Source organism: Astatotilapia calliptera, chromosome 6 (assembly GCF_964374335.1).
Source record: "Astatotilapia calliptera chromosome 6, fAstCal68.1, whole genome shotgun sequence".
NCBI lineage: Eukaryota > Metazoa > Chordata > Actinopteri > Cichliformes > Cichlidae > Astatotilapia > Astatotilapia calliptera.
In genome coordinates this window covers 23067961-23208722 of record NC_137427.1, presented here as the reverse complement: position 1 = coordinate 23208722, position 140762 = coordinate 23067961, and the positions used below count along the sequence as shown (strand labels likewise).

Sequence of the window (140762 nt, the reverse complement as noted above, 5' to 3'; positions counted from 1 at the left end):
ACATATTATTCATTTTCACACTTAAAGGTTTAGGTATGTAATCTTATTTAACCAAGAAAAATAGCCAGATGGGTGTAATGATAATGGTATCTTTCATTCAAGTACTGCTTTCCTCCATTTGATGTTTGTGCCACAGTGGTTGCTGTTCAGTGGGAGTTGCATAGTCTTGGTTTTAAATAAAACATTTTTGCTGTACATCATATGATCCACATTTTGCACAGGGACCATTTGTCTGCACTTAATTAAAAATGAACACGACAGATTAAGACCTCACTATCTGTATATATTTTTATTCTTTTACAGTCAGTTCAGTCAAAAAAGGAAATCATTTATTGTTGGATTTAAAATAAATATATTGTAAAGAATTCCCTACCAAATATATGTTAAAGAATAATCGGCTGGCATTACTATGTGCTGTGTTACAACTCACCAACATATTTTTCACATGCACAGCAGCAGCATTTCCATGTTTTTGAGCAGTCCATGCCCATGCTTGTCCTGAAGTCTATATAACCGTCCTGTCATGACTCACGAAATGATGCTCAAACCTGCTGCATAACTGATATATTGTATGAAGTGGTCTGCATTTATATTTTTAAAGCATGCTCAGGAGAAAAGTAATACACTATGTGTGTATGCCAGATGAAACAAAGCTGGGACTGTGGTTTATTAGTTTACTTAGGTAACTAAGTAGCGCTGGGCCTAATGCGTCAGAGCCAGCTGGGACATTTAGAGGATGACTTCCTTTATTTGCTTTGGTTCAGTTTACACTTTTGTGTACTGAGATGGGGGCTGATGTGTGTCTGTGTTTGTGCCTGTGAGTTATGTGTGGCATTTGAGCATTATGTGAGTACAACGAGGAGTTATGTTACTTCGCTGCAGACGTGAGCATAGACTGGTCATGTGTTTGGTTTGAGTGATTTTGCATAGCATACGGAGAAATGCCAGTTTAAATCTAAATCACTGAGCAAATACATTCAAATATTTTTATTTGAATACTTTTTTTTCTTTTTTCTTACCTGTTTCCATTTGAATATGCAGGGGCATCATGTGTCATTGTGCTTGATTTTACTCAGTTATACAAGCATACATGTAGTAATACTGCAACATGTAGTTTGCTATTTTTATCACATTTCCTAGTTACACGGATTAAAGGTATCTGGACATGCTGGACAGTCTATGTACCTTAATGTAAAATGCAATTTTTGCAACTTTTATTCTTATGAATTGATTTCATTATAACGGATTCATGTGCACGAGCTGCTCTTTGGAGCATGTTAATGTTGCCAAATTTAATTCATTTTGAGGTAAATGTAACTGAGATATGTAACTGTAACTAATAACACTTCCTTTAAAATTGTAGGTTTGCTATTGAATGAAATCAGTTTACTCCATTGTAAAATGAGAGCAGTGCAAATAAAGCAACTGATGCTACTGAACATTTATTTATTTAAAATTTGTACAAAATGGCAGAAATGACCTAAGAGATGAAAAAAAAACAATTTTAAATAAATGAATGACACATTTTTTTATTTTGAAGTACAAAAACGATAACACTGCCTCCCAGTTTTGAACTTTTATGTGTTTCCCCAGGTGTCCAAGGTGATATTTTCCTAAGTCTAGATGATTTTATTTTTATCACATTAACATATCATTTTTAAACCCTGTGAAATTTAATTAAGTAATATATTACAAATTGCAGGCTCCAGTAAACCAGCTATTCTAATGTTGTTATGAATGTAAAGCATAATTTCTCCCATGCATTTTATGAACACCATGTATGATTTTTATCTGTGAATAATAATAATGTACTTAATGCACCTGTCATCAACATTGTCAGCAATGAATGGCTGTAAACACTGGTGGTAGCAGCACAATGTAGATTTGTTTAATTTTGTTAAAATCTGATTTCATTTGAAAATAACATTTTTCATGTTTTCAGGTGAACTTTGCCCAATATTGCACTGTAACGTAGAGATAATGTAATTTCTTTGAAAACTTTCTTGAAAATGTTTGTCAAATAACAAACAAATACAACACCTGCTGATTTTGAGGTTTAATGTAAGAAAGTGATTGCATCAGTGCTTGATTTTGTATTAAACAAGAGGGATACGGTGAGGTGACGGTGGTTCGAGATAAGTGCAAAGGCTGTATGACCGGTTAAAGGAAAGGGGCACATGTTTCAATGAAATGTCCTCTAATGAGATACAGCTGTGTATTACCCACAGCCTTTTCTATGCATGATGTCAACTGTGTTGCGAGGCTGGCCCAGGAACAGGAAGAGGTCAGTATGACAGCTGAGAGATACCTTGAAAAGAGAAGTGAGTGCTGTGTTTGCACTTACAACTTGGAAAGTATAAGAACATGATTAGTGACTGTTATGTAGACTGACAAGCCTACATATGTTTGCAATAAATTCAAAATGTAAGCTACTGAACATGTGTGTGTCCATTTTAATCATTTTAAGGCCTCCTTGTGTTTGAATGACATGCATTTACTGCCACTTTCAAAACAGCTGCGCTAATATCAAACATTTGTTTAACTAAATAAAATTAATGTTTATTCAATTAATCTTTGATAGGTGGTATCATCAACAAGGAAATGATGTGAATAAACAGAAGCTGTGCTTATTCATCAAGATACTCTAAAGTGAAACCCAATACATGTTTTTTTGCAAGAAGCAGCTTTATTAGTGAATAATTACTAATTCATTAATGCTTTCATCCACTACCAAAACACTGTTAGGATATCATGTTGTGTGAAATCCATGTGCCTAGTTAGACAGTCAGTGCATGTAGAAGTGAGCATAGCAATGGCAATAACTGATCTGAACATGATTAATAATAAATAAATCAAATGAAGGCTATCATGATTGGAACTTGTATTTTCCTTCTGACTGTTATTGAAAAGTAAATAAGGTAAACAGGAGCAATAAAAAATGTGCCACATCAAATATATATATATATATATATATATATATATATATATATATATATATATATAGATATATATATATATATAGATATATATAGATATATATAGATATATATATAGATATATACTTTTTGTTTTACTTTCTTTTATCTTCCCTGTGCGTTTACCATAGCTGTACACTCAGTTTCACTGACCTAATTACTGTAAAGTTTCACAACTGAGCAAAAAAAAAAAAAAGAAAAGAAAGGAAAAGAAAAAAACGAGGGTGAAAGGCAGTCAAACAGATTTATGCTAACATAAGTACACATTTGGCATCTAGCAGCGTGCGAGGTTAGCTTTCGGGTGACACTGAAACATCACCCGGCCAGGCTTAAGTTTAACCTGACAGTTTGCTGCTGTGTTTACTTGGTTGCCATGGATGCAGGGAGACTGGCAGACACTGGTTTGCCCCAGCTGCTCTCAGTGGTTTCTAAAGAATCTACATTAAGGACCAGTTGTTGTCCTCGGATGCCAGCAGGTACTCTGATGGCACAGTTGTACCACGGGAAAACACAAGATTTATTAGCTCACCTGGATCACCAAGTGTGAGTTGCATTTAAGCCACTAAGGTATATCATCATTGCAAAACAATGATCTATCAAAAGTCCATGCTAATGCTGGTACAGCCTTCACAGACAGGAACATAGACTGGACTCCTCATTTTAAAGCCTTAACATCATCATTTTTGATTGCTCAGCTGTTTGGGAACCAGAAGGGACCCTGTTTGTACAACTATTGTCAGCTAAGACTAGCATGCTGTCTTTACATAATGCACCCATGAACAGTGTGAGTACAAAACACCCAGATATGCATATGCTAATTACTGCTGCTAATAACTATCTGCTCAGTGAGTGGGAAGGCAGAGGTACTTTACAGCTGTAAATGAAAACACTGCAAACTACGATCCGTGTTTGTACTGTGGCTGTACCTCCAACTTACACAAAGTCATGAAAGATCACGGTAGAGTAAAAGCTTTTTCCAGGAAGCAGCAAAAGAAACAAAGATACCCCCCAGACAGATCCATGAAAACCATGAAATTCTCCCTGAATGAACCCAGAGTTTACATTTCGTCTCTTTCTTGTTTAGAAACATAAGAACCAGCTCATCATCCCTTAATATCTAACTCATTTTTTTACAGCACATTTTCTTGAGGACAAATTTTCCAGAAAAACGCCGCATGTTCAGTGCTTATATATTTTACAGATTAAGTTTGGAATTTTGTGTTGCTTTTTTGCAGTGCTCTTGGTGTGTAAGGGCTGTTAGGGGTTGCTACCCCTATAAACATCAATCCTTTATCCTTGATCCTCTAAAGGATCAAATAATGTTATATGAAGAGTATGCTGTCTTGAACTGATGAATGAATTTAGTTCTTTATTCTGTACCTTTTGTGCTGTTGGCGTACAACACACTCGCTTTCGTGAGTACCTTTACTGATAGTAACGCCATGTGATTCAGCTAATAACACAAGGATTTCATCATTTTTGAAGCCACGCTGAAAATACTCAGCAATCTGTGCATTCATGACTGGATGTAATACTGGTAGCTTAGCTGTAGCATTTATACCTGAGGGCTTCAGCTTCCGGGTAACAAGGAAATGACATCATTCACGTAGATTACTGATTGGCAGCGCTAACTCGAAATTTCAAGTTACTTTTCTCAAAATTTCGAGTAAATAAGTGGAAAATTTGAGTGATGGATCCTTTTTTTTTCTTTAGTGGTGGAAACAGGCTTCCATACTCACCAACTCTATCTAATCAGCAATAAAAACATGGTGCCAAGTCACCAGAAGCACAGGAAATAAATTGGTCTTTGGCTGAATACATCTAGATGAACCAGAATTACTATAATCTTTATTTTAACAAAATTATGCCTCTTACTAGAGTCAAATATTTCCTTGTGGTATCTAAAACTACAAATATTTTCCTGGGTGTCAGTATCAAGTTTTAAATTCTAGTGTCGTTAGCCCAGGACTATAGCTACATTCCTCCTCATTTAACATCTATGAATCAATTTCATTCTGCTTATCTAATTTAAAAAAACAGATATATAAATAGATTTTTTTTAAAAGTAGCATAACTCTAAAGGTGTGTTTAATCAGGTGGCAGCAAACTTGATGACAAGCCATGGGTGTCACGGTCTGGCTAGGGCAGACCGTATGTTGCAGGGAAGGACTCAAGCGCAGACCGAAATGAGATGTGAATAACAAAACAAGCCGTTTATTAAGGAAAGAAACGAGGGTACAAAATAATAGGGAATCGATGAAAACTAAACAATGACCTAAACTGGGTGAACTAAAACAAAACATAGAAAACTCTAAACATAACAAACTGACAGGGATACCTGGAGCGGAGACATAGGAAACAACGGACGAGTACAACGGGTGAATACAACGGACGACCTGACAAAGAATGACTGAGAACACACAGACTAAATGGACACAGGAAGATAATGAGGGAAGTGGCAACACCTGGGGAAACAGCTGGCACACATGAACATAATGACGTCACAGTGGGAGAGTAAAACTGAACACGATGAACACAGAAACGCCAGACCTCTTCACAATAAAACAGGAAACAGAGTGAGACATAGACATGACAACCCGAACTTGACAACGTAAGACACAGACATGAAATACATGAAAAGCAGGGGAGACTTAACATGGTGGAAACACGAGGGGAAAATAACTAGAAACACCTAGGCATGAAAACGATGAACTTAGGAAACCTGAAGGCTACATAAACTAAACACAAAACGCTGGGTCAGCAGACCCAGGATCATGACAATGGGCCAGTGTTGTCTTCATGTTTGTAATGAGGAGGAGAACAGTCAATACTGAGCTCGGTTTTTGTTATGCAAGCTCAGTGGTGTTAACATGTAGGCTTTCTGAAAATATAAGTAGATGATGTTACTTGAGGGTCTTTATCAAATTTAGCCACATTTTGTGTAAGTTAGATTTTTATTTATCATGCAGTACCAACAGAGGAAATGAAGCAGTCCCACATTTATTCTGAAGCAACCGCAGAAACAGAAAACTGGGAGTGCTGCAGACGTTACAGCTCCCAAAGAGCACTGGATTTTGAATACAGATTAACGTCTTGAACTCTGAGTCAGTATTGGATAGCATAAAGAAACAGAAGACTATTTAAATTCACTAACTGCTGCTTGTTCTCCAAGATACCTGGAACTACATACTTGCCAAATACTCAAGGAAGCTAAGGTTAATTTATGTCAAAGTTGCAATATTATTTTAGATTGTGATTTCAACTTGACTCCATCACAAAACTTTGCAGGTGTGTGATTAAGATCTAGTTGAAAGCCAAATTCAAACAAAGCATCCTAACCGAATCCACCAACATGTTGCCGGGTGTTGTAATTGGTGCAATCACATCACAAGACAGTCCTAATTTGTTTCTATTCGTGTTACTTTCCATGAACATAAGGACAAAAATTAAAACATAAAATAGTTTTTAGAACCATCCTGAGTTTATTTTTGTCTCTAAAATGTTTGCGCAGCACTGTACATGCATACATTCAATCGCTTTCATGGGGTAAATAGACAAATATAGCGACTTTGACATGTAAAACTTTATTTTTTAGTGTACACTTTTTGTCAACCAATCTGTTTCCTTAACATGGAATGAAGTTCATGTTGTGCCCAAACATTTTCAGACAAACACCAATTATATTCCTATACAAAAAAATAAAAATAAATTATGGTAATGGATTCACTTTTATTGATTCAGCTTTCATCTGATAATTCATAAAGTAATGACAAAGCTAACAAATCTGTTAACTTTGTAGGAGCAACTTAAATCTTCAATAAGATTGTAAAAGACTGAATTAATTGAGAACATTACCCTGAAGTGATTTCAAGCTTGTCAAGGGTTATACAGTGATGTAAAACAATAAACTACTCCTCTTTAAAATACATTTAATTAAAAAAAAAAAAAAAAAAAAGAAAGAAAGAAGAAGAATTGGATCGGGAAAAGAGCACATGTGTTCTGAGTTAACCTGCGCTCTGAAGTCTGATATTTACATGTTTCTCTTTGCTGTAACTGTGTTGGAGAAGATTACAGCGGCACTATTCATGCTGAGTATTTCACATCATATAAAACATACATCTTGTATGTGCTCATCATAAATATATTTTCAAATAAATCCATAAAAACACAAAGAAAGGATCCCTGATTGGAAACAAAGCTTGAATTACAATTACTTAAATACTCACAGGAATGTAAACATTGCATGTGTTGTTAATAATAAAAAAAATGCACCACTTTTCTTTTCTTATGGTCTTTTACTGCTTTTTCACAACCTGCTGTGTCACACCAGAGGTGTGGCTGCTGTCCCTGAATGCAGTGAAGCACTTGGGCGTGTGGAAAACCGACGGTTTCTTTTCTACCAGTTGGAGTCGAAAACCCTCTTGCACATGTTCGAGTTCTCCTGGTGAAGAGGGAATTCGGAACCAGGAATGAGTGTCTTTCTGCCTTTGCGAGATACAACACTCTTCCCTGATGGCAGGCTCTCATACTTGGTCAGGTATTCACTGAAGGAAGAGCATTACAAATAAAAAGTTAAGTAATATAAGAGATTATTCAAAGATGGCAACATTTTTTTTTATTATTTAGTACCTGACTGGGAAGGTAGATTTGTCCATCTGCAGGCACACCAGGAAGGGGTATTCTGAGAACTGGACAGTGGTAATGAAGTCCAGTGATGCTTCTGTATCAAAGCTGACCTCCACACCCGCTCTTAAAAAGTCCATGTCCACAGTAACGTTGCCAGTGACTACTAATGCTGCTCTGAAAACACAGCCAAATCAAAACAATGTGTTCAACAGACAATGCTGGGACTCTTGGCTTTGTAGGTCTGAAGTTGGAATACACTACCAGTCAAAAGTTTGGATGCACTTTTTTTTACTACTTTCTACATTGTAGATACATACTGAAGACATCAAATATATGAAACAAGATATATAGAATTATGAAGCAAAGGAAAAAAAATATAACTAAATGTGTTTAATATTTTAGATCCTGGAAATAGCCACCCCCTGCTTTGTTGAAAGCACTGCAAACCCTTGGCCTTCTCTCAGTGAGCTTCAGGATGTAGTCACCTGAAATGTTTTCACTTCACAGGTGTGCCTCGTTCATTTGTGGAGTTTGCTTTCTTAAATGGGGTTGGGACAATTAGTTGTGTTGTGCAGAAGTCAGGTTGGTATACAACTGATTGTCCCAATTTGACAACTTTTAGAATTCATATTATGGCAAGAACCAATCAGCTAAGTAAAGAGAAATGACAGTCCATCATTACTTTAAGAACTGAAGGTCAGTCAGTCCAGAAAATTGCCAAAACTTTGAATGTGTCCTCAGGCGCAGTCACTGCACCCCATCTCTACATCAGCTGTTCAGAGGAGTCAGGGTTTTATGATCAAATAGCTGTTAAGAAACCACTACTAAGGAAAAGCAACAAGTAGAACAGATTTGTTTGGGCCAAGAAACACAAGGAATGGACATTAGACCGTTTGAAATCTGTGCTTTGGTCTGGTGAGTGAGCAACCACAGTAGTTGCAATGTGCAAAGTTTGCAGTGACAGTAGGAGAGACCTGACCTAATTTACTGGGGCCCCCACCTGACTCCACTCCCTGACACTGCAAGTGGAGTGCATGATTCTGTTTAAACAAACCTAATGACAGCGAGGACAGCCACTCAGTAAAAAAAAAAAAAAAAAAGCCGTTAACCTTCTGAGAATGAAAAAAAATAGCAAAACTTGGTGAGTGTAGCTGATAATTAAATATAATGCTAAATAACTAAAAGCTGTCTAGTCTATCATTTACTGTTTGGCAGAGGTGCTTTTATTACATAACTTCCGCTAGCATCTCAATATTTTCTTTTCTCTACTCGTTAAATTTGCCTCCTCTGTTGGTCATGACACGTCACAGTCAAGTAAGAATTGTTTTCTTCATGTCAGATTATTTATAACACAGTGGTGATGAATGCTTGTTGGAGGTGAACCCTATGAACAGACTATAGAACCACCACTGACTATAATCTGCTTCTCCTTCTAATATGCTATCAACGTACTGGTGATACCACCAGTATAAGCCTACTTCTTGGTGGGGTTTATCACATGAATGAGGATAAAGTGAACAGAAGTCAAGCAAGTTTCAGTTAAGAAGACACTCACAGAGGGAAAGGTACATATATAAGCCCAATCCCAATGTCTACCCTAATGCCTGAGCACTAAATAGTCAAAACTTTGCTCATGTAGACATGGTGAGATACCAATGTGGTTTGTTCTGCTTCTATAGATAGTCTGCCACTCTATTATCAGAGTGGAAGAGGTACAGCTATGCTGATCCATTCACCTGCCTCTGCCATTCCCCTGCACACAAACAGTCCTGAAGTCCAACTTCAAGTTGCGAACACCCCTCCAAACAATGGTCTACAAACCAAGGCATTGTTTCTAACATCATCATCACAGTGAATCATTCTGAAGCTTCTCTTTAATCACTTAATTAATTAACCAGCTCCGGGACTCAAGTTTAAACATTCTAGATGCAGGACATGAGCACTGATGTGCAGTCCATCAAACCACATATGAATATTAAAAATCTGTAGCATTACTCTTTCATCACCGGATGCCGACAGCTAACTGATATTGAGTTACTGTTGTGCATTGACTGTAATGTTTTTAAAATAGAGAACCAGACAGACCTGATGTCATAGCCACACAACCCTACCAGTGAGACAGGAGTGAAGCACAATACTGGAGCAAATCCAAAGTGCAGATGGAACAAATGAATCAGACAACACTTATAGACTGTCTAAAGTTCACGTAAATCCAACATCAACAGAAATCTATTTGCAGTGGAGTGATGGGGTTTAGAATCGACGTTCAGTCGCAGAGAGTGTTTTCTAAGAACTGTCTGTCTATCAAAAGGCTTTTTGTGCTGTGTTGTACGCTGTTTTATGGTAAAAGTTGTTTATTTCAATGTACCTGTTGTTAACACTGGTCTTGGACTCTCTGTACCACAGACTGATCTCCATGCCTCCAGAAATGTCAATGGCGAGACCTCCTTGAAACTCCGCACTTGCCTTCAGACCAGACTGGAGCTGGATGACCTGAAAGACAGCAAATAAGAAGAAATCCCACAATGGATGCTTAATTGAAATTAAGATAGTTTGCAAAAAAAGAAAAAGAAAGAAATGTGAGTCTTTCTAGATATTAAGTGCTGTAAGCATGTGGAAATTAACCCTAGGAAAACAAGAAACTTCTTTTCTAGTTTAAACTTCATATCACATTTATTCTTTGTGTATATTAGGCCAGAAAATGAGAAAAAACACACCAGACCATATTAACTCTAAGTCTTCATCACACTCTGACAAACATAATTATATATCAGTCATGAATGAGAATGAATCACTTCTACTACCCAAACTAACAATAGTTTATTAAGTCGACAACATAAATACTCACAAGCTGACAAAAAATAAAATGATCAATGTCTGAATTCAGTCCAAAATAGAAAATAACAATGATCAACTTGGCTTTTGTATACACAGAAAGATTCTAGATTGAAATCTGCTTTTGTAGGAAATAATGAGCTTGTCACAGTCACAGACAGGAAGTAACCCTTTTCTATGGATACACTGAAGTCAGAACCGATTCCATGTATTTCCACCGAAAAGCCAATACAAAAGGGATAGAATATCATATGAAAGTAAAATTTTAAAAAAGCACTGTTTTTAAAATAGCACCTGTTTCACAATACCTCATCCTTGTTTCAGCTTCACACATTTAGACCCTACTCACACTTGCGTCATTCACCTCGACAGCTGGAGTTATTAAGTGTGACCCGTTCCTCTCTGTGTCTGTGTACACATAGTCGTTGCATCTGACCAAGTGAAATAGACGTGTGTTGCCCAGCATGACTCATGTGAGCTTTTTCTGCCCTGCCTCCTCTACACTTTCTTGACATTTATGCTAAGTTTGACTTCAGCGTTAAGCCTCTTCAGCCTCCGTCTCCAGTGTCAAAGTCTGCTTATTGCACTCTTAGTCATCCACGTGGCAACGTGATGTAGCAACAATGACGGCACTTCTGACTTCACACAGAGTGTACACGTGTATGTTTTTAAGTGTGTGCTGCTTTTCCTTGAACAGAGTGAACTACAATCTGCAAATCTGACACTGTTTTTGAAGGAGTGGAAAGGCTTCTGGGAACAGCTGATAACTGTGATTGGGATCTTACCTCAGAATGATCCGAGAGCAGGATGAGACCCTTCACGACATTGATGGGGTCTCCAGTCATGGAGAACATTTTAGACATGAGGTCACTGTAACCCTTGAAGAAGGTGACAGGACGCAGCTGGATGTCGAAAAGCAGAGCCGACATCCCGGCAAAGGACTCCAGGTCTTCCTCCCCCTCATCGGGTGTGGCAGCAATCAGAGTCTCCAGACCCTGGGCCTCGATCGCCACCTGGAAGAGAAATGTTCCCATTTATTTCAGTAATTCGCTCTATTTTTGAGGATTCAGTGATTTTATGAAACTCTTTAAGTTCACCTGTAATCCATGTAGCATTGCTTCGTTAGTAGCACCAAAAATATTCATGTTGCTTCTTCTGAGGATCCCAGAGCCTGAATACAAGATGTCCAAACTGTATGTGGAGGTCAGATCGGGGGACTCTGTAGGGAGCAAGACATTAGAAGTACTCAGTTAGTATGCATGTAACTGTGTTTGCTTATATAGTCAAAGATTGATATTTTCTTTAATTAAGCTGACTTACTTTTAATATTTCATCACAATTAAAAAAAAATGTCATTCTTTTGTCACTTACGAGCCATGAATCCTGAAAATGCAGATGATGATCCAACCTTTGCAAAGCGGTTATAGTTACAAGAAATCATGTCCTTCATAGCTTGCCCTAGCACTTTGCTGAAAAAAAAAATGGGAAACCTATTTAACAGTTTTAATATATTGTCATCATATAACTGTCAAGTCCTTCTGAGCTATGATGCAGAGACAGGTTATTTTCCTGTAACACACCTGGCAGGCATCTGGAAGCGTAGGATGTCCTGGATCTTTGACAGCATGTACTTGTTCATTTCATGTGGCAAGTTTCCGATGGACAGAAGCAGATTCTTCACCTCCATGTATGTGGGGTTGCTACTGAGGATGACGTCAGCAGCAGCGGCTCTCACATTTTTCTCATAGATGCGGCGATTCTGGTGGTAAACCCTGTTCACTGTTTGCTTGACCTAAAAAAAAAAAAAAAAAAAAATGATTAGCTGGCAGGAAAGTATTTGTGTGTAATTGTTTAACCACAGAGTAATATTCGATACATACCTCACTGGTCATGAGATTCACATCGTATCTCTGCAGGGCAGTGAGGGCAATGGTGTTGTAGGCTCCCACTTCTGATTCTGCATATTTGGTGAAAATAGGAATGGCCTCGGGCAGGAGAGAGTTTTTTAGGGCCAAAAGGTACATCTGGACCTCCGACTCAACCGTTGTGCTGTCGGGAGCGTTCAATATCATCTTCTTGACCTGCTCCACGATCTGAGAGACAAACATGAAGCAGAAAAATCATCAGTTAACTGTTGGTCATTTTTATTGCATTTGTAGTATATTCCAGTATGTAGGGTACACTTTCTGGCCCTTAAGAAATGCTGGGCTTTGTTCAGTGTCACTTCTTCTTTAGATGACTCACAGGTAAGTTGCAGCCTCCTTTCTGACACAGTTTGTGGACCAGGGCTCCCATAATGATCACCACAGATTCTTTGATGTCAGTACTGCCGATCTTCCCTTTAGAAATATCCTGAAAGGAAAATGTTCCTTATAACAATTTGCTGAAAACACTGACTGCTGGCAGGTAACTTAAGCAAAATTATTCTTTGTTTACAACCAACTGGGAGTGAATCCTGCATTATTATCTTATTACCTAGAGGGCACCAGTTTCTTACGATACCTTCTAAGTGGGAGAAATTCTTAAACTTTCCTTTAACTCACCAGCAGGGCCTGGAGCATTCTCTCATTGGGATGTGAAGCAAAGCCACATGCATAGAGAAACCTCTCCTGCAGAACCAAACCTTTGGCATCAGTGAAGTTAAGGAATTCAAGCATGGCATCCAGGGATTCAGAGGTCTGGGAGGATGTTACAGCATCAACAACCTGAGGTCTGATACCAGCAGAAAGAAGTTAAACAGGGCAGAGCAGTAAAGAGGAAATAAGATGCAAAAAAAAAAATATATATATATATATATATATATATATATATATATGGAGCAAGGCTCTCACTTACAGAGACGTCTTGCTGGCACTCCTCAGCACTTTGAGGATCTCGTCCTTGGGCGCCTTCCTAATGGTCTGGATGAGGGCCAGGAAGCTCCGAGGAGCCCTGGTTTTGGACAGGCTCTCTGGCTCCAGCTGCTTCTTCTCAGCCTGCCAATGTTCAAAAAGCTAAGAGGAAGAACACAGGGGAGAGGGGATTAGAACACAGATCATCTTCACTTAGTAATCAAAGTACAAAAATAAACTGTATCTGTTTACCAAGACTGTACTATTACAAGTCATTTTGTTTTAATGACTTGAACAGCTCAACTTGAAACCACTTTTCCTATTCAGAACAAGGTTTAAATGCATGAAAAGTGCTCCTGGAGAGGAAACACAAGTACAAGACCTTTCCCTGTCCTGTTAATACAAATTTAAAGAGACGTGTTATTTATGTGAATAGAAATACATAATAGCGAATTAATTCTCAGAGCCAGATAAGCTATGTTAGCTATACATGGGTGATAATACCATAACAAAAGAAAAGAAAAGATAGTGAAATATTCAGATCAATTACATTTTATTTACAGTATATTGCACCAAATCAAAACAACAGTTGCCTGAAGGCGTTCTACACATCTCTATAGTATCTATAGTAGGGAGGGATCCCCAACAATCAGGCAACTCCCCTTATAAGGGGAGAGGAAGGAATAACTGCCTTTTGACAGGAAGAAACCTCTGGCAGAACCAGGGTCAGGGAGGAGCAGCCATAGCATCCATGAGAACAAAGCTGTGTGACAGTGACGATTTGTAAGTAAACAGTTACTCACCGATGGGCAGCCTTTGCACTCAGATTTGACCTTCTCAGCCGCAATACCAACAGCTGCCAGTTTGGCATCTATTGACTTGACAACTGCAGCAGCATCTTTCCCGGCAGCCTCCAGTGGTCCTGCCTCTGTACCAACCAATTTCAGGCTTTGCCTAGGATAGAAGGAAGTACAATTTGAAGTGTGCAGTTATAAAACACGGAATCTCAGATGAATTCCCAGTCAGGGTACTTACCTGGACGAGACTTTAGCTGCAACAGATCTGCGAGCATTAACAGCCAGGGAGTGTGTTTCTTCAGCCTCAGCTGAGCGGATGAAACCATTTTCAAGTGTGAACACTGTAACAGAACTGGACTTCCTACTCACACCCAGGACCTGGAGGGGGCGGGATTCAGAAATACTTCAGAAATCAGCTTGCAAAAGTTAGTGTTTAGTATGGTTAGAGTTGGAGTTGTTCTGGATGTTGACTGACCTTACTGTGAGTGGTAAATCCAGCCTCTTCTGTCTTACATGTCTCTAGATTCTTGGTTCTTGTTACTTGACCTTTTACTGCCTTGTACTCAACAGTACACCTCCCAGACACATCATTCTGTTTAAACAGACAGCTTGTTTTTATTAGTAACGTACATGGATGTATGTTAAAAATGATTGTGAAATGATTAGTTTGTCACTAACCTCTACAACCTTCCCAGTACTGAGCTGCACTTGCAGCAAGCTGGCCAGGCCTCGTTTTAGATTCTTGACTGTTGCAGGTTCTGACCGGTAGGAATAAAATGCTTTTGCCTACAGTGTAGATGTAAAAAGAAAGCAACATGTCAGAGCAGAATTTTATGCTCTCAAACAATGCATATCAAACTGCACCAGCAGTTAAAATAGCAACTGAGGCAAACAACCTTCCGTTTTGTGCATGCTGTAACTGACAATGGCTTTACAGGTGTCAGTTTTCCTTTGCGCACTCGTGTACAGAAACATGTGTGCATAGTTGTGACATCAGGGACTATTTGCATTACGTGCAGGCATTAGTGCTGTTCTTTGAAGTGCAGATAAAAAATGTTAAAAACTTAGAATGACTTTAGCATTAGCACATAAAATAAAAGACCTGAAGGAGAAATAGTATAATGCAATGTTATAATATATTTTCAAATCATTCTAGTTTAAAATATATAAGACATCACACTTCTACTTTCAACACAAACAAACACACTAGAAGTCTGGAAGTTACTTAAGTAACTTAAGTACTTAAGAGTTGAGTATGTTGAAACAATTGAAAAAGAAACATGTCAGTTCTTTGAGGAGCACACTGAGAGATCCAGGGTGTTTTTAAATCACCTCAAATGTATTATTGATGTTGTAGACACATGCAACACATGGCAAATGGTGCTCTCAGATATATTGTGAATCATGCGGCTGTATCACTCTCAGGCTTTTTGGTAAACAGACTTGAAATGATTCAGATCAGACTGACCATATATTTAAATTTATCACACCACAAATTTCTCCAATGAGGCTTCAGTTTGGCTCAATAATGGACTTTGACTCTCAGTCATGAGTTTAGGGATCAGCCAGTTACATCACCCTACAGTGTCTCCTTTACAGTATGTAATTTATTCGTGGCCCCCCAACCACAATATCAGATAGGACCACCATAAATAGACGCTCCACTGCTACTCTGTGTATTTTTCCTGCCACAGCTTGCCATCGGTAAAAATAAACTAACAACACCAAGGGAGACACTCTTCTATCGTATTTCACATACACTCAAAACTTTTCTCCAAACTGGATCTAAGATGATATTTTAGCTAAAATGTGTGAGACTTTCTTGAATCCTGTTACAGAAGTTACAGATCAGTACAAGACACAAATTTAAATAGGTTTGGATGAAGTGTGGCATCCATATCTACCAGTGAAGGCGATGTCTGAAACAAGTCTGAACAACACACAAAAAACTCTTCACTGACTGCACCACACACTGGGTGTGAGAAATAACTGCATCACTTTTTTCCTTCAAAAAGGTTTTAATGTGTTAATAGTGTAATTTTTTTCAAGATGAAAAAAGCAAAAATACTAGAATTTAAAAAATAAATTATTACAAATGTGTTAAAATATATGAAAAGTTAAAAGAATTGTTAAAAATTATTATCAGCAAAAAACCCAAAAAATAAATATGAACATATTTTAAAAATTTTAAATTTAAAATGTAAAAGTTAAAAAAAAGATATAAAACATATTGAAAAGAGCAAATATAATTATGCCAGATAGTTACATTTAAAAAAAAACCCTTTTTGTTTTGTTTTCTCTGCTAATCTTATATATTTGATTGTCTCAGTTTTCACATATTAAAAATGTGTTTAAAAACAAATCAAAATTCAAAAATTTGAAAAATAGAAAAAAAACCCCACAAAAATATTTTTTTTATTATATTATCGTCTAGCTTTTCTATCTAGTCAGGATTTTCTAGATGAGCAGTTTTTATATATTTTTTATAATTTATTTCAATGACATTTATTTAACTTTCAACCCTTTTTTTGCAGGTTGTGCTCTCTTCATAGAACACACTGCTTCAAACAAGTTATTGCAGGTCTTTGTATTATACTGTATTGCATTACAATGTATACATTGAGGGGCTGAGCTGTCAACTGATCACCACCTGGTGGTGAGTTGGATCAGGTGGCGGGGGAGGACGCTGGACAGACCTGGTGCACCTAAACGCGTAGTGAGGGTGTGCTGGGAACGTCTAGCAGAGGCCCCAGTCCGCGAGATCTTCAACGCACACCTCCGGCAGAGCTTCAACAGCATTCCGAGGGAGACTGGGGACATTGAGTCCGAATGGACCATGTTCAGCGTCTCCATTGTTGAAGCTGCTGCATTGAGCTGCGGCCGCAAGGTGGTTGGTGCCTGCCGTGGTGGTAATCCCCGAACCAAATGGTGGACACCAGAGGTGAAGGGAGCCACCAGGCTGAAGAAGGAGTCCTATCAGGCTTGGTTAGCCTGTGGGACTTCAGAGGCAGCCGACAGATATCGACAGGCCAAGCGGAATGCGGCTCAGGCAGTGGCTGAAGCAAAAACTCGGGTGTGGGAGGAGTTCGGAGAGGCCATGGAAAAAGACTTTCGGACTGCCTCAAAGAGATTCTGGCAAACCGTCAGGCGTCTCAGGAGGGGAAAGCGGTGCTCTACCTGCACTGTGTATAGTGCTGGCAGAGCGCTGCTGACGTCGACTGAGAAAATTGTCAGGCGGTGGAAGGAATACTTCGAGGACCTCCTTAATCCCACTGACACGTCTTCCGAGGAGGAAGCAGAGTCTGGGGATGAGGGGAATGACCCACCAATTTCCGGGGGCGAGGTCACTGAGGCAGTTAAACAACTCCTTGGTGACAGAGCCCCTGGTGTTGATGAGGTCCGCCCCAAGTTCCTGAAGGCTCTGGAGGTTGTAGGGCTGTCTTGGTTGACACGCCTCTGCAATGTTGCGTGGAGATCAGGGGCAGTACCTGTGGACTGGCAGACCGGGGTGGTGGTCCCCATCTTTAAGAAGGGGGACCGGAGGGTGTGTTCCAACTACAGGGGGATCACACTCCTCAGCCTCCCTGGGAAAGTCTATGCCAGGGTGCTGGAAAGGAGAGTTCGTCCGCTAGTCGAACCTCGGATACAGGAGGAACAATGCGGTTTTCGTCCTGGTCGCGGAACACTGGACCAGCTCTTTATCCTCTCAAGGATACTTGAGGGTGCATGGGAGTTTGCCCAACCAGTCTACATGTGTTTTGTGGACTTGGAGAAGGCATTCGACCGTGTCCCTCGGGGTGTCCTGTGGGAGGTGTTGCGGGAGTATGGGGTGTCTGGCCCATTGCTACGGGCCATTCGATCCCTATACAACCGTTGCAAGAGCTTGGTTTGCATTGCCGGCAATAAGTCGGACTCGTTCCCGGTGGGTGATGGGCTCCGCCAGGGCTGCCCTTTGTCTCCGGTTCTGTTCATAATTTTTATGGACAGGATTTCTAGGCGCAGCCAAGTGGCGGAGGGCTTTCACTTTGGTGGCCTCAAAATCTCATCTCTGCTTTTCGCGGATGATGTGGTTCTGTTGGCTTCATCGGGTGAGGGCCTCCAGCTCGCACTGGAACGGTTCGCAGCCGAGTGTGAAGCAGCGGGAATGAGGATCAGCACTTCCAAATCTGAGGCCATGGTTCTCAGCCGGAAAAGGGTGGAGTGCCCACTCCGGGTCGGGAATGAGTTCCTGCCCCAAGTGGAGGAGTTCAAGTATCTCGGGGTCTTGTTCGCGAGTGATGGGAGAAGGGAGCCGGAGATCGACAGACGGATTGGGGCTGCAGCTGCAGTAATGCAGACGCTGCACCGGTCCGTCGTGGTGAAGAGGGAGCTGAGTGTAAAAGCGAAGCTCTCAATGTACCGGTCGATCTACGTCCCTATCCTCACCTATGGCCACGAGCTGTGGGTAGTGACCGAAAGAACGAGATCGCGGATACAAGCGGCAGAAATGAGCTTCCTCCGAAGGGTGGCTGGCCTCTCCCTTAGAGATAGGGTGAGAAGTTCGGCCATCCGGGAGGGGCTCAGAGTAGAGCCGCTGCTGCTCCACATCGAAAGGAGCCAGCTGAGGTGGTTCGGGCATCTGACAAGGATGCCCCCTGGGCGCCTCCTGGGTGAGGTGTTCCAGGCATGTCCCACCGGGAGGAGGCCCCGGGGCAGACCCAGGACACGCTGGAGAGATTATATCTCTCGGCTGGCCTGGGAACGCCTTGGTATTCCCCCGGATAAGCTGGAGGAGGTGGCTGGGGAGAGGGAGGTCTGGGCCTCTTTGCTTAGGCTGCTGCCCCCGCGACCCGGCCCCAGATAAAGCGGATGAAGATGGATGGATGGATGGATGGATGGATGGATACATTTTTAATACATTGTTAAATGTGACAATTATTGAATGAAAACTGGTTACAAAGTCTTATTAGATTTGTTTTAACAAGCTGCCAACATGAAAGTTCAGTCTCATCACGCTTCATGCTCGTCTAAAGTATAAAGCTTTGAAACAGACCATATAATAATTATTATATTTAATTATTAAATAATTATTAAATAATTATTAAAGTTTTAAGCCCAAAGTCCCTCTTTTAGTCAGACTCCATCATTCATTCATTCATTTATTGACCCTTTGAACCAGCTGACCTTTGCACATGCATGCACACATCTGTCTGGTATTTCCGCTGCCAGCATCATCACTTCAGTATAATGAAAGTACACTCATTAACTCTCTGATGACAGCAACAGTGCTGTGAGTTCTGCAAGGACAGTACTGACTTTCTATCACTACCTATATCAGCATGCCTTCCATTTAAAAGAGAAGAAGAAAATAATGACTATCATTCCAAAAAAGCTGACAATTACATTAGGTCAGAGATTCCTTTGAAGCTACAACAGTGGTTTTCTTACCTTTCCATTTTTTAGATGCACCAAGAAAGGCTTTGTTAGAGCTGCTAGTTTATTTTTTCCCAAAATACTTTCGGTTGTGGATCCATGTAGGATGTTCTTTTTCTCTGATCTGGGCGACACAGGCTCTATCCTCAAATTTGAGATCTGTTAAAGAGAGATTGATTAATTATAACAAAAAGCTTGTTTTCTTCTTTTTCTATCACAAGCTAGCTTGAGTAAAACGTTTCATTCAAATGAATTTAGAGTTAACATTAAATTAATGTACGATATAATCTCATTATGTCCTCTCTCAGCATAGATTCGGGTCCACATACCGCCAGTTGAATCAGCTGGTCATCCTTGTTGCTCTGATCTCTCCAAACCAGATTAACGTTCACATCACTTGAGAACTTGTAGCCAGCACTGCCCTCTTTTGACCCCCTGGCTCTGTCTACCAGAACCTCAGTGGTGTAGCTGAATTTGTACAGCTGGTTGTTGTTCAGCCGGGGTCCAGCAGCAGCACCTGAAGAAACACAGGAAGCACAGCTTGTGAACAAACATCGGGTTACAATCATCTATGAAAAGACTTTTAGCTCAGACAATGCATCATTATTATGATTATGATTACTATTATTATCATGAGAGTGAAATAGTAATCCACCACTTCAAAAAGCAAGTGTTTGTCATTTTTAAGAGAATAATGTTGTGTGTAGTTAAATCATTGAGGCTCCAAATTCTTACATTTGAGGAATAGTTGCTGATAAGCTGATAGTGTTTCTCAGAAAATCACATCAATAACACAACAGCTCAGGTTTGTAGAAAGTCTAAGACATAATTTGGTCATTTATTTCATTTGAAAAGTTTCTGCTTAGTAGAAAACTTTAAATGCCATCAAATAAATAGCTTTTAGACTGATTATTAAAACACTTAGAGGAAGTGATGTGCAGATTTGAAAGTTTAGAGCTTTTAATTTAACTTCAGAGCAATGCTGAGATGAACTGAGGTGCCGCATACACTGCCAGTTATATCAAAGTAACTTGTTCATATTAAAAACATATATTTTGCAACAAATTCCCTGATATAAATGGACAAACTGCATAGTGGGTACGTTTGTAGAGCTGTTGTGATTCAATCAGCGGTCATTTAACTGGGTGTGCTCCAAGTGAGAGAAGATAAAACTCTCTCCCGGGCTCTATTAGTGACACCCTTTATGAGATTACTCCACAGGGGAAGACAGACTGACGTGTCAGTATTTGATTTCATCATGGGTCACTGTGCACCCTGAAGCCTATTTGATCAGTTTGTGGATCTTTTTGCTCCCTGGGAAACCTCAAAGGATATTTCAGAGAGATCTGAAGCCAGTCATCATTACAAATGGCACATATTACGTGCTTTTATGTTAGGTCTCCTTTACCTCTTATAAGCTGGTGATTTCATCAAACAGCACTATATGGGAAGCCACTCCACTGACATTGAATGTGATGGTTGTTTTCCTGCCAGCATTCATTCATTTGTGCCTTTGAAAGTTTCAGTGTCTCAGAAGCAAGAAGCAAGGAACAACAAGCCCATCAGTAACTAACAAACATTTCTTTTCTGTAAACGCCTCAAGAAAACAGCAAAGTGCCAGAGTTTTGACCAATACCTACAAATCAAGATATCAATCTTCTAGTCCCAAATAAACTCAATCAGGCTTCGCTATAACTGACAGCTTTCCTCTAAACATCCCCAAAGTCCCCTCAGAAAGACTCATCAACTCACCTTTGGCAGAAGCTGAGATAGATATGGCTGCACAAATCAAGAACACAACAAAAGTCAGCATTGTGCGTCCTCTCTCTGCGGCCAGATGAATTTAAAAATCAGTCAATGGATGAAGTGGCACCACAGGGCCAAAAAAAGGAAAGGCAAAGCAGCTCCAAGCTTCTTCTGCTTTGTTTTATCGGAGCGGAGGGCAGACTCCAAACTCCACGCTCAAGTACTAAGTACGAGATAACCAGCAAATCATTAACCTCAGCAGCACAGGTTTGACAGGAACATCTGCTATCCACATATGTAGCCATGTGTCCCCTTTTTAATGCGGCGGTGTAGCGTCTGAGTCTGCGCGAGGGCTTAATCAATGAGACCGGGTTATCTGATTGACTCAAGTCATCAAGTAAGTGAGACAAGCCGTCTGATTTATTTCAGCTCCCCAGGTTATTCCCCTCGACTGATCAGCAGAGTAAAGTTACTTTAAAAATAAAAGTGCGAAAATATCAGAATGAATGAGTTTAAGAGAGAGAAACAACTTTCGCCTTATTTCATCTGCAGTGAACAGTCGAGACTTTGTCGTCGAGTCTTGGTTTGGAGGAAATGGGCAGTCTGTCGGAGAAACCAGCCCCGTAGCTCAGATTACAGCATCTCAGTGTGGGCTGTAAAAACGCAAATTTCTACCGTGGGCCCGAATATTTAGTGTGTGGGTTATTACCGCGATATATAAAACTGTAGATGTGTAGTTTCCCTCGTGCAGATGCATTAATTCCTGCAAAACTCAGTCTGTTTAATGAAAGCCGCTGTTGATTAAGGACCTACCAATTGGAATGGCTCCTGTAGGCCAGACTGTGTTTCAACTGAGATCCGTTTAGATATTTACTGTCTATTTGGCTGTTTGTTTCTTAGCAGAGCCTGAACACACACAAAAAAAACATATCGGTTGAATTAAAAAAAAATAGTTTCTAGTCATGTATGAAAACACATCTGCCACTTTGTGACTGTAAAGGGTTTTTTTTTCTTTTAATTTTACAGCCTTGTTGTCCTAGCCCTGTAGCTAGGCAGATGTGTGGTTGTGGAGAGATAATGTAAGTATGGAAAATGTCCTTGTAGAAAATCATGCTGTGAAACAAGCCATGCCATTGTTTTAACATTTACCACGTGGCTCCATTGGTAGTGGTTTACACATCTGCTCACAAGTCAAAGATTCCAGGTTTAATTCTGGAGACACACATCAGCAGGAGCTGGGTGCACAGTGACCCATATTTATTTTATTCATAAAAAATAAAATAAAATCATGCAGAGCTACCTGCTGTGGTGACCTCTTGTGAATAAGGGAGCAGCTGGAAGTAGCCTTACTGAGATGACCCCAAAAATGTATTTTTTTAACCAGTAATAATAAAATATCTCATGGCTATTTTCAAGTAAACAAGTGAATCCTGATGCATCAACGCTGGATGCAGCAGTTCCAGTGTAGCAGTGGGGATGATGGTGATGATGATCAGTATGATGTATGATTTCTATAAAATTAGATTTAAAAACGACCTCTTTTTTTTCCATAATTTACTGATAACAAACTCCAACAACTGGAAAGTAAATACTGTGAACTATAGTCAGCAGCCAAAAAAGCTGTTAGGCTTTTCTGGTGGACTCAACATCTGTCACAGATTATCTGCAGATAAGAGAGAAGGATGTGTGTTATGGCCTGTGGCATACTGACTAAAAGTAACAGTACAAACACAGGTACAGAACAAAAAAAACGAGTTTGGATACCTTAGATAAAGCAGAAAAATTACAATAACAAGACCAAATAAGGTGGCTCTTTGAGACACAGATTTTACTAATGTCTTAATATATCTTAATATTGCATACATATTCATTGTTAAAATTTAAACCTACATATTATTTAAATGTATTGGCTTGTTTTCCAAGTGAAAAAAAATGATGTCTTGCCATAAGAATCCACCTATTTTCTTCAACTTATCCAGTTCAGTGTTGTGGGGATGGTTATCCCAGCAGTTACAGGGCAAGAGAAAGGGAAAAACCTTGTACTGGTCACCAGTCTACTGACAGACCCTTCATGCTAATATTCACACCTCTGAATTTTGACTTGCCAGTTAACCTAACCTGTGTGTGTTTTAGGATGGGGAGAACATATAAACTCCACTCAGAAAGGCCCCAGCAAACTGGTGGATTCAAATACATCCATCACATGTATGGGAATCACGAGTAAACCTAACAAGCATGTCTTTACCCTGTGGTAGGGAGCAGCGTACCCAGAGGGACACCCACACAGAGAAAATGAGAACATGCAAACTCTGATTGATGCAAAATATTTTTATTAACTCATTCACTGCCAGCCATTGGCAGTGAATGAGTTAAACCCATTGACTCATTCACTGCAATTGACGGCTATAGACGTCAATGGCAGTGAATGAGTTAATAACAAACAGCCATTCCATTTATAGTTGTGGAGTTTATAGTTTCTGTCAGTTGCTGCATTTTTATGACATAGACATGAGTTTTAATTATTCAGTGACTTCTTTCACATGCAAACAAATTGCAGATGCTGGTGTCCCCACACTGCAAAAAGGAGTTACGATTATGTTATTCATAGAAGAAGAATTATAGCCTTAGCATGTTTCCATCCACCAAGATTAGTTTAACGATTTATTGGTCGAAAACTGACAAAAAAAGTCTTATAACATAAAAAGTATTATTGCTACAAGTGTGGTGTGTATTGTCAATATACAGAAAGTACCATATAAAGATTTAAATTGTCATGTCATTTGACATCTGACCTCTACTTCAAGGTCAAAATGATGATACGATACAGAGTTATTTAAAGCTACGTTCCTTACTGCCATTGTTTATAGTGATAATTTCCAGGCTTATAGGAACGATATATGGGGATTCTAAATGTCACATTACTCTGGAGCTCTGACCTTTTCTTCAAGGTTAAATAAGGTCAAACTTTCACAAAATAAACACCCTATAATCTTTATATAAGTTATTCACGTCCAGTTATTTACAAGTCAGTACCTCTTTTCCATCACCTACTCCTACATAACATTTAGCTAAAATATCAAACAACATTCAAGTAAAAGTAAATACTGCCCAGTGTCTGAGCTGCCTTGGTGGAGATTTGCTTTCTCAGTGTGCTTCTTGGAAATCTGGATTTAAAAAAACAAGAAACAAACTCCAAACAATGCCATTAGATTGGCACTCATAATCAAAGTACAGAGGAGTGGACACGTTTGAGAGGAAAACTGATTACTATTAACTGATTAGTGGGCACGTGTCAACTTTTCTTTCTCTTTACAGCCTGAAAAGGATCAAAACTCACACTGAGGCAGATAACACCCAATGTATGCCAAAGGTCAGTTCCTGATAACCAGAGGTGTGGACTCGAGTCACATGACTTGGACTCGAGTCAGACTCGAGTCATTAATTTTATGACTTTAGACTTGACTTGAAAAAATGTTCTAAGACTTGTGACTTGACTTGGACTTTTACACCAATGACTTGGGACTTGAATTGGACTTTAACCGGTTTACTTGAAAAGACTTGATATTTTACCCCAAATATAAAATTTAACATGCATATTATATAGAGATTGAAAATGTGACGTCATTCACGGGTAGAACCGCAAAGGATTCTGGGAACTCGTGGCAAGAGGTACTAGCGCACACAGACTTTCAATTGAAATCAGTTATACAGCGATAAAAAGAAACACAAAAATGTCAAGAAGCTGTTGTATTATTAACTGCAATAGCCGGTCGCATGACAGCCACGGGAAGCCGACGGGTAAAGAGATCGGTTGTTATCGGATTACGTCGTTGAAGAGAAATTGTTCGAGCCATGTTTCCGAAGTAACAAAGACGCGACGGATGGCCTGGATTGCAGCCATTCAAAGACCAAATATAACGTCCCAGAACACTCCAGCTCACAGGTTAGTCTGCTCCAAGCATTTACACGAAGGTCAGTCTGCTGTTGTAGTTAATGCGTCATTTTTCTTAACATAATTGGTGATGTAGGTTACAAGCAAGTCTGGCGCTGAACAGAAATTGTCGCGCTATGCTCCTTTGTTTATTGTGCATAAATAGTGAATTGTCCTGACACAATATTGCGTTTCGCTTCTGTTATTATGGTACATTGACAAAAACATATACTTTTATTCACAGGATAAAACAGGTTTTTTGTATCACTAATTGCCCAGTACAATTACAGCATACAATATTATTGTCACTGCTACATTTCTGTGATGGGTACCAGAAATTATTTCCACTACTAATTAATTACCGTTGAGCTCAAAGGTCCTATTAATAAACGGTTAAGGAATGTAAATTTATGACGACGATTTGTGAGACTGGTAAACTTATGATACGTACGATGGTCTTTCGTTCTACACGGTGCATTTCAAGGTCCTGCACCCATCTGTCGGTAAACTGTACCTGGGCTTGTTGCAGTGACCTGAAGTTACTAAACTTCATGAGTGTATGCACTCACTCCAAGAACCGTATAATTATAAATATGCATATAAATATGCTACGATGAGATAGCTGACTTCATCTAACTAGCAAATGTTGTCCAGGCTACGTTGGTGATGCAGTTTTTTTTTAATGTGTATGATATTTTTGTCATGCGATTTTAAAGCTGGTCCTACAAGCGCATCCAAGAATAACATGCAGCTTATCTCAGAACTGTCCGTGAAAATTATTCTTGGAGCTAGGTTTAATTGAGCTGCATTTTAAAGAGGTGCAATTTCACAATTTGTGTATATTTTCTAAGTTCACTATTTTGTCATGTGTTGAGAAAAACAGATTTAAAAATTACATGGTCTAATATTTACATTTAGCATATAACTGCAACATGCTTTTTTTTCGTTTTTTTGAATGACTCGAAAGGACTTGAAATTCAAAGTTTCAGACTTGTGACTTGACTCGGACTTTTACACCAGTGACTTGAGACTCGACTCTGACTTGCCTGACATTACTTGAGACTTGACTTGAGACTTGAGGATAAAGACTTGAGACTTACTTGAGACTTTCAAAACAATGACTTGGTCCCACCTCTGCTGATAACTCAGAAAACAGATACTGCATGCTGGTTATCTGCGATATGTTGATAGGAAAATAAGTGTATGTGTGTGTGGCTCTAATCTAATTAACACATGTACCATTGCTCTCACTAACTCATCTGAAGGCTAACATCATATCTGAATACACACCTAATTTTAGCATTTGTAATAGCTAAAATGTAATCATAAATAATTACTGAGTAGCACAACTGAGAACACATAATGTACTGGTGATTGCTGGCTAGTGAACAACAATGGCAGCAGCTAAGCCACATTGGAGTGTATGTGTACTTTATATGAAAGTTAAATCAAGTTACATCCAACAAGTGTTAGAGGATCCAAAACTTTTATTTTTAAAATCCATATCTCATAGTTAAACTTTATTTTTCAGATATCATCCAAAATCAAACTTTAAATTGAATTTTAAATGGTATGTTGTTACCTCCATGTGTTGACGTAATGGATTATCAACTACATGTTGAACTGACTGAGCTAAAACACTGAAAGGATCTCATCTACCATGAACTCAAATTTTCTTTAAGGTCATTTAAAAGATGAATACTTAACTGTTTAATTCCAGCAAAGCCTGAAACTTGCCATGCTGTGTTGTCATACTCACCAGCTACCTTATTAGGCAGCCCTTTTCAGCTTCTCGTTAGGCACGTTGACATTGGTCAAGATGACCTGCCGAAGTTCAAACTGAGCATCAGAATGGGGAACCAAAAGTTAAATTTCTGGCTCGACTTCACCTACTTCAAAGCTGTGTGAAAAAGATCAATATTCTAACGAGGCTGAAGCTACAGCAACACTTTAATACTTTATGATGCATTTTTTAAGCTTCAACATCATCAGAATGGGGACAAAAAAGTGATTTAAGTGATTCTGAACGTGGCATGGTTGATGGTGTCAGACAGGCTGATCTCAGTATTTCAGAAACTGTTGATATACTGAAATTTCTCCACACAACCATCTCTAGGGGTTTACAGAGAATGGTCTGAAACAGAGAAAATGAGTGGCAGTTCTCTGCGTGAAGATGCCTTGTTGGAGGAGAATGACCCAACTGCTTTTAGCTGATAGGAAGGTAACAGTAGCTCAAATAACCCCTTGTTGCAACCAAGGTCTGCAGAAGAACATCTCTGAACACATAACCTTTTAAATCTTGAAGCAGCTACTGCAGCAGAAGACCACACCAGGTGCCACTCCTGTCAGCAAACATCAGAAAACTGAGGCTACAATTCACAGATTCACCAAAATTGAACAACAGATGAGTTAAAAAGCAGTTTTGATTTCTACTGAAAGATTTGGATCAGAATTTCTTGACACACGTTTGGCCTTTTAGTATCAGCTAAATATATTTTAAACCCCACAGCCTACCTGAGTGTTGTTGCTGACCATGTCCATCTCTTTATGACCACATTGTTCCCATCTTCTGGTGGCTCTTCCAGCAAGATAACACACGTTTTCACAAAGCTCAGGTCATCTCAAACTGGTTTGCTGAACATGACAATGAGTTCTCTGTACTCAAACGGCCTTCATAGTCAACAGAGCTCAATCCGAAAGAGTACCTTTGGAAGGTGGAGGGACAGGAACTTTACATCATGTATACAGCTGACAAATCTGCATCAACTGTGTGATGCTATCATGTTAATATGGACTAAAACCTCTGAGCACCTTACTGATTCTGTGCCACAAAGAATTAAAGGAGCTGAAGGTCCAACCTGGTACGAGCAAAGTCTGACTAATGAAGTAACTGGGGAGTCATCTTCTTGACACAAGCCACAGCAGTGCTTTTCCTATTTTTTCTTTCCCACCCATCACAGGCTCACTTCTCTGCTAACATTTTGACCTCAGTGAGGTCATAATCCCAGGGTTGTCGACCCCAGCATATGTTTTAATAATATTATTATTATTGCTTGAGTGTACCACGCCTTTAGTTTCAGTATATGAAAACCGTACGCAAATTAAACCTAAAAATATGTGATACCCACAGCTGGAGACCAGTTGGAGGGTTACAGTGAAAAAAAGGTCCAACATATATATTGTTTTAAACACAAGATGGAGGTAGTGAGTTGTCATTCACCCAGTCACACTGGAGTACAATTCCTCTGCAGCGCTACCATTAATTTTAGTCTGAGGTAAGTGCGGTATCAGTGTAACATATTATCCAGACAAAGTATACACAGAAATAGACAAAATAATACAAAGAACAACATTTATTCAGATGTATCTACATCTTATCACAATCCAGTTATTTACAAGAATCAGGAGTACACGTGAAAGAAAAGTGTGGTTATAATCGGGAGTATGTAGAAATCGCAAATATGGCACTAAGTGGCAGGTAAACAGATATCTGACACCATTTTGGCATTCTAACATTTTCTCAGTATAAGATTATACATGTGGTAGAAACCAGAAACACATTGATTAATATCATATTGTCATCAGCTGCAGAGGAAAAGTTCACAGGTTCACTAGTCCTTTACATTAAATGGCTTTTTTCACTCTGTTAAGAGAAAACTTTGTGTGTTTAATATCACTGAATTTTTAATAAATGCTGATGACAGAGCTTGCGCGCTCTACTTTCAAGTACTGTGCATTTGTAAATTAAATAATTTACTTCTATGTTCAATTAAGTGCCAACAAGCAGTAAAAAAAAAGTAAAAATCTAACAAATAAGGGTTTTCACGATTTCAACACACTGGCCACAACTAAAAATAAAGGCAAATTAATGAAGGTATGACAGAACACTAATGGACAAAAAGATTGTGTGCAAAGAAGGTGACTACACTAAAAAAGTCCCCAAACCCATTTTCAAGGTGACACTTATGAAGTACCAGGATGTTACATAAGCATATTATGGAAAGTTCCCCCTCCAGTGGCTGCTGCTTGACCAGATAACAGTCTGTCATGACAAAAAGCCGAACAGCTGAAATGAACTTCATTATCCTCTGTCCTCTGTGAAGATTAAAGTGCTTAAGGCTGAGTTTTGATTAGATGCCACATCGTTGGGTTTCTCTCAGTACATGTATTACATTATTTTGTCATTCTTTCCAAGAAAAGCAAGTTTACAAAGCTGAACACATCCATCACGTCTCTTCGTGAAACTACACGGTGACTACATCCCCCATAAGTCAAACTGCAATCTGTAACAGTGTCCACATCTAAAGTTCGTTCTCTTAAGTAGACTCCATCAAACATTCAACAAAGTGCTAACCAGCCGATTCAATCGAAATTACTATTTTACAAATACTTTAAAATACTTAACACAGTTAGAAGCCGATGTCCTATCAAGAGACAAAAGGCATGCAGTGCATTTCCAGAATCACTTTTATCTTCTTACACACCCTTTACATGCAGCTGTTAAAAAACTGCAGCTGTGAGACATATAAAACCACAGACCATATTCTAAATGAAGCACTACCTCAGAGAAACGCCGTCTCCGCTTGTTATCTGGGCAAAACACATTATCTTCCTGGCTTCTTCAACACAGCCTTTACTGTAACTGTAGCTTTTACTGAAATATTATTTTCCATTGTTTTTGTGTGTATAGTAGTATATTTCAGAGGGGGGGTGCTTCATTTAAAATACAGTAACTCTAAAAATAATTCTAAATTTACTATTTACATATGAGCGAGACTCTTCATACTGCACATTTTAGGTGACTAAAGTACTTCCCTTCAACGCTGGCATCCGAGCCGCAGTCCTGTAAAAATTAAATAAAAATAAAAAATAAAAAACATCGGAGGAGATCGATAATTTATACTGCTATATTGATCTCAAAGCGCTTACCTTGTACATCTTTCTTGCCTTTGAAAACTCTCTGGAGGTCTTAGGTAAACAAACTGCACAAAAACAGGAAGCAGATTTATGAATCGGAACAATAAAACAACCAAGACAATAAAAAGCACAAGCAAAATAAGCTTTGTTTGCAACACTGAGAAGCAGAGGGTTAGTTAATACAACATGCTTATTTTGTGAATTATGATCCCATATAGAATGAAATAAATAACCAAGATGGCGACAGGAAAACGCTGACTAAATAGTCAAACTTCAAAGCAGGACTTTGCAAAGCAGCGGGTGATGGTGGTATTTAGAGGTTTGTGTGTGCTGCAGCACATTTTCAAGTTTCCAATTGGGTGGATGTTTTTTAAGTTTTAGAATAACTGGGGCAGCTTGTTTCCTTACATTACACTTGCCATTAACACTAATGATGTAATACCGATGAAGCTGTTTGTGATTCTTTTTGTTTTTAAGTTCAAGATGTTTGCAACAACGTTTAATTTTTTCATCAGGGCGCCTTTCTAGCCTGACGGTGGTGCTTTGCAGAAAGTCCCTGAATAACCAAAGTTACCACAAAGCAACTCAGTATGTGACAATTCACACAATTATCTCACTTGGAAGCAAAGATATCAACCTGCTGGTGTTAATACAGGGAAACTCAGGCAATTTCAAATTCAGGACTTCATTTGTGGACCTGGAATGTATTTTCAAAACGTTGTTACATTTATTATCATATTACATGTTTATTTCATTCTGAACCATAATACACCCAAAGCCAACTCTACAGCCGCCAACTAATTTTTAACAACGAAATCATGCTTAAAAGTTATTGACGTGACACACATAATGCATCATTTTAGATTAAAATAATTCATGACAGTAGGAGTTTATTCTGTTAAACCTTTTTTTAGTTCCAAAACATTTTCGGTGCATTACAATATCTAGTAAAAACAGAGACGGAACGCTTTTGCCAGGCTTGCTGCACTTTGTGCGATTCATCTTTCCATATTTAGTTGTGACTAAATAAAATTTCGTTGCCGATACAAATTTTCGTCACCACTGAGTTACGTATGTTGAACATGACACATAAAAGCAAAGATACGCTATGATCATTATAGTCAGGTGTAACTGTCATTTTAAAGAGGACTAAGAAAAATTGAAACGATACTAAACAAAAGAATTATAGTGTAGTTTAAAGAAAAATACTCTGTTGTGCTTTTTTTAAATTTTTAAGTGTTAATATAGTCCAAATTTATAAATACCAATAGTTGTAAAGCTTTTCAAATAATTAAAGCTTTTGTGCAACTGTCCAATAATTTGTATGTTCTTCCATGTCAGGGTGTTGCAACCATAATCGTGAGACTTTTATTATGAAGGTTTACATACAAAAGTAATAATAGTCAAAAGGATATTTCATAATACACAAGCAGCCCTGCCCATCAGGTCTTTATGGCTGCCTGAAGAGGTTTTTAATGCTCTCTTAAATATGGAGCCGCTAAATTTAACTCATGTAGTTATGTTAAGTTAAATTACAAAATAAACCCCTACAAGCCGTGAACTGATTTACAAAAATGATGCACTCAGACACAAAATTTGACGCGTCACCCTGATGACCCTTGCTACCTACCAACTCTCTCTCACAGCCTCGATGTCGCTCACGAGATTTTGCGCTAAACAGATGCCAAAAATCTAAAAAAAAAAATTAAAAAAAAGGAAAACAAATTGTTAGGTAATGGAAAAAAATGACAAAAGCTCAGATGTTTAGGACAAACTGATCCCCACCTGCAGTAATGCAATCCCAATAAATATGCCTGCCACCACTGTCAGGTTATCTTGAAGCCACTTCTCAAACTGTGGTACGCAGCCTTTGATATAGATGAATGACCTCTGGTCAGAGTCCTGTCAAAACAATTACAAGTCAAACCAATACTACAGCGTGATAGTCAAGTTCATCTGAAATATATTTGGTTTTATTTTGCTCCACGACACTTAACAACACAGTTATTTTTAATAGCACATGATTCCCCTTTTCATTTTGCGGTTTCCCCTAAAGCCCTCCACAGCAAAATGCCTCTGATCCAGTGTTACGTAGTCGTTAACACACACTCGGCTCACTGTTTTCCTCTGACTCTTGTTAAAACTGCTTCACTCTGGCTCACATTTAAAGTCAAGAAAACAAACAGAGCCTTTTTTCCTTACATTACGCTGGCCGTGCAGTAAGGCCAAAGCTAATGACAGGTGGGGGAGGGGATTTCAATTCCCATTGCATTGCTGCTGCATGAGTAATGCCACAAGGCCCAAAGTGTTGATGGAGAGCCAGCTGCTGTATTTTCACGAGTGAGGAGTTGAGAAACATACTGAAAGAGGAATATTGTGTCCAGGGTGGAGCAACTGACGACCTCATATAGCCATATAAACCTCCCTGAGGCAAAATAAGCCAGAACAATTCATGCTTTCTACTCTTTTCTATTCCTTTTACTTTTTACATCAGGGTCTCAGTCTCGGTGATAAATTTAAGTTTCCGTTTGTAGCTCACCGGTTTTGCTCGGATGTCGTATCCACACTGAGTGTTAATGACGTCCTCCTGCGAAGAGAAGACACACATGCATTTTTAGATTAGCTAGAGATTCTAGACTGGCCTTTACAGTGAAAAACAATAAAACATGCATACACATTAAAAACTGTAAAACTAGATGATCATGAGTAAAACTCACCAATCCATGGTTATACAGTTACTGTGAAGATTTTTGCATATAAACCAAGGATTTGTTTATGTTTGCTTGCCTATTATATTCTACTTGTGAAGATTAAACGACTCCAACGTTTTGTGTGCAAGGATGCATCTGCCTTTCTGGTCAGGTTAACCTTTATAAGACTGTGTGGGACCACAGCTGCAGAAACTTGGGCTACAGTAACATTTAACTCCCAGAAGTCAAATTTTGTTCTCTTAGACTTCTGAAAACAACAAATAAAAACTTTAGTGGGCAGATCATTAAAATAAAATGTGTAAAACACCGCTGACAAAGGGCAATGTTTGAGAATAAAGTCTGGTGGAAATCTTTTCCTTAATGGTCAGCCAAAATGAAATGGCTTCACTGGATGTGGCGTCACAGACAGAGGGGATTGCTTGGCAGAGGTTTCTGGCAAACCTTTGCCTTTTCCTTAGATCCATAGAGCAGAGGAAAAAGTTTAAAAGAAGTCAAACTTCCAGCAGCATTTGTAGCAATGTAAAAAAAACCCACTAAAAGCATTTCAGCTTTTGGATGTCATTTTTATGGCATTTAAATAATAATAATAATAATGGATTGGATTTATATAGCGCTTTTCAATACCACTATTCATTCACTCTCACATTCATACACTGGTGGAGGCAGCTACAGTTGTAGCTACAGCTGCCCTGGGGCAGACTGACAGAAGCGAGGCTGCCATATTGCGCCATCGGCCCCTCTGGCCAACACCAGTAGGCAAGTAGGGTAAAGTGTCTTGCCCAAGGACACAACGACCAGGACAGAGAGCCCAGGGATCGAACCGGCGACCTTCTGGTTACAGATGCGATTCCCAACCCCCTGAGCCACGGTAGCTAACAAAACTAATTTTAAATGTCACCTTTTATTTTAAATTAATACTTTTTGATGGAAAGCTAGCAGCAAAAAAAACAACAACTTTCAACTGACTTGAAACTGGCTGATAAAGACCTGACCTGAAATATAACCACAAAAGACACCTGCTGCACAACCCAACTAAACAATTAAAATAAAAAAAAATGAAAATTTTTGATATGGTATACACATTAAGAGCACACGGTGCCTTTGAAAAACAACTTTTTTAAATCCAAGTGTTTCCTTTTTTTTTACCCTATAGAGAATGACCTTGGTGGGACAGCGTGTCCTTGGATTGTCAAATAAAACCCTTCCTGAGTCTGTTTTTCTGAAGAAAAATGCTGTCACTGCTGCGCACAGTAAGCAGCAGTTAAGAGTATTTTTCTGCCAAAAAATGCCTCGGTCCAGAGTCCCACCCATCCGCTTTCAGACTCTGACTTGCAGTCAGGGCCTGACACGACTAAACACAGCGTCCTGAGCGTCCTGTTGGATGCAAGCCATCGTCGCTGATAGCGTCACTGCTTCTTCTGGAGAACATAGATAACAAGCTGTCTGTGACAAGAAAGCCCTTCAAAACTTCCCCTCAAGTCTTGTAGTTTCAGCATGTTAAAAATTATTTTAAACTCTAACAAAGGACACAAAAACACCAACAGCCACAACGTTATCTTGTGATAGAGAGACATACCGCTGGATCTTTGGTGCAGCAGGAAAAGGGCACTCCACATTTCTCACGACTCGGGTTTGAATCAGTACAGTTGAAGTAGATGTTCAAATTCCAGTCATCAGCCCCAAAAGCTCCACAACACTCCCACTGCAATAACATATAAAATACAAGGTAAAAATACTAGAAAGAAATCGGTGGCACAAATAAAGAAACGTTGCTTACATATTCCTGGGTGAAGTCGATCAGGTTCTGCAGATCAATGTCATCTCTGTAGGCCCGAATGTTGTTATTAATGAAAAAATTGAGCTGGTCCTTGATCCAGTCTTTGAAGACAAAGGCCAGGACTCCAGCAGTCAGCTCAAGAAAGAAAATGATGCCCAGGAACACGGAGAACTGAAAGACATGAGAATTTTCTGAATATAATAACTGTTATGAAAACAAGAAATATAAAGAATTATAGATTTCTGAGAAAGCCTTTAACAAACATACAAACTTGAGCAGGAAAGAGTTTTCCCGCAGCGCTCCAATGCAACCAGCAAACCCGAGAATGAACATCACACCACCCACGACAAGGAAGAGCCAGACAGGGTCAAAGCCCCCCAGGTCAGTGATGGATGAGATGTTGGACAGAACACCCTGGGAGCAAAGCACGTGAGGTCAAACTCAACTGAAAAACCACTGAAATATCATCACATTGCTAACATTCTTCCCAGGTAAAGTAATCATTTTGTAAGCATGTTTAACACCCAAATTTCATAAAGTACAATCCAAACCAATGTAAGCAATTATTTAAAAGAATTTAATAATAAAATTGTCAATTGTTTTTGATTTTTGGGAACAAGCTAATTTACTCTTGCTCAGAGCGAGCAAATGTAAATATGTTTTAATTGACTTAGCTTATCATATATTAGCTACGATTAGCTTCCTGGATCTGTACAAAGCTAACCAACCTAATTTGATTTTTCAATTTCTGCAGTGACGAAACAAACAAGCTCTAGCATGTAAACCAGTGAGCTATAGATATGCTATTAAAGTTGTGTCAGAAGTTGACATGCACCTATCATTAGCATGAATGCCATGGTAGTGTTGGTATTGTTTTCTTTGAACTGCTCTTTTACCAGGGTAGAATGATTGTATAGCAAAGTCTAGGCCTATTAACTTGGTAGTGATCATGACTGACCACAACTAGATCACAACTTTATCAGCATACAAATGATTTGTTTGACAGCACTCACTGAATTCTTCAATACAACAGCGTAAAAATCTAAGGAATTCAAATTGGGTAGATCTCTTGAAGTCATTTCTAAACAACTTCACATTTCAAGACTATCAGTTCAAACAATTCTATGTAAGTATAAGTTATTTGAATGTGTCACCACATCCACCAGTTCCAGCTAAAGTCTGGTAGAAGATCCAAGCCGTCACACTCGGATGAACGGTAGTTGGTTAGGATGTTCAAAAATTAAGGTTCAAGCCTGCTATGGACTGGAAACTGCTGAAACACCAGCGTCACTGTCTCCAGTCAAGCGAGTGTTTCACCACAGAAAGAAGCCCCTGGTCCAAAATCAACACTTTCAAGCTCAATTGAAATTTGCAGCTTTTGACAAGTCAAAAGGGCAATGATCCAAATACACGTCAAAAGTGGTTTTGGGATAGATAAAGCAGGCTAACATTAAGCTTCTGGAGTGGCCTTCCCAAAGCCTGACCTCAACCCTTTTGGGTATTTATGGACTAAGCTTAAAAGCCAGGTCCATGCCAGGAACTTTACCAATTCTGCCAAGGTGAATGGTCAAATATTCAGGCAGAATTATGGCAGAAGCTTGTTGATGGCTACCAAGGTGCAACTAAGGGACATTTGACCAGATATTATAAATATGTATATATTTGAACCTGCATTTATACTTTCGACCCTGTGTGGATTAGAGAAAATCCAAAATAAAATTTAAACCTGTGCCATTATTTTTTTCTGAAGATTAAAGGTACATACTGTACAATAATTCTGTGCTGGAAAAAGAACACATTCAAGCCCATGATGCTGTATGTAGATTTTCTTACCTCTAGATAGAGCCTGGCTAGCTGTTTGTTTTTGTCCAAAGCTAACAGTCTAATTTAACCCACACTTTTTACACCATACATTTGACATTATATTAATCTTAAAGTTAATCAACCCATTATAATAATTTAGCAATTAACAAATAATTAAATAATATTAGTTGTAGTCACGTATGTAGGATGAGATAACAATCAAGATCTTCAAATGTACTTTGGTGAAAAAGTGCTCTCAGTAGATTGTCTGCTTTTTGCACTCTCAGTACACAATGAACAAATCTGTGAAATGCATCAGATCAATTCATAGCCCATTGTTCATGAGTCCCACAGGAAAGCACAGCATTCCTTTCTGATTCAGTAAAGCCATGGTGACCATTCCTTGCACGCAGTCGAGTATAAACCACAACGATATGCCGGTTTGTGGAATATTTGCAGATACCTGTAAGTAAAAAGCTTCACAGAAATAAGTCCTGCAACTTGTTATTACACATTAATATACGACTAACCTTTTCACTCCATGCCCACAAACCAATGGCAAGAAACGCTACTCCAAGGAACTGACAGAGGGAGAAAAGAGAGAAACAAGAGAACAGGATTATTTTGCTGTGACTGCTACATGTAGTCATCACACAGACGCACACTGACAGAAACTACAGAGAGATTTTCCTGGCAGTGGTCCATTACTAAATATTTCTCATCCCAGTCTGCAGGATCAGCAGGAGGCTTCCACATTAGAAAGCATCTTTAAACAGCTTGACTGTACATAACTGTACGCCGCAGTGTAGAAGCAGTAATCGGGAATATTATTACTATGACAGTATTGTGATTTAATATTTTATGGTAGTTTGTGTTTACAAGACTTTTTAAATCTTGTGCTAATTACTTTAATATGTTTTTAATAAACACCTTATTTAATTGTCACATTTCCATGCCTTTTGTTACTTTCACATTCACTTGCAATGAGTTTTGGTTTTCTATTTGAAATAACTTTTTTACATCCTACTCACCACAATGCACTTAAAAAAAAAAGCATAGAGACAAACTCGGTAAAAAATATTTATGCTTCAGTGTCTACTGTGATACATCTTCACTGACAAACCATGACAAGAGAAACTTGAGAAAAACAGTATACTTTATAAGCCACTTAATTTGTGAGGATTTCAACAACAATTATTGTTGTTGGATATGCTTTTATCCAAGAACACCTTCACTATTAAAATTAAAACCCCACTAACTTACCAGGACTTTAACAAGCACTAAAATAAAGATGAGAAATAATAGGTTTTTGAATAACTGATTTTAACTGAAGTCTTTTGTTGAATTAGACACATTTATTCACCAGATAGAAGCACTAAGGACTTTTTTTAGATTAAAGATAATGAACTTTACAGACCATCTCAAGTATTTGTTTGTGAGACAGCTGTTAAGGCAGGGGAACAGTTGTTTGTGACATAAGCAGCTGATACCTGAATGACACAAAGCTCAAAGGGGCCGATTGCTGTACAGTTGGCTGAGAGCTTTTCCACAGCCCAAAGGCCTTTGTCTCTATCAGTCCCCGATACGTGAAGAACCACTGGGCACACCAATGCCATTCATGGCTTAAGTAGCATGTGCTGAATTTAGTGTATTTTTTAGCTTCTTTGTTTTATTTAATTTTTTTATGTCAGTTAGCACAAGTCAAAATTACTGATATAAATAAGTGAATAAAAAAAGATAGGGGCTTTGGCCGAAAGTCCCACACTCCCACACCGCAATGACTTACCAGGACACTTGAACTGTTACTAATATCATCAGAGATGTTGTCAGCATCTGTGTTTTCCCCACAATAACAAGACAAAATCCCTGCTGTTAAAAAGGCCTTATATGGCCAACGGTGCCTATCAGTAGGACTGCTGCAATTTACTGTATCTGTATTTGTATTCGTATGTAGACAAAAGTAGATATGCCCATATTTAATCCATCCAAAGAACATGCTGTATATGATGCTGTGGAGCAAGCAGTTCATTTGTTGGCACCAAATATGATAATGAACAAATGTCTCAGGCAGCACCAGGCTCAGTGGTTAGCACTATGGCCTCAAGGCCAGACAATCCTGGTTTCAAACGCAGGTATGACCCTTCTGAGTGGCCTGTGCATGTTTTACAAAGGAGCTCCTGTTATCCAAAAAGGTTAATGCTGCATAGCTCTGCCGATACACCCTCAAAAACAAAATTATTACTCTCAACGTTTTCTTGAGCGTCTTGGATCACTACATTATGTGAAGTTTTATTCTGCTATTTCAGCCAAACTGTTTATTGACTGACGGACGATTAAAAAAAATATGACAGAACAATCAATGATGAGCATAATGTCCCTGCTGTCTCTTATTCAAACCAGGCCACACTATTTCATACATCACTTATAAGTTAGGCATTGTTTTCTGCGACCAATCCTCTAAATCCACTGATTATTCTACTTACTTTAATGCAAGTACTGGAGAGGCAGCCAATATCAAACAATTAACACTTGGACTCACTGACAGCGTTTTTGCTTTAAATGAGATAAAACAATGAATCGATCAAAACAGTCACTGTTTAAATCGATTAATCGCTGCGGTTCTACGAGAGCATCGCTCTGTTAATAACTTAACTAACCATTAGTAAAGCCTACCCCACCTTCCCTCATCAACAACCTGTGAAAAAAGCACCCATGCGGGTTATTGTTTCAAGCCAGGAAGTGGCGGCCCACGGTGACTGTGGGTTTAAAAGACGGAATGTTTGTTTTTTTCCCCTGCGGTTTCACTCATGCATAGAAAAGGTGACGGCTGTTTTCTCAACCTAAACATCACCACGAAAAAAGAAGAAAAAAAAGGCCTCAGCTGAAGGCTACGGTCATGTAAACACGCGATGATGCCGAGAGAGAGAGCTGTTCTCACTCTGATGGAGGACACACGAAAACAAAGCGGCTGATGGGTGACAGGGAGCAAGTGCACAGGAGCAAAAGAGAAAGTGGAAGCGAATCGAAACCCAGGACAACATAGACACAACAACAAACACATACGCACACATAAATGCACCTCACAGCTGCTGATTGGGAACAAAGAGCGTGTCAGTGTGTTAAACTGACGATGGCAGGCCTGAAGTCGCAGACGGGGGACTTACCCAGAATATAATGTTGAATCCGAAAATGAAATACTTGATGCAGCAGCTCACTTCGTGAGCCTTGAAATGCTTTCCTGACATCATCTGGATGGATTTTGTTTTCCTTCGCCGCCTCTGCAACGAGCAGGAATCACATTTGCAGCTGTTCTGTGTTTGGCAGTCGGGATCCTCTGGAAACACCCTTTAATAATTTTTTTTAAGGGCTCAACACATGCCGCCCTTTCTAGCGTCTAATTATTAACACCATCTTGATTTTGTGCGGATAAAAGTCGCAGATGAAGCCGTCGGGGAGCGTTCACAGTCCGTCGGCGTCCCTCTACAGATCTCAGCTTTTACCCTGCGTAGATCCTCAGAGGTGTAACGCTGAAATAAACCACAGTGAAAGTCAACCAGATTAAAACCGACGGTCTCCTATCTGACCCGTAATCTAGACATGGCTGTTATTTGATTGCCATGTCTAGGAACCAATGATTTCTTTTAGTGATCTGAGAAGGCGGGACTTCCTCCATGAGAGGGTCTCTAGCCCCATTACAGTGGCAGATAGTACTGGTTACGAGGTAATTAATCATTTATAGCGGAATTTATTACCCATTAACTAAATACGTGTATGATACACGACAGGAATACATAAGTAAACTTCATCACAGCCATCAGGCTATTAGGCAATAATAAGGGTATAAGGCTTGAAATAGTAATTCAAGTTGTAGTGGAATAAATAATAATTCATTCATGCAGTTTTTTGAGGCTGCTGGGTATTAAATCAATCAATAAGTTAAAGACTAATAAACATGGACATCTTAGTTGATGTTAAATATTAAAATTAATATATTTTTGAGACAGAAACAGGATTGAGTTGCTTCACCAGACTTGATTACAGGTCATTTTGTAATGCGAACTTTATACTTTTATCAGAAAGAATTGAAATAGAAAGTATAAAGAGTATAATTACAAATGTAGTTACAGAAAATATAAATTATGTGTTTCCTTTAGTTACTTGAATGTTTTTATTGAATATTTAAGATTTCATGTTTTTAACACATTACCTCACATTGTCTTTTCCAAAGACTTGTTTAGTCCTGATGAAGAAAGAATTCCAGAGAACACCGAAATAAAGCAGGCTGGATCTCATGTTTCACTCTTGTGTTTAAATGTCAGCAAAGAAAAACAAAATAAAGTTCCAGTTTAATGAGACACAAACTGCCTAGACGCGATGCTTCTTTATTGTTTATTTTCAAAACGCACTTAAATTTTCTACTTTCTTAGGCTTAATCTTTATAAGGTGGATGTGATGTTTACGCCTTTTGGAGGGTGTAACTGTCCCTGCTTTATATTTTATTTACAGTGTTCTTTTGAACTTGTAATTTTGCTGTTTTAAACATCGGTACCTTCTTAGAAATTACATTTAACTTTACAGTAGATCAGTGTGGCATACTGTTAAAATACATTTGGCCTTTATTATAATGTACATGTGGATTAGGGCAAATATACATGTGAAAAAATAAGCATCCTCATGATTCAGTAGCTTGTACAACCACCTGCAGCAGCAATAAATGTGACTTCAGTCTCTCACAGCATTGTGGAGGAATTGTGTCCCACTCTTCTTTACAGCGTTGCTTCAGTTCATGGAAATTTGCAGGCATCGACTTGTGCAGCACTCACTTAAGGTCCCACCTCACTGTTACAGTCAGCCTGAGGTCTGAGCTTTGACTGGACCTTGATTCTTTTCCTTTTCAGCTATTCTGTTATAGATTTGCTGCTGCGCTCAGGATCATTGTGCTGTTGTGTGGCACAATTTGGACCAAGCTTTAACTAGCTAGCCTCCTCTATCCAAAGGAGAAGTCTTGCACTTTTCTTAGATGAAACTTGCAAACCTGCAAGTCTAATCTCTAGATGTATGCTCGATCATCCAGGTAAGGAAATCCCAGAAAGCTGTTCATCTGAACATTATGTTTTCAGCTGGAGAAATGTCTCATCACTCATCCAAGTGAATTCTTCAGTCTGAAGAAAACTTGAAGTCACCTGGATGAGTGACAAAATGTTTCTTTCACAGAGAAAGGGATAGAATGAACAGAATCGGCATTCTTGAATTTGCAAACCTAAACCATTCTACCGTATTATAGAGAAGAGGCAACCCTTTCAAACAATGCCAGACCCCCACCCCTTTTTACTATCATTTAACATGCTAAATGAGGCCTGCTTTTATAGAGGCGCTCGCAATTGTTAATTTATTTAATCAAGTGGATTTGATTAGCAGCACCTGGCTAATGTTGTTGAACAAGTAAGAATGCTGTTAGTTGTTCACATGACTTTATATTGCCATGCATATTATTGGATTTGTCATTTTAAAAAGAAAATCTGTTCACATGTACTACTTTTGGTATGAAGTTGAAGAAATATTTGATTAATTCAATGACAATTTTATTATTTATTTTATTCACTTATATTGAAAAGTGACAGTTCTATAGATTTATTTAATTAGATGTGGGAAAATTTCGCCCCCTAGTGACTAAAATTGTGTTCTGCATCACTGTAAGTCAGCCTGCTGAAAACCTACAAGAGTGGCAAAAGTGTACAGTGAAACAAGCACTTCTGATCAAGTATTTATTCCAAGATAAACACGGAATAGACACAAACAGTCATTTGGGGGATTTATTGAGTTTTATTGCATAAAATAATATATTAATTATCTAATCTATTACACATATTCATTTACAAAAAAAGGATCATTAATGAAAATAAATATTTCTGTGCAGTTTATTTGCACTGTCAAAGCAGGCAGAGAAATGCTGAGATCTATATACATGTAGGTTAATAAAAACACATTAAGTCACAGCCAAGACAACCTTCATGATGCAGACAGAAAGAGGCTGCTGCTTTCAAAGTCCTTGATCTGATACTAATTCACTGACTTACTTCCCAAGTATCATCACTCAACAAACCCACCATCATCGTTTCCCTGTATAATTTGCAGCACAGTTTTATGTACTCATTGCATTGTTAACATTTTCCATTCCACCCAAAAGGCTTCTCATGAAGATACATTAAAAATGTTTATCAACAAAGTTAGTAATAATGCTATATCAAAATTATTCACCTTCACCTTTGGCTGCACTTCACGTAGAAAAATATAAACGGTTTATAATAAGAAAATACATCATGTTGTTACAAAACTATTGCTTCAGAATATCACCAAAATACTTGTTTTCTTTGTAAAACATGATTCATTTGACCTTTCATGATTGCACAAGTTATTTTGGTTGTTTGAGTTCCCAGAGTCCTCTGTGGGAGGACAGGGGTAAAATGATATTAGTTAAAAGGCTAGAGGCAGATTTCAGGAGCATGTCCAACAAAGTAAAAAAGAAAAAAATGCTTTGGAGAGCTTTGTGTTTCAGGGATTTGGTCTGCAGCATTCAAAATACATCCCTTTTGTATCCTATATGCATTTTTTTTCCTTTTTTGCCAAATAAAAAGAAAATTAAAGTTTTAGCTTTTGGACGGAGAAATTAACAAATCATACCTCCAAAGACTACAACTGCTAGCAGATACCGGATGGTTTGGCATCTTCTTTCCAAACATTTTCTAAAATTGCAAAGCACAATCACCTTCATTCTTCTTTGGAATCCATTATTTAGTGTTTAAGGCCAAACAAAGTTTGAAATAATAATAGCCCTGAAGGTCAGTTGAGAAGTCTGGGTTGAAAGCAAAAACATTCGGGATTAGAGGCTAAACACAAGCAAGCTAATTGTTTGATTAAATAAATGTAGATATTATATCTTAAAATGCTACGTTCACGTCACATTCAGATTTTTGGGTTTCTACATTGGGTGCCAATATTAAAAAGGTACCTGGTCATTCACTAATATATGAATGGTATTATTTTCTTGAGAGTATTATTGCCTATTTAATTAGGAAATATATACAGGTATATATTAAACACTTTCCTCATTTACTATTCTAAAAAAAAAAGAAAAATTACAGTAGCATCCTTAAAGTAAAACTGAACAGATCTGTAGCAGAAATGTCCCATGTGTTTCTGATGTTGTTCAGCAAAAAGCCTGAAAGCACGGGCGGGCAGACGTACAGCACAAAGGCTTTGCATAAATGACCTTTGTGTAACGCTTTAGTAACATTTTATGAACCAATAAAGCTTGCTGTTGATTTGCTGAGTGCATTAGCAACGTGACGCTTTAATGCGTGACGCATTAATCACAGTTAATAAATTCAGTGCTTTATTGTTTCTAAACATGGTTTCATGACTGCACTCATGAGGTGCTATGTTTTTCACTCTTGTAAAGGCAACATAACTCTTTACAGTGAGGTTTTCTCAGTTCCCAGAAAATGTAGAAAATCTTCTCTTTAAAGAAGTATGAAATGTAAAATACTAACACTTAAACTCTTAAGAGATTTTAAATACGTCTTATGCAAAGCCTGAGATACGTTTGTAACACTGTAAAGGTTTCTTGGCTTTGATATTTAAGAGTAGTTGTGTATCGTCTAAAACAACCTGTTGTTCTTTGACCGAGTTGCATAAACATGAGCCAAATACAAAATCCTTTCAAGACGTGCATCACGTATATCCTCAAGTCACAAGAGCACCAGTTGATGCAAGATGAGTCACAGATGCAGTGTCTCGGTGTGAACGCATCAGCGTTGCTTTAAGTCACCTTTATAGTAGACTTATGGACGCAGAGTAGGGAGACATATGGCACACCAATGAAGGCCCATTTCTCACTGGGCCAGAACATGATGACGGGACCTCGCTCCGGTGCCTCGGTAGCAACATCAAAGTAGGCGAAGCAAACGCAACCCAAATAGGAAGCCAGACAGATGAGGATGTGCCTGTAAGAGCAAAATGATCACGAATAAGCCTAACCTCTGAAATGATTTACAGGCACAGCTGTAAAAGTTTAACAGTGTCTTGTTTTCCCTGAAACAAATCTGGGGAAACCTGCAGTCAGCTCAGACTGAAGAAGTCACTTGAATGAGTGACAAAAGGTTTCTCCCACTGAAAACGCTACATCCAGATGAACAGAATCAACTTTTTGGGATTTTTCCAACTACTTCTGCAGCCATGTGAAAAAAGAAAGTTTTCGCAGGACTCTATGCAGTTTGAAAAATAAAACATTAAAATAAGCAAACTTGTATGGCTTTCATAGGAATTCAGAGGGTAAGTAACAGTCAGGTTCTGGTAAACAATTGCACTTGATTAACTAATTACCAGTAAGTGTGAACACTTCTATAAAACCAGAAGTTTTGACAGTTTGCTGGTCTAAAACATTCAGGTATTGGTTCTCACAATGACAGCCAATTCACCTGAGACCATGCAGAGAAATTGCAAAATAACAACAGCTACATCTCAGAACCGCATTTAGCATATCACATGTTAAAGTTCAAGACATTATAATAATAATTATAATAATAATAATAACGTATACTTTATTGATCCCCGTGGGGAAATTCCTCTCTGCATTTAACCCATTCACTCTGTGAAGCAGAAAGTCCCGTATCTCAAAAAAGTCCATGACAGCATGCTGTGGCATGATCTTAAGAGAGCTGTGCATAAATACCCACAAACCTCAATTAAATAAAGGCACACTGTAAAGAACGCTAGGCCAAAGTTCCCCCACAATGATGTGAGAGGCTGATAAAGTCATACGGAAAACAAGTTATTCAAGTTAATGCTGAAAGGTGGTTTTTACAAATTTATATTTCACATGACTTAATTTCTCAAATTCCTCTTTTCTGTTTGATTTACCTTCAGTCTATTGAAGCTACTGCCTAGTTCCCCTGCCTGTTCCTCCTCATATAAAACACATAAATCACCTGAAATGAAAACTGGTTGACATTTTTTATTCATTTGTTTTAAGAAAAAAAGTATACAGTGCAACTGTAACTGTCTTGTAACACTTATTTTGCCTTTTAGTCTCACAGGATAAAATACACATTGTGAATAAATGATACCATTAACACCTTATACAGCACTGAGTTTGACTTTGAGTCGACTTTGAGCTTACCAAGCACAGTGTAGGTAGGGAAAGTTGACAGATGACCACACTTCGCAGAATATCCTGTCACTGATCCAGCAAAGCAGAGCCAGCGCCCACCAGATCCCTGAGATCAGGCCCAGCTTGAACACACGTGGGTTTTCACACCTGCGATGACACAGTGAAGAACAATGTGAGCCGTGAAAATACAAATGCAGCCAACTTGATGATTTATTCAGCATATAAATAGAAACAGTTCAATTTTGTTAAAATAGCAATACATTTCCTAGAATTACAGATTATATTGATTTTCTCAAAACAATCTGAAATATTTACTAAATAAATGCAATTAATCATATATGTAAAGTACATTGCTGCTAAACCCACGTTGGCCACTTGTGGGCAGCATATATATTCATCATTTATTCCTCTTCCTCTTTCACATCCAGACTATACAGACAAACATTAACATTTATTTTACCACATTTATTTTGAGGCACACGTTTGCATTTTTGTCTTAAAATAACTCCATTATCTAATATCTAGCTCTTCAGCTGCCAACTCTCCCAATGACATTCACTTACATAATCATTTAATCCACTGTAATATAAAAATACTACAAAATCATAGTGGAAATTTTCTCAGTTTTAGCAAACTAACATTAAAATACTGATCCTCATGTTTACATTTCTTTTTATCAATAAAATACTTCTGAAAATCTTATTTCTTGCCTAAAGAATCTTAAACCTCTGGGCCTCCTCACGCGGTCGCTTCCAGGATGTACTGGCCTTTTTGCCCAATTTTGGTGCTCTAAAAGCAGGAGGATTTTAATGGCAATGATGATTGCTCCAGCTAGATTTATCTGCAAATATCCTCATGGATACCCCTCTGACCTAGAGAGATGTGCTAATCCAGAGTGCCACTGCCAAACTATTCTTAGTCTTGCCCTCCTTAGGCACACCAGTCAGAGCCAGGCCAAACAGAGTGCAGAGACAAAGAGGGGGACACAGAAGCCTGACTGTGACTAAACGGCAGTTTGTCACCTGCCCTTAGGTCAGTGCATTTAATGGATTGGATTTATATAGTGCTTTTCAAGGCACCCAAAGCGCTTTACAATGCCACTATTCATTCACTCTCACATTCACACACTGGTGGAGGCAGCTACAGTTGTAGCCACAGCTGCCCTGGGGCAGACTGACAGACTGACAGAAGCGAGGCTGCCATATCCTGCCCTTCTGGCCAACACCGGTAAAGTGTCTTGCCCAAGGACACAACGACCAGGACAGAGAGCCCAGGGATCGAACCGGCGACCTTCTGGTTACAGATGCGATTCCCAACCCCCTGAGCCACGGTCGCCCATTTGATGAAGTCAAACCATTTAAGAAGCCTCTACCTTTGAGTCACCATTGTTTCAAGGTGACACGAATCCATGGATGACACAGAACCTTTCCAGCTCAGCAACATAACCGGATTGAGCTAAACGGCAAACATCACTCTCACGCAGAGGCTCAGGAATCTTTGTAAGCAGACTTTACACTGACAGTGAAAGCAGAGATTAGATTAATTAGCAGTCAGTTGCGATCACACTGACTGATAAAGGTGGTCTGGTCTCAGGGAATGTGGGAGTCATTCAAGCGAAAAAGCTCCGAAAGCTCTGACACCATGAATGTAACATTTGTCACTGACCTTCAGAGCCCCAAAACCATGTGGAGAACACTTATTTTTATTTAAACAAAAAGACACTTTTCCTATTTAATTAATTTACACTGTAATCATAAGCCTGTGGAAATGTGGAATTTGGCCAGTAAGGAATACTAAGGTTGCCAGCATTGGACAAAAGTACTAGACCACACCTCTTAACCTTTGAATTCAGGCATTTCATTCAGTCCCACTGTCATAGGTGTATAAAATCAAGCACCTGGCCATTCAATCTGCCTTTACACTTTGTAAAGATTGGTGAAAGAATGGGTTATTCTAAATAACTCACTGTATTTCAGCATGAAACTGTAATAGGATGCCACCACTGGATTAAGTCAACTCAGTTACGGAGCACGGCTGACGAGTGCTAGGGGGCATAGAGCACAAAAGTCGCAAACGCTCTGCTGACTCATTAAGTGCAGAGCTCCAGACTTTTTCTGGCATTAACATCAGCCCAAAAACTGTGTGCTGGGAGCTCCATGGCCGAGCAATTCCTGTAGATGTAACACGTCGGTGGACCCGTACATTTATCTGCATACTGTATGTTCAGAAGTGGATGACTCCCTGGAAGCAGTGAGAAATGGTGCTACATTTTTTATTTTTCTACATCTTTTATTTAAAAATAATAACAGCTACAGAAATTGCAAAATTTACCCATCACACCAGAATTAAAGATTTCTTATTTTAAAGTAAGTGCGCTGGTGACCTGAACTGGTAAACAGCCTCTATTACATAACTTGCCCAGAAAGAGGCAGGAAAAAAGGGTGTCACAGCTATGAACCGCCAACAGGAAGTACAAAAATAGATGGCCAGTGATGCATCTTCCCACTGGGAAGTGGGTCATTAAATTGTCATCAATACTGTAAAAACTGATTGTTCCAGTTAATCACAGAACACAAAAAGAGTGGCTATATGTCTTTATATTACAATTTAAGTGTCAAAGTGCTTAAAAAATATTAACTAATCGATAACTGTGAAGATGTGACGACAAGATATGTGAAAGCAAGAAAAGAAAGCTTAATATGGGGCTTATGCATTAAAAATGCACAGGCCTCAAAACAGTAAGTCAATGAAACAGACTAGAAAAACACCTGAGAGCACTGCTGGCAAAGGTAGAAAAAAACCTTCTGATTCATTAAATCAAAACTGGTGGAAAAATGATTATTTCTCTTCAGCTGCATGAATTTGTTCATAAAATGACCATAGAACAGGGGTTTCTATTCGTATATCTGCACGATTCGGTTCCCTATGGAAAAGAATTACCAAAGGAATATAAGAAATTTTATTCTGAGACTTTGTAATGATGAAAAATGAGCTACAGGAAGATCAGTAACCGATTAAAACTTAGAAGAAGCACAGATGGGCTAGTAATCAGGAAGTACAGGGGGAGACACAACACTGCTATTAGAGCCACTGTGACGTCCTAATGGAAATTATGCTGCACATAGTGCTTCAGTTGAATAACAAGCCTCTGAAAGACAGACAGGCGTGCCCTTCAGACTTGGCAGATTAGAGATTATGACATGCAGTGCAAAAAAAACCCAACAACAACCTCTGTGGATAGCATCATTTAAAAAGCAAACAAACAAACAAACTTACTTTCTGTCTAGCAAGATAAAAAACAAAAACACAAGAAGAAATTTACTGAACAATGGGGGAAAGTGCTTTCAAATGACATACATTATTAACACATTCCCTTGACAAATTAAATAACTGAAAATAAAATGTTTATTTCTAATACTTAGTTGAAAACCCTTTGCTGGCAATGACAGCCTAAAGTCTTGAAATCATGGACATCGCCAGATGTTGGTTCCCTCCGTTTTAATGCTCTGGCAGGCCTTTACTGCAGCAACTTGCTGCTTGTTGCTGTTTGTTTGTGGCCCTTTCTGTCCAAAATTTAATCTGCAACAAGTGAAATGCATGCTCGACTGTGTTAAGATCAGGTGACTGACTTGGATCTTCAAAAATATTCCACTTCTTTGCTTGAATAAACTCCTGGGTTTCTTTGGCTATATGTTTTAGGTCATGGTCCATCTGTATGGACCAACCAATTTGACTGGATTTAGCTGGATTTGAGCAGACAGCTTGTCTCTTAACACCCCAGAATTCATTTGGCTGCTTCTGTCCTGTGTCACATCATCAATAAACACTAGAGTCCCAGTGCAGCTGGCAGCCATGCACCCCAATGCCATCACACTGCCTCCGCTGTGTTTTACAGATGATGTGGTATGCTTTGGATCATGAGCTGTTCCACGCCTTCTCCATAATTTTTTCTTGTCATCATTCTCACCACTCTATTCTGATCTTGGTTTCATCTGTCCGAAGAATGTTTTTTCAGAACTGTGCTGGCTTTTTAGATGATTTTTAGCAATGTCCAATCTGGCCTTTCTGGGGGAGATGAGTGGCTTGCACCTTGCAGTGAACCCTCTGTATTTACTTTCACACAGTCCTCTTGGATATCAAAAGGTCAATCTCCCGAAGAGTATTGTACACCTGGTTGGCTGTTGTGAAGGAGTTTCTCTTCACCATGGGAATGATTCTGTGATCATTCACCAATGTTCTACTATTGTAGCAATTTCTGAGATGGGGTTTTTTTCTGTTTTCGCAGCGTAAGGATGGCTTGTTTCACCTCCATGGAGAGCTCCTTTGAAAACAAGGCCAAGTAGCTCTCCAGTTTCTACTGTCTGGTCACAGCAAAATCTTCTAAATACAAGAACTACACCTCAAATCAACTGCCCACACCTCCCAATGAAATTGAGTCAATTGTCCAATTACATTTGGCCCCTTTTAAAAAAAAAAAAAAAAAAAAAAAAGGGGTGGCACATGTTGAGGAGCTGAAACTCTTAAACCCTACATCCAATCTGAATGTGGATACCCTCAAATGAAAGCTGTGAGTCTACACATTATGTCCATGCCCATTATATAACTTTACTTAGAATATGCTTCAGTAAACAAGTAAAAAAAATGTGGCATTTTAATCATAAACATGGAGCAATAAAGCAGCAGCAAAGAGCAGCTATGAGAATCATCTCTAAGAAATCCCCAATAAACACTTTTTTAGTAGAAAAAAGAAAAGAAAGAGTAAATATTGAACTACTTACTTCATCATATGGACAGAACTATGCTCACTTCTGTTGTAAACCTTATACATCAAGTCAGTTGGCCTGAAATATTTTACATAAATTACTCTTATCGAGCAAACGCCCTTTCCTGCCAGCAAATATATGTTGACAAAAACGTCACCACATAGCCGGATATCTGGAAAACTGCTCCCATCAGCCAGGAGATTATAGAAGGATGTGAGATAAGATACATGACATTAGATTAGTGCTTCTGCTTTGAGAGAAAGTGCTGGGGAATCTGAGGAGTATAATTGTGGGAGGCAAAGATAAGGGTGGAGCCCTGATGTGACTCTCCTCGCACTCGACTGTACAAAACAGAGGTCTGTAGCATACGTGACACAAAGCTGGACACTAATTAAATTTATCACTCAAGTTTCAGCGACTCCCATTCCTGTGGATCGTTTCAAAGCTGATGAACAACTTTTTTTTTTTCCTAAATATGGACCAAAATTACTTGGCTGAACCTTGTTGACTCTTTGCCACAAATAAAATAGGTCTTTCTTGTTAATGAGACGTTCAGTCTCAATGGGACTAAAGGTTAAATAAATAAAGATAAAACCTCTCTAGTACAGGGCGGAACCTCTGCTTGAAAGAAAACGGTTAGTAGAAAGGTATACCTAATAAAGTGGTCATAAATAACACTGAAGCTTCAATATGTGGAGTCAAAACACCAGTGGGTGACTTCACGGTGCCTACATCCATCTTGTAACAGAAACAGGATGCTTTTATTTCCTCCCCCAAGCATGTTACTATTTAACCTTATTATCTGTGATATGTTCCATGAGCTGTTTCACATACATCAAATTCATAATAAGATCTTAAAACTTACTATAATACTAACAATGTTCTCCATCACGCTCAGTGTACATTGCATACGTAACTTTGCAGTCACTAAAAATTGTGTCCATGATGGAATTTTCTTCTACACCCCACTTTAAAACAAACGCTGCAGGCTAGTTATAATAGTATTAAAGTATCCAGTTTTGTAATTTTATATACTTCCTCTGCATGCTCACAGTTGACTCACAGAACATGTTGTTCTTGCTGGCCTGAAAGTTGACTTGGATTGAAACCAACAACTAAGTTTTCTGTCCTTTCTGAGGGCAAAAGTCCATCAGTCGGGGCAACAGGAACTCTCTCACACTTGGAACAACAAAAACAAGCAGTTTCAATGGATGACTGGCACTGGCAGTAATGTGAAGAATTACTAACAGGTTGAACAATAGATGAATTTTGGGGACTGATGGTGTTGAGTAAGGGTTATGGGAAACGGAAGCAACGGAACATACGTCCACGTTACTGTGACGGCTAGGAAGCATTAAGGACACAAACACGCAGAAAAACAGAGTGAAAGGCTTGTTGTGCTTTCAGGAACTTTCTTCCACATAATAAGTTTGGAACAGACACACCAGACAGTACAAAAAGGTGAAAGGTGGCATGTTAACAATGCACCGACTTCACTATTTGATTTCTGTTATTTAAACAGTTCAAGACTTAAAGAGGTGATAAAGCACATTGTTGATAAGTCAGGTTATCATACTTCCCATGCATCAACTCTGGAACATTTCCCTGCCTATAAAGGCATGACTGAAACAAAGCCAGAGACTTCATAGAGGACTGCTGGTTTACATTATTTGGGGCTGATAAAAATTAATTTTTTGTGATTTATGCTACATCCTTTGATGCTGCAGTCGCTTCTTATTTACCGCCAATGTTATTTCCAGTTGGGCACATACCAGGCGTTTCCGCCAAACAAACCTCTGCCAATAGCCTGATCTACAGCCATCCTGTGAGTCACTATCCGATTGTTCAGTGATGACGCGACGAATCCTACTTCCGGGCCTAAAGTAGTCTGCGTTTAATATGGCTTTTGTGTTGTTAACATGTTTAATGTTATGTATTTTCTTCTATTTGATCTCAAAAAGCTCCTAAAACAGTCAGTGATCACTGTTGACCTCCCTCGGCTTTTATTACCACTAATCATTTATTTAAGCTCAGTTTTTAAAACCTTAGGATGTAACTACAGCCCAGCCCATGCAGCAGTATATGAATGACTAACCTCGTATTGTGGATGGATTATCTCAGTTGTTCTCCTGGCTGAAGTTTGGTCCTTTTACAGCATCCTGCCATGCGATTACATTTGTTCCTGACCACCGAGAACACTCATGTTAACTTTTATCGAGTGGGAAAAAAGTTAGCTTGTTTATATTATGCTAACATAGCTGTGTTGCTAGCGGTCACGTAGCACATCATTATATACCAGCTAGCCCAACTTCAGTAACCCTACAAACGTCACTGCTGTTTAGCTCCTCCCCTTTGTGAGTGTGGCCGCTTCATCTCTTTGCTCTTGAATGCTTTGCTTCTTATATTGATTTTTATTGATTTTTATGCTGATTTTTTCCCTTTTTTCCGTGTGAGCTTACCTGCGATAACTTCTGGACACTTGTAGATCATTAGGACTAGAGTGTTCTTAACAGAAACAGCAACATTTTATGGTTACCTTGTCCTCAGCGCTCCGTGTGTCTGTGGCCTAGACACAGCTGAAGCCTGATTACAGCGTCTGGGCACCGAGCAGCCTCAATAGCCTGGAAAGGTGCTAACCGCTAGGCTAACTAGCAACAAGATGCCTTCCCTCTCCACAGATGACTACCACAGCCTCCTGCAGAAGATTGCAGTACTGGAGACAAAAATTCATCGCTTAGAAGTAAACGTGGAGGTAAATGGACTGTGTGGAAATGAAAAACAGCCATAATGCTCGGGTCTTATTTTCTACAGTTGACAGGCTAACAAACCCTCCTGTGTCAGTGGCAGCTGAACTTCATTCGACCATGGCCTGCAATGACTTTGCCAAATTCTTCACTGAAAAAATCCAAAAAATTAGACAAGCAATTGGTACATCAACAGCAGATCCAGGATATGTACTGTGTCCACCAAAAAACTGTTTAAACACCATGAAACAGTTTCAACCTATTAACAGCAAAGACCTGGAGGACATCTTAGGTAAACTGAACTCCTCCTCCTGCTGTTTTAGATGTCCTGCCAACAAGTTTTTTCAAAAAGGTCTCAAAGACTTTAGAGTCAGACCTGTTACAGATCGTCAACTTTTCTTTATTATCAGGTGTGTTTCCAGAATCACTAAAAACTGCTGTAATCAAACCTATACTGAAAAAGGACAATCTTGACAAGACACAAATGAACAACTACAGGCCGATCTCAAATCTCCCGTTTTTAAGTAAGATCATTGAAAAAGCAGTTTCTCAACAGCTCAGTTACTTCTTAAAACAGAATAATTGCTACGATGCCTTCCAGTCAGGTTTTAGACAGAACCACAGCACTGAAACCGCTCTGACCAAAGTGTTTAATGACATATGTCTGAATACAGACAGTGGAAAAATGTCAGTCCTAGTTTTACTGGATCTCAGTGCAGCATTTGATACAGTTGACCACAACATATTACTCAAACGACTGGAGAACTGGACAGGTCTTTCAGGAACTGTACTAAACTGGTTCAAAACTTCACATCTGAGCAGACAAGTATCACATGTGGAGTTCCCCAAGGTTCCATCTTGGGACCCCTTCTGTTTAACATCTACATGCTCCCACTGGCACAGATTATAAACAACAACAAAATAAACTATCACAGCTATGCAGATGACACACAAATATATATCACAATGTCACCAGGAGACCGAGGCCCTGTACAGGCTCTTGGTAAATGCATTGAGGAAATCAATGACTGGTTGTGCCACAATTTTCTCCAGCTAAACAAAAACAAAACTGAGGTAATAGTCTTTGGCGCCAAAGAAAAACGATTACAGGTCACCAGAGAACTTCAATCTATACATCTAAAAACCACAAACCAGGCGAGAAATTTGGGTGTAGTGATGGATGCAGACCTAAACTTAGAAAAACACATTAAGACAATAACAAAGTCAGCTTACTATCACCTCAAGAATATATCAAGGATAAAAGATCTGATGTCTCAACAGGACCTGGAAAAACTAGTCCATGCATTCATCTTTAGTAGGCTTGATTACTGTAACAGCATCTTTACAGGTCTACCTAAAAAAATCAGTCAGACAACTACAGCTCATTCAGAACTCTGCTGCTCGAGTCCTCACTAAGACCAAAAAAGTGGACCACATCAGTCCAGCTCTGAGGTCCTTACACTGGCTGCCTGTCCGTCAGAGGATAGACTTTAAAGTTCTGATGCTGGCCTATAAAGCTCTGAATGGTTTAGGACCAAAATACATCAATGACCTCCTGACCCAGTATGAACCATCCAGATCCCTCAGGTCATCTGGATCCGGTCTTTTATCAGTTCCCAGAGTCAGAACCAGACACGGAGAAGCTGCATTCAGCTTTTATGCTCCTTATATCTGGAACAAACTCCCAGAAAGCCTCAGATCAGCTGAAACACTCAGTTTATTTAAATCCAGGTTGAAGACTCACCTGTTCTCAGCTGCATTTGAATAAAGCACCAAATCCACACTTTAAGCTTAAATTTCAAAACTTACATTTAACTACTGATTTTATCTACTGTTCTGATTTTATCTGTTTTGATTTTATATACTGTTGTTTGTTTGTTTGTTTGTTTGTTAATTAGTTAGTTAGTTTATTTGCTTGTTTTAATCTATTTTAAATCATGCTTTTTATTTGTTCTTGTTTCTAATGTCTCTGTAAAGCACTTTGAATCACCTTGTTGTTGAATTGTGCTATACAAATAAACTTGCCTTGCCTTAGTTTTCCGTCTTCATTTATGTTGGAAGTGATAGCAGAGCTGAACGTTTTAATTTGTTTCCAAAACTCCGCAGTCAGGACATGCTATATTGTATTTAGATAGAAGCTAGCGAGCTAACTCCCTGCTAACTTCTAACTCCATTAAATGTCATAAATTCCGTTTTCATGGATGCCTGGATGCTAAACTCAGTTGTTACACCTGGTAGAGCAGAACGCTGATCATTTTATTAAAGATGAAAGACTTTAGACAGTTTTTCAACTCTCAGTAATGCCACAGTGATCGTTTGATATATGGACCTGCAGCGGAGTTTAGGTCCAGACACTGCTAGTGACGTCAGACTGAACAACCGGATAGAAGACGACAACATTTAGGTGGGTGCTAAGTAACGTGATTGCATTAAACCGAAACATATAAAACAATCCAAAGTTTCAGCACTGCTGGACTTTCTCACTTTTAAGTGAGACTCAGTTATGTTGGGGAACGAGAACTAAATCATTGACTTCACATGGTTTGCGTTGACTTTCACGGAAAAAAAAGAGTCTTCATCACCACAGAAAGCTGCTTTAGAGCCGAGCCACTCATATTTCTGTTAGAATAAAACTGTAACTTTCACTAACAAAGCAGGCTGTCAGAGGGAGGGGGACAATAGCTGCCTAGTACAAGACGCATACAGCGCATGCCACAGGCAGTTACGTTTTCCAGCAACGCAGAGCAGGTTTCAGCTTTTAACACACATATTTTAGAAATCCCCATAAATTCCTAACAGAAAAGTTAGCCTGTATAGTGAAATTCTATCAACTTTCCTGCAGCTGAAGTAGTGTACACTCGAAACCACCCAAACAGAACAGTTATCAGAATACTTTAATAATTCTTAAGGAAATTATGTTGGTTACAAGAAGAATAAAAGAATAAAAACAATAAGAATAAACCAAAATACCTATTAAGCTGGAAGACAATCAGAGTGAGTATATTTCAGGAGGTTTTGAGATTCAGGCTACGTCCACACTAGCCCGGATAGAATTGAAAACGGCGTTTTCATCTGAAAACACTCCGCGTCCACACTAGCGTTTTCAGTCATTTTCACAGAGTTGCGTGCCTACATTGAAACGGCTGAAAACGCTTACGTTCCAGTACTGCGGATGCGTGAAGCGCAACAAGATTCGACCTGCCTCTGTCTGCTACTTATTTACTTTCCGGCTCTTTGAAACGTCGCGGCAAAATGTTGAGGAAAAGCACCGAGTTTTTTAAATGGACTAACAATGAGGTGGAGTTGTTGCTGCGAGTAACACAAAAGCATAAAGTTGCAACTGCGAGTGAGAGTTAAAAAATTTGAAGAAAAGTTATCTGGAGCATGTACAGACTGATATTAATCTTTAATAGGGCTTGAGAGCAAACAAAACAACAATGCCCTACACTATCTTAGTTTAATTGGTCACACGACTGCATCACATGACTAACATGCTCATCATTTTAGAAAGTCTCCATTTTGGCTGTCCACACTGCGACGCGAAAGCACCGTTTTCAAATGTTTTCCCATGAGCCAAAACGCTGTCTCAGTGTGGACAGGAGGCCAAAACGGAGAGAAAACTAAACGCATTAGTGTGGACGTAGCCTGAGACAGGATTTCAAAGTGGAGAGAGAGAGAGCAAAGCTTTCCACTTCCAGGGGTTTGTTTTTGTGATACTATCCCCACTGAGCAAATGTGGCCCTTAGTGACATTTTAAGCCTTTTGGCAGTGATCTTTTGTGTGTGAGTGCATGTTTTTAAGTGTTTTTCAACTGGACATGACTAGTAAGGGTTAGATTTGATTGAGAATAAGACTATGACATTGCACACATAACTAGGCCCTTAGAGATACTCTGCTTTATCATGAGAGACACTCAGGAAGGCACCATAATTTGCTAAATAACCATCAAGCTGTGTGAAAGGAGACTTCAAACTAGTGGCTGAGACCACAAACCCATTAGGAACATGTGGTCATTAGTTGTGTGAGCAGTAAGATCATTTTCTCACAGACTTCTGCACAATCACACATCTTTTTATAAATCACCCAACAGATTCACCACCTGCTTCCTGTAAGGGGTTTATAAAAATAAACTTTTACTTTACTTACTTTAGGTTTAAAATTTTCTGCATCGTCTTCCCTCTTTTGATGCTCAGAGCATGTCCACATTTGATACATAGTCCATGTAGTTTACTCAGTGTGCCACTTCTGGCTCAGACCTACTCGGCTACTTACACTCATCTATGCTGTTTAAACAAACACACACACAGTCATACTCTTCCGTCTTACCTTTTCAGCTCAGTAATGAGCAGCACGGTACATGGGATTCCCAGAGTCATCAGTGACAGCGAGTTGACAACAGGTTTCACAAAGGCCAGCCCCGTGGTGATCCCTGATAAGATGCCGATGACCACTTTGAATCTCGACCTAGATGGATTAATGAACAAAACAGACAGATATTGCTGCAATACTCCATGAACATGATTGTAAGATACAGAGGGAGTGTTTGGATGACTCAGATGTGCTCCAGAAATTATTATGACCCACTTAAGGTGCACATAACAAACAAGCTCAGCTCTAATCAAAAGGCTGGGCAAAACAAGTAGCAGCCTGAAGTGAGAGCAAGCAGCTGTGACAGCTTGGTGACAATGCAAGGAGAAGTAAAGACATGTGATGCAGCTTTTACTGGTGTCAGCTATCTTAGAAAGGACTATTATTAAACAGGAGTGTCACAGCAGCTGAGATATCATGTGACAACAGTGAGCTAAATGTACTAAATGCATATGCTACATATTTGACCATGTGGGAAAAAAAATGTTTGCCCTGCCTTGCACGGGACAAACCTACACTGTATCTGCTTTAGTGTTTATTCTTAATTATTGCCACTACCATCAGATGCCACCAGCTGTGAGTAATTCCAGTCAGAGCTAAACACTTTTAGCTGCTTGAATGATAATTAAGAGTTAAGAGCATGAAGGATAGGCCTCAGGCCTGATTACTGGTAGAGCTTCTGAATTAAGAAATCACTTAAACAGAACCTGTCTGACAAAATGAAGTACTGGTAGGCTAAACAAGCTCAAAAGCAGCAGGACAATAATCTAAAACACACCAGCAAGTTCACCTCTGAATGTCTCAAACAACCCCAAAATGAAGGTTTTGGAGTGGCCTAGACAAGGGCTGCACCTTAAATCTGATTGAGTTGCTTTGACATGACCTTAAACCATGCTCGAAAATCCTCCAGTGTGACTGAATTAAAACAATTCTGCAAAGACGAGAGGGCCAAAATTCCTCCAAAGTGATGTAAAAGACTGTAACTTTGTTTGATGATGGGAAACATTTTATTGTGCCAAATATTGCAGAAAAAGAAAACCCAATTAGGAAAGGAGTAAATAGTTTTTCACAGGACTACATATCTACACATGCACATAGTTTAAGCTCTTTTTTTACAATAATAATAATAAATAATAATAATAATTGTTGTTATCAACATACCGATCCCTCCTGAATATCCTGGGTAAATACCTCTTTGGAAACCACATGGCTATGGCACACATGAGCACCCATAATATGGCTAGCTCGTCCAGCATTTGGCCAAGAAAGCTGAGGGTGGCATGAAAATAAGTCGATCCAATACCTTGGAGAAAGGAAGAGACACAGAAGGACAGTGATAGATGTTTAAGTTTTGTATTCAAAGGGCAGGATAAATGAGACAGTCTGTGTTTTGTTACGTGCTCCCTCTCTCTTTTATAACATCAGAACATAACTGAGAATAGCAAACGTAGAGTTAAAATATTCCCCCTCTAAAACGACGTGTTCAAAACAATAACCGAAAAACGGAGCACAGTTGGAACGCCACAATCATCACACATCGAACAGGACCGGCTGTTATCTACGATGGGAACTTTGAAAGCCGTTTTCAAGCTGCTAAACATGTGGGTTTCAAGTTATTGTGCAAATGTTTGCCAAATGTTTTATGAGGAAAGGCAGTCATTGTGTAACAGTGAATGTAAAGGCCTCTTTTGTTGGCCTTTAATTTGCAAAGTTATTTAGAAATGAAGCCTTGAAATGCTGCAGAGACATGCAGCAGTCACTTTCCCCTCCTTGTTTATCACGGTAGAACAGACTTTTTATTATCAGGTGCAACATTTCAGCAGACTTCTTATCAAATGTTGCTCCCACAGTTGTTACTAATCGTGAAAACCTGCCATGGTTCTCAACCTAGGCATGAGAATGAGCCATTCAACAAAAGACTTAAAGAAGCATTCATGTAAATGAATCAGCAGCTACTTCATAATCAGTCAAGCAAAGAAAAAAATGGCTAACTGAGGAGTGTTAATTGGATATAACAGATATTTGCATAAAGATGAAATGATTAAAAAAAGCAAAAATAGCTCTTTTTTTTAAAGACTGGTCCTTTTTTCCATTAAAACTAAAAGTAGAATCCAGGTTCTTTGTGACTTGACAGGATATGAATATGTTGCCTTCAGCTCAGTGAGGGGTAGGGCTGTGCGATATGACCAAAATCTCATATCCCGATATAAGAATTCTATCGTCCGATAACGATATAAATCACGAAAATGTAACATTTTCTGTCAATTCTGTGAATCTCTGGCAGCTCGTCTTGCCGGACGTGTTTCTAGCTGCGCGTCATGTAGCTGGAGTCGAGTGTTTTAACCGATGTATGAAACTATACATTTTTAGACACAAGTTGTGAAGGCCGCCGTTTTCTTTGTGAGTATTTATTACACGGCGTGCTGCGGGGAAACGCCTGTTCTAACGTTTGAGTCTAAGGTCTATTTATTAGAACCTGGCGGCTCTTTTTTAATACTCATCTGTAAATAATCTGCTCTTTCACGTGATTCAGTTTATTTTGAAAAGTCTCAACAGGATCTTGAGCTTTATTGTGAAAGGTTATGTGGAACATAAACAAGCGGACACACGATGGTGTTACCGTCGTTGTTGCTAACCACAACGCATAAAAACAGGCGCTTGTCCGTCAGTAGTGTGGTTATATAAAATATAAGAGAAAGAGAGAACTTTAAGAAATTAATATAGCCACTACAGTGACCATCAGAACAATGAAAAAATATTGCCGTAAACAGTTTATTTTGCAACACCACGAAACAAACGATAGCGTAAAATGAATCGAACAGCCCTAGTGAGGAGTGTAATTTCTTAATTCAAAGCCTTAATTTACACGTTCTTATTTTTGATCTGCTGACAGGTCAAAATATGGATGCAAAGTAGCCAAACTATATTTGCACACACTGCTGAGGCTAAGGTGAAATAAAAAGGAGCTGGATGTTGTTTTTGAACTAGAAACTATAGGCTTGCTTTTCTATTCGAGTCAAAGTTCATCATAACTGCTGAAACAGAGGAAACGGCATGAAACCATGTGACCCGTTGCTGGCACTGGCTTTGTTTTAAAAAGCCTCCAGAATCAAAGAAAAGAAAATGGATACAGTCCAAGATACACAGATAAGGATTTATGGTATGGCAACATGTATGGACCAAGAATGTTCAACTGTCTAAGAGGCTCCAACAAAGCCAGGAGACTGCGTTTATTTCCCTTTACATTGGACCACACATGGGCCACAGAGGAAAACACCCAGCTCGAGTTCTTTAAATCTGACAGTTATGCAAATCTTTTTCAACTACTTTTTTTTTCCGGACACCCACCAAGGTCACCTCCTTGGAACAGAGGTTGGGTTGCTCTCGGGTTATCTTTGCTGACAGGGCAATCCGAGTGTTTGCAAAACAGCATCGATGGGGAAAGGCTCTCTATTGAACTGTGTAGATGAAGAAGCACCATTAAAGGCCTAAATATTGAATGGGACATAATGAATTCAAAATCAATCTAAAGATGGTGATAGAGGCCACAGCTGAGAAACTGTGCACCCCAACAGTGCCACTGCAGTACAAGTGTATACAGATCACTCCTTTGGTCTAAAACCTGGAAACTAGTTCAAATTAAATGTCCATCGTAACTGCCTAGAGACCAAGTCGACATACTTTAACCTTCTGGTTTGTACTAGTTAACAGTGCAAACCCCTCAGATACTTTGCTTACTCTCATAAAAAATAAAGGAAAAAAATAATATTTTTTGCTGTGAATAAAGTCCTACAGGAATACACAATTCTTTTTGAAATTGGTTTGTGTAAGGACTATTTACTCAGTCCCTTTACTTACACATTCATTTGACCCGTTTTGACAGCAGTAAAAATACCTCAAATGGCCTTATTTACCTTCAAATTTGATAACTTTTGGCATCTGCACAATGATAGTAACGATGATCAACTCAGTTCAAATATATTTAGATGAATATGGCTGTTACATTTTTGTGTCTTGGGTAAAACTTGACATGAGTGTGAGATATTGGATATTTTTTTCCATAAACAAATGTTGTAAAACCTAAACAAAAATTAATAAACAAAAATAACAAAACACTGTCTGCTCTCTAATACACAAAGTAAGGATCAGGCATACATTTATAAATGCCAAATACTATATGTATACTATGAAGAAGGTGAATATGAAGAGTATGTTAGGGTTAACAACTTAGCACTTAATCTAATGCAATCTGATGTAGCAGCCCAGCTATAAAGGCCTCCTTTATGAATCCTATAATGATCCTTTTCTTTTTACAGTCATAGCAGTGTTAGTGGCACTTATGTACTCAACTGAATTATGCTGATGTGCTTTTCTAGTGAGTCTCCTTATGTATGCAAAAAGTGCAGTGCACTACCTCTATCAACAAACCCACATATAAAGCCAAAAAATGGCAACGATCAAACAAGGAGCCCTGCAACAGATGGTCAGGCCCCCACGCAGATCCTTGATCTCAACATCTCAGAGTTTGAGATTAAGGAAGAGACAGACTAAACAACAGAAAACTGGCAAATCTTCCCAAGATGCCTGACAACTGGTGATCTGTATGACATCCACTATTTTATTTATTTATTTGAAGCCTCCCTATCTGACGCTTGCTTTATGTACCACGTGTATAGATGAGAAATGAAAAATAAATAAATAAAAATGAAGGGTTAAGAGAGGTCAGCAGCCAACTTACCGACCACAACTAGCAGTATCCATATGAGGTAAATCCCACTGTTGAAATGTTTTGCATATTGGCGGAACAGGCACATTAGTATCGGCGGCAAAACAAAAAACAAAATGTTGCTGATCTGAAATGATAAACAACAGAAAAGTCTTTGTCACTGATCCCGCAGCAAAGAGCCAGCAATGCCCGTCAAAAGTTGATCAGTGTGCGGGCCTCGGTGGCTGTGCAGAAACTGGCATGCAAAACCTGTAAACTGCTACTAACAATACATATCATGATGCTGAAGCTGAAAAGCAGCCAGAATGCTCAGCTAAGCAGTCGTTAACCTGGGAAGTAAATGGTAAATGGCCTGTATTTGTATAGCGCAAAGAAGCCATTAAACTACAAAAGAAAGAAAGGAAAGGGGAGTAAAACAAAACAAGCAGTGCAACGGAGACAACAGCAAGAAGAGGAAATGCAGAAAGGCTTTGACTGTAAACAAAACTGTAATGTGCAAAATAGCGAGAAAAACAACAACAACAACAAGCCCCATTCTCAGAACCGACCGTGTTGTAAAACTCAGCGATGCTGGGGTAAATAAGGTAATTGCCTTCACACCAGTCCACCTCGGAGCTACCAGCCTGCAACTGGTCCCAAAACATCACATTAACGTTACTCATGTCTGAACTAGTTCTGTCGGATGGACAGCGCCGAGCAGACAGCACATAAAACAACCGAGGGGGGGAAAGTCGCTATCCGTCGGCTCGCTGGCTGCACGCTAGATCCTAACGTCCGAGTCGTGGCACGTATCGGCCACTCGAGCCTGTGACACACTGGGGAAATCGTTATGGAGCTGCATTTTGAGAACGTCCTTCTTCCACAAAGCCTCCTGCTCGTCGTGACGCTCTGCTTCGTCCACTGACAGCTGCTCAGTCCGCGACTCAAAGAGTGCTCAGGCTGCAAGAGAAGTCACTCCTGCCTGCTTCCTTCTTCGGTCAAACGTAGGTCAGGAAGGAAGAGTTTACTTATTTTTGTCACGGTAATTTAAAAAAAAAAAAGAGTAGTGGGGGGAGATACTTAAAGTTTGTATGTTCAAGTCAGCAGTAGTCAAAGAATACTTTTTTCTTTCTTTCTTTCTTTCTTTCTTTCTTTCTTTCTTTCTTTCTTTCTTTTGTTTTTGCTGTCTCTAAAACAGAATTACAGTTAAGATCTCCAAATTTCGATTTTCTCGAGAATACTGAATGACAATAATACATTTCTACCCTTTTCCCTTCCATAAACAAATCGAGCTTTCCTTTTTTTCCTATTTTTTTTAATTTTGACTTATTTCTATCTGTTTTGTTTTTTATTAGCAACAAGCTTCCATACCAAACTGAACCAAATCCACAGCTTTATTGTTCTTTAAAAATAGACCAAAGTAAGAAAAACAAAATAAAAAATACAATAAAATAACTAGTGTTTTCATGATATGCTATATTTTCTATATCTGTATGTTTTTTGTGTAAATTTTATGTAATGTGCCTGGAAATTAGACGTTTTGCTAAAATGTAATGTTTACATGTTGTATTTTCATCTACTAGTGTCCATTCATATGCGCTGTCCCTGTTAAATAAATAAAAATAACAGAATACTAACAAAAATGACATAAATATTACTTTATACATTTGGTGTGAAAGGTGGGTGATGTCTTTGTAAGACTTTAAAACTGATCTAAATACAGTTACAAATCCAAAATGTACACACATAATTTACTCAGTCAAGCTATCAAAAGCTATGACTGAGTAAATTAGCAGGCCCTGTCCAACCTCTGTGCAATATGTTTGACACTCCTGGTCTATTCTGTCTGCTCAATTTTGTGTGGGACAGCCCTATTATTGTGCATACTCATTAATAAATAGCTGGAAAAGAAACATGTGTAGTTGTAGCAGTAACCAGTGTGTTAAGTGGATGCGTTGTACAGGGAGATAGCCACAGGCAGGAAAGATTTCCTATGTCGTTCAGTGGTGCTTTTCGGTAATCTCAGTCTCTCACTGAACGTGCTCCTGTGACTGACCAGCATGTCATGGAGTGGGTGGGAGGTGTTATCCAACATTGTCTTTATCTTGGACAGCATCCGCTTCTCCGACACCACCTTGAGGGAGTCCAGCTCCATCCCCACAACAGTACTGGCCTTACGAATTAGTTTATTGAGTCTGTTGGCATCTGCGACCCTCAGCCTGCTCCCCCAGCATGCAACAGCATAGAGGATCGCACTGGCCACAACAGACTCATAGAAAATCCTCAGCATTTTCTGGCAGATGTTGAAGGACCTCAGTCGCCTCAAAAAATAGAGACGACTCTGGCCCTTCCTGTAAAGTGCTGTGGTGTTTTTAGCCCAGTCCAGTTTATTGTCAATGTGTACTCCAAGGTATTTATAGTCCTCCACAATGTCAACACTGACCCCCTGGATTGAGTGTTGACATTGTGGAGGACTATCTTGACTTGCCTTTAGATTGCACTTCTTTTAAAAAAAAAACAAAAAACACCTTTGCTGTATTAATTGATAATATCAAGTTTTCAGTAAAGGGTAATAAAGGCCTGTCATCGCACAATAAAAATGAGTAACTTTGTTCAGAAGCTGCATGAACAGCTAACATAGCTTAATGCCTATTTTTATCACTATTTTTCTAAGGGTGTTGTACAAGTGAGCAGTTAATTATGGTAGCCTTTATCAAACTGGCTACGTGTTTTTCAAAGAGATACAGTGTGTTTATTTTGAAGCTGATTAGGCCAGTATTCAAAGAATGTATCTCTCACCAGACTGGGATGGGAATGATCTTAATATCTCAGCTCCTTATGCACTCTCTGGCACCCTCTGGCCGACGCATGCTCCGTGGCTCAATAATAATCCCCAATGCAGATTGTTTTAAATCCACAACACCTCCACTGTAACTAGGATTAATACATATTCTATTCTTTGTCATTTATGTGTTATTTATATATATATATATATATATATATATTTATGTGTTATTTATATATATATATATATATATATATATATATATATATATATATATATATATATATATATATATATATATATATATATATATATATTATACTTTATAGTATAACATATAAATTCTTGTATAACATAAGTTAATAGTATGACATTTTAATAACCCTAAATTTTTCAGCGAACCAGTTATCGCGATAGCATTTCAGGTCTATGTGAGACCACGAGGCGGATATCCGGTCTCTTTTTCGTGGCGGACCGTCTGAGGGTCGGTTTGGCAAAATGAAGGTAACGTAATCCTTTAACTGTGTTTCTCGTCGTGTTGTTGCTTTCTGTTAAATATTACGATATGGTGAAAGCTGACCATGTAAACTTTAATGCGGGCTGATTTAAAGCAGGAATGGTGGCTCGGCCGCTCAGGATGAGCTTTGATTATGAAAATGGGAGCTAGCTGACGAGTTTGTCGGAGAACGCTGTGGAAACATGGCCGCACTCTGAGCGAAATGTGGGTGCAGTTTAAGTCTCGTTTTACTCAAATGAAACGTAGTTATACCTTTGAGTCCTCTCCCCTGCACTGTGATAATGTTACCAACTGAGCCGGCTGTGTCAAATAGTTAAAGCCGGAGTTTTCTGAGCTTTGAGCCGGCAGAGAAGCTAACAGGCCCCCGAGCCACCTTCTAACTACCCCCTGATTCAAACATTAGCTTACGTCAGACAGGCTCACGATGTTGGTAACCGCTGCTTCTAGTCAGCAATGTTTTTGTTTGTTTTGTTTTTAGCGACATTAAAATAATTAAAAGCTTTAGCAGCTCAGTTCGCAACATGCAGATGCACCTTGACTCGCTGTTACCTGTGTGCACATCCAGTAACGTGGTAACTGCTCCTCTTTTTCAGCTGAACATCTCATTTCCCGCTACTGGCTGCCAGAAGCTGCTTGAAGTTGATGATGAGCGAAAGCTGCGTACCTTCTATGAGAAGCGAATGGCCACTGAGGTGTCTGCTGACCCTCTGGGAGATGAGTGGAAGGTGAGTTTTTGTGTGACGTTTGGTAAATACGTGGCGTGGCACACCAGCAGACCCTTTCTGACTGACCCGTAGTCGTTAAGGGGGGACGGCGTGTTGCCAGAGGAACAGTGGAGCTGCTTTCAGATGCAACCAGCCCATATAACCATGGCTGATTGAAACAGCTGTGCTCCCTCAATTTTTAATGAAGATAACTTGGATTATATGTGAGTGATTATGTGGAAAGAAAAGCAAGATATGACCCTGCCAAAAGTGTAGTTTGCTTGTGTAGTCAATGAGAATTTGACCTTAATCATCCTGGCAGATTTGCAATGAAATGAAATTCCTAGAAAGGATGTGAAGCAACATATCTATGCTTTTGCAGGGCTATGTAGTGCGCATCAGCGGAGGAAACGACAAGCAGGGTTTCCCCATGAAGCAAGGTGTGCTGACCACCGGCCGTGTGCGCCTGCTCCTCAGCAAGGGCCACTCCTGCTACCGTCCCCGCAGGACTGGTGAACGCAAGCGCAAGTCTGTGCGTGGCTGCATTGTTGATGCCAACCTCAGCGTTCTCAACTTGGTCATCGTCAAGAAAGGTAACATGCTTAGTGTGCGCGCATTATATGTCACATAATTTTGATTATCTCTTTGGAGTCACGTGTAAATGATGCATGATGGCACGCCAGCAGACCCTTTTGGATTTTCCTGTATTCATTAAGGGGGGACAGTGTGTGTTGCCAGAGTAACTGTGAAGCTGCTCACCAGATGCGACCAGTCCTAGTAACAGTGGATGGTTGAACTGCAATGCTCTCCCATTGTTTTAACTGCTGCCATAATAATATGGTAAAAATGAAACTTGTATTTTTAAAGCTTGGAAAGAAAGCGACTTGACTTAAAGAGGTTTCTTAAAATGCAGAATTACAAGTGTCTTGGATGAGGTGAAGCATAAAGAACTCCTGTCACTTCCTTTCCAAGCTTCTTAGACTACCATGACCTTGATGACTGAGAACATATACAGATATAGTATTTTAAGCTTTATCTATTTGAGTCTCTTTAACTGTCATAAGTTAACTTTTGGTTTGGTGTGATGCTCAGAAGACAAGACAAAACTAAACAAATGCATAAACTTCAAGTGATCATTTTAAAGTAATTCAATTTAAGTGGGTTGTTTTTTTTCACCAATGCTACATTAAGCTTCATTAAATTTGGCCAGGAGGGTTTTCCATAATCTGACTGACAAGGTTTGCTGTCTCTGTTCTTCTGTATTGGTGGACAAATCATTTGTCATTTATTTCGATAAAACCTCATATCTTCCTGTAACTGCTAAGACACCCAAATTCTGGTACATGGTAGGAAAATCTGACGTGTTTACTTTGAGCATTTTATGCCTCAACACTGCCCAAATTGTTGTGGCTTTTCTCTCGTTCTGTTAAAACTAAGCTTCACTGCTTTTCAAGTATTAGTTTGTTAAACGGTGAACTGGATAGTAAGTTCAGACATTTGACACTCGTAGTATTTAGGACTGTTACAATCCTGTTCTGTTGGTGCTAGAAATACTTAAGAATTCTTCAGACTTGATTGACCATCCTCGTCTTTGTTACTCACAGGTGAGAAGGACATTCCCGGGCTGACTGACAGCACTGTCCCTCGCCGCCTTGGTCCCAAGAGGGCCAGCAAGATCCGCAAGCTCTTCAACTTGTCCAAGGAGGATGATGTTAGGCAGTATGTTGTGAGGAGACCCCTGACTAAAGAAGGTAAGACACTTTTTTCATTTTGAGAAATGTCTCCCTCCATGTGGAAAGAAAATTATGATGTAAAGCGCTGTCAGAAGCATGCCAGAGCAGCAGGTGGCACTATAATGCTGACTGTGTATGTAAATATTGACCAGTCTAATGATAATGATAGTATGGAGCACATCTTGAATGTTAAAGGTTTTCCAGAAAATTGCAACGGCACGTCTATTTTGGCGATTACTGTAGCATTCAGAATAAACTAAAAGTGGGCTTAAGGTCCCACATAAATGTCTTTTGACTAAAATTTATGGAGGTGAGGTTTAACTAGGGTGGTCAGTACAATGTCTTGTTTTCTTGTAGAGTTGGTTTAACTCTGGACAAAATCGACAGTTGTGCAGTAGGAGGTCCTTTTTAATTCCTTCCTTTTTTTGAAGTTTAAGAGCGGGAATAGTTATAAAAACAGATCTTTGATGCTCATCTGCCAGTGAGGGCATCTGTAGACTTTTTTAGGACTCCATTATGTAAACACAACCTTGGTGAGATGAAGAAGATAGACATGTTGTATGTAATAAGCGTGAGGCAGATTAAAACTGAGTTGTGGAAGTTTCTGTATGGATTCTGACCGGTGTATGTAAAGAAGTAATAAACATTAATTTCCTTGTGTAAGCATTTGTTTGTTCTGGAGTTTGTGTGATGTCTGTGCTTGTAAGATTGTGTTTGTGGTAAAGCCATTTCAACTCATCACTAAAAAGAGAGTGCCGTTAAATATAGTCTTCTTGATGAGCACATGGTTATTCAAATTTAGGGTGAAAGAGCTGAGATCAGGAACAAGATGAAAAATGAATTTTATGATAATAAACTTGATTCAGCAGAAGTGGAGACTGCAGGTAAGTCCCAGGTGTGCTGTTTGTGTGAATTGTGTTCTGCCTAGTAATGAATCATCAGCAAGGCTTTGATTAATGCAGGGTGCCAGCATGCAGACAGATCAAAGTTACTGTTTTTTGTACAGTTGGAAAGTAAGGAATGTGCTTCCTTTGAGGTAGTACAGTACGAGTTGTGTGTACAGACATAGAAATTAGGTACATTAAGCTTCTTTCTCATTACCACACTTGACCTTGAACTGTGTCAGCACTGACTCTTTCAATCCTCTCGCTTTGGTAGGTAAGAAGCCCAGAACTAAGGCTCCCAAGATCCAGAGACTGGTGACTCCTCGTGTGCTGCAGCACAAGCGCCGCCGCATTGCACTGAAGAGACAGCGCACCCAGAAGAACAAGGAGGAGGCCTCAGAGTACGCAAAGCTGCTGGCCAAGAGGATGAAGGTATGCGTTAATCTAGGCCTTTATTATCCTTAACCAGCATCAAAGATCACACTACTCTGCTTTTGTCGTGTAGCTGAACACAAAATAATGTTCTAGTGGTTTAGATCAATGAATATAATGTGACAAATAATTTCTGGCAGGTGTGATATTTCCACTAGTGTTGGAGTGGCTGTATTACATCAGCTACATTGTGCCTTAACAACATATTGTAATAAATTTCCTTAAATACACTTTAAGTTATGATTGAATCTTTATTCACTTGAAATTTAAAGTATAGGATTGTGTTTTTTATCGTTATCATTTTGAGTTGCCTTACATGATATAGCTGTAATGGCATTCAGCAGATTATGGTTTGCCTCTGAAAAACATTCGAGCATGTGATGGTGAAATGTTAAAAAGACATAAAGTAGGACATGTGGAAATTGACACACATTTGTTGTAAACAGGAGGCCAAGGAGAAGCGCCAGGAACAGATTGCCAAGAGGCGCCGTCTTTCCTCTCTGAGGGCATCCACATCCAAGTCAGAGTCCAGCCAGAAGTAAAATGGAATCAAATAAAGTCATGTTTTGCTGAAACGGTGTTGTGCAGTTGTCACTTATTTTCTCTTCCAGATATCTGCCTATGAAGTGACGCATTAGACTATTTTTGTCAGTCCCTTGCGTACCTACATGCATGCGGATGCAACAAGAAATTTAAGTTAGTGGTGGATAATCTGGCCTGAAGAGTTTTAACTCTTGAGTTAGACTATATGGAAGTCAAATGTATAAATACCTGTTTTGTTTTTTAGTCAAGGAAACTACACAGAAGTACTAACAAAAGTATATGAAAGTACGAAACAATTTAAATGGAACAATTTAGAAAAGTAGACACTGGAGCTCAAACACTGTGGTTATTTGTGTTACTGCCCTCACTGGAGATCAAACAACTATCAAGGCCTTGATTTAGCAGTGTGACAACTATGGGGAGAAGAGTTTACCATGCTTAAAGTTTGATGAATGAACTGTGTGGAAATTAGAAATTGGTCAACACTGAGTCTACAGTCGTGCATGATACAGCCTCAGTTTAGTGGTTGCTATTATACTGTACTGCAAAAGTATTATTTGGTGTGAGTGAATTGTCCACACCCCAAGTCAGTTGGTAGTAATGCACCATCATTGCTTGACAACTCCCGAAACAAAAAAGGAGGTAATCAATGAGAGGAAATTGCTCTCAACTTCAAGAGGAAGAGCTTGAGAAATTTAAGTCCTAGGATCTGGTGTGGAAACCCACTCCCTAACAACACGAGGCCTGACGAGACTAACAGTTCTGAATGTGGTGGCTTTGGGCCTTGGATTGCAGGACAGAAATGTCTTCTGCCTCTAGTCTGCTTTGGAGGTAAACCAAATCTTGTGTACCCTATTTTCAGTGTGAGTGTGGTGGTTTTCTGCTAGTCACTATTAGAACTTAATACTTCATCGCACAGAGGCCATTTCGTGACCCACTTTAAGTTGAAGTTAAGCAGGTACCTAAGTGACCTGATTTTGGTCATTAGGTGTTTTAAAAAGTATTACTACCATTTGTCTTTTTCTGGTAGTAAATTTACTCCTGACCCCACTGGTCTTGAACATGCCCTCCCAGAGTTTGAGCATACTCTCCAAAAAGTGTTACCAAGGCCACTTTTGCGTCTCCAAAACTCACAGTGATGGAAATTTCAGGCTGTCTTCTTCCGTTCCATCAGAGATGATATAGTCCAGAGCATCCTGACAGAAATCAGAGGGAAATATCCTCAAGAAATTCTACTTAACAACATTGCAAACTTTGCACCAGTGCTGCTCAAGACAGTTTCCGATGTAGCAAAGAACCACATATATAAGATCTTCAAGTCTGCCAATGTCAGATGTTCTTCCAAATGAAGAACCTTCATCATTGTTTGATCCTCGCAATGAAGAACCTACTTCTGAATGTCTGCAAATCTCTAATATTTTTCTCAGATATTCAAGATACTGAACATCTTGAAAAGTTACATAAGAAAAACTGTCTAATAATAAAAACAATTAGAACTAGAACACATCTGAATGAATATTGAAAGCTCATATTCTGTAAATCGGGAAGAATTGTGTATCTTAAATATCTAAACTTAAGAATCTCAAATGAATAAACAATATTTTCAGAATATCTGCAGTGTGTGTGTCAGTGCTGAACCCTCATTGACTGTGGGTAAAGTTTACACTGATGCAGGCTCACTGTGGTGGAGGGCTTCATACCCTACCCCCACTAGAGACTGCCTGCAAACAGGGTAAAGGTGTGTAGGGGCTGGATTGAAATTAGGCTGTCTGCAACGCTGTCTTGTGTTTTAACAAGCTGGATCAAAATAAGTAATGTTACTGCCGGTAATGTTTTGTTTCATGCTGGGTAGAAAAAGTTTAACCTCTTCAATAATTAAACTGGGTCATGTGCTAAATTGTCACTTACGACATGATGTAGACCAGGGGTGCCCAATCCCGGTCCTCGAGAGCTACTGTCCTGCAGCTTTTAGATGCATCCTTGTTCCCACACACCCGAATCAAATGAATGGCTTGTTATCAGGCCTTTGCCAAACACGATGGCATGCTGAAGAGGTAATCAAACCATTTGATTCAGCTGTGTTGGAGTAGGGATGCATCTAAAAGCTGCAGGATAGTAGCTCTCGAGGACTGGGATTGGGCAGCCCTGATGTAGACTTTATTAATCTCTCACTGGGGAAATTCCAGTTATGATTTTTTTTCTCTGTGCACATAAAGTTCAGTGGGACTGATAATACATACATACAGTCTGGATGAAGGACAGTAATGCTGAAGGAGCTGCTCCCAGCCTCTATGGCAGGGGTGGGCAATTCCAGGCCTCGAGGGCCGGTGTCCTGCAGGTTTTAGATCTCACCTTGGGTCAACACACCTGAATCACATGATTAGTTCGTTACCAGGCCTCTGGAGAACTTCAGGACATGTTGAGGAGCTAATTTAGCCATTTAAATCAGCTGTGTTGGTTCAAGGACACATCTAAAACCTGCAGGATACTGGCTCTTGAGGCCTGGAGTTGCCCACCCCTGCTCTACAGTTTCATGCAGTGGGTGAGCGGTACTGTCCATAATGGACATGTGCTTGGCTAACATCCCCCTCTCACTAAACTCTTCTATGGGTGTAGGGGGAGAGCTGGCCTTCTTCACCTTCTATTAAAACTGCTTTTTGTCTCTCTCTGTGTTACCACCTTTACAGTGGACACAAACAAAAGATTGCTCACACCATCACTGTGACATGTAAGGTTCTCCACACCCCAAAGGACCTGAGCCTGGCACGACTCATCACAGGCTACTTCCTGCCTCTCCAGTCTCCATGGCGAGTAAAGAAGCAGCCATGTAGCCCTTCTCTTTTGACAGGAAAGCAGTATTATCAGACACGCAGACCAGATAAAAAGTAAATGTGTAGCAGAGAGGGACAGAAAAAAAAAACAAAAAACAATCAGCCAAATGCTGAGAGGTGTCAGTAAACAACAACTGTATCATTATTGTTGCTCACAATCACTTTTAGTGTGTAGTTTATTTTACATCTCTTTAATGAGTATAGGCATAGACAACAGATTTAATGTCTATGCCTGGCTTAGTACATTTGCACATGCTGCGATGGTGTGTTCTGCACACAATTCATATTCCTTACCAACTGTCCCACATTTTCACTGGCTCTGCAGGAGACACTCTTTTCTGGAGTCTGGTTTTATTCAGTGTATGTGAAGGAAAGCTTTTCAATAGAGTCAAATGAGGTTAGTATGTCTCCATCAGTAAAAGTTACACCCTGTCAAAACATTTCAGATTTTGGTGATCATCAAAACTACAAAGAAAATGAAACTTCAGTATGTTTTGAGAAAGGGGGGAGGGTCGCCAGCTATTTGTTTTTAAAAAAAATATTGCACAAGAGAAAATGAAGTGACACAGCAAGTGTCATAACTTGCTTTTTAAAAAAAGGAAAAAAAAAAAAAAGCTGGAATTGTCAGATATGGGCTAAATCAAGTGTGCCAGTCTATGGATGCATCCCTACTGAAACCCAAAGACTGCTACCAGACAGAACAGCAGCAGAAATAACAGACTACATGAGTATATAAGGACTATTGCGTGCAGCCATAATAACAAACTTCAGCTTCCTTTTACTATTATTGTCTTTACTCAGCAAGAAAGTTGGAAAGATTAGAAATATATCCGACTGCCTCCCAAATTGGTAGTCAGCTGGTTTGTATGAACAGGGCTTTGGGAGGATGTCCTCCAGTTAATTATGGTCTCAGTCTGTGCCAATTAAGGTGCCTTAGTTTATAAGCACATTAAATGCCAAGAACAGAGTCATTTATAAGCTTAGCTGGAGAAGCTGCCACAGTGATTGTTTGCAGAGCAGCTATCCAACTGAAAGGACAAGATCAAAGTCTATGAATCTTCAGATATTTATTTTAGACCAGTAAGATGACAAATTCAGCTCACATATATCAAAAAGTTACAGTAAATGACATCAATGACACATGCATTACTTAATGTTACATTAGCTGTCAAATCCAGACCTCTTGGTAGCCCTCCCCTTCTGGGCTACACCCCTTTGAGGCATGGAGGTACGAAGATAACCTCTGCCTTGATTAGATTGCTTCTTCTGGGTTGGCAAGGAGTTTAAGTTGTACATCTGAATGACAAAGAAAAACCCAGAGAACGCCTGATTCTGCAGGTACTGAGGCAGCCGTTGGACACTCAGCCAGCTGGTCTGCAAGTTCTGAACCAGAGCTGAAGGCCCAGGTGAACTCCTCATTACCTCCTGAGTAAGAAACAAATTTCAACAAGTTCAATTAGATTTTATTTGTACAGAGCCACATCACAATAACAGTCGCCTCAAGGCACTTTATATTGTAAGGTAGAGGCCCTACAATAATAGAGAGAAAACCCTAACAATCAGACAACCCCCTACGAGCAAGCACTTTGGAGACATTGGGAAGTAAAAACATACATGCAGAGTGGGAGGTACAGATACTTGGGTTAATGTTTTATATGCATTTTCTGTGCTAAACACATCAAGAACAGCTCACAGCACACCTGAACAGCTTGAATCTTGGACCCAGCTTCATGGTAAAGCCTTCTACACATTTTAGCAGTGAGTGAGCACAGTCGCTCAGGGTAATGGCCCCTGAGCATGACCACTTCAAAACCTTGCATCAAGCGAGCTTCTTCTAGAGATACAAAGAAAAGAAAGGCATCTAAATTGAACCAAATGGCAAAAATCACATAGAAAGCTAATAAATGAATTTTAGGTTACCTTCTTGTGTTGGGGGAAGCATTTGGTCCACCAGAGCCTCTGACAAGCTCAGAGCTGTGTCCAGTCCCACAGTTGTCATACCAACAACCGTCTTCAGAGGTGATCGGTTAATGCCATCATTCATCCTCCTCATCACCCAGTCAATGGTTTGATTGGCTGCAATGCTCATCCCAGCCTGAATCTCATTCATTTTGGTTTTGGCAGGGATAACAATCTGAGCAAAGAACATTAAATCGCAACATAAAATATTTTATTTATTAATCCAGACTTTATAGACCTGTTGTGAGTTATAAGGACTTAAACGAGGAAAGGAAATGTTACCTGTTCTGTGGATGACACAATTACAGAGAATGAAGCCTCCAGCCAGTCGAGACTCTTGCAGGCAACATCATTTGCATAGGAAACTGAAACATACCCATGAACAGTGTTGGTGTTTATCCAGAAAGCAACTTTGACCTGATGGTCAATGAAAAATGTCATTTCAGTCTCATCTCTAATGTAATGCATTGTATCCTGATGCTGCAATCTGTCAGGTTAACTTGTTCAACTGCTTGTAAACAAATACCTAATTAATCCATCTTTATTGATTGATTTGTTTTGCTGCCCAACATGGCAGCAAAACAAATTCAAGCATGTAGGGATGTCAGTACGATCTGCTGAAGTTCAAACCCAGCACAAGAGATGATTGAAATTACTTTGAACATGGCATGATGGTAGTGCCTGGCGGGCTGGTCTGAGTATTTCAGAAACTGCTGAACTACTGGGATTTTTTCCCCACACAACAGTGAATAGAAAAAAGAAAACTCTGGATGAAAATGCCTTGTTAATGCCACAGGAAGAGGACAGTAACACAAATAACCGCTTGTTACAATCAAAATATGCAAACGATCATCTGAAATACACTACCTTGGACCTTGAAGCAGCTGGGCCACAGCAGTACTTAATAAAGTGGCAGTGAGTGCTGGTTAAAATTTCTCCAACTCCAATCCCGACTTTAGACAGCTCGTTGTGCGAGAAAATCCGAATAAAACTTTTTTAAAATGTTCACAAAAACCCTTTGCATTGCAGAAGGATCTGGGTGTTTACACCATTTTCTGTACAGATTAAGGTAGTTGAAAGATGGAGAAAACCAGATGCTCTAATGTCATTTCCTACATCTTTATGGAAGAGCCCTAACAGTAGCTACTTACTCTGGGGCTCCAGTTTAACAATGACAGGTGACGCTCTGTAACAGGCTGCTCTGCCTACAGCTGTCACGCTGCTCTCCAGCACTTCACACGCAGACTTCAGGCCGGGATGCCTGGATTTTGTGCCCGTGTACAAGACCGATAGTCTGGCACAAGCCGAACGAACGACGGGCAGATTCGCCAGCCTGGCAGCTGCACTGGGTGCTTTCTGCAAAAGAGACAGAAGAGCGTTGGAAAGCCAAGTTGGTGTGAAAGCCATGGTGAAAGAAGTGTTTTCATTTCTTTCGCGTTTAAATGCCAAATGAGCATAAAAAACACTTGGAGTTTCGGTAAAAGTATAGGACTAAGGGACTTAGGGTGTTTGATTGTACTCACCTGGTTGGTGTTTACAGTCATCCTTTGTACACTTTGAGAAAACAAGAACAAAAACAATTTAAAATGTAAATCTTTTTCGGAAACTTCACATATTCAGTGTAAAGGCTAAAATGAAATAAAGCAACCAGAGCGAAAACCTCCGCTCAAATAGCTTGGGAGAGTCAATTAGTGGCCCACCTGTTCTTAACTCTCCTTGTAATCTCGCGTGATTTCATAGCAAGAATAAGGTCACAAATTAAACGTCTGCTCACGATAGCCATACTGGCGTAAGCTCCACAATTGTGAGAATCACACGCAGGACTTTTAATTAATGTTGTTACAGAGAATACAGATAATAATAATACAGACGCTTTTTTTAAATGCCGCTTCTTTTTCATTGATCTCCGACATTAAAGGTTGACTTTGCAATACTTCACCTGTCCGGTGGAGGACCCGAACGCTGTGAGCAGGATTTGAACCTGCGCGGGGAAACCCCATTGGATTTCGAGTCCAACGCCTTAACCACTCGGCCATCACAGCTATGTGTCAGCAAAAACGTCAACCAATTAAACAGGAAGAAGAAGAATACCACATGGGGCAGACAACAGGAGTCAGCAGTAGCCGCATGTTCATACCTAACTCTAAATATTAGCCAACAATCATATTATGGGATTCATTTATTGCTTTAATCACCTCAGGCCTGCTGTCAAAATAAGAGAGTGAAATAAAGGCCTAAATACTTACAATATTACGTAAATGTGAGAAGAATTAGGTATTTTTCTTTACTTGTGAGCTGCCACAGATTGCTTGTTTGATAATCGAGCTCTGGGAGGTTATTAGTTTTCCCAATGCGCCGCTGAATTAATGAGGGTAAACACCCAATTATGGATTAACGAGGCTTTCCGACGAGTTTGTTTCGCAGATCTGTGCAATGTGTGCCTATATGCCGAAAAGCAGGCTGTAAAAAACTAAACGTTTAAACAAAGAAAATGTCGCGGTTGATTTACACCCACTGCCAGGGAAAAGCTTTATAACCGTAGCGCCTAATTATAGGGAAGGCAAGTTAATCATTGGTACTGGTACTGTAAAGATGCTCGTATGCGCACTCAGGTCTGTGCGCGCATACCGATGAGTTGAGGACAAAAAGGCGGTTTCCGTTAGAGGACGGCCAGAGTGATGAAGAGTGATGTTTTGGCCCCCACAGAGGAGCACGCTCTGAGCCACGAGGTTCTGTCTGTAGCGCTGCTGCTGCTGTGGCTGCGGCAGACGCGTCTCCTGCACGCGACGTGCTCCGAAACCGTTTTTTTTCAGTCCCCCCAACTCCTAGGGAGGGAGTGGGGGGGGGGGGGGGGTATCACAGGGTTTGGGAATGGTGCCTACCCTAACGCAAAAATAAATAATAATAAAATAAAATACTGGGAGACACAGGAGAAGCACGTGGAGTGGGTGGTCCTCAGCACACAGCTTTCACGTGGCTTATAGGGGAGAGCTGAGCCGTCACAACAGTCAGTCCGGTGCTGCAGCAGCAGAGAGACAACATCAGCATCAGTATGGCTGTGGAGATGGAGCCCGCGGAGTAAGTGCGCTCTCTGTTTGCCTTTGTTTGTGTGCACAAAAAAGTGATCGGACTCTGCCACCTGTTTGACTTTAAGAGAAAATAATAAGGTTTATCTGCTGTCATGCGCTCCATCGCTTATTAGGTGACATATCTTTGCGTCGGTGTGTGGGATCGTTGCATATTCCCCTTTTAAAATAAGCCGCGTAAACGGAGCCTTTACAGTTTGTGTTCGAAACTGCGCTGTTTTTGCTGTCCTGTCTGCTGTGAAACCTCCTGTGTTATTGATACCCAGTTTAATGCGACCAGTATGGTTAATTTGACACGTGAGGCTGCTCAAATGGTTGTAGTCGTGCTGTGTGCGTGTGTGTGTGTGTGAGGCGTGTGTGTGTGTGAGGGGGGTTCGGACTGTTTTGCAGTCAGGGGCTCCTTCCTCCACATGTGCCTGTTGATCTAAGACGATCTCCGCCCCCCTGGTAAAGGCGTGGGTGTGCTTTTTGTTGTTGTTGTTGTTGTTGTTGGTGGTGGTTAGTCATTCCTGTGGGGAGTGCAGGAATAGACAACTGCAGGAATGTCACATTTTTGTGTTGCTTAAAGTGGAGTTAATTTAGTACGAAAGCACTGGCTCGTAGAATCAGTGGGTGAGGTTCGTTTAATCTGCAGGTGCCACTGGTGCACGTGAAACCATAAAAATGAACGTCCAGCAGAGAGGAAGATAAAAGGGGCACCTTGACTGTCAATTGTATAAATTTAAATTTGTAATATACTGGCATATTTATAATTAGAGTTATTTGTAGTTAGTATATTTGTTTTGTAGCTTTGTTGTATATTGTATTAATTAATTTAGTTTACTTAGTTACTGTTCTTACTGTCTTGGAGCAACTGTGACCACATAGTTTCCTCTGGGATTGATCAAATATCCTGATTCTGATTGTGGATAGGACAGCTTTATGCCCAGCAGGTGGCTCTAAAGTGGAACAAAAGTCCACATGAGACAGGCCTTTTGTGCTGCGACCTTTTCCTTTTAAGGCTGTGCCCACGTGTGGCACCATCCCAAATCAGATATTGTTGAACATTTCCCCTTTGTCTCCGTAGTGTGATCCGTCTGATAATGCAGTACCTCAAAGAGAACAACCTCTACCGGACGCTGACCACATTACAGGAGGAAACCACCGTCTCCCTCAACACAGTGGAAAGCATCGAAAGCTTTATTGCAGATATAAACAAGGGTCACTGGGACTCTGTCCTGCTGGCTATTGAATCTCTCAAGTTGCCTGACAACATACTTATTGACCTTTATGAGCAGGTAAGTCTTTGGATGTTCAGCTAATGCTTTCCTTGGCTTCATTTGTTTATTTGTAATTGATCACGTTCTCTTCAACAGGTTGTTATGGAGCTCATTGAAATGAGGGAGGTGGGCGCAGCTCGCTCGCTCCTCAGGCAAACCGACCCGATGATCATGCTGAAGCAGACCCAGCCAGAAAGGTACAGCCACCTGGAGAACCTGCTAACCTGTTCCTACTTTGACCCTCGTGAGGTAAGAAAGCAAAGTGCTCGGACAGCTGCGTCAGAGAGCGCTTCATAGGTATAGCTAACATCCTTTCAATCCCACTGCAGGCGTACCCAAAAGGAAGCAGCAAGGAGAAGCGGCGCAGAGCCATAGCTGAGGCTCTGGTGAGGGAGGTCAGTGTGGTGCCCCCCTCCCGCCTCATAGGACTCCTGGAACAAGTTGGTGTAAGTGCACTGATCGATATCCTTCTGAAAAACCCGCTCTAATTACAGGGCAAGTAACACTTCTTAATCGATGGAGACAACACTGTGCGATAGTTTGTCAAAGATACCAAACAAATACCTCAGTTTTATGTATTTTTTTATACAACAGCACCACTTTAATTAGGGTTTCCTGAGGGCAACAAACACTTTTCTGCAGTCCTTCCAACTTTCTGAGTGTCTTACTTGGACACAGAATTTCACTTTAAACAGACAGTTTTGGTTAAATCCCAGTAAAACATAACAGTCACTGGGCTGTTTGCTTTCCAGGTGAAATAGATCTCACACACACTTTTGTGTCTTTTGATCAGGACCTTTAACAGAGTTCTTTCTGTGTGAAATACTGAAAAATGTATTAACGTTTTTATACCTCCAAATTCTGCACATTTAGTCAAAAAGTAATGTAAATTTGAAACCATTTTTTGAGAGATTTAAAGTTTAAAGGATGCAGGTAAGCTACAAAAACAACAACAAAAGAACAGTACACCAATCATAAAACAAGAGCAAGACCCTCATTTGTATTTATATTTAACATTTTTTTCTTTTACATTTTCTTTAGCAATTTCATCCCTGACATGTTAACAAGCTCAGTTATATTCTTTAATTTGAGTGATTGACGTGGCAACATAGTGAGTTTCTCAAGACTGAATTTCTACATTCTCAGAGACATACTGTACTGTACATCCTCCTGTGCAAGATGCTATTTTTGTTAGTGAGCTGTTACACAAGTGCTGCCAGCTACAGCAAAGTTCTGAATAGCCTTCATTCACTTTAAGTTATAACTTGTCTAATCCAGGAGGCTAATAACAGTCATGTTAAAAATAAGGGAAAAAACAAGAAAGAAACTGGACTTGGACAATATTTCAAAGTGGGAAACTTGTGTTCTTGCTGCCAGAAGTTGCATTACATTATTGTACACAGCATGAAAATAAAAAAAATAATTTGGTAGTTCTTAGTATTCTTGATTTTATTGAGATTTTCACTGTTTTATTTTTTCTGCTGACTCTTTTTCACTGTCTTGCAGTCTATGAAACTACAGCAGTATACAGATCACCTCTCCCCTGATATGACCATTGATACATCTGCCTGCAAAGAGAAATATGTGGAGAAAGAGACCTTTCCAAACCAGCTGTACCGCCACATCAAGGTCTGTAATGGCACTTGGAAAATGATTTTGTTTTCTAGCAGAGCACTCAAGTGACCAAATTTATTTTAACAACTAAATGATCCATTGGGGTGATTTATCACACTGTTACATTTTATACAGGAGAACTTTTTTATGGCTCTTTTTGTGTTTATCATCCTTTATGTGCAGATACTCTAACATGTTATACTATAATTAGTGACAATTTTCAGTATTTTCTAGGCAAAAATCATGGAAGTTGATTAGGGCCACTGGAAAAAAAAAACGTGAGGTCATGGCTTTTTTTTAATTCTGGGGGGAGGGGGAATCATAATTTGGACTTTTTTCTCAGAATTCTGAAACCCCCTCTGCACCCAAATTCTGACTTTTTTAAAAATCAAAATACAGACTTTCTTCTGATAATTTCAAATTGTTCTCAAAAGCTGAATTCTTTTTTCAGAATACTGACTGATTTTGCCAGAAATGTGACTTTTTTCAGAATTCTAAAAGACACCAAAACTCATTACTCCTAATCATCCATTCCAAAGGAATTTTGGCATCACAGCTTCACCAGATCTTTATGCTTGGTTGGTTTAGAGGGGATGTACTGCATGAAAGTGCACCTGCCTCTGCACGCAGCTGTTTATCCACACAAAGATCACCTCCAGCAATATATTATCTGGGCAACAAGCCTACAGACATTGTCCAAATATCCCTGAAACCTACTTGTCTATTTGGCTGTTGTTAAACAACGTGTACTAACTGAATTGGATCTTTCACTGCAAAACATTACAATATACTGATTAAAAATGGAGAATTCAAATAAAATTAACACCTATAATAAAAAAAACAGCTTCACAACAAGTGGTTGGAGAAGTAGGCAGAAAAATGAATAACAGGACACATTTGTATGATTGTATGATTGAATATATCAAATTATTGTCCATCATTTGAAGGTTAAAGAAGAGGTTGTTATTTCCTTGGTTATTATCCCAATACATACACACAAAAACACTGCAAACTAATTACTTTGTGCACCTGAAGGCACTTCATCTAGTCTCTAGCTGTGCTCTCATCACTTCTATCCAGATGGAGCAGCCTGAGTTGCTCATCCATGCTTATTCTCTGCCCAAGGTCATTAAGTGAGAATAGTCAGCCCACACAACAGCAGGCTATTGAAAAACTTTACGTCTCCCTGGAGTCTCCTAATATTAATTAGTGCCTTATTTCCTTGTCTGAGTGTGAATCTCAGGCTGCAAATCAAACAGGAAAGCACGTGTGCTGCAAGCATTAATAAGCTTTTCTGTGTGTGCAGTTTGGGCGGCGGTCACACGTGGAATGTGCCCGTTTCTCACCCGATGGAAAGTATTTAATTACGGGGTCAGTAGATGGCTTTATTGAGGTCTGGAACTTCAACAGTGGAAAAATTAGCAAGGTGAATATATTTCAAATCAGGAAACTAAAAATACTAAGATTTATTTTTAAACACATCACCTCCTACATACTGTGTAATACCACATTTTCCTAATTTTGTGTTTTCATTGCTGAATGAATGAACCAGGATTTAAAATATCAGGCCCAAGACAGCTTCATGATGATGGATGATGCTGTGCTGTGCATGTGCTTCAGTCAGGATACAGATCTACTGGCTACTGGAGCTCAGAATGGCAAAATAAAGGTTGGATGGGTTCATATTTGTGTGTGTACTTTCCAGATAAAATAAACGATCAATAACTGTATCCATACGATTTATGAATATATTGCTGACGTAATCTATCTTTTGATTTTTCTTTTGAAATGTGTGTGTTGTTGGGGAAGGTGTGGAAGATCCAGAGCGGCTTGTGTATGCGTAGGTTTGAGCATGCTCACAACAAAGGCGTGGCCTGTCTGGGCTTTTCCAAAGACGGCAACCAGATCCTCAGTGCCTCCTTCGACCACACCATCAGGTGGGATTCGATGTTGTCATGGTTTCTGTGTAGTGAACACGCTGCAGACTGCAGCTATTCCTCTTGCACAACATAATGTAGAGAATTTGTGTGTGTGTGTGTTTATATTTTATTACATTATTAACATAACTTACATGTAACATTGTTAAAATTATAAGTTTAAATTTGCAGGGTTAACACTGACTGTATTCATATAAGTAATATATTCACATTTAAAAATATATTTGTGGTTGATGTAAAGCCCTCCACACAAATAGCTTAAAATTGTACTAATTTAAAAATGAAATGAAAAAGAAAATCTGCTCTCATTAACAAAAAAACATTTAGAGACATATCAAAAGCAAAGAGGAAACCATTTAAATTGAGAGCCTTGTGGCAAGAGTTGCCTCGTCTACCGTGGGAGGCAAGCGAGAGATCTGACTGCCCTCAGACATGATTCACAAAAGTTTTGAAGGTGCACACATGGGCGTCGCTTCAGCAGGAGGAAAGCAGCGGTCTCTTTCTACATCCCACAGCTGATTAGCAAAAAACTGAAAAGTATATTTGGCAGTTTAAATCCTTTAATGCTTTCTAAACTGTCTGCTAGAGCACATTTTGGAAATTGTGCCTACAGTGACTCTGCATTTTTCCACTTTAGCTGCAAAATCTGTGTTTGGAAATCATACTTTTCCCCCCAAAAGCCATAAAAAACATGCTCAACTAAAAGTGCAAGATGCCAGTTGTTCACATACATTGTGCACCTGTAAATACGCAGTGCCTACTAAGCACAAAGATGTCTTCCTTTCGCTCCCACCCTCATGCACGCACTGAATCCTCATCACCGTTGTGGAGCTGAATGTTATTTCTGACTCCTGGGGGTGTGGGCTGAGCCTCTCCGCAGTGTTGGAAGCACATGTGCTGTGTGGGTGTAGCCGAGGAACCATGTGCTCAGGCACAAAGCTGCAACGTGTTCCTCTGCTTGAAATTCCACACGCGGGGTGGATTGTTTACAAATGATATATCGTCCTGCAGGACAGGAAGCGAATCAGTAGGCATTATGGGTTTTGTCACGGTTTAAGTAAATCTGCACCCAGCCACACAGAGGAGCTAAAAATAGCACATCAGCAGCTCAGTGGCACATTTCATCCGCTGTCGAGTAAAATCCCCTCTTTGAGTTGAAGAGGGGATTGTTAAAATGACTCAGCAATGCCCTTTTAATTCATTTCAGTGTCCTTTATCTCAATCAATTCCTCAACAATGTCATCTCCAGAGTCCATGAGCTGAAGTCAGGCAAGACGCTAAAGGAGTTAAATGGCCATTCATCATTTGTAAACGATGTGTTCTTCACTCAAGATGGATTTCACATAATCAGCGCCTCATCAGATGGCACTGTGAAGGTACAATTTGCATTAACAGCGTGGCGCCACATCAGAAGACTCTAGAAAGTCATTCAGATCTGTTCTGATTGGTGTCATTACACACGACAGCTGAGAAAGTGCTGAGCTACTCTAAAATCTGAGATTTTTCTCCTGTATTGTTCAGATTTGGAACACAAAATCCTGTGAGTGCATCCACACTTTTAAATGTCTGTCGAGGACACTGGATGTCCCCGTCAACAACGTGATCCCTCTCCCCCAGAATCCAGAGCACTTTGTGGTTTGTAACCACTCCAACGCTGTGGTCGTCATGAGCATGCGTGGCCAGGTGAGAGCAACTTACTCTTCTCATAGAACCTCATTTAAATCTAAAGAACGAGACTTTGCTATGCTATTATTAATGCAATTACAGCTGCATTACACAGTGTTATTATTACTGTTTCATCTACTAATTAATTTTCAATTAGTCATCAGAAAATTGTAAAAAAAAAATTGTATGACTAAAGGTGATGACTTATCAATAGTTGTTTGACTTACAGTACAAAAATGCTGCTCCTCTGTGGAGATGTCATAAACCTACATTTTCTCTAATGGCCAGTGTGGGGTGACTTATTCGGTCTCAGTAAACACTTTCCTAATCCGTTTATGATCTTCGTTAGCAGTTTTAAGTTTGCTTCAAATACATCTCATTTTGTAATTTGTGGTACTTTTAGCTGTAAAATATACTATAAAACAGCAGATGATGGCTTACACACTCAATTGAAGACTTCAGAAAAGTAGTTTGCAAAAAGTGAATAACATGGCTAGTGGACAAATCCACTAGTCTATGACAGGAAATGCAAGAAAAACTCTCTAGTCTTTGTCAAAATGTAACAAAACCTGCATATTAGCTCCTTAAAATGAATGAGCAAATCTGAATTGAAGGTAAAGTTGAAGGCGATTGTTTTGTTCCCCCAAAAACAATCACCCCCAAATGGTTCTTTGAACTGAAAAGACAATGCATTTTCAAAGTTACTTACAATGTATTGTTTATCTCAACCTTTTATTGGTGTTTTAGATTCACACTTGAATATATTTGTGGAAGCTTAACATCTCTCTCTCTCTCATCTCCTCAGACTGTGAAGACCTTCAGTTCAGACAGAAAAAGAGCAGACTTTGTGTGTTGCACCCTGTCACCCCGCGGGGAGTGGATTTACTGTGTGGGGGAGGACTTAGTGCTCTACTGCTTCAGCTATACAACAGGAAGGCTGGAGAAAACGCTGACTGTAAGTGCTGCTGCTAATATTCACTTATTATTAAAACTGTTTTGCATCTATTAAAATTTGGGCTGCTAGTGTTTTCGTCTACACTCTAATAAGCTTCCATGTTAGGTTACAAAAAAGTAGATTTGGCAGCTTGAAACTTTTATTTACTTACTGTCCAAAACATGCTGTGTAGAAAATGAGCTTTACTGCATACTGTCAGCTAGGGCTGGGCCATATCATACCTTTCACGGTAATACCGGTATATTGTTGGGCAACGATAAGAAAATGAAATATCGCCATAGAATATGGGTAAAACGCGCATGCGCAGTGCCTTTGTTTTCATACGCACATGGCGGAAAAAGCATGGCGGCGACGGAGAATGAGAAGGTCGAAATTGGAACATTGAATGAAAAGGATGAATCAGAATTGGTTTGTAAAAATGCTGCAACTTCAGTGGTGTGGAACTGGTTTAGTTTTCGGCCGTCAGATACACAAAAAAGCACTATTTTTGGTAGAGCATGCTAGCAGGCCGTCGTTATTACCGTGTTTTTTGGAAAATACGGCACACTTAAAATCAATCCTTTGATTTTTCTGAAAATCGTCAGCGCCCCTTATGATCCCGTGTGCCTTATGTATGAATTCTGGTTGTGTTTACTGACCTCGAAACGATTTTATGTCATACACGACGCTCGAAAATCTGTCAAATGTTTCAGTACCACTTTGCTAAGCTACGAACCCGCACCGCTTGATGGATTGTCGGAGCATTACGGCTATCGTAGGCAGGAGCCTCGCGGAGTGATACGTACTGCTCTTCAACATAATATTACCGTATTGTGTGTGTATAACCTCTTTTTAAGTTTTGTGGATATTATACATGGTTATGCTGAGGACATGTCGGCCAATTTCCACTGGAAATGCCTTTTGGTTCAACTGTCAGCAAGGATTTTGCATTTGCACTGTTACGTTTTTATATAACTTTAATGCACATAAAAAACAGCTGCTTGTTTAAGTGAAAATACATTGATGGTGGCTCAGTTATATCGTTATCGCAAATTTTCAAATGTATATCGTGATAAATATTTTTGGTCATATCGCCCTGCTCTACTGTCAGCTGTTGGTCTCAACCAGTTATCACTGTTATTTCAGTGTTTCTACTGTGACCTCCTAAAACAGTTTATCACCGTAAATTATAGCTGCATATCTTTGCCAATGCATCTTGTTGCAAGTTGTTAACAAATATTTTTTGCCTTTCTTGAGGTGTTACAAGCATTCAGCTCTGTTGCATATTACTTACTCTTCTTACTGCACATTTAGAGAAATGGATTTTCACAACTAGTCTAAGGTGAATGCTGGCCAGATGTAATAAATCACCATGCTGGCTAAACTTTAAAGGTGTTCCTAGGCAATCCACTAGAGGAAAAAACCCATTACACATCCATATCAATCACAGTCTAAACACACAATCTTACCTTAATACACAAAATCTCTGTTAGTTTCCAACCAGGCCTGGCACACTGATGTCTAGAAATCACCTAGTAATGTATAAAATTGCCCATCTGTAGCATCAAAGTGACATTATATTACTGTAAATGATTTCCACGATCTTCGCAGCATTTTTTTTTAAGTGTTGTTATTGTTTAGCTATGTCACTGCTGCTGAGTAACAATAACAGGGTAAGGGGTGGGTGGGAGCAACTGATGGGTGATGGAGAATGTGTACTGATCTGTCTTCCCTGCACTCACAGGTTCACGAGAAAGACGTAATTGGCATCACTCACCACCCACATGAGAATCTGATTGCCACGTACAGTGAAGACGGTCTGCTGAGGCTATGGAAGCCTTAAAGTGTCACCTGCATTATATTGTGGAGGACCTACACAGCTGTTGACATGGTGTATTAAAATCTATTTGTGCCATGAAAATGCTTTGAAAAAACAATCAATGAATATGAAAAACCACCTTTAAATTATAAATAAATTTACCAATCAAAGTTTTACCCCCCACTTTAAAGGATTCTGTATGTTGGTTTCTTTTTTTTTTTTAATTCCTTGTGGAAAATTTAAGGTAAGAATGCCAATATTTATGTTTTCTTTAAGTCAGCAAATTCTCAACAAAAAAATAATCTAAAGTAGCTGCACTTTAAACATGTTTTTTCCTTCCATATTTTGATTTTGAGTAATTTATTTGTAATTCATTAGCATTTGCAACGCTGTTTAGGTCCTCCATACCTTACACCTTCTTCCTCATGAATCCAACTTCACCAGTTTGAATCCCCATTTTCATCTCTTCTGTCTTTATTAGACATGAAAATGCATGATGGTGAACTGTTGTGAAAATAGTTATAATAGAGATCGCCTCTTGTTTGGGCATAAACAAACAATATCAGGTATATGATTGATTTGCTTTGGTTTATAATAATGTTTTTTTATTCTTAATTTTTAGATTTTATCCAAATAACGATTCTGATGTCATGATTTATTTGTTCTCTGCGTTCCCTGCATGCTACCTCAGTGCACTACAGTAATTTTTGTAGTCCTTTAAAATATGCATGATGACTGATAACCCTGTACAGAGCTCCAGTGACACATTCTGTATCCTGTGCGTAAACAACAAATGTATTTTACACATTTATTGTCCTGTGTCTGATGTTCCTGTGCATAGATAAGGTACATGTACCTGCAACAGACTTCCTCTAGCGGTAACTGTTCGTACTACCTGGTACTGTCGTCATTTATCACTGCGAGATATTGTTTAGCAACTGAATTATTTATTTTTGGTATATTCATTATGCTGTACATAACATCTCCAACCACATGACAAATGATAATAAAATTAAAAACCTGGTGTTTGTGTTATTTCATAATAATACGCTTTAGTGCTAGATTTGTTCCCAACGTAGCAATTTATCCAAGTACTGTATGTGCAACATTTTTTTTTTTTAAAAGGACAGTCAATTTGAATCTTTTGCTGCTCGGCACTAACAAGTTTCCAGATGTGGAAGAATTAATAAAACTGGAAGTAACAGGATTGGTTATCGAACCCAACGGGTTTGTAAGTTGTATTACAAAGTATGAACTATTATATCTTCCTAAGCCACTTTTTGTTGCCATGTTCTTGTAGTCAAAATTTTTGTGAAACGGATGAAAAAAATATTTTCAAAGCCCAAAAGAATATCATCCATTTTTTCCCCTGTTTAATTATATATATAGTAAAAAGAGAGTACATTCTCTTTCAGTTCTAATGTTTTGCATATCAAAACATAATAACAATCATTCTAACATTAACTACAAATGATGAACAACATAATGGTACAGGACCTTGCAGTCAATGAGTCAACCATAAACTCCTCTGTATATCTAGATTCAAATGTGAGGCAGCTCAAACTTGCCTCAGATTACTTCATGCAACAGGACAATGATCCTAAACACAGCAGCAAATCTACAACAGAAGGGATAAAAACCTGATTGAGACTGCTGTGCATAAACAAATGACTCAAAGCTGCAACATGTGGTTGTACAAACTACTGAATCATGGCGTATACCTCATCTTTCACACACCATTTTTGTGTTTTGTCTTAGTTTTTGTTAAATATTTTGGAATTTTAAGGTTGTATTTACCTAATTTCAGAACCCGTTAAGGACCAGGAGATTAAAAAAAACAAACAAAAAACCCTCATATGTAAAATCTTCAAATGGGGAGAAAAAAAAAAAAAAAAAAGGGCATGCTATCGCAACTGTACCCGATATGTGGTCACTGTAGATTAAAACACAGCAAATATTCAATTTTAGAAGAAACAAACAAACCTATTTTTATATTAATTCCCATCCAACTAAATAATGACTAGAGTGTGAGATGTACAGAGAAAGAGGGAAAAAAAATACTTTGAGCCAGTGGTTTAGATTGTAACAGGGTGTCTGAATTTTAATATCTGGGTATAAAAATCCAGTTTAATGAAAAACAGCAGAGACAGATTTTCTAAAAGATATCAAGCACTGTTACACAGAAACTTAGAAAGACCATTAAATCACATTTATTTAGAAAACATGAACACAAACAAGTAGACCACTGGTCCAAACATGCATCAAGTTAATTTAAAACCTTGGCAACATTTACTTGAATTACTCTTTGCATTGAAATCCCCTTACATTATGAGCGCTCAAATTCACATCTGCATTCAAGAACTACTTACATTATTTAAGGAGACCCTTGCTTCTGTGAGCATGACCGTTTTACAACATCCAAGGCAAACACCATTGAGATAAAAGAAAGAAAAATAAAACTGCATTATCAAGTAACTTCAAGTTAAGTTATGAAAAGGCTTTCAAACAGGCAGACACTTTAATGAGGTATAAAGTTTGCAGGTTTATCTATTTTAAAAGCCCACCCATAAACTCCCATTACTCATTTTGGCTTTTACAAGGTTCACAAGGAATATGGAAAAATATTAATATCTGGTTTCATTTGTCATTTAAACTCTAGATTTTGGAGTCTGATCTCATTGTCTTCCAATGATTTTAAACTCACAACAAAACTAAACAGGCAGACATTAGAAACCTTTTCGAGTACAATGTTGCCACAACCATGCCATTGTTTCCAAAGAAAAATCATACCTATTCAAAATAGCCCTGCTTATGCTTTGTTTTATAAAATGAAAACGGGTCCAGTGATAGGGAAAAAATGTCAGGGAACACACATGGGTAAGAAAGAGAAGGACAAAAAGGAAGTTATTCTCTTCTTTCCACAGAAAGAAATGTCTCTAAAATGTCTCAGCCATAGGCAAAGCACACAAAATGTTCTGTTACTGTCACAATGATTGAATGTAGGAGTCTTCATGCACTCCCAGCTCCTGAGAAACTTGAGACTTAATCCACAGACAGCTTTTTCTGACCAATCAGAGCAGGCTGGACCTTTCAGGATGAGCATTTCAGGAAGAGGATGAACTGTGGCATAGCGGCAATATGGAGCGGGGCACGGAAGAATACGTTGTGTTTAGTTTTTTTAATATTAGCATGTAAACCTATTCTAATTAAAAAAAAAAAAAAAAAAAAGAATTATGAAATGTAAATGAGTATAACAAGAATCATAAATAGCCTTTCAAAATATAAGGTGATTGCACATACCTTTGCACACTCTCACACTTACACTATACTAGACGTGCGCGGCATCGTCACAGACAACTGACTGCAGCTCAGGAAAAAACTAAACAAAACGCTAAACTCAAACATTAGTTGGAAATTAAGTGGCTTGAACTTCCCGTTTCCCTGTTTTAATCATGACTACACTGATTTCAAACCTGTCACATGTTTTGTCATAAAAAGTCTGAAAAAATAGCCCTTGAAAGGGTACAACAGCTTTAATGTTTTAAATCAAGTTTCCAAGCACCTCCACCACCATCTGGTCCTCGTGGGCCCCTTTCAGACAAACACGCCTGAGCTGTATAAATCAGCACTCTGATCGCTTTTTCATTAACTCTTTCCCCCATAAAGACGACATCTGATGACCTCACATGTTCCCTTAACGAGTTTTGACATCTCACTGTATATCAATTAAGATGTGGTTTTACAACCATTAAAATAGTTTCCTGTTTTTCTGAAGTGTCGCTGTGATTCTGTACTGTAACCAGAAATGTGACCACTCTTCACAAAAGAACTCCAAGGGTTACTCCTAGTAGGCTTTAAAGGGTAAAGAGTTAAAGTTACAGCAGCAAACGCACTAGGTCAGAAAATATGTGTATTTGGCTGACTGCATGCAGTCACAACAGAGAGACACCCACACTATTACAAGCGTGCACGTCTCTGTTGTAGCTCTGTGGGCCGATCAGCTCACTATAGAACGCAAAACACCAGCTCAGTTTCTAAACTGCTCAGAGAGAAAAATTTCTTCTGTGATAAAGTTTTCTAGCCTCTGTGAAAAGGGTTGGGGATGATGTCCTTGCTCTTAATGACAATTGTCATTAGACTTTGCTAGAGTCAATACTGACAATGCACGTCCCGGTAAATACAAAGACTTTTACAAATAAAGCTGATATTGTGCACATACCGTGGATCTCTGTCACAGTCACAGGGATGTCTGAATGAAGGCATGAGGAACACTGACTGAAAGACAGAATGCTGTTACTTTAAGAGACTGACAGATTCAGCGCCGTTACAAGTTTCATGGCTGAAAGAGCTACAGACACCAAAAATGGATGAGACTACAAAAAGTGGTTTTCAACGCCTGATTTAGATTTCTCTCTCTCTCTCTATATATATATATATATATATATATAGGTTATTTACCTATTATTGTCATCAGTTTTAGTGTAACTGCACAAAAAGCAGGCCGTCATGCTTTTCCCTGAAGCCTGTTATACCAGCCCTCATCTTTAATCACAGTGTGAATGACAGAAGAAGAAGGAAAAAAAAAAAAAAAAAAAAAAAAAAAAAAGGGGGTCCTAGATGAAAAGGAATTCCACTGAACTGCATCTAAGTTCAAATCCTGCAATTTTAACATTCACAGGGCATTGGGAAACAGTTTTATGAACCAACTTCAAACAAACTAAAGAGACGAATTGATTTTTAAGGAAAATAAAGTTAAAAGTGCACAGGTAACCAAAAAAAAAAAAGGTGCTTTGCATTGGAGATGAGGATCTAAGCTTCTGGAATAGACAAAGGCCAGCTGTTGCTTAAGACGTCTGGCACTGAACACCACCAGTGGTGGCGTAGTCGTCTTCATCCATGTAGTAGCACTCATTTCTGTATCTTCTCCTGTTCTCAAAGTCACAGTCCTCCAGGTCAGCATAGATGTAGAGGTCATCGTCCATACTGTCTGGCTGCTCTGCATCCATCTTTTCTGGGAGATAGCGCTCCAGCTCCTTCAGCTTATGTTCGGGGAGGAAATTAGCTTTTGGGAACACCACCTAATGAAACATCCGTAAATAGATTCAGTTGCAGCTCCACAGTAGACCATACACGCATATTATAATGCAGAAAAATGCTAACACTTTATGTTATTTTAATGGTGTCAATGTTTGCAAATATGGGCCTCATCAGCTGCTTTGCTTACTTATGCGTAATTTAGTCATAAAAATATAAAAGACAAAGGCATTAAAAAAAAACAAAACAAAAACCCCCAATAAATGCCAAAGAGATTCTTACCGAGAAGTGAATAATGAGACGCCCCTTCTCAAACGGCCTGCGATACGTGGGCATCCCTTCATTCAGGACACACTTAGTGTCGCCAGGCCTGATCAACTCCCCTGTAATTTAAAAAACAAATATATACAACATCAAAATAAATTAACTGAGTAAGAATGAGTTTGTAGTTTATTTTAACTACTGTACGGTAGAGGTCCAGTGGTCTTGACAAGGTGGCCTAGTTTCACTGTGAAGTACAAGCCACACCAAATGTGGCTTGCTTGGCTGACAATAACATTAGGCCCATTAAGTCAATCTAAACAAAAAAAAATAAAATCATCACTGTTTATTCATATTTTTCAAAAAAAATGATTTTAACTGTTCTGGAAAAGGAGGACATCACAATGACACAACACATCTAAAACACGGTTCACATCTCACAGAGAAATCTTTCAAACATCAATCACCTGGAATTATTTTAAAAAGCGCTATGACAGTTTCTAAATTCAATATGTGTTATTCATTGGATGCATTTTTCAATAATACATTCATATCCTCTAAAGCAGAACAATAAAAAAAACAAAAAACAAAAATGGACCTGAGCCTGCTGATGCTACCTCATTATACATAAGAATATTTTCATACACCAATCTGGTTGCCAATCAAAGTAACTCCCAAAAAGCATTTCCCACTTTGATTTACCTGGATGTGATGTGATGAGGAGAGTTCTGTTGTCCAGTGTCTGAATGGGGTTCTTGAAACCACATAAAGCCTCAACCAGCTGCAACTCCATGGACATGATGAGGTCCTCTCCTTTCCTAGTTAGACAAAAATGAAGACCAAAAAAAAACAAAAAAACAAACAAAAAGAAAAGCAAAAAGAAAGTCAAACGTCAGCCTACAGCATGGACATGGAAATTAATTTTATTTTTATTGCACAAAAGGATGAGAGGGTGATGGTAAAGCACCAACCTTGGTTTATCATCCTAGTTAACATTCAAAACAACAAAAAGACACTTAAGAGCAGCTTCTTTTTACCTGGTGAATTGTGCATGGTCTCGCTGATCTAAAACAATGATGATGTCGCCTGGCTCGAGTCCCGGCTCCTGGTCTCCCTCTCCATGTAAAACAATTTTCTGGCCATCTCTCATTCCTGTGTAAATGTCACCGGGTAACATATGTACAGGTTTACCGTTTTCCTTGTTTGCACACAAACAGACGCAAAAAAAAAAGTTTTACATTTCTCTCACCTTTGTCAATGTGGACCTCCAAGATCTTCTTCTGTCGTAGGATCTTCCGGCCTCCGCATGCTTTGCAGCGGTCCTTTTGGCTGATTCTTTTTCCTTGTCCTTGGCAGCTGTGGCACACTGTGGACATCTGCTGTACCATACCTGGAAGTAACTGGTGTACGCGGACTTGCATCCCTGTGCCATGACAAGACATGCACACCTGTACCGCTCCTTTACGACCTCCACGACCTGCCAAATGAATAATGCAGGAGAAACAGTTTGGTTAGATAACTTGCACCAGACTGATGTGACGCACATCTCACTAACATCTAAGCAACTTTTTAAGAGAAACATACCTTCACATCTGTCACAAATGGTATTCTTTGGGACAGCAAGTTTTCTTGTTGCTCCATTATAAAGCTCTTCTAGCGTCACTGTAATCTGATGAACAATATTCTTCCCTGGGGGGCAACAATATTGCACAGTTAGTTATATCACAGATTTCAGCAGTAACACTTAAGCCTGAGAGGTCTCCCAGAGAAACCACTAAGACAAGCTTTCAATAATTCAATCATTTTGCTGTACATTTGAAATGCAGTAATAAGTAGAAAAAAAAAACCCCAAACTCAAACATTCAAACTCTCTACGTTCGAAGAGTGAGACATTTTTTCAGAAAGCATTTCTCACACTGTCTCTTTGTAATTCTAAAGCAAATTCTAAAGCCATCTAGCGCAAAACAGAGCATAAATCAGGCATGCTTTAGGGGCACGTGTACCCGTGAGTAACAAGTCTCTTACGGTATGAGCATGAACTTTCAAGCCTTTAAAGACTGTTCTACTTTATTTCAGCTAAAACTATGAGTACAGAGATAATCTTTGTTTGCTTGGCATTCTCTGGCTCTGCCAATTACACAAGTCTGCAAAAAAACAAAAAAGATTTTTCAGCTGCATGTGATATTTTTGGTAAATGTTATTGTTTTTAGAGTGCTGAATCCAAAAACGATCGCCATTTCCCTCCATCACGTACAGATTTTTTGCAAAACATGAGGAGTTTACATAAAAAAAGCACAACAGTGATAAAAAAAACAAACAAACAATTAACAATGTTTTATTACAATTAACCAAACATATTTTTTTAAGATTCCCTACCTTTCGCCATGAAGAAAATAACCCTCCACTTACCTCACTCAATTCCTCGTATTTTCTATTTGTATTTCTCTTGAGTCTCACTCTTAGTAATATTAAATGAATGTAAGAAATCATTATTAGATACGCTTTTTTGACTCAAGTATAGGATACCAGATTTCAGTTTAAAAAGGGAAATTGTATGCTTAATTACACTAAAAAACACGAGTTTTGCAAGAAAACATGACGAGATTGAATTTTAAAAATATTTTCCCCGGTTTCAGTGAGTAAAAATCTATAAGAAACAGTCAAAGAATCCCGTGCAGTTTTTAGGTTGCAGACCTGTGTTATCTGTATCATGACTGACCTCTAGTGTAAAATAGTGTACTTGTAAAAAAAAACAAAAAAAAAACTCTACATCACGATTAGGGGTGGGGGTGTATTAAAGATCATACAGCACCAAGCCACAGTATGATTTAACAGATTCAAACTCTTTGTGTCTGAGTCTTTAGAACCAGTTTTCTTTCATATCGCATTGCATCAGAGAACATATTTAACACAGGCAAACTAAATGGGTTTACATATTATTTCACAGCTATATCCTCTCAACATTTGCCTACCTTTTCGCTCTCTATGCATCCGGCTGCCTCCACCAAAAAACAAGTCAAAGATATCCATGGGTGATGCAAAGCCCCCACCACCTCCACCGCCAGTTCCTCCTTCTTTTATAGCCTTTTCACCTCCCCGGTCATAAATCTCTCTCTTCTTCGGATCTGACAAAATCTCATAGGCCTGTGAGATCTGCTTGAACTTGAAGAAAAGAAAAAAGAGAAGACAGACCGTGTCAGAAGATGTGTGCCTCACCTGTTGATGTTAATGACAGTAAGAAAATACTACACACCTTCTCTCCTTCTGTGGGATTTTTATCGGGGTGATATTTCAAAGCCAGTTTGCGATAGGCCTTTTTCAGCTCATCTGGAGTTGCGCTGGGTGGCACACCCAAAGTGTCGTAAAAACCTGTTTCTTTGACCATGTTTGCCTTGAGAAACTGAAATAAATAAATCAAATATTCATAAATAAAATAAAGTTCATAAATGTTCAGCTTCTTGTGAATCTGAGCTCAGATCTTGTGACCATAGAGGACATTGCATGTGATCTGCATGGACACTGTCACCCTAAACTATCAACCTGGAAATACTTTGTGATTAGATGGGAGGTGATGACTGAAACATAAAGCTTGTGGGCCACAATCAGCCCAGCAAAGACTTCAACCTAGCCCTCCGGAGAGCTTTAGAAAATGTGCACACAGACGTTAATTTTGGACTTCTAATTGTATTTTCATACGTTCATGGCCATTTATAGTACGTCAGAGTAGTAAGTAACAAACTAAATGACAAAAACGTTCCTGTTTTTTCACCATCTAATACAGTTTCTGTTAACAAAATAATTGCCAGACACTCAATGACTTACCTTTTCTGTTAATTTGACACATTTCTTTAAGCCTAAAGAGACCTGCTGACAGATTCATTTCACTACAGCAGCATTTTTATTATTTTACTTTCACCAATCTGGCCCACTCAAGCTCAAACTGGAGTTCACAATGTGAATCGAGTCTGGCATCCCTACTCTAAAGGGTGAAGTAGATCCAAACCAGCAACTTATTCCTCATTATCATAACAGAGTCGCTAAATCCCTTCACGGGGGGTGGGTGGGGATTCAAAGAATTAGCTACCAGTTACCAGCACCACACAAATACAGCCTCAATCCAGCCCTTTTAAAAACAGATAACTAGCAAGTCCTACACAAGACCTTTTCCGTTGTAAAAAGGAGCAAAGACCAGTAGTGCCTTCGCTTTCTGTCCGGCGTTGAGTAATTTGTTTACTCAACGCTGCCATATTTGTTTTAGAAGCGATAGTAAAACTTGGCGACTCAACTATTTGTAATCTTTTATTAGTGGGAATAAAAGATCACAGTATATTTGAACAAGATGTTTGTATCCAGTTGGTTTCAGAGGTGTTTATGAATCAATAAAAACAACTCAATACTGTTGTCGAACGCTCCTTTTGGTACTTTTCAGACATGTCCAGTTACTTAGGTTTTACATAATCCAGTGGTTAAATGTATGCTGTTACACGAGGGGCACAAACTGGGGCTGCTCGGGCCCTACGAGGCTATTTGAGCTACTTAGCCCGGCTAAGGAAAAAAAAAGATTAGCTTTGTTGTTTTCTCAACTTAAACACCGACCAAAAAATACACATGACACTTGTGATAAACACCGTGTGAACAGATAATTACTGTTTTCCAACCTTATATGAAGACAATGATGTCGCCTCACAACCTCCGTTCACAGCAACTCTTCTAGAAGGTTCTTCTAACCCGCCTCTATCGTAAATGAAAGTCGCGTCCGGTGACGTTTATTTCCTGCGACGGAGCCCCCAGTCACCCAAACAAGCGTGAACTGTTGGAAACAGAAACCCTGGTTGCGAGGCCGAAGGCAAACGATGATAAAATGCCACTCTGTTGGCTTATTAGCGAGGAGGGGAATCATAAACCCATCCAGCTCCCTCATTTACAGACTGTTGTGTTGGGGCGAGGGCCAGAAACAACCATCAAAGACAAAAAATGCTCTCGGCAGCAAGGTAACAGCATCTCAGTCTGAAACGCTAGCAGTGTTAACAATTAGATCAACTATTGAAGTATTTTTTTTTATCAAAATAAAAAAGAAAGATTAAAAAAAGAGATGTATTGTATGACCGCTAAGGTTATGGCCACGTCAACACAGCCTGAGCTCTCTTAGGCAGGTGTTCTTGTAATCTGTTTAAGCGATCTTCAAGAAGCCTGGAGAACTCCAGGCTTCTTGAATGACATTCAAATCGCTTCTTTAGATGTTGGCCGCCTTTTGTTTCGTTCTCAATCAAGGTGATCACAGACTGCTTTAACAAGGATGATAGCTGATGCTGAAAAATTTAGCTGTTGCCAATCAGGTGCTTTCCAGATGCAAGGTGAATCAAAATGTGATGGTACTTCTCTGCATTCATAATTCCATCAATTTTGATAAGATCTCAGCAACACTGGCTGAAACGCAGACCGAGCCTCCACTGTGTTTTACATATGCCTGTAGACATTTACTGTTGTGTTTCTCCTGACCTCCTTCTTACATATTAGTAACACATTGAACCAAAATGTTTAAATTTGGATTTGACACGCCATAATACCTGTCGCCCTTGATTTTTCATTCCAGTTCTCAACCTGAACTGAAACCCTTTCTCCCCATTTCCCTTCTTTCTTTCACGACTGTCACCTCTCCAGTGAGACCATTTCTGATGAGGCTTTGATTAATAGTTGATGGATCAACTGAAGGGCCGAATGCATTTCTGTAATATTGAGGTTAAGCACTTATTAAGCGTCTTACTGAGAACACAAAGCCAAAACCATACATTAAACTATACACTACAAACAGTGTATCTGCCTCACATCCATGGGTATATTAGAATCACCACTAACATGTATATCTTTGGACTGTGGGAGGAAGCTGGAGGACCCATAGGAAGCCCAAACCCATTTACAACATTTTTAATTGACTTTCTAAACTATTATAAATTTCCCAAAGATTTTATCATTAATATGTGGAAAGTGTGACTTTTGCAAATGTTATCCTTTTCCAACCAGTGGAGCTGAAAGCAGAATGCAACAAAGGTTATGTCAAAGTTAAACAGGTAAGATACTTACACATTCATAATTTGAATATCTATAAAGAGGTTAAACTTTTTCCCATCTTCCACTTTTTACTATATAATCTTACAATCTGTCTTTTATATCCCCATTTTTATTCCAAAGCTGGGCTTAAACCCCACCTCTGTAGACTCCGTGGTGGTTGGTAAAGACAGTGAGGTCAAAATAAAGCCTGGACAGCGCCTTCATATTGTCAATCAGCTTTACCCCTACACTGTACAGTTCAAAGAGGATCCCACTGGCAGCCAAAGTGGAACAAAAAGGCAGCGAGAGTCCACTTCAGAGGACCGAGAGAGCCAGAGGGACGCTCAGAGTATGAAAGCAGACAAACAAACAGAAAGGATCTCAGTGTCAGTCAGTCACGCTGATTCCCCAAAAACAAATGTAAGAAAAAAAATGTTTCGATTGTTTTCATGTTTTGAGTTTGAAGGAATACATTATCCAGAAGAAACATGTCCCCTAATATCGGTTGCAGGAAAATGCTGGACACTGGAGTCAAGGCCTTAAGACATCAATGCAAGACCCCAAGATGCAGGTAGCCGTTCTATAAAAGAGACTCACGATGTGATGTTGACTGGAGAACTGGATTTTGTCTCTAATATCCAATTTTTAACTTTTTTAAACTAGGTGTACAAGGATGATAAAGTGGTCGTTATTAAAGATAAATACCCCAAAGCTCGCCACCACTGGCTTGTGCTCCCGTGGCAGTCAATTCCCAGCCTGAAGGCTTTGCGCACTGAGCACTGTGATCTGGTGAAACACATGCAGAAAGTTGCTGACCAAATGATTCAACAGCGCCCAGATTGTAGTTCGGTGCAGTTCCGCACGGGATACCACGCCATCCCAAGCATGAGGTAAAAATTTAGACTATATGAAATGATTTTGTGAACTTGGGAGAGTAACTAAACTAAACTAAAAATATGGAGGTAATATGCTTAGACTTAGTCCTTTTACTACAATTTGACTGATGAGGCTTTAGTGGATGTGTTTATTGAGACTGCTATAACAAACAATTAAAAACAACAAAAAACAGTTTTAAATTAGAATAAGAATAGTGATAATAATGATAATAATTGTTGGTTTTATAGAGAATTTTTCAGAATCTACCTTAAAAAGTGCTTCAGAGATCAGCAAAATAAAACAAAGACTGAATGAAATAAAGAAGTACAGGGCAGAATAAACTAAAAATTAAGACCAATAAATTGTAGAGAGAAATTCAGGAAATGAAAGACAGTTCGAAGTCAATTAAAAATCAAAGTAAGCATTTTTGTTTGTTTGTTTACCAGGTAGACACTCCAGTTAATGTGGTACTCAAGGTTAAAGAAGCTCTGAAGTTAATGACTTTTAAGAGGTTAGGGTTAAGGATTTTCATTCTGACTCAAAAGCTTGTGAAATCAATCACGTGGTCGTTAAAAGCTAAAAAACAAAAGCGTCAACAGAATACATTTGGAAGCAATTTTGAAAGGGAATCCTAACTTTCTGGGAATAAATGTTAATTTAAAAAAAACTGTGCAGACTTCTCTATGCTTAAAATAAGTACATTTCATGTTTACACTTAGTTTAAATGAACCTTAATTGCTCATCATTTCCGCATTGAACCTTTACTTTTATTTGTCTGTTTTTTATGTTTTCATTTACAAAGGCTCTGATTTTTCAAATTTGCGTTTTTAATGTTTCATCCTGTTCTTCTGATCTGGCTTTAATTTTTCATATGAACATGTAAAACATCTTTAAAACCATTAAAGAGAAATGTGATGCAGATGTATTATTGTATTTGAAAAATGAATCTAATAAATTGTGGTGTGGTCCCAACGTCTGACACATAAACAACAATCATTACCTTAAAATAACTACTACATACTGTGTGAGTGTCTAGATCAGGGGTCCCCAATCCCAGTCCACGAGGGCCGGTGTCCCTGCAGGTTTTAGATGTGTCCTTGATCCATCACAGCTGATTTAAATGGATAAATTACCTCCTCAACATGTCTTGAAGTTCTCCAGAGGCCTGGTAATGAGCTAATCATGTGATTCAGGTGTGTTGACCCAGGGTGAGACCTAAAACCTGCAGGGACACCGGCCCTCGTGGACTGAGATTGGGGACCCCAGGTCTAGATTCTTCCCACATTATTTTGGAATAAAAGTGCCACGAAACTTGAAGCTAGAAGCTGTTTTGGACATCTGCTGCCATCTTGTGGCTAAGATCTGAAATGTAAACGCTTCAGACTTTACTTTCTAATCTTAAACAGGTTTTTAATGTGGCTTTGAAATTTTCTCTCTTTCAGCCATGTTCACCTCCACGTGATCAGCCAAGACTTTGACTCACCTTGTTTAAAGAACAAAAAGCATTGGAACTCATTTACAACAGATTACTTCATTGAGTCTAAGGGTAAGAACAGTTCTAGTTTATTTTTAACACCTGCTTAGAAATAATTTGGCTTTAGAGCAAATCATTTATACTGTGGACTCAAAATACTTTGTGTTTTTCTTCCTGCAGATGTCATTCAGATGCTTGAAACTGATGGAAAAGTCACTGTGAAAGAAGGCACCAGTGAGTTGTTGAAGCTACCTCTCCGCTGCCACGTGTGTCGCAAAGAGCTTCCCACTATACCGGCACTGAAGGAACACCTGAAGTCTCATTTCTGAGATAACAATGTGACTGTAACTTATGCTCATGCTCTGGGTTTTCATTGATCACATATCTCATGTTAACTTTTTTTTATAGTATAGATTCATTCTTTTGTACAATGTTAAGTTCCTGTAGCTTCCATAATTATTGGCCTGATTACAAATTCCAAAGGTCTTCAATGTTTGTTGCTTTTTCAGCTTTTTAGGGTTTTCCAGTTTAATAGGAAATTGAGTGTCAAGCTACAAAACGTTCAAGGTAAATGCCATCAGTGTAATGCAAGGTCATGGATTTCATGTAGTGTTAATACCATTTCAAACATGTTAAAATATTTTGCAATAAATATTTTCTAAGAACTAAATACTGCCTATATCTTTTCAATTAAAGTTGCCTCTTTTAAGTCCTGCAGTGCATCAAGTTTAGACTGATTTTTAATGCAGATTTACAGAAAACAAAGGAAGCTGTCGATGTATTGTACTGGGAATGCATTAACTCGCTTTCAGAGCTGGCACAGCTGCCACAGAAATCAACATTTGTTTCAAAAAGTATAAAAGAAACCTTTCGAACTTACAGGTTTTTATATAAGGAAAAATAGCTTGCTGGAAAAAAACTGTACTGCTTTGATGTGTTGAAATAGTAGCAGACAGTCAAATAACACATTGGTACTTGGGAGAACTTTTTGTACTTTTTCTTTGCTGCTATTACAGTACTCCTTTAGCAAATAACAGTTAAAGCTTGCTCAGCCACCTACTGCTAATACCTACGTCTCAGTATTTTGATTCTCATTCTAATTATGTGATTGAGAAATCTGTTTAAACCATTACCAGAGCACAGCCTCTTTACACCCACACACTCGCAGTATCTCTAGTCACACCAATCATTTGCATATCCTCCTTCACTACATTCAAGAACCTCTTCTGTGGCCTTCCTTCGTGTTCTCCTGCCTTGAAGCTCCATATTCAACATGCTTTGTACAATACATCTCCCTCCTCTGCACATGTCCAAACCATCTGATCCTTGATTCTCTGGACTGTTCGACCTGAGCTGTCCCTCTGATGATCATTTCTAATCCCACCCATCCTGGTCCGATGATCTCAGCATCTTCAGCTCCACCTCTTGTCTTTCCCCCCCCAAACCACACATAATAGCAGGTCTCACTACCATCTTATAAAATTTGTAATTAAACTGTCTGCCAGAAAACCCAAAAGCGCTTTTTGCCTCACAGTTTGTCATAAATCTCAGTAAATTATGGAAAACCAGGTGTACTATGATATTGAATCAGACAGTTATGTTGACATGGTCATTAAACAGATTATTGGTGACCTTCTCGGTGGAGAGAACATATTTAGACCATAAATATGGGTGAATTGTCTCCTGGACATTGGCAGACATATTTTGCTGGTGGACAATGTGAATCAACTGGAAATTTCCTTTAGTCTCCACTATGCTTTGTGACTGATTCTGTGCAGTATATCAACTTTTATATTGTATTTGTTTTTCCTGGCGTTTTTCCAGATTGTTGTATACGGTTTCGCCCTTTTCCTCAAGAAAGATTATAAAAACGTAATTTGCATTAGTACACAATACAACATGAAGATTTGGTACCATCTAGTGGGGACTTTTCATATAAGCTGCGACAGTTTTCGAGATTTGTCTATTGACGAACTACTTCTCCACACGATATTCAGTATTTTTAGGGTAATATCGTCATCAACCAGTACAACAGAAATGTAAAAATAAATTAAACAAAAAGGCTCGACTGGCCCGTACGGGGATCGAACCCGCGACCTTGGCGTTATTAGCACCACGCTCTAACCAACTGAGCTAACCGGCCACGTCTGCGTATGAGAAAGTACCATTTATATAGAGAGTCATACATATCACACGTCGTAGTTTCACATTCGACTACAAGGCAGGTATTATGTGCTAGTATTTCATTTAAGAAGTATCAGTAATAAACAGCAATACTCTGCGACAATGCTGTCTTTGCTAGTGATCCGATACCAATAACAATAGCCTACTTTTAACCTATAAAGGGAGTTTATGTAGGGGAGAACAGTACCTCGTGATTTAGGCTGTGAGATTAGCCTAACCAGCATCCATTAGCCAAATTTGGAACATATTTTAATGACCTCTAAATGGCTGTAACAATCCTGTGGTTTAAATGTGTTATAGACCATTAATTAAAGAGACGTGATAGTAAACACAAAAAGTTGTTTTCATACTATCAATATTTGGATCAATTCCCCCCCTCTAATATGCAGGACAGCATTTTGCTTAAAAATGTATTATTGTAGAGGTGCACTCAGCTTAAAATTTTTATTCTTTGTTTATTCAGCTGTCCTGCCACTATTTTTCAGTAGCTAATTGTAATTTTTAGAGATGGACCGATCTGATATTACCTATCGGTATCTGTCCGATACTGACTTAAATTACTGGATCGGATATCAGAGAGAAATCAAAAATGTAATCCCATCCGAAGTATCACAAAACGCGCTACTTGGCGTAACCCAGCTCGGCGCATCGGAGCAGTATGCCCTGTCAGCGTCAGTTGGAGCATTTGGAGCTGCTACATGCTTCCTAACAGCAGCATTTCATCTCTGCAAAAACTATCCCAGAGACTTAAAGCAAGTGTGTAAGTTCATCCCTGAATGTTTGCATAGTATTTCCACGTTAAGCTTAACAACTGATATATTGAGCCACAGCTGGACTGGTCATTTGAGTTCCAGTTTGAGGTGAAAAGGAAGCGATTTGTCCCTTACGTCAGCTAGAATTAAAAAATAGACACAAAGCTGGAGTTATTCTGTCTTTGCAGCGCAGTTGCATCTATTTCTCTCATTCACTCCCCCTTCCTCTCCTGTTATTACTTCAAACATGAAACTGATCAATGATCAGCTGATCTTCTGCAGGAAGTCCCATCTTGTTTGTTTTTATCGCCCACTTTGCGCTAGAAAGAGGAGACCAGCGGATAAACAACAACAGCACGTTGTTTATCCGCTGCCTGATAAGCTGTTGTTAGAACATATTTAATATTACTTTCTAGTATCAGCTGAGGTTTGCTGGAGCCATGGCTGTAAAAGCTGCTGGTCATGATATCCGTTTGCGGTGAGAGGGAAACATGAAGATGAAACCAGGAGATGTCCTTACTGAATCATCAGAGCTGAGCAGGTGATGGAGAAACAGGTTTACCTTTGAGGTTACATGAATGAGTTGAAGGGAAGCTATGAACTGTTTCTGAGAAACAAATAACACCAGGATCCTTTTCTAAGTAGCTGACAGCTGGTAACTGTGCAGGAGTGGGTCTAGCAAAGTTTTGTCGGGGCCAGGTAGGGCATTAACGGAAAGGGGGGCACAAAGAAATATTTTTCTTTGTTATGTCATTTAAAAACTTTGAATAAATAATTATCTGAATCTTACAACAAAACTGGTCATCTGATTAAATGTATAGAAATCCATTATTGTATATAGTAACTAATAAGTCTAATATACACCCTAGTAAGCTATAGTATTTTTTCCTTTGGGAAGGTACCATCTGTGCAGTCTGCAATTCTGTTGAAGAAAGATGTTGAATCTATTTAATTATTGTAGAAAAATAATTGATTTCTGTGCATTTGTTTTACACTTGCATTAAATTAAAGTTGATTACATCGATTAAGGGCGGGGGGTGGGGGGTGGTTCCCTAATGTTTTTGCTGGGAGTTGGCAACCCTATTAGTTAGGTAGGTAAGTACTTTAAAATACCAGAATAGGGAGGATGGTGTAGGTTTAAATTTATTAGATTGATCTGTGTTGCTGAACTATAAAATGTTTTGGGTGGAGTGTATTCTTTGCATACAGGTATAACAGAATAGCTTCAGTCTCATTTTTTAAAACTTGAGTATGAACTTATACAAAATGCAGCAAGATATTTATAAAAAACAGTTTTATTGATTACAAAATATGCTATATCGGATTCATATTGGTATCGGCAGATATCCAAATTTATGATATCGGAATGGGTATCGGACATTAAAAAGTGGTATTGTGCCATCTCTAGTAATTTTAAAAGCTACATAATGTGCATGCAAAATATGAATTTGCAAGGCAGTTAGTATATGTATTTTACTATAATTTTCTAAATATTTTAAAAAGTAGAGAGTACAGTTTTATGTATTGGCCTGTTATAAAATTGCATGATGGATAAATCCTTGATTAAAATGGTATGCCAACACACCACAAGCCCCAAATCCATGATTATATTATTTATTTATTATTATAAAAACAAAGTAAACACTTGGGATAATATCACCTCGATAATTTTCACACAAAAATCAGCTGCATGTAGCATTATGTCATTATAAACATAAAGCAATCTATAAAACAAAATCTATCATCCTGAAGTGTTCAGGCTAGTCATAGTGCTAGAGTTCATAGAGGGAAATGAGAGGCTGCACAAGAGCATGTCATCATCTTCGCAGCATTAACTCCCTGTCATCCTCATCTGGCACCATCAGATTATCCACTGAGAAATGAGCATCATCTCCTACACTCTGGAAGAAACGCTCCTCACTTTCGCAGCTCTGAGTGCCATTCACACAGTCCCTGGCTTTCAGTTGTTTCAGCTCGGTGCTGTCGCTGGCATTGCTGTCCTCTGTACTCATGCTGGTGTCACTGCTGTCGCTGCTGTCTTTGGTCTCGTTGCTCTCACTGCTCTCGCTGCTGGAGCTGTCTTTGCTTTCATTGCTGTCATTGGTGGCAGTTGTGGTTTCTATGCTGTCACTGGTGCTGTCACTGCTGTCTGTGGGGTTCACCAGCAGGTTTGTGTCGGGCAGCTCATTGCTGTCCTCTGCGCTAAGGGCTTTCACTGTATTTGTAAACACTCGCACCCAGCTCTAAAGCGGTGAATAAAGAGAGCACTGTGTTAACTAACTGTAACCTCTACTTAAGCAGGTTAAATGAAATAATTTGATAACGTAAAAGATTTATCGCACCTTTCTGACATTCTCTTCACTGCCCATACTATCATCTTTGGTGTCAAGCATGGAGTCCATCTGTGGAACAGAGGTGAAGAAACAGTGTAATTCTGTACTACACATAATACACTAAGTAAAAGAAGTTGTTTTACTTCATCTTACCTCATCCGACTGACTGTCACTCTCTTCTGAAGTCTGTTTGTGGAAATGAAACCCATTTAAGGATGCAAATATCAGATTTATTCCAGGTTTATTCATTTGTATCATCTGATATCCAAGGTTACACCCAGAAATCCTAACAATTTGCTAATGCTTTAAAGATTATGAAATGGAAATAGCAACCTTGTTGAAGGATAACAGTAAAATATTACACGGATTGCTAATAGGACCCACCGTGTCCTCTGATGTGTCCTCTGAAGTGTCCTCTGAAGTGTCCTCTGATGTGTCCTCCAATGTGTTGTCTGTGGATTCTAATGATTCTGACTCTGAGCTCTGTATAAAAAAAAAAACAGAGACATTTTCAGTAAACAGAAAAATGATTTTGATCTGTGTGTTAGGATGAAGGTTTTCTGAAGACATTTCAGAACCAAAATAACTCACCTGATTTGAGGTGTTTTCCTCTGTGCTCTGCAACACAGACAGGAACAAAGAGTCATGTGGATGAAACTCAGCAATCAAATGTGATGGAAAGAGTCAGGAAAAATAACCATTTACTCATTACTGAAATAAATGTACACATTACCTGAAGCTCTGAGGTGTCATTTTCAGACGATTGTGAAACAGACACACTTTCAGTCTGGGTAAACAAAACAAAGTAAGCACAGAGAAAAATGTATTTTAATTATATGCTTTAACTGCCGCATCAACAATCATCATTCATTTAGATTTCATTCTTGTCAACCCTTGCTTGGGCAAGCTATTACTGCCGGAATGGAAGCAGACATAAAGTATAGTAAACAATAGTTTCTGAAATGGGAATCATCTTGAGGTCTAGAGAGACTTCCAGTACCCACGCCCATTGTTAGCTTTTCCTGCTGACTGTCTTCAAGGAATTCAGCTTTACTGCAGGCAGACTATATAGTTTAGTAGTTTATGTATAGTTCCTGAAATATACTCAAACGTACAGAAGCTCAAATATATGAAAAGAAAATCATTGCCAAATTTAAACTTGCTAATTTAAACATCTATAAATAAAAACAAAACTTGAAATTTTAAATTATTAAGTTAAACTTTGAATTATTATGGAATTATTTGCTTTCTTTTTTCTCTCTCTTTCCTAGTACCAGAAACAAGGTCTAATACAACTGTGATTTAGCATTTGGGAAAAAATATTAAAAAATGATTTGTGTTTTGAAAATGCTACTTACTGAGTTTGATGCAACCTCGCTTGATACTGAAACAACAGTGTGTAAAATCTGTCAGAATGAAAATGGAACAGATGGTTATTTAATGGACACTTTATTATTATTATTATTATTATTATTATTATTATTATTATTATTATTATTTCTAAAAATACATATGGTTATGACATGCTTTAGTTCCATGTCACCTGTTATTTTACTAATAGCAAGTAATATTATGCTTATTTGTACCTAGTATTATTATTTTTTTTGTTGTAACTGTGTCCTTGAACCCAGTAATACTTTCAAATAAACAAAAATACACAGCATGGAAGATGGGAGAATATTTCGTCTATCTGAAAGTTATGTAAAAAAAAAATTACGGTGAAAAAATCTTTCAAAATTGAGACCTTTTTAATAATTGATTTTTGTTTTCTGCTTTCATACTCACCGGGTTGGAAAAGACTGCTCCAATCAGGCAAAATGTAATGATGGGAACCTTCATTCTGTAAAAAAAAAAAAAAAAAAGTATGTAATTATTATTCTCATTAAGTTCAGTTCAGTGTAAGAGTAACTACTATGGTGCATTAGCAAAAGAAACTCCCCCCAAAATAGGGTCACATCCATTTGCTCTTGGGTTTAAACTTCTAGATGTTAAGTTACTACAAACCAAACTGACAATTCAAAACTTTCAAAGTTGTGATCACTAAAGTAAGAGTTGTGATCAAAAGTAATAATAATAATACTACATAATCATTTACTCTACCTCAGTTTCAGAGATAATAAAAAAAGATGCAGCTGGTGCTCCTCGTTTAGTCTATAAGGCAGCAAACAGGAGAATCCAGAGTCTGTCCTGAACCTCGAATGGAAGCTTGCAGTTGAAGTAAAATCACGATGTGTGGATATGCTGGAGGGAACTCCCAGGACTACTGTATATAAGTATTCTCATTTAAGGTGATTGCATCACTTCCTTCCGGATGTGTCTTTTTTGTCGTCATGCGAAGGTGTATTTGTTCCGGAGAGGGAGTTCAGAAAACACACAGTGGCGTGATGATGATTGTACACACACACACACACATAGATACTGTGTGCTCTTTTATCCAGTCACAAAATTTCCTACACCCCCTCTCACGTCTTTAGTGAAATATAATTTAGCTCGCTAAACTATAGGGTTTGTGGCCTGTTGAAAAAATAAACTCACCCACTCAGAGAGGAAAAGAGGGCTAGACAGTTTCATGCTTGTTTCCGGTGAAACTTTTTATTCTTTTCCTTTTCCCCTCCTTCCCTTTCTATTTGGAATTTTGTTTTTGTCAGATGATGGATTACATGGAACAGGTTACAAGTAGTACAAGTGCGAGGGCTATAAAGTTTTCAATATAAGGTTGGTTTAAATTGAGAAAATTAAACACTGCCTTTTATAAAAACTTCACATAAATGGATTAACTTCAGATACACACACACGCCCACACATATACACGCACACTGTGACAAAGTACAATATTAATTCAGTCTATTAAAACAAAAACAAACCATATTTTGCCTTCACTGCTAAACGATGTTATTGGAAATTGTGTTTTTGGAACATTAAGCATGTACAGTATGTACAAGTAAAGGCTTCTATATATATTTCCATCCTGTGGTATATAATCGCTTCCTGGATATACTTATATGGCCAGGCCCAAAATAAGCTTACAGAATTCCTTGTTTAACCTCACTTTGGATTTCAGCTAAGCAAAAGAAACCTGTAATTAGACTGAATGTTCACCAGTCCAGCGCTCTCCACCAAAACCACAGGGTAGGAGTGGAGGAGGAGATGATTGATGCTTGTTGTGATACGCAGACAGTCAACAGTGTCTGCACGTTCACCTTAACGTTACTTAAGGTTTAATAATGTAATTATCTTTGTCAGACAGGCGTTGGATGCATCTGTGGTATTAATATTCTTAATGAAACTAGGCATTTGTCAGACTGGTGCATCACCAGTGTGATCCTTGAGACTGCGTGCAGTGTAATCATTTTCTTCTATTTTTTTTTTGCCTAAATATGTTTGAATTAGTTGCTAATTAAGGGAAAACAATACAAGTTAGTGATGAATAGTGAAATATGATTTTACTAAAAACAACACCATGATTGATGCCACATCGTGTATTTTTTTTACTCTGCATTGTATAAAATAAGATAGCATATTTCCATCAATGCCTTGTGGAATTGACTGATTGATTTACAACATTGTGTAATATAAATCAAAGCTTGTACTTCCCAGCTTTGATGAACAGTGTTACAAAGCAGTGTATTTTTTCAATCAAGAGGCTTGTGTTTAAAGCTGGTGTGTTGATTCTTTGAATATCAATCAATTAAGGTAAAACGGCAGTTTTTGAGCGATTTTGTCATGTCCTTGCTACTCTCATCATTTACCCTCATTATACTGCAGTTTCTTAGCCGCTTTAAGAGTACAGACTTTAGTTTTTGTGACATCTAGTGGCCAAAAGTATGTATTGTTTCTGTCCTAAAACAATGTGGTCATTTTGGTTTGGACTGGGTTCATTCTGCCATAAACAACCTGCCCATAGTACTTTTTCAAATTTTCACAAACAACAGTAACCAGAAATTATGTTCATTATGAGGCTTATCCATCCATTATCAGGGGTACATTTTTTGTTACACTTATACTTGTTTGTTAAATAATCCAATTGTTTCCACAGCATACCCAAAAGTGTGCAAAATCCATTCAATAGAAAGCACAATGAATGCTCCAATAATTGCTGAAATATTCAACTGAAAGTAAACATTTGATTTGATTTACATCTATATAAATAAAATTGAATTCATTATTTTTATAGCGGTGTAATACACAAAAATGTGTCAACGAAGAAATACTACACATCTGAACAAGCGTGTTTGTTTATTGCAGGGGTGGGGGATTCTAGGCCTCAAGGGCCGGTGTCCTGCAGGTTTTAGATATCACCCTGGGTCAAGACACCTGAATCAAATGATTAATTTATTACCAGGCCTCTGGAGAACTTTAAGACATGCTGAGGAGGTCATTTAGCCGTTTAAATCAGCTGTGTTGGATCAAGGACACATCTAAAACCTGCAGGTCATCGGCCCTCAAGGCCTGGAGTTCCCCACCCCTGGTTAATTGAGTCTATTCACCAGGGATTTGAGGTTTTCTGTCTAACTGATATGGAAATCTGAAGTTTGAGTTTGATAATGAGTTTTCTGTTGGCTGATGTCATCAAGGATGAATACAGCTGACAAACAAAGAAACATTACTGACAGGACACATATGAATATGAAGCCCTTCTCTCAGGATCAGCATCATGCCAAGCCCTGTACTGGTGCTGCTTTTCAGTAGATGATAAAATCATTGCAAAAACAGAGTCTGTACAATTCTAAAAAGCTTTAAAGTCAATATTTGGTTTGACCCTCTTTATTCCTCAAAAGAGCCTAAACTCTCTTAGACAACCTTTCTTGTCATTTCTTTAAGCAGTCTTTGGGAATAGTACTCCAGGCTTCATGAAGAACATTCAAAGCTCTTTATTTGATGTTGGCTGCCTTTTGTTCTGTTCTCTGTCAGGATGAGCTCACACTGCTTCAGTAATGTTGAGGTCTGGGTTCTGGGGAGAACAATCCATATGTCCAGTGTTCTACAGCATGTTTTTCTATACAGATATGCTTTTACTGCAGTAGTGCTTTTGGGATCATTTGCTGACAAATGAACCAGATTGTACTGGATGGTAGATCAAAAATCTGACAGCACTTTTCTGTGCTTGTAAATAAATAAATTTTTACAAGATCCCCAACACCACTGGCTGAAATGCTGCCCAAACCATAACAGAGTAGTGTTTAACAGATGGCTGTCGACTCTGTTGCCCACTCTCCTGAACTCCTCTATACATGCATGCAAATTATCTTCAGTAACAAAAATGAAACCTGTCAAAATCTGTTATGAACCCTGGAGCGTTCTTTTTTAAACTTATTTTCATTTTTTGGGAAACAGACACGCTATTTTTTTTTTGAAGTATATCGCCCAACAGAAGCTCAGTGTGGGAGTGGGATCCCTTTGTCCGCCTCTCTCTTTATCTCTGTTTCCCAAAGGCCCTCCCAAAGTTAGCAGTGGCATCCTAAACCCTGGAAAAAAAAACTGTATGTGTGTGTGTGTGTGTGTGTTGAATGCTTAGTTTGTGTGGACAGACTGTGCACTGTCTTGAATACAAAAGGACATCTTCACAGGTTCAGCACAGGCACGCTGCTGTTTTTGCGGGATACTTTTTCTTGCGACTGCCAGCCTCAGGTAAAATCCTAATTTCTGTGACACACAGAGTTTCATTTCTCATTTATTTTACCTTTATTTATACAGTTAGTTCTACTGAGGCTCAATGTCTTCTTTACAAGACAGACCCGTTTCAGACACACATATTGAAATTACAGCAATAAAAGAACCAATAAAATAGCTGGAATTAATAGTGCTTTGCAACTCCATTTATATATAGCAAAACAGTAATGTGCGTTTGACATTCATCTTGTTCACTAACTAGTTACTGCATTTAAACTATTGCTTGCTGTATGTGCGACTGCTGGCTTGATTACTTAGGGCCACAGCTTTATGCTGGTGAGCTATTGATGGCGATGCTTTGATACTTTTGCAGAAAGTGGTAGCACTATTTAATATGTGCTCCATATTTGGAAGTACTAATTTGGTGCATATAATTTAGAGAAATATCATATCTAAATGTTTTTATAATGTCTATTAATTTTTATTAAAGATGGAGCAATCATGTAATAGAGTAGTTATAATAGTGTCTTTGGTAACTTTTAAATTATTCAAAGTATAAAGACTAATTTATCGCTTTGGTGTGTATACCTTCTCCCCAGCATTACTTTCACATCTCAGAACTGTGCTGAGAGCTATTTTACCAGACAGACCCATTAATATCTTTGTCGTTGGGCTCCAGACACACAAAAAGTTTGTGGACTTAGTCAAATTTTTCCAGTCTGGTAGCTTCTGGTGTTTACTTTAGCTCCGAATGTGACTTTTGAGAGCGAGGTGCATATCAGAGGCCTGTAACCTTGGCGATAGTGGAGGCTGGGCCCACAGCTCTGCTCGTCATGAATGTGCTGGCAGCATACAGATGCATTCAGTTGTTTCCACTTTGAAAGATGTGCCAAGTTCACATCTTTGTTGTGAAAAAGCCAGAGTAGAATGTATTGATAGCTTATGAACAGCTTTTTAGCCTTTAGTGTAATATTTTTCTGAAATATTCAATTCTGTAGTGGTTTCAAAATCTAAAAACTTACATGTTATCCATTTTTAGACAATTTATCCAAGGTTGAAATGATTCACTTTGATCTTACAGGTATGAAGGCCTGCTTAGTATTCCTTTGCTTACTGGCAGCAACATTTGCTCTGTCTGTGAGTAGTAAAGATATTCTTCTTCATAAATCAATGAGTAAAAATGATCAAAGACAATATGATAATGTGTTCACCATACAATAAATATTACAGATGTTTCTTATTATCTTCAGGTGAAAAGTAAACCTCATGGAAAACATCATGGGTTGCATAAGAGTTTGCACACAACCAAAGAAAAGGTAGAGTAACATCTTCTTCATCTAGAGTTTTAAATTCTAATACTAAATGTATCGTGTCATTTTATACAGTCGATAAATATTTTTCCTTTTCTCCTGCTTCAGGATGCTATCACAGTGGAAGCCAATAAGCCAAAGATCTTACCCACTCTAGTCACATTTGAGGCCAGCAGCCAGGAGCAGGAAGACGAGGAACTGAGTTCCGAAGACAACGCTAACAAGGAAGATGGAGAGAGGGCTGAAAAGCGAGAGAAAAGCACTGCAGTTCTGTTGAGTGAAGAAGAACTGGTAGACCTCCTGACGAAAGAGGCTGAAGAGGAAGATGAAGCTGAAGTAAGAGAGCTGGAGGAGGAAGAAGTAGAAGCTGACAAAGCCAAGGTTGAGTCTAGCGAGGTGGTTGAGGTCGCTGAGGATCAGGAGAAGTTGGATGAGAATTCAGAGACAAAGAAACATTTGCTGGATGAGGAAGAAGTGAAAGAAGACAGTGTGGAGGATGTGATAGAGGAGAAGGTGCAGAAGATGACTCATTCAGAAAGGAAGGAAGAGCCTACTGAAGCACTGCTAGAGGAAGATGGCAGCACAGAATCAGTGATTCCAGTCAATCTGGACTATGCTGCTGATAGTAGCCTCCTACAACCTCTACAGACTGCGTCAGCTAACGACAAAACCCATTCTGATGACACCAAGCCTACTTCAAAAACAGACATCAGAGAGAAAGAAACCAGTGGGAAAGAAATGGCCAATATCGCTGATGACTATGAACCTGGCATGCAAAACACAGAGGCAGCACACAGCGAGGAGGTGTCTGATCAGACACAGGACAAAGATTCCTCAGACCAAGACGTAAGCGCCAAGAAAGAACCTGAAGCAAATGTGGATCATCCAGAACCAAAGGGCGATGCAGAGCTTGAATTGAGAGCCACTCTATCTGGAAAGGAGGAAGAGAAGAGTAAGAATGTGGGTGCAAGTCACACTAAGGCAAAAACGAGGAAGCAAAAGAAAAACCAAAGGTCAAGGAAGCACTCTCCGGACAGGGAGGAAACACAACCCGGACAAGAAGAGGGCCGACAGGATCCTGAGTCTGAGAGCAGCAGCACTGACAATACAGACCAAAAGACAAAGAGGAGAAGGGCAGGAAAATGGGTAATGCTTATATTACCTATATTTTCTTTCTTTACAGTAGATTATCATTATTATTATTATGGCCGTTCAGGCATCATTGGATAAAGATAGAAAGACAGGAAAGCAGGGAAAGAGAAAGAGAGGAAGACAAGTTTAGACTCAAACCCTCTTGGTGGCATTTTAAAATCAGCCCACAGTGAAAATGTTTTAAGAACTGATAGTTAAAATTAATCATTGAGTTTAAGCTGGAGTAATTTCCTTGGTAAGGAGGTAACAGAGGACATAATCTGCCCTGCACACTGCATCTACAAATCACCTGTGTATATCTTGAAGTGGTTAAAGGAGATACATCTCCCTGTCAGTGGGCTTTTTTTCATTTGTGAAACTGACCCAGCTAATTAGCCTGCTAGACATCAGTGCAGTGCAAGTAAAAAAAAGATTTCACTTGCAAGTTTAAGGCTTTTAAAGCTCTCTGCAAGTTTACGGCTAACCTTTGACAGCATTGGCAACATTTAGCAGCACTAATCAGCCCAAAGTTTACAAAAAAGCTGATATTGCAGTTTTCATTGGGGCAACTTGACCTTTGTTTTTTCTCTTTCTATAGTACCTTCACTTTATTACTAATATTATTAGTACTAGAAGGAGGAAAAGGAGAAGGATTTTATACATGCATGAGTCTGCCTTTACACGTCTTTTTGTACTTTCCCAGGGTCCTTTAGTTGGTGTGAATCCGGTGCAGATAAGAGCCGCAGCCGAACTGTACCCAAGGTCCAGGCCCTCTCTTGGCGGAGACATACAACTCCCAGAAACCCCTACTGGTTATTTTTTTTCTGTTGATTGTTTCTGTTGAAGGCTTCCTCCTTAGCCTTCTGTGACATGATTACTGGTATTTCTAGGTCCATTAATAAAGCCAGATACTTTCTGTAAGTTGACAGTTATGTAAGCAAAAGATGATATGATATTTTATCTTTATCATGATAAGATAAAGATAAAAGGAATTATCAACATCTCTAATTTAACACAAGACTAGAAATAAATGTAAATAATACAGGCTGGTGAAAGGCTCCACTTCAAGGAAGTTTAACATTGTTTTAAATTTAACGTTATCGTTCATATAACGTGTTATTCTTACAGTATAGAACTGCTGAGTGTCTGGTCAGCAGCAGCATTCACTATATACTGACTAATACACCATCCGAATAGTCTCACATGGGGAATCTGCTGACTGAATCATTTTGCTTAAACTTCCGCATGAATAGTGCCTCTCTGCTTCACAGTCACTACCAAAACACAGCTCTGCAGGCTTAAAAGTGAATAAGAGAGATCAAGTCGAATTTAATCGCTATACCAACTCTATACTAAAGGAATGTAGAGGATGATGTGAGCTTATTGTAGCGTACTGGGCTCTATTGCAAGAAAAACTTTAAAACAAGCTAGGAAAATAAGTAATTTATCTCACTGTTTCTAGAAATCAGGTGAAATATGGGTCAGAGATCCAACCGCTGTTTGTGTTTTCTTAAAGATCCATGTGAAAACTTCCGCTGCAAACGTGGAAAAACATGCAAACTTGATGCGGACAATAAGCCAGGGTGTGTGTGTCAAGAACCGTCAGAGTGCCCTCCCAGTGTGAATGAGTTTGACTATGTAAGTATGTTGATGCCTATAAAAGAAATGTCACACTTACATATTGTTATTCATTTATGCTCATACGTTTTATGTGATGCTCTGTGGTTGTGACACACTTGTCTGCAGCAGCCTTGTGAAGCTTTCATATTGTTTATTGAGGAGAAAAAGGAAAAAGTACAGATGTCATTGTGGGCATTTTGACTTAATTGAAAGACAAAGCAGAGAACACTTTTGTTTTAATATTAGCTCTAACTACCCTGCCTGTTATGGTGAGCCAGCAGGTATTCTTTTCATATTATTTGACCCAGATTGCTTTTTGTGAGAAGGTCAAGGGTCTGATAGTAGGCTGAAGGTGAGCTGTAAGCCACAAATATGGAATTTTATCTTTGTATTGTGTCTTCCTTTCCTCACAAGTCCTGCCTGCATAAACTCTTCGAGGACAGTGGCTAAAAGTTGATCTTCTCTCTTCATTTATTTAAACACTTTTGTTTTTGTTTAGGTTTGTGGGACAGACAACAAAACGTATGACACATCATGTGAACTCTTTGCTACTAAATGCAACTTAGAGGGCACTAAGAAAGGACACAGACTTCACCTAGACTACACTGGGCCATGCAAATGTGAGACTGTATTTAAACACTGTACAAACTGTATAATTTATTATGGTGAAGAAAGAACTAAAAACATCTGATGCTTTTTTTCTGTCCTCTCTGTCTCAGTGATACCTCCATGTGTGGACAATGAGCGGGTGCAGTTTCCTCTACGAATGAGAGATTGGCTCAAAAACGTGCTGCTCCAGCTCTACGAACATGACTCCATAACTCCTGGCTTCCTCACTCCTAAACAGCGTTTCAGAGTAAGGCTTACTACTCCAACAGCTCTTTACAACTACTGTGTTTAAGTGACTGAAACCAGCCAAAGTGTGGTCTCCTGTATTCTTCAGGTGAAGAAAATCTTTGAGAGTGAGAGGCGCCTTCATGCAGGCAATCACTCTGTTGAGCTTCTCGCACAGGACTTTGAGAAGAACTATAACATGTACATCTACCCAGTACACTGGCAGTTTGCTCAGCTGGACCAGCACCCATCTGATAGGTACATTTTTATACACTGGTTTTGCATATAGTATCTTCTTTAAAAAAAAAGCTAGCTAGTTAGGGGAGTTATTGGTTCTAGAACAATATGGAAATATATATATGTCACAGATGACTGACAGACTGTAAAAAACACATCCTTAATCACAAAGTGATAAGAAGACGCTTCTTTTGGCTGCTCCCTTTTCACACGGGGTCCCCACAGATAGCACCACTTGATTTGGCAGCTTTTTCCACCAGATACCCTTCCTGTTTCAACACCAAAGGGTATTTGCGCCTCTTCATGGTCTCTAACCAGAGACCTTGAACATGTCAGGTGAATGTGTAAACCCCTACTCCAGGGGTCGGCAACCCTGGGAAGGGTTAACTGATGGCACGACCATAGCTGGACTGGCCAGCGTTTGTTTTCATTCAAAGGCTTTATGGCTTTTCCTATAATACCTGGTGGGCCGGTCTCTAGTCAAAATGCCCGGGCTGTTTTTTTGTCCCAGTCCAGCCCTGGGCACGACACGCAGTGAATTAATCTGAGAAGGTGCATTAAAAAATTAATGGCCGGGCCAGTGGTGCACATCACAAATTAGCTTGCATAGACACATTAGTTGTACTGCTTCTTAATGACGGTATCTTAGCTAACAACCCCAACTACCAGATTCAACTTGTAATTGGCTAAAAATCACTTAGCCTACTGATGAGAGGGACGTTGCTAGCGGTTAGTTTTTTCAAGCGATGTTGAAATTTCCACATTCCGAAAATTCAAATGCTTCAGGAGCTGCAGCAACTGTTAATATAGAGCGTTATTAAATTTATTGCTAATGCAATTATATGGCACATTGACTTCTGAGGAAAAATTGAATAGGCAAAAATAACTGTAACAAGTAAGCAAAAGCAAATCAAAAGTATTCATATAGCACCTGTCTTGATAAGAATAGCATTGATTTTTGGTAGATTTTTGGTCTAAAGGCTTCAATGACCTGTAACAACAATAACAATAACTAGTATGTTAGGAAAACACGTAGTCATCCTGCGCACTCTGTTTACTCACAGTGATCAAAAACATTTCTTTTTCCTCTACAGGTTTTTGTCCCACTCAGAGCTGGCCCCTCTCAGGGTCCCCCTGGTGCCAATGGAGCACTGCACCTCTCGCTTCTTTCAGGAGTGCGATGCTGACAAAGACAAACTGGTATCATTTAAGGAGTGGATCACCTGTTTTGATATCAGGAATGGTGAGAGGTTCATCGTTTCTTATATTTGTGAGAAACCTTCCCATAAATGATGTAGTACGTTCATGGTCAAGGCCTATATAATTGCATAGATAGTAGAGGTTTCAGAAATGTGATGCTCCAATCTGAATATATCTTCCAAGATTTAAGATGAAAACCCAGCATCTTGCTCTAAAATATGTTCAGAATTTGATGTTTTCTGGTACTGTTAGTTGATCATTTAAATGCAAACTCTAACTCTTTGTAACTTGTCTCTCTGCAGAGGACATGGATGCCAACCTGCTTTTCTGAGTGTTGTAGCTTGAACATCTGGCTGTTGAAGTTCTGTCTATTCAAAATGATACAGTACACGCTCTGACAAGTACAGATGAAACAAACCCATGTTACCTCCCGCTATAAACAAAGCTTTGTGTAAGGCTAAGCATGGACATTTAAATCACTGATCTGTAATTTAGACTGAGCTGCTAGAACCGTCTATTAGAAGAAAGAAGTAGTTATTTTTTTGCTGGCTGTGTTCAAAATCTTTACTACAATGCATTCCAAACTGGGGCAAAGTTATTGAAGCTTGATGGTAGAAAAAACATTGTGCAGTACACAGTGCCAGGTAGTACCACAATTAGTAGCAGACAATTGCAGATTCCTGTTTGATACTAGCAAATGTAAAATAGCACCTGTATTGGCTAACTTAGTAGCAAATGTGTACATGTTTGTCCTCATATATTATGTTTCCTTACACTGCTAACTAAAGGCAATAAACAGCAAAGAAATTCACAATTTCAGAATATTTCAGTAAACTCTGTTGCTTATTGATGTTTGTGCTGAAATAAAGTCTCCTACAAAAAGACTCTGGTAAATATCATTTCATGTTCTGATATCTTTTCTTCATTCCTTTTCTTTTTTGCGTGTGTTTGTGTTACTTCATGAGATGAATAGCTCTTCAACAATGGTTTTTAAGAATGCAAGTCACTGGTAGATGATTTTGGTTTGCCGCTTGATCCTAAATAATGGCCTGCTGTAAGGCGACAAAGCAAAAAATAACCTGCTGCTTGGTCATGATGATTACGGCATCTCGTTTTTATGAGATAAAGCATTCTGATTGGACCTTTTCTGGTGATCGCCGAGTCTGACGCCTTCTATATAAGTAAAGAAAGAAGCGGCGCTTCACCTGCTGATCATCTGCTGCTTGCACTGAGCTAAAACATGTACTGCATGCTGTGGGTTATCTTTCAGAGCCTGGCCCTCGTGGTGGAGAGTGGTGTGTCTTCAGGGAGTGCTGAGGCACTTGCCAATAGGGGAGTGAAGAACAATGGAGGACCAGGAGCTGCCAACGGTGCAAACGCTGGGGCTCAAAATGGGGTTCCACTGACTGGTCAGCCCTTTGTGGCACAAGTAGTCCAAGTTGGTAATACTTTGTTTATCCAGCCACTTGGGAACCCTGTAGGTCAGGCTCCACCACAACAACTAATTCCAGTTGCAGTTCTCCCACAAGGTGGAGCTTTTCTCATGGGCCAGGCAGGAGGAGCCACCATGAATCTGCAAGGGCCAGGGACGCAGCAAGCTGGAGGTGGGCTGTTTGCAGTGCTGCCACAGAGAAATGTCGGCGGAGGGCCTCAGAGTGTCGTGTTGACCCCTGGCCAAGTGCAGCTGATGTCAGCAGTCGGGCAAAATAACCCACAACCCTTGGGCGGTGTTGTTGGTGCTGCAAAGCCGAGCGGCAAGCTGAGGTTTCGACGGTCAGTCGCAGCTCGCCTCAGGAGGACGCAGTCTCCGGTGATGAAGACTACGCCAGCTGAAGATGAGGAAGAATGCTCTGGGGTAGATACTGAGGAGAAGCAAGTGGAATGAGATGAAGCATTTTTCACAGATTCATTGCTAAACACTGATTGTGGTTCTCCTTAATACCTGTTGACACTTTACTGTTGTAGATCACTGTAACTAATGACCAATAAATGATTGAACTCCTATTGCACAAAACAAATCTGTCAAGTCTGTCTTGAACAAAACACTGAATAAATTCAGCAGGGTCATGGGTGTGCCTCCATCTGATGGCTGTTATTTTCATATAAGAGGCTGATAAAAATACACACAGCCTTCTGTTTACAATACACAGCTTCAAGCTACTTCCAGATGGTCTCTCTTGAACATTTGAAAACTATAAATCCGTCACATCAGCATGAAATTCCTGGCACAGCTTGTTTTCTTTTGGAAAAAAAAAACAGTACCTAAAATAATATAAATCAGATGAACAACTGCATTTGCATTAGAGAGAACCTTTTGTCCTTTAAAACTGAAAACAGAAAAAAATAGTTTCTTAATTGTAACTGCATGACAGTGTGTAATTAGCTCCAGACCAAACTTCCACAGAGGGTGTTTACCTGGTCTGCTGTCAGCTGCAGAGTCAGCAAAAGGAAAAACATTCCCAGACGGCTTTGGTATATGACAGAGTAACCATCCAACCAAACAGTAATGTATGTGATGGCTCTGAACATGTGCTCGTGAAACAAGTTATAGGCTTTCTGTTTTCATTTTCTTGTTAAATTTCAGAATTTTATTAATGATTAACTGATTTCCCGAGGGTCACTGTAAGTGAGTGTGTACATTGGTTGAGAGTGTGGCGTGTGCAAATAAAAAGTTTGTCACTGTTATAAAGTCATCACAAATTACAGTAAGGCACCCAGCCATGTCTGAGGCACTTATTTTAACTTTTAATTATAAAACAGCAGCAGGCAACATGCCATTTATACCTCTAGACATGAATCAAATCACAAGATGCCATTTATGCCCGGGTGTTTTCACAAACATCTTCTCATAAACAGTCTGCATGCAGCTTGACACAGTAAAGGTGAAATGTTCGATTAAATTTAACACTATAACGTATTCTTTTAGATACATGTGGTTCTGATACCTCTACATCATCAGCGTGATTTAAAAAACACAATCCCTAAACCCAAATTTGTACTTCTTTTTGTTTAAAACACATCAACTGTGACCAACAAATTGCACAAAAATGCTGGACGCAGCAAAAAATGATACAAATTAAAACTCATACATGCAAATTGATATTTTATTTCTTTCAAAATAAAAAGAAGGTTCAATAAACACTCTAGTTTAAGAAACAATTAGAATTTTCTGGCAATTATGCTGTTGTTCAGGCTTAATGGGTAAAGCCTGAACACAAACACACACATGCACATATTTTTTACAGTGTGATCTACAAAAGCTCTTGATGACTATGATGTCAGTTGTTTGCCTCTTGTAACCACAACCCACAACATTGACGAGGTCCATGCTGGGTTTAAGTCAGCTTCCAGAAGCCTCTAGAAACCCTTCCCGCGACAATGAATCACTGCGTTATTTTTTTGTGGTCACTCAGCTCTATCAAGAACAATGTCAGTGTGTCAACTGGCTGAAGTTTCTTTGAAAACAGGGACTTTGCTGCATTACATTTCTTTAAATCTTGTATTGTAGAGAAACCATAGATGCCATATTGCAACTTCCCATGACACGCAGGTGACAAATATAGCATGTGAATAAGGCAGTGTTCTCCTCTCTAATTGGCTCATAATAATCTCTTTGACTGATAAAAGGCGTCTTTGAAACAGAGAGTTACTGTCAGCTTTCTGGGCACATAACAGTTGAAGCCAGAGCAAAAACGTACAAGGTCTGTGTGTTTTTACACGATTCAAGGTGCAAAATGAAGCTTTTTCTCTTCGCAGCATTTGTAGCAACCCTCAGCTATGTGAGTAGTCAATCTATCTATCCATCTATCCATATGTGTATATATCTATACTAATGTGTATATCTCATCTAAATTTATTTCAGGTCAATGCAGGCAAGGTAAGTTACAGTCAGACTATGGATGTATGCATACTTTGCACAATAATCGAGATTAGGCCACAGGCAATAAGTCTTTTTCCTGCTCCAAGCAGACTGCAAGGCTGCTGGCAGCTATGAATGCAGGGATGTTGAATGGAGGACTCTTAAATGGAGGACTCTTAAATGGAGGACTCTTAAATGGAGCAAACCCCGGGATGCTGGTTGGTGGTCTGAATCCACCCATTGTTGCTGGCGGTGGAGCAGGCGTTATAGGGCAGCCCCAGTTTGCTCAGGTCAGTCCACTGGATTTAAGTTTGAGCGACAATGTGACTTTTCACCGATATTTTGCAGTGAATCTAAGTAACACTTATTTTTCCTTCTCACAGTTTGTTCCTCGAGTTCCTGCTTTTGTCGTTCCAGCTCAGGTCGGCAATGTGTACCCTTTCCCTGCTGTCCCTGCAGTCAATGCGGTTAGTGAGGCACTTACTGTTGTGGTGTTAACAACACAACTTGTTGCAGGTTTAAGAGCATCATCTGTCTTGCTTCTCTAGTACCAGGTTCCTTTCATGGGAGTACCCCAAATGGCACCAATGAATGCTCCTCAGCAACCTGCGATGGTAATCAACCTTTACCTTCAGTGTGTCAGTGGTTATTGTTTGCAGAAATGTAACATTTCCTGTTTTTGTTTAGGGGAACCCTGCTGGTGCTGCTCCACAGCAGCTTCCAGTTCAGCCTGATCCTCTTGGAAGATTCAGGGTAGGAAACAATGAATCTTTTGTCTCAAAGGCTGTGCAATATGAATGAAAACTACACTGGATAAATGTTGCTCTGTGACTCCACAGCGCCAGATTATAAAAGCGGAAAACACCGTGAAGAGTACTGTGGACACTCAGGTGAGACTGCGCAAAATAAACCATAAAAAGTTTTTTAAAAAGTTACTCACAGTTTGTAAAAACCATATTCTGCTAGAAAAATTACTATTTTTTTCTCTTATTTTCTCAGATTCCTTCTTCCGCTCCTTCTGCATCACCAACAGCAGCACCCTGCAACAAGGATATTTAAGCTGACACCATTACTCTAACATTAGCTTTGAATTGAATCTACAAGAAATATTGAATATTATAACAATAAAAGTAAACTACTGTGATTATTCATAAATTGATTACTTTTGTTAAAGTGGTTTGTTACAGTGTCTTCACTTTCTAATAAAATTAATCATACTCTAAATAAAATTTGTCTTGTATGAGTTTTATGCCATAGACCATCAGTGGATCTGTGCTGCCATCTAAAGGACATATATGTTTCATAAAACTACAACTCTAGATAGATAGTGAAGCGGACATCCATAAAATGTTATCAAAAATAATATAAAATAAGATTTTTTAAAAAGATCAAAAAAACAAAAATGACTACCAACCCACTTGCCACTAATTCCATTGATAAAGATAATACAGATATACTGAAGTCAAGGAGAATGAGTGAACACACATGATACAGCAAACATGATGCAGTTCTGAAGTTCTTTCAAACAGCTCCTCCTACAGCTTTTCAGCTTTACAAACATACAGGACAGTTATGTCTCTGCAATGTCGGCAAATTCCCAGAAATTAGAACACAAGATGTGCTGGTGTGGCATAAAAAAAGTGTTAGTTACTGGCATTATGTACAGGTGCGCATAAAACTGATGATGGTTCAGTTCAAGCAAGCTGCTTCACTTTCAGGATTGTGCAAGTTTGTTCACAGTCACACTGGTGTGACCAAATGAATAAAATGGAGCCATTTGAACCATGCAAATGGATTGGATTGCAATTATGTCGCACTTTAATATAATTCTTTACAAAACAAGTGATATTCACACCCACTTTTATTCTGTGCACACAGAAATGGGTCCATGACGGGAAATTTGGGGTTCTGAATCTTTCCCAAGGACACTTTAACATGTGAGATTGCACCAGGCATATTTGAAGACTTCTTTAACTGTAATAAAATATTAGTGAGCACAATGTATAAATAAATAGGCTGGTATAATGGCTGGTGTAAGCGAAAGCTGGTGAACATAACACTGAGTACACTCAACCATTAGTATAAATGATTCACCAATTAGATGCCAACATCAGACTGAGTGGGATGTGACAAATGTTTGAATATATGCTCAAACTTTCTGCTTTTCTTTTTTTTCTCATGACATGCAAAAGTTCCTTTTGGAATTATAATAATTATGCAATGCAATGTTACATTTTACACAAGCTTTTCTTACTTTAAGAGATCACAGAACCAAAGTGAAGAATGTACACAGTACACCTGGACGCTACAGTGATGACCTCAACATGCAGCTCTGGTGATTTTGTAATTTCTGTATTTGCATAAAGTTTTAAACTGAGATTATTTGGACTCTTTTTAACAACTTGAAACAGAACGTGTCATGGTATTTAGAGACATGACTTACACCTAATTACACACTTACCTGCTCTGTGTTGTAAGTGTCTGAGTCTGTTGCCATGAGAAATGTCTGTCACACTGACCGCATATTGTTTGGATGGGTCGGTGCTGGACTATATCAGCTCAGATGGGAGGAATTTAAACGTGATGCAGAGAAGGTCGGGAGGCAGACGCAGAAAGAGGACACAGAACCATTGGAAAGGTAAGATGAGCTTTTGGTGCTCATTGCTTCTGTGGACATATTCTTTGTGAAATGTATGTGGTTGTATAATGCTCAGCAAACTTTTGTCTGTACACACTGCAGGACATCATGAAGCTGCACACGGCTCTACTGCTGATTTGTCTGTTTAGGACTAGCTTTGCTCTGCCAGTAAGTTATAGCTTTATAGTGTATCTACATAAAGTGCTGTGTTAAACATCACATTTAATGTTTTGACAACTGTTCCTTTGACAATAGGTCCAGATTGGAATTATTGCGAGCAATAGCAATGAGGTAATGAGCTTCTAAAGCCTTTCTATGTGTTGGGCAGCTAAAGAAACAACATTAGTCATAATAATTCTGCTCTTCTTGTATATTCAGATCCTGAGACTGAATGCATTAGCTCTTGCAGCTATGGGACAAGCACAGGTATGCATCGTGCTTATGAGATGCCAATTACCATGCAGCTCTTTGTTGCCTTGACTAACTCTGTGCCTTCTTCAGTAAAATGTTAAAATGTCTGCATTAAAAAACAAACAAAAACATTGACGTTGACATGAGCAGACACTCTTTCTGCAGGGCTCTTCAATATTGCCCCAGTTTGTGCTGCAGCAGCAGCAGCCTGAGGTGCTGCTTACCCCACAGGTGGTGAACTTAAACCCTCAAGTGGCAGGCCCTTTTGGTCCACAGGGACCCCAACTACTGGTCCCCAACCAGGGCAACCAGTTTACACCCATGTTTTTCCCCAATGGTCAACAAGAGCAGCTTGGACCTCAACCGGACCCCAACAATCCTAACATTCCTCAGCAGGCACAAAACCCTATGCAGGTAGAATATGGCAGGCTAAAAACACATTTCTGTTTTTATCATTGATTTGTGATGTGATTGGATGTGCTGAAATTTATTTTCAGTCTAAAAATGAGGAATTAACCATTCCTTTTAAACTTTTATTTTCAGTTGTTTCCACAGTTTCAGTATCCATCTTACAGATTTCCTCAGTTTCATAGGCCTCAGGTATGAAATCAAACATCCTGCCCTCTTTGCAAGAGTTAATACATTTATTTACATGCTCAGTGGAGATTTAAATTGTTTCTGTCGTCCACAGGGTTTCCCTTACTTTGTACCAGCTTATGGCTATCCCCAGCAGAGGAATAATGCAAGGCTGCAGCCCAACAACGGTCAGCAGAACCTGGAAAGAACGACACAGAGACCACAGCTCCCTCTGCAGGTCAGACATGATAAATACAAGCTGGAGTACAGAAAGGCACACACTTTTTGTAAAATGATCAAAAACAAACTGAAGGAATCCCATTTTTAAGAAAAATTACATTTTGAGGAATAATATTTTAATAATAATAATTTAATTATTTAATAATAATAATATTTTGTTAAAACCAGGAGAAGTTATGTGGTCACAGTTGCTCCATGGCAGTAAGGACAGTAGAGAAAAGGTTAAAGTACCAACAGCATTAAATAATACAATATCTATCTATCTATCTATCTATCTATCTATCTATCTATCTATCTATCTATCTATCTATCTATCTATCTATCTATCTATCTATCTATCTATCTATCTATCTATCTATCTATCTATTTCTCTGGAAAAGGACATGCAGATATTAAGCGTGTACAACGATTGCAGTGTCTACTTGTACTTAAAACATTCTAATGTTTCTGCTCTTACTATAAGCATCTTAGGGAAAACTGGACCAACATTTTTACCTGATATAAGACCAAACACATCTTTTCACTCTACTGACTTTGCACAGATGTATTCAGCAAAAACAGCCGCTAGTAAAACAAACCAAAATGATGGAAAATGCTGCTCCAAGCATCTGTACTACTTTGAAGTTTAAGACCTACAGACAATGATGAGTCAAAGGCAAGGCTTGATGATAATAACATAGCTACAGATGAATCATGACTGTGTGGGTACATCAGCTGTTATGCAATGACTGCTGTCTGGCATACTGACCACACTGTCAGTCTGTCTTAGCAGATAACTGCTGAATTCTTGCCAGTGCAGTGGCACATCAGCACTTCAGTGCTGGGTGACAACTCACACATGTAATTATTTATCAGTGCAACTTATGTAAGTTTATTTTGTTTCATGGCAGAGCTCATTTCCTGCTACTTTTATGAAAATGATGCATATAATTCATGGACAGTTTAATGGGTATTTAAAAAAAATAATGCTGCTACTTAATTACTGCTTATGGCATGTTCTGCTATGATTTTTGAAGCTTGTAATCTAATGTTTATGCTTATCATCTAATTTCAGCAGGCTTCCAAGCCAAAGCCACGGACAGAAGACGTGAGTGTTCTCTGCTATTTATTTCACCTAAATTAAACATTAGAATCAAAAAAAGAAAAAGAAAAAGACATTTTGTTTAACTGCTTCATGTTTGTACTTTGCTCTGTGACAGACATGGCCACTGGGGTCAAAGAAAGAGTCTGCCACAATTCCTCCTGATCCTCGTGGTGATGCATCTGGCCCTGGGGTTGATGAGGTATGATTTTTATACAAGTACAGACCCTTTAAAGGCTTCACATGCACAGGAATTAATGCATGTTGCATATTCATAGAGTCCTTCATTAATGTCATTTAGGAAATTTGATTTTCAGTAATATACCTTTTTCTAATTTCTCTAGGGCCAGGTTAACTTCCCATTCCTGTTTGAGCCTTAGATGTCACAGCCGTAAGATCATTAGGCAACAAATGAGATACTCTGTATTTGGCCACAGCCTGACTGAAACTTGCAGAAATTCTACTGTTTTTTTTTCCCAGTGCTTTCATACCATGTTAAATAAAGACGTTTGTCAGATAAATTTGTGTCAGAAAGTTCATTGTTGTACACAGAAATAAAAGCTTGAATTGCAGGAATAATTTTCTGAATATATCACAAATAACAAAGATTTTAAAAAAGTTAACAATCAAACTTTTTTGTAAGGAAAATGCAAAACAAGCAACATAGTTAATATTAGTCAGTAAATTCTGAGTCAGGTTCTGTTCTAAGGTCTAAGATAGCAAAATTGTTTGATAAGATGCACATTGTAACAGAAAGCCTTGGTGAATGGCAGCATGAGAACAAGAGAACTAATTCAGTGAGATGCCATCTATCCATTTTCACCATGGCTTATCCAACTAGGACCATTATGGGGTGTCGAGAAAGGTGGGATCGCAAGACAGTGAAGTGCTGTGGTTTACCTTTCATTACATCTGAGAAAGGACTTATCAACTAGCCTTTTAGGTACAAAATGACTAAAGAGTGCGATCACAGAGTTTATCTATGTGCTTTTGCAAAATGTAAATAGTCTATATTCTTGATCAAATATATAAAAATGTAAGTCTGATTAATGTGATTAATGAGAAATGCAGTTTGAGTAGTGAAATGTTTCTAACACCTGACTTTCTGGCCTTTTACTGTTTTTTTCTGTGTGTGTGTTTCTGGGCTGGGATTGTTTGAACCAGTGGGGAATCCAAACATGGCACACAGCCCAGATCTTGTCTGAGGCTATTAGTGTTCGGTCAAAATGACTTAGGAAACATTCAGAGAATGTCTGATTTTGACACGTATAATTGAATAAAATAAGCTAGAGGTAGAGGAAAAAAACAAAAACTAAGGCAAAGACAAACAGAGGCAAAGAATAAATGATAACCTAAAATGGGAACAGTTAGAACTAGACATGAACATGAACATAAATCTGAACAGGAGCATGCAAAAACAAAGACGTGAGGAAACCATAACAGGAGCATGAAAAACCTGAGACCTGAAGTGACATAAAATCTATAGCCATGAGACGAGATAAACAAATGACCCAACACTGAACAAAAGGAAACAGAGGACCTAAATACACAAAAAGGTAATGAGGAAAGTGGAACACCTGGGGAACACAGTTGACACAAATGAACATGACGGCACAGGGGAAGCAAAACTAAATACACTGAACATGGAAACATGAGACTGCTTAAAATAAACCAAGAAACATAATGAGATGAAGACTGTGACAACATGAGCTTGACAATAGGACATGAAAAAAAACACAGACATGAAACTCACGACAGACTGGGGAGATGGAAAGGAATGGAACATAAGGAGGATGAGGCATGGGCATAACTAAAAGTCAGGACAAAACAGACTTACATGGGAAACTGGAAATTACAACTATACAAGGAAGCATGGTGATAACATTAACTAGACTAAAGCCTCACTAAGACATACAGCTACAGCTAATGCTATTGTGATTAATAAACACAGAGGTTTGAAGAGAAAAAGTGAGGAAAAGTACTCTTTTAAATTAGTTAAAAAGGTATCATGTTATAAATGGATGTTCCTCTCAGATTGAGACAATTGAAGTAAAATGTTATAAAATGAATGAAACATCAAGGGAAATGAATTCATATATGACTGAACATTCATATGTGATGGAATTACTAATAAGTTGTATTAAAGTACAAAAGGCAGGGTAGACATCCTGAGGATAGAGGCAGTTAGAACTGGGTGAGTCCCCTCACCCATCGTCCTCATCCAAGCTCTGCACTACTGGGTAATACTCATATTATCAAAGACTGGACTTTTTCAACAAAGAGCCGATCCAGACTTCCTGTATTCATTGCTGGTTCCACAGATTGACAGATGTAGCCTTTCTGTGGGCTATGTGAGGTCTTTTTTCACCATACTGTTGATGAATCAGACACTAGAAGTATTTTCTACTTCTCTTAATAAGACTATCAAGCTATCAGGTAGCTGTGAAGACCTTACATTGGATTTAGGGTTCCTGGTGCCTGTTCTCTGTATGTCCTAGAAAATATGCACAATAAACTGGATGAACCAGGATCAGTTTATCCTGGTAATGCTGATTTATTTATTTTCTGAAGCCAGGAGGACGGATGAAAGGGGAGGGGGCAAAGTTTCCCCATAGAGGAGTATGAGTATTTTTACTAAGAAGACTCTCATTAAAGATGACGCCACAAAAACAACCAAAAGTTAAATTAGTTTTTTTTAAATAATGCATTTCTTTGACAGCACTGCACCAACAATTAAAATGTAACAGCCCAATATAACATTAATATGTTTTAGAAAAAATTAAAGTGAAGGACAATATACATTATTAGGTATTGCTTCCTAGTAATGAATTGGACCTACCTTTGTCTTCACAACTGCTTTAAATCTTTACGGTGCAGATTCCACACAGTGCTGGAAATATTCCTGAGAGTATTTAGTCCACACTGCCATGATAGCATCACAAAATTACCGCACATTTGGTTGCACATCAGTGATGTGAATCTTCCATTCCACCACATCTCGAAGTTGCTCTATAGGATAGAGATGACCCTTTTTTATGACTAGAGATGTTGTTAAACATTTCTAACCAGGAAGTCACGTATACAGAGACACACACACATACACACGCACACACATACACATTCACTCACATGCTCGCAACTTTTACAACACACCATATGGGTTTTACAATGGGGTGTTTCTGTAGCTGTTGTCACTGAATAAAAGGCTGCTAGGGGACGCTGGGCTGAGCTCAGGTGCGGAGCTTGAAGTTCTGGATCCTGACCGGACCGGCTTCTCTTGGAAGTTAAAATGGACTAAGCTCTGAGTGTCTTGCTTCATTCATGGGGATAAGTCTCTGAGTCAGCGAGGCCTGCGAGTGCAGACCGAACAGGGGGACACTCCCACAGGGCTTAAATCTGGGGCTCTCCACCATTTGACCCTAAAACTAAAGAAGCTTCTTGGATTAGAGGTAAAACGTCTTCAAGCAACTTAAAGAAGTCCAGACACTTTTCGTTCCAAGCTCCTTGGACTACGATGTCCTGGATGACTGAGAACCTTCACTGACTCAAAAATCGACATCGATGTGCCTTATGTATGAATTCTGGTTGTGCTTACTGACCTTGCTACAAAGTCGCACAACTTGGTGGATTGTTGGAGCATTACGGCTACCGTAGTCAGGAGCCTCGCAGAGTAATCTGGGTCCAAAACTCTGCCTTCTTCAGGTCCCAAAGTCAAACGAGCACTGCAGCTCCACTGAGAGTTAAAAACTGTCTAAATTATTTCATCTTTAATATCATGATCAGCATTGTTGCTTAACCAGGTGTAACAATTAAGTTTAACATCCAGGTGTCCATGAAAACAGAATTTATTAAATTAACGGAGCTAGAAGTTAGCAGAAAGTTAGCTTGCTAGTTTCCACCCAAACATAATATAGCATGTTCTGACTGAGAGATTTCTGAAAAAATTCAAACGTACTGCTCTGCTATCACTTCCAACATAAATGAAGAGAGAAAACTAAACAGCAGTGATGTTTGTGGGGTTACTAAGTTGGACTAGCTGGTACTGGTTTTATTTTGTTGTATTTAGCTGCAACACCTTAAAGGCCAGTTCATGAAAGTCTTGTTGGACATAAACCAGTCCGTGGTGCAAAAAAGGTTGTGGACCGCTGCTGTAAATGGACCAAACTTCAGTCAGGAGAACAACTGAGATAATCCATCCACAATACGGGGTTAGTCATTAATATACTACAACAACATGGGAATAGAGCAGCTGTGAGAGAATTCAACATTAATGAATCAATGGTACAGAAATGGAGAAAGCAAGAAGAATGAGTTGAGTAAAGTTTGACTTACCTGACTGTTTTGTTTCGCTTAATGCACCTTATAATCCGGTACGCCTTATGTATAAAACAGACCCATTCATTGACAGCACGCCTTATAAGCCGGTGTGCCTTATGGTCTGAAAAATACGGTAAGTGAAATCAACTAATATAATGAATACAATTTAACATACTGTTGCAATCTTCAGCATATCCAGTGCAACATTAATTATCTAATATATTCTTTAATATTGAGCACAAGCAAAAGCTTAATAAAGACATGAGAACAAGTAAAGTAAAATACAAAAATATTTTTTAAGCCAATCTGGTGATATCATGTGTTGATACTTGTATCAGACAAATTAAGAAACACATATTTCCTAATGATTCCAACAGCCCCTCTTGCAGTAAAACAATAATTGCTATTTTGGACTTAATGCCTTACCATTGTCTTCTCTGTGGTTTTAGTTATGACTACAGTTTGACAAGGTGTTTGCTAATACCTAAGTAGGTTTACTGTTTAAACTTGATTGACTAGCTTGATTCATAACGGCAATTAATTTCCTGAAATCCTGTAATCTTTCCATTATGTTCATATTTCAGTCTAAGAAAATGCATTATTCTGATGCAGGTGAATATAAAATAAGTGCAACATATTCACATGATAATTTTAATGATGATATTTAAAAAACAACAACAAGAATAACTTAGTAAAAAGTACCAGTCTTAATGAATGACCTTTAATATATTACACCTTTTCACATTTTCACATCATGTTCTCAACAAATAAAGACAAAAAGTATTGTCTCTTAAGCAATAACTATCATATTTCAGTTTAATTTCATAATTTCCTTAGGGATTAAAGTTTTCTGATTGTTTACTATCGCAATTGTTTTTTTTTTTTCATTTACATACTGAACAAGAAGAGAAGATTTTAATTCACAGCATACCTTTTTAAACATGCTTGAGTCCATACTGTACCGCTCTAATTTCAAACAACCTCTGAATACAGTTTGGCAGTAGATTACTCTGTGCTTTTCTTCATTTTCAGTGCAATATTTGAGCACAAACTTGAACAATTTCAGGGTGTGTTGTTTAATTACTGACTGACAGTTTGGTTCCTAATAATCTGATCCAGTTATAATTCATATGGCATAGTGTTTTGTTTTTTTTTCTTTTTGTTTACCCTGTCTGGGTGCTGACAAGATTATTATGTGGTTTCTGGCTCTAATCATTAGTTACACCTTGGGACATTTCTTAACAAAAGTGCTCTGGTAGCTGTATATAAGAAGAGCTCAACTTTCCGAATATCACTACAACAACTTCCTTCACTCTGAGACTGACTGCTGCAAGCAGTGGACTAGACGTAATTACATGAGTCTTTGTTGTCAAATTTTTCTTTGCCAGGATAGGATTAACTGTGGAATTGTAATTGTTTAATTAACTTATTTGATTTGATTAAATCTTTATTACCATTTTTATTTCAACAGGTACGATCACTGAAACCATGCTGAAGGTAGCATTTGTGCTTGGATGCCTCCTGAGCCTCACTTTGACTCAACCTGTAAGTCTGACATTATCACATATTTTTACGTATTTATTTGCACTTATGCATTCAGATACCATTAATAATACTGTAATACAATAAAATGAAGGCAGTATTGAACTTGATCATTGTCTACAGATGGGTATGGCGCGCAAAAGACTTGTGCGCTCAAGCTCTGAATCTTACTCTGGGTCAGGGGTGAGTGCTTTTCTTATTTTTTTTTTCCATTACAAAATGGCAAATGATTTTTGATGCACAAGTCAGAGTACTGTGATTTGAATTACATTGTGGATTATTGCCTCCTAAATATCTAAGTTTTTAGTTTTACAGATGTAACGTTTCTCTGCATTTGATAATAAATATTTTTATTTGTGGTTTTTCAGGAAGCCAATCAACTGCCACAGTTAAACAATCAACAGCTGCAGCTACTCATACAATTACTACTTGCCAGCCTAGCAACAACCACTACTAGAGCTCCAACCACTACAACAGCTGCACCCACCCCTCGTCCGGCTGTAACTGGTTAAAAACTGGCATTTAACTATTGAATGAAAGTTAGCATGCAGTGCAACTGTCAATTTGTGATATTTTAATGAGAAAAGATAGCAGTGTCTACCAAATAAAATTTATGAATAGAAAATGTGTGTTTTTCTGTTTGTAAGAAATGTAAGTCCCTCAGCTAACCATTATATTCCCCTTTCAATAAAGAGTTCACATCACATGTGATGTGAGCAGCTATTTAGGTGTTTACTAATGAACACTGTTGATCTAAAATAGAGTTTAAATTATGGTACATCAACGATATTACATAATAAACTTTCTTAAGTTTTCTAAAATTGGGTAGACTGTGCTTCCCTAATATTTAGAAGCTGCTGCCGAGGTTGGTAGCATTAACTTGAAAGTAATATTCCTGGTGGGTTTTTTTCAGTAGGAACATTCATAGTCAAACAGTTTAGCAACGGCGGGTCAAGGGGCAAGTTAGGACATAAAAGTGATAGCCTGTCAGTATGCCTCGTTATTTAAGACCGTTTATATACTGGAAAGAGTTTAAGATTAAGATTTCAGATTCAGATAACATTTTAAATCACCTACATGTGGAGTGGTGGAAATTTACTCACTCCAAAAGTAGCTACCATCCACATCGAAAGGAGATGGCTAAGGCTACATCCACACTAATGCGTTTTTTTTTTGTTGTTTTTTTTTTTTTGCTTGTCCCGTTTGGCTCTTTTGCCATCAGAATTATTGTCTAAAGGCAAAGAAAGATGCCCAACGGATTTACTTTACCAAATGGACCATCCCAGCCTTGCCGTAATGGTCTATTTCAGACCTTCCCAAAGTGTGGGGCCCGCCCCCTAGGGGGCAAAACGCTTGGACACTGCTAGCACGGGCGCCTACAGAAACGCAAACAGGAGATGAAGCATAGCTGAATATGTTTCCAAACCAACTTCATTCTAAACCAAAGACTAGAAAATATGTTATAGCATATCTTCCCTTTGGCTTCACCTGCACAAGTGCCGAAGTAGGTCTCCCTGCAGAATTGCTTTTCCCTTCGTCGGGAGCACGCACTGGGCTGTTTAAATCACGGACAAACAGGATCCCACATTCGTGATTTTTAGTTCACAAACACTTCTTGTAATGACTAACTACTCCTGACCAGTGTTGGTCAAGTTACTTGAAAAAAGTAATCAGTAACTAATTACTGATTACTTCCCCAAAAAAGTAATCCCGTTACTTTACTGATTACTTATTTTCAAAAGTAATTAATTACTTAGTTACTTAGTTACTTTTTAAAAACACGATTTACAACCTGAATAGGTGATAAAGCGATAGATCTTTCAGCCCAATTCTACTTTTTCTGCATAATCCATCATACAAAATGTAATCAAATGGAAAAGTCTCTTTTTTTTAACTTGTTTTATCAGTTTTAATCTTTTAACTCTATGCATCAAGCAAAAATTTAATTATATGCAACATTCTCTGACTTGAATAAATTAGTTTAACATTTAAACCTATTTTCTACACATTCCAGCACATAAAATAAAATATTTTTTGTGTTTACACTCACTCTTTCAAATAGATGCAAGTAAAACGCAGCAGAAAAAAAATAAAGTCAAAGACTCAGCGGTCTTGTTGCTCTATTTTCACCTGTAAAGCAGGACTAGGGGTAGGCGGAGGTTTACCCTGGTGCAGGTGTGCCGCGGTCAGTTGTGCATTACGTCGTTGCGCACTCGGTGCTTGCTTGGAAGTTTAGGGGTTTTTTTCGCTGTAAAAAGAAGTTTTCTTCCCACGCACGATGGACGCTAATGTTTTTGTCACTTTTTATGGAATCAAACTCAAAGTAAGGTCAGTACTTCCACGCTTTAAATGCTGCACGCTCATACTCTCTCCCACAATCGATATGTGATCCATTGTTGATCTGCACACAGCTGTTGTCACTGTCGTGAGACATTCTCGCAAAGAAATCACGGTTTTAGTAACGCAGTAACGCAGCGTTCCTACGGGAAGTAACGGTAATCTAATTACCGTTTTTGCAATAGTAATCCCTTACTTTACTCGTTACTTGAAAAAAGTAATCAGATTACAGTAACGCGTTACAAGTAACGCGTTACTGCCCATCTCTGCTCCTGACATTTTGGAGATATACATACTATAGGGGAGACCGGGGATAGTTGTAACGTGGGTCAGTTGTAACACTTTCAATTTCTCCAATCAGGGCTAAGTTTCAAATGATGTGACTCATCCTGTGCATGCCCAATTCAGTTCTGCTATCACATGTGAAAAATCAGCACATTTCGTCAAACACAGACAATTTAACACGAAAAAAGTAATTTGTATGCCAAAAAGTAAGATTTTCTACTTTATTTCAATTTCTAATAGCAACGACATCAGCAGAGAGAGGTTCACTGGTCGCTTTTGTATATGCGGTTAATGCCGTTGGCAACACAATTCCTCCACTGTTTGTGTTCCCACACATACATTATGCAGACCTCTGTGTCAGAGATGGACCAGTAGGAAGTACTGGTAGTGGAAATAAGTCAGGATGGGTGCAAGAAACAGATTTCCTCATCTTTCTGAAGCACTTTGCAAACCACACCAAGGTAAACCATGATAAAAAGTAATGGAATTGCGATGCTGGTGAACAACTACATTTTTTCAGCTTCATTGTTATGTTCAAAATTGGTGCAAGAGTTGTAGGTTATAATGCCCACTGAGCCAATGAGGCCAAACTCCAGGAAGACCAACCAAAATTAATGAAATATTCAGTTGCAGAAAATTCCATAATTTGTCTTTTTTGGGGGGTTGGAATATGTTCAAAAGTTAGATTTCGGCATTCTGTCACACACACACACAGCTACATAAATGGCTCTAAGTGCATTCATGTGTTGAATAAACAAAGATTACATGTTAATATTTTGTCAGTACCCTTATTTCATTGTGTTACATTTCACCCCAGGATATGTTACAACTAACCCAGACTATGGGGTTAATTGTAACATTTCACTCTTTGTGTTTGAGACCATACCATGCAATGGGTAATTGTGCTGCAGAGAAAATAGCTGCACTATTTAATAGCAGAGACATGTAAATACTTTGCATTACATTTTGAATCCACTACCTTAAAAGAGCTCCAATTTACAGACAGAAATGTCAAAAATGTTACAACTATCCCCGGTCTCCCCTACTATACTTTATACAATAAAGTTACAGTGGGATCCAAATAATATCAGGCTGATCCTGCCACGATTCGTTCCCTCGGTTCAAATCACGGACAAACAGCATCCCACAGCTGTTTATGTTTTTAAACCTATTTTGCACAGAGAGGCATTTTTTGAAAAATGTATTGATAGCAATGTTGAATATTATTATACAGGGAAAAAAAACAACTACACGTAAAATAATCACATCGTGACGCCTCTGCCTTTGTAAATGGAGGGACAGTAACTGCGTGTGTTCGTGCACGCGGGGGGGCGCAATCATTTTTCTTGTAAAACAAAGGGGGGCCCAGCAAAAAATGTTTGGGAACTACTGGTCTATTTGATTCACCTTTTATTGTTTATTTTATTTTCACTTGCTAAATATGGGACAGACTTGACTGGGGAAAAGAAAGGGGAGAAAGAAAGAGGGAAAGAAAAACAGCGGGGAAGAGGGACGGGGATAAAGGGCAAAAAACAAAAACCAACAAAATAAGCAGACAAAAAAATACATATAGCAATCACCTGGATCACCTGTTGAGAAAGAAAAAAGAAAAAAAGCGGAAGAAAAAAAAAGAGCAATATAATAAACAACATCACAATGATATATGGGAATATAACAGTAAATACTAAATATTAAACATTATTGTGCAGCACGTAAAATCGACAGCGCACAGTGTGCTTTGAGGTAGGAGCCAAAAAGGGTGTAGTTTGTGGGTGTGAGCAGTGGCGTGTCCAGCGGGGTGGCCTGGGGGGGCACAGGCCACCCCCCCAACCAGACTGGCCACCCCAGGTGCCACCCCAAAGGCAAAACAATAAAATTCAATCAAATATCAAATGTCCGATTATGTTTTCACGGTGAAGCTGAGATATCCGAGTGTAAGTGAATGCAGCATCGGCTTCTGCGCTACGTGCATCACGTTAGCAAAGGTAGGAGAGCCAAGCACGAAAGACGGCACTGCAGGAAACAATTTTTCGGTGAAAGAAAATGAGGACAGAATAAATGTCCCGGTAAGTAATATTAAGTTTGTTGAGTTTAGTAAACTTCGGTGAAATTAGAATACCAAGGAAAAAATAACACTTAAAGAATTATTGCAGCCGTCGAATATTTCAGACAGTATGCTACTGAGGGCAGCTAACATAAGAGTTATGAGTTATAAGATATAATCTAAGTCGTAACATTGCTGTATGGAGCTGCAGATTTGGTTGCAGGTTAACATAGCTGGACTGGCCATCGGGCATACCGGGCATATGCCCGGTGACTTATTTTTATTTTTTTTTTGTAAGGGCATGAACAATAAGAGGTGGTGGATTGGCCAGATGCAGGTCGATGTGTAAAAATAACTCAGTTGTTTGGTGGTGGCTATGGCGGAGCTTCCACAGAGGCCAGCACGTGGATGAGGGAAGGGGAGGCAGGAGGAGAGACCCGAGGCAGCCGCCAGTCCGAGTGTCTCTTAGAGAGCCAATTAGAACAGGGTTGTCTGTGAATCGTAACAGGGAAACCGGAAGGGATGAAAATAATAGTGCTGGGAGTGAGGAAGAGAAACATGATTGAGCCTCAAGGCAACACCAAGTAGCTTGAGGATCATTCAGCCAATAGGTATACTTCTGAATGTTGGCTGCCCAATAATAAAACATCAAGTTGGGCAAAGCAAGACCCCCACTGAGCTTACCCTGTTGTAGTGAGGTCATACTAATCCTGGGGGTCTTATTTGCCCATATAAATGATGAAATCATTCGATTCACAGATTTGAAAAAGGACTTAGGTAGAAACAATGGGATACACTGAAAAAGGTAGAGGAATTTAGGTAGAATATTCATTTTTATAATATTAATCCTGCCAAGAAGTGACACAGGAAGATTTGCCCACCTTTGAAAAGCCAACCTGACATAGGTCAGCAAAGGGTTAAGATTAGCTGTTCGCAAAGCTTTAAATGAACTGGTAATATGCACTCCTAGATATCTAAAACCTGAGAAAGCTAAATGGAAATTAAAATCTGTCTGTCTAAGCTCCTTTGCAACTGGGTTTATAGGAAAACATTCACTTTTTTGTATATTAATCTTGTACCCAGAGAAAGAGCCAAAACTCACAAGTATTTCCATTATAGAGGGTAAATAAATTGTTGGATTTGTAACATATAGTAATAAGTCATCTGCATACAGAGCAACCCTATATTCCGTACCACCACGAATAACCCCTTGAAACAGAGGCGAGGTTCTGAGAGTCACAGAAAGAGGCTTTATTGCTAAAGTAAAAAGTAAAGGTGAGAGTGGGCAGCCTTGACGTGTACCACGTGATAGAGTAAAATACTCAGAATTCACATTATTAGTACAAACAGATGGCAGTGGCGTAGTATATAAAAGATGAATCCAAGATATAAAACTGTCACCAAAACCAAATTTCCTCAAGACTGCAAAAAGATACTCCCATTCCACTCGATCAAATGCTTTTTCAGCATCCAATGAAATCACCACCTCAGGGACGGTACTATGATTTCTGGAATATATTATATTAAGAAGGGACCATATATTAAAAAAGGAATGTCTTCCTTTAATAAAGCCTGTCTGTTCGTCTGATATAATAGAAGGGAGAACTCTTTCCAAACGGGTTGCTAGCAGTTTGGATAAGATTTTAAAGTCTACATTAAGAAGGCTTATTGGTCGATAAGAGCCACAACAGGTAGGATCCTTTCCTTCTTTATGCAGTAATGAGACAGAAGCCTGTCTTAGTGTCTGAGGGAGAGAGCCGCATTTCAGAGACTCCTCAAAAACCGACAGCAGCAGAGGGGCCAGTTTTAAGTGGAATTTTTTATAAAATTCGGCTGGGAACCCATCAGGACCAGGGGACTTTCCAGACTGTAAGGATGTGATTGATGATATAACCTCATCCAAAGTGAGTGGTGCATCTATTTCTGCTGCTGTTGAGGTTGTAATTGTAGGGGTATCCAATTTGTTAAGAAACTGGTTCATATCTATAGAATTAGAGGGGAACTCTGATGTATACAGAGAACTATAAAATGACTTCAAAATTGAGTTGATTTCCGTTGGATCAGAAGTCAAAGTTCCCGATTCATTTCTAATTTGCAATATTTGGCGAGATGCCGATTGGTGACGTAGCTGGTGGGCTAACAGACGAGAGGCTTTATCACCATGTTCATAATAGTTGCCACGGGACCGTAATAACAATTGCTCTGCATCATGGGTCGACAGGAGACTGAACTCCGATTGCAGGTTAAGACGCTGCTTATATATTTCAGGTGAGGGAGTTTGAGCGTGTTGCCGATCTAGAGCTTGAATTTTGGCAGAAAGTTCATTTTGCTTAGCTTTCTTAGATTTAGATAGGTGAGATAAATAGGAAATTATTTGGCCCCTGAGGTATGCTTTAAGAGTTTCCCATAGTAGAGAGTTTGAGATGTCCTCAGACTCATTCGTAGTTAAGAAGTTATCAATTGCAGATAAGATATAGTCACAGAAAGCTGAATCAGACAAAAGAAGAGAGTTCAACCTCCATGGGTGCTGAGGTCTATAGCCAGGAGACAAAGCCATATCCAGGATTAATGGAGCATGATCAGATATAACAATCGGAAGATATCAGAATCAGAATCAGAATCAGAATACTTTATTGATCCCTGGGGGAAATTATTTTTTGTTACAGTGCTCCATTTTAAACCAACATTAAGACAAGACAGACAATACGCTAACTAAGAATAGTACAATATATACATATATATACATACATACATACATAAGTCACTTATAAATAAATATTTGGAAAAGAAACATGTGTAGTTGTAGCAGCAAACAGTGTGTTAAGTGGATGCGTTGTACAGGGAGATGGCCACAGGCAGGAAAGATTTCCTGTGTCGTTCAGTGGTGCTTTTCGGTAATCTCAGTCTCTCACTGAACGAGCTCCTGTGACTGACCAACATGTCATGGAGTGGGTGGGAGGTGTTATCCAACATTGTCTTTATCTTGGACAGCATCCGCCTCTCCGACACCACCTTGAGGGAGTCCAGCTCCATCCCCACAACATTGCTGGCCTTACGGATCAGTTTATTAAGTCTGTTGGCATCTGCGACCCTCAGCCTGCTCCCCCAGCATGCAACAGCATAGAGGATCGCACTGGCCACCACAGACTCATAGAAAATCCTCAGCATTTTCTGGCAGATGTTGAAGGACCTCAGTCGCCTCAAAAAATAGAGACGACTCTGGCCCTTCCTGTAAAGTGCTGTGGTGTTTTTAGCCCAGTCCAGTTTATTGTCAATGTGTACTCCAAGGTATTTATAGTCCTCCACAATGTCAACACTGACCCCCTGGATTGAAACAGGGGTCAAGTGTTTCCTGGTCTTCCTGAAGTCCACGATCAGTTCCTTGGTCTTTGCCACGTTGAGCTGCAGATGATTCTGCTCACACCACGTGACAAAGGAGTCGACCACAGCCCGGTACTCTGTCTCATCATCCCTGCTGATGCATCCAACCACCGCAGAGTCATCAGAAAACTTCTGAAGATGGCAGGTCTCTGTGCAGTGGCTGAAGTCTGTGGTGTAGAGGGTGAAGAGGAAGGGGGAGAGGACAGTCCCCTGTGGTGCCCCTGTGTTGCTAATCACCTTGTCAGACACACACTGTGGGAGACGTACATATTGTGGTCTTCCTGTCAGGTAATCAACAATCCAGGACACCAGAGAAGCATCCACCTGCATCGCTG

General features: G+C 39.1%; 12 protein-coding genes, 2 long non-coding RNA genes and 2 other non-coding genes across 19 annotated transcripts; 7 read left to right on the top strand and 9 right to left on the bottom strand.

The window, feature by feature from the left end:
• Positions 1-6434: 6434 nt before the first annotated feature.
• Positions 6435-21545, bottom strand: mttp (microsomal triglyceride transfer protein). Its single transcript, XM_026171118.2, has 18 exons — positions 21229-21545; positions 19806-19993; positions 19492-19635; positions 14743-14850; positions 14540-14656; positions 14303-14442; positions 14071-14221; positions 13272-13429; positions 12980-13148; positions 12681-12788; positions 12317-12529; positions 12017-12228; positions 11808-11905; positions 11534-11655; positions 11222-11449; positions 9970-10094; positions 7605-7775; positions 6435-7519 (listed from the first exon to the last, which is right to left on the bottom strand). The coding sequence occupies exons 1-18, from the start codon at positions 21287-21289 to the stop codon at positions 7372-7374; spliced, it is 2661 nt and encodes an 886-aa protein (XP_026026903.2). The 5' UTR covers positions 21290-21545; the 3' UTR covers positions 6435-7371.
• Positions 21546-28488: 6943 nt separating this feature from the next.
• On the bottom strand, positions 28489-39978 carry LOC113024236 (tetraspanin-5). Its single transcript, XM_026171117.2, has 10 exons — positions 39526-39978; positions 36892-36942; positions 34826-34972; positions 34559-34729; positions 34358-34483; positions 32610-32657; positions 31856-31972; positions 31701-31762; positions 30083-30135; positions 28489-29996 (listed from the first exon to the last, which is right to left on the bottom strand). Exons 1-9 carry the CDS (start codon positions 39607-39609, stop codon positions 30123-30125), a joined length of 819 nt encoding a protein of 272 aa, XP_026026902.1. The 5' UTR covers positions 39610-39978; the 3' UTR covers positions 28489-29996; positions 30083-30122.
• Positions 39979-42164: 2186 nt separating this feature from the next.
• acer2 (alkaline ceramidase 2) lies at positions 42165-63021 on the bottom strand. The gene is made up of 6 exons (XM_026171115.2): positions 62680-63021; positions 62144-62258; positions 58567-58708; positions 57364-57501; positions 45540-45677; positions 42165-44364 (listed from the first exon to the last, which is right to left on the bottom strand). The coding sequence occupies exons 1-6, from the start codon at positions 62791-62793 to the stop codon at positions 44181-44183; spliced, it is 831 nt and encodes a 276-aa protein (XP_026026900.1). The 5' UTR covers positions 62794-63021; the 3' UTR covers positions 42165-44180.
• Positions 63022-65224: 2203 nt separating this feature from the next.
• rps6 (ribosomal protein S6) lies at positions 65225-69740 on the top strand. The gene is made up of 6 exons (XM_026171116.2): positions 65225-65399; positions 66006-66137; positions 66499-66709; positions 67721-67867; positions 69008-69165; positions 69612-69740. Exons 1-6 carry the CDS (start codon positions 65394-65396, stop codon positions 69705-69707), a joined length of 750 nt encoding a protein of 249 aa, XP_026026901.1. The 5' UTR covers positions 65225-65393; the 3' UTR covers positions 69708-69740.
• Positions 69741-70672: 932 nt separating this feature from the next.
• On the bottom strand, positions 70673-71689 carry LOC145429231 (uncharacterized). The gene is made up of 2 exons (XR_013909456.1): positions 71617-71689; positions 70673-70904 (listed from the first exon to the last, which is right to left on the bottom strand). It is a non-coding gene; the product is annotated as an uncharacterized LOC145429231 (long non-coding RNA).
• A 1900-nt stretch (positions 71690-73589) lies between these two features.
• LOC113023297 (perilipin-2-like) lies at positions 73590-76177 on the bottom strand. The gene is made up of 6 exons (XM_026169320.2): positions 76022-76177; positions 75650-75854; positions 74781-74863; positions 74460-74673; positions 74240-74373; positions 73590-73964 (listed from the first exon to the last, which is right to left on the bottom strand). Exons 1-6 carry the CDS (start codon positions 76040-76042, stop codon positions 73701-73703), a joined length of 921 nt encoding a protein of 306 aa, XP_026025105.1. The 5' UTR covers positions 76043-76177; the 3' UTR covers positions 73590-73700.
• Positions 76178-76458: 281 nt separating this feature from the next.
• Positions 76459-76540, bottom strand: trnas-cga (transfer RNA serine (anticodon CGA)). The gene has a single exon. It is a non-coding gene; the product is annotated as a tRNA-Ser (tRNA).
• An 810-nt stretch (positions 76541-77350) lies between these two features.
• On the top strand, positions 77351-87836 carry LOC113024232 (WD40 repeat-containing protein SMU1-like). Its single transcript, XM_026171114.2, has 12 exons — positions 77351-77576; positions 78651-78861; positions 78940-79092; positions 79173-79289; positions 80350-80472; positions 81764-81883; positions 82010-82126; positions 82267-82394; positions 83644-83770; positions 83916-84077; positions 84865-85014; positions 86738-87836. The coding sequence occupies exons 1-12, from the start codon at positions 77551-77553 to the stop codon at positions 86834-86836; spliced, it is 1533 nt and encodes a 510-aa protein (XP_026026899.1). The 5' UTR covers positions 77351-77550; the 3' UTR covers positions 86837-87836.
• Positions 87837-88886: 1050 nt separating this feature from the next.
• On the bottom strand, positions 88887-96905 carry dnaja1 (DnaJ heat shock protein family (Hsp40) member A1). Its single transcript, XM_026171111.2, has 9 exons — positions 96766-96905; positions 95361-95507; positions 95080-95269; positions 93692-93796; positions 93357-93584; positions 93145-93259; positions 92810-92925; positions 92129-92229; positions 88887-91890 (listed from the first exon to the last, which is right to left on the bottom strand). The coding sequence occupies exons 2-9, from the start codon at positions 95490-95492 to the stop codon at positions 91657-91659; spliced, it is 1221 nt and encodes a 406-aa protein (XP_026026896.1). The 5' UTR covers positions 95493-95507; positions 96766-96905; the 3' UTR covers positions 88887-91656.
• On the top strand, positions 96859-101175 carry aptx (aprataxin). Of its 3 annotated transcripts, none has more exons than XM_080302474.1 (7): positions 96859-97098; positions 98129-98175; positions 98414-98575; positions 98667-98726; positions 98819-99045; positions 100474-100577; positions 100686-101175. In XM_080302474.1, the coding sequence occupies exons 1-7, from the start codon at positions 96969-96971 to the stop codon at positions 100832-100834; spliced, it is 879 nt and encodes a 292-aa protein (XP_080158600.1). In that variant the 5' UTR covers positions 96859-96968; the 3' UTR covers positions 100835-101175. The 3 variants fall into 3 exon arrangements, with proteins under 3 accessions (XP_080158600.1, XP_026026898.1, XP_026026897.1); XM_026171112.2 differs by having other exon boundaries at positions 96860-97098; positions 98297-98575; XM_026171113.2 differs by lacking the exon at positions 98129-98175.
• Positions 101176-102574: 1399 nt separating this feature from the next.
• trnai-aau (transfer RNA isoleucine (anticodon AAU)) lies at positions 102575-102648 on the bottom strand. Its single transcript has one exon. It is a non-coding gene; the product is annotated as a tRNA-Ile (tRNA).
• A 2391-nt stretch (positions 102649-105039) lies between these two features.
• Positions 105040-108031, bottom strand: scpp1 (secretory calcium-binding phosphoprotein 1). The gene is made up of 9 exons (XM_026169319.2): positions 107875-108031; positions 107560-107614; positions 107133-107180; positions 106508-106561; positions 106366-106392; positions 106159-106257; positions 105928-105960; positions 105784-105843; positions 105040-105684 (listed from the first exon to the last, which is right to left on the bottom strand). Exons 2-9 carry the CDS (start codon positions 107611-107613, stop codon positions 105259-105261), a joined length of 801 nt encoding a protein of 266 aa, XP_026025104.2. The 5' UTR covers position 107614; positions 107875-108031; the 3' UTR covers positions 105040-105258.
• Positions 108032-111248: 3217 nt separating this feature from the next.
• sparcl1 (SPARC-like 1) lies at positions 111249-118600 on the top strand. Its single transcript, XM_026171110.2, has 11 exons — positions 111249-111402; positions 112466-112521; positions 112635-112700; positions 112803-113840; positions 114529-114637; positions 115342-115463; positions 115945-116065; positions 116165-116301; positions 116389-116537; positions 117611-117759; positions 118019-118600. Exons 1-11 carry the CDS (start codon positions 111282-111284, stop codon positions 118045-118047), a joined length of 2097 nt encoding a protein of 698 aa, XP_026026895.1. The 5' UTR covers positions 111249-111281; the 3' UTR covers positions 118048-118600.
• A 3064-nt stretch (positions 118601-121664) lies between these two features.
• On the top strand, positions 121665-122804 carry scpp9 (secretory calcium-binding phosphoprotein 9). Its single transcript, XM_080302582.1, has 6 exons — positions 121665-121865; positions 121959-122042; positions 122124-122189; positions 122263-122328; positions 122415-122465; positions 122575-122804. Exons 1-6 carry the CDS (start codon positions 121707-121709, stop codon positions 122632-122634), a joined length of 486 nt encoding a protein of 161 aa, XP_080158708.1. The 5' UTR covers positions 121665-121706; the 3' UTR covers positions 122635-122804.
• Positions 122805-124074: 1270 nt separating this feature from the next.
• odam (odontogenic, ameloblast associated) lies at positions 124075-127042 on the top strand. 2 transcript variants are annotated; one of them, XM_026169318.2, is made up of 10 exons: positions 124075-124213; positions 124316-124381; positions 124469-124504; positions 124592-124639; positions 124790-125038; positions 125168-125224; positions 125316-125438; positions 126498-126527; positions 126640-126723; positions 126866-127042. In XM_026169318.2, exons 2-10 carry the CDS (start codon positions 124322-124324, stop codon positions 126899-126901), a joined length of 723 nt encoding a protein of 240 aa, XP_026025103.1. In that variant the 5' UTR covers positions 124075-124213; positions 124316-124321; the 3' UTR covers positions 126902-127042. The 2 variants fall into 2 exon arrangements, with proteins under 2 accessions (XP_026025103.1, XP_026025102.1); XM_026169317.2 differs by having other exon boundaries at positions 124084-124213; positions 126495-126527.
• A 4418-nt stretch (positions 127043-131460) lies between these two features.
• LOC113023449 (uncharacterized) lies at positions 131461-134217 on the top strand. Its single transcript, XR_013909699.1, has 3 exons — positions 131461-132383; positions 132504-132563; positions 132749-134217. It is a non-coding gene; the product is annotated as an uncharacterized LOC113023449 (long non-coding RNA).
• Positions 134218-140762: the final 6545 nt, after the last annotated feature.

Bases quoted from the DNA above. Each gene is read 5' to 3' on its own strand.
- mttp (XM_026171118.2), bottom strand. From the start codon at position 21,289: ATGCTGACTTTTGTTGTGTTCTTGATTTGTGCAGCCATATCTATCTCA. The intron at 19,636-19,805 runs GTATGTGGACCC...TCTCTTTAACAG, and splicing joins ACCAGCTGATTCAACTGGCG to ATCTCAAATTTGAGGATAGA. The intron at 14,222-14,302 runs GTAAGTACCCTG...CTTCTATCCTAG, and splicing joins GCAGCTAAAGTCTCGTCCAG to GCAAAGCCTGAAATTGGTTG.
- LOC113024236 (XM_026171117.2), bottom strand. From the start codon at position 39,609: ATGATGTCAGGAAAGCATTTCAAGGCTCACGAAGTGAGCTGCTGCATC. The intron at 36,943-39,525 runs GTAAGTCCCCCG...TCCCTCTGTCAG, and splicing joins GATTCAACATTATATTCTGG to TTCCTTGGAGTAGCGTTTCT. The intron at 34,730-34,825 runs GTATGTTTGTTA...CATGTCTTTCAG, and splicing joins ACTCTTTCCTGCTCAAGTTT to TTCTCCGTGTTCCTGGGCAT.
- acer2 (XM_026171115.2), bottom strand. From the start codon at position 62,793: ATGAGTAACGTTAATGTGATGTTTTGGGACCAGTTGCAGGCTGGTAGC. The intron at 57,502-58,566 runs GTATGTTGATAA...TAATCCATCTAG, and splicing joins AGGATATTCAGGAGGGATCG to GTCGAGATTCAAAGTGGTCA. The intron at 44,365-45,539 runs GTAAGCTCAAAG...TTGCTCTTACAG, and splicing joins CCCTACCTACACTGTGCTTG to GCACATCCTCATCTGTCTGG.
- rps6 (XM_026171116.2), top strand. The intron at 66,138-66,498 runs GTGAGTTTTTGT...ATGCTTTTGCAG, and splicing joins CTCTGGGAGATGAGTGGAAG to GGCTATGTAGTGCGCATCAG. The intron at 67,868-69,007 runs GTAAGACACTTT...TCGCTTTGGTAG, and splicing joins GAGACCCCTGACTAAAGAAG to GTAAGAAGCCCAGAACTAAG.
- LOC113023297 (XM_026169320.2), bottom strand. From the start codon at position 76,042: ATGACTGTAAACACCAACCAG. The intron at 74,864-75,649 runs GTAAGTAGCTAC...GGTATGTTTCAG, and splicing joins TGTTAAACTGGAGCCCCAGA to TTTCCTATGCAAATGATGTT. The intron at 74,674-74,780 runs GTAACATTTCCT...TTCTTTGCTCAG, and splicing joins TTGTGTCATCCACAGAACAG to ATTGTTATCCCTGCCAAAAC.
- LOC113024232 (XM_026171114.2), top strand. From the start codon at position 77,551: ATGGCTGTGGAGATGGAGCCCGCGGA. The intron at 82,127-82,266 runs GTTGGATGGGTT...TTGTTGGGGAAG, and splicing joins CTCAGAATGGCAAAATAAAG to GTGTGGAAGATCCAGAGCGG. The intron at 83,771-83,915 runs GTACAATTTGCA...TGTATTGTTCAG, and splicing joins CATCAGATGGCACTGTGAAG to ATTTGGAACACAAAATCCTG.
- dnaja1 (XM_026171111.2), bottom strand. From the start codon at position 95,492: ATGGTCAAAGAAACAGGTTTTTACGACACTTTGGGTGTGCCACCCAGC. The intron at 93,797-95,079 runs GTAGGCAAATGT...GTTGCCCCCCAG, and splicing joins GATGCATAGAGAGCGAAAAG to GGAAGAATATTGTTCATCAG. The intron at 92,230-92,809 runs GTAAATCAAAGT...TTTAAATTACAG, and splicing joins CCTCATCACATCACATCCAG to GGGAGTTGATCAGGCCTGGC.
- aptx (XM_026171112.2), top strand. From the start codon at position 96,969: ATGCCACTCTGTTGGCTTATTAGCGAGGAGGGGAATCATAAACCCATC. The intron at 98,176-98,296 runs GTAAGATACTTA...TTTATTCCAAAG, and splicing joins GTTATGTCAAAGTTAAACAG to CTGGGCTTAAACCCCACCTC. The intron at 98,576-98,666 runs GTAAGAAAAAAA...TATCGGTTGCAG, and splicing joins CTGATTCCCCAAAAACAAAT to GAAAATGCTGGACACTGGAG.
- scpp1 (XM_026169319.2), bottom strand. From the start codon at position 107,613: ATGAAGGTTCCCATCATTACATTTTGCCTGATTGGAGCAGTCTTTTCC. The intron at 107,181-107,559 runs GTGAGTATGAAA...TCATTCTGACAG, and splicing joins GAGCAGTCTTTTCCAACCCG to ATTTTACACACTGTTGTTTC. The intron at 105,961-106,158 runs GTGGGTCCTATT...TTCCACAAACAG, and splicing joins AGGACACATCAGAGGACACG to ACTTCAGAAGAGAGTGACAG.
- sparcl1 (XM_026171110.2), top strand. From the start codon at position 111,282: ATGCTTAGTTTGTGTGGACAGACTGTGCACTGTCTTGAATACAAAAGG. The intron at 113,841-114,528 runs GTAATGCTTATA...GTACTTTCCCAG, and splicing joins GGAGAAGGGCAGGAAAATGG to GGTCCTTTAGTTGGTGTGAA. The intron at 116,302-116,388 runs GTAAGGCTTACT...TGTATTCTTCAG, and splicing joins CTCCTAAACAGCGTTTCAGA to GTGAAGAAAATCTTTGAGAG.
- scpp9 (XM_080302582.1), top strand. From the start codon at position 121,707: ATGAATGCAGGGATGTTGAATGGAGGACTCTTAAATGGAGGACTCTTA. The intron at 122,190-122,262 runs GTAATCAACCTT...GTTTTTGTTTAG, and splicing joins CTCCTCAGCAACCTGCGATG to GGGAACCCTGCTGGTGCTGC. The intron at 122,466-122,574 runs GTGAGACTGCGC...TTATTTTCTCAG, and splicing joins AGAGTACTGTGGACACTCAG to ATTCCTTCTTCCGCTCCTTC.
- odam (XM_026169317.2), top strand. From the start codon at position 124,322: ATGAAGCTGCACACGGCTCTACTGCTGATTTGTCTGTTTAGGACTAGC. The intron at 124,505-124,591 runs GTAATGAGCTTC...TTGTATATTCAG, and splicing joins TTGCGAGCAATAGCAATGAG to ATCCTGAGACTGAATGCATT. The intron at 125,439-126,494 runs GTCAGACATGAT...ATCTAATTTCAG, and splicing joins GACCACAGCTCCCTCTGCAG to CAGGCTTCCAAGCCAAAGCC.